The following is a 144,179-nucleotide window of genomic DNA, read 5'->3' on the forward strand; positions in this document are numbered from 1 at the left end:
AGCCCCCTGAGTTCACTGACTGTGATCATATTTAGACAAGGCCATGGTCAAAGTGGAAGTTCTCTCCTCCCTTCAGAGAAAGGTACCTCCTTCTTTGATGACCGGTTCTTTCCACTGGGATCTCACTCGCAGAGATCTTTCATTTAGGTTTTTTTTCCCCAGAATGTCTTGGCTTTCCATGCCTGAAATAGTCTCATGGGATTTTCAGCCAGATCCGCATGCCTTAAGGGCTGATTCTGAGGCCAGAGTGCTGTTAGGACATTTGCCATTCTATAGGTCTGCTGTGTTCTCACTTCCCATGTTGGATCATTCTCTCCATTTTTGATTCTATTAGCTAGTATTTGCAGACACTATTCTTGTTTATGTGATCCCTTTGGTACTTAGTCCTATCATTACAATCAATTGTGAACAGAAGTTGATCACTGGGACTAGTGAGATGGCATTAGTACATGCCACCTTGATGGGATTGAATTGGAATCCCCTGGTATGTTTCTAACTCTACCATTTGAGGTAAGTCAGCTTGAGCATGTCCCGAATTGCACATCTCTTCCCTCTCTTATTCCCACCCTTATATTTAACAGTGATCACTTTTCAGTTAAGTTTCAGCACTTAAGAAGAATTGTGTATTGATTACAGTATTCAACCAAAAGTATTAAGTAGAACAAAAAAAATACTAAGAGGGATAACATATTAAGCTGCTCATCAACAGTCAGGGTGAGGGCTGATCAAGTCACCGTTTCTCATAGTGTTCATTTCACTTTAACAGGTTTACTTTTTGGTGCTCAGTTAGTTGTCACCTATCAAGGAGAACAAGTGGTATTTGTCCCTTTGGGATTGGCTTATTTCACTCAACATAATGTTTTCCAAATTCCTAACAGGGATCACTTTTCAATTAAAATTTAAACACCTAAGAATAATCTCCAACGAAAAAAAATCAGACATATTTTGATTACAGATCTGCCTCAGGCTAAATATACTCTGCAAAGAATCACTTTTTAAAATACAAATTTCTCTGCACATCAAATTCATCATTATTAATCTATTGATTTGAATTAGATTTTTTCATTGAAATGAATGTAGAATAGATATAACACCAACTGCCTTGATTTCAGAAGACTGTAAACAAATGATCTTGAGGTGAGAAAATGGAGAAAATTTTTTTCAATTTTTTGTATGCTTCAGGAATGCATTTAAAATTAGGAACAAATGACATTTGGCCTAGTAGTTAAAATCCTAGCTAAGACACCCACATTGTATAACCAGAGTCTCAGCCTTGCTCCTAGTTCCAGGTTCTAATTAATGTAGACCCTAGGAATAATAGCACAACTAATTGGGTTCATGCTAACTACATGGAATAACTGATTGAGTTCCCAGCTCTTGTCATTGGCCCAATCCAGTCCATGCCATTATGGGCATTTGAGGGATGAACCAGCAGACAAGAGTTCTCTCTCCTTGTATCTCTACCTCTTTGATAAGTAAATATTTTTAGAAATAGGGCAAATAAACCAAATATCATTGAGAATATGTATTACATATTAAAATGTTTATATTTTATTTTATTTTTTATATTTCTGTCAAATCCTCTTTATTTATTTTCACTTTATTTGAAAGGCAGAGAGTGACACGAAGACCACTTCCATGTGCTTGTCACTCCCCAATTACTTGCATTCCTAGTGCTGGGCCACATCTCCCAAATGAGTTTCAGGGAACCAACTACCTGAGCCAGTACTTGCTACATGCCAGGTTGTGCATTAGCAGGAAGCTGGGCTGAAAGTAGAGGTACTATTTGAACCCAGAGACTCCAGCCAATATGGAATGTGAGTGTCCTAGGAGGACTTTTAGCTGCTTCAACAAAGGCCTGTGACATATACTTTCTTATGTCTAATTGGAGAAACATGTACCGTTGAGTAACAGACTGAGACATGTTTAAGGGCTGTCTTGTACAATACACACATTATAAACTAAAAATATTACTTGCCAAACTCAAGAATAATATAATAAATTTCATTGCTATCTGAACGATTTAGCTAAATATTATCAACTAAATCAAACTTCAGTGTGTAACAAAAGTGGCCAGTCCCCTCAAATATTAAAGAGATCATTTGTCTCCATGGTAACATAGACCCTAGCTGAAAGAGCTACCTATGGTTAGTATCTGTATGCATTTAGGTATGCACAAATACTGAATGAATAAATTATGATGTTTCTTTCTAAAAAGAAAAATGTGATCCTAAGAAATTTTAAGGGATGCAGACTTTCAATTCTATGAAGTCACAAGCAGAAAAAATATTTTTCTTTCCATGAACAATAGATAAGATTGAATAAGAGGACACTGATAATGCAGAGAGAACAAAAAGGAACGTCATGGACCACCCCTTGTCTCTACCAAGTGGATTTCACTTCAAATCACCTATTGAATTAAAATAAGCAAGGCAATATTGTTCTGCATGATTTCACAAATTATTTCTCTTCTTGTGATAAATGAATACCAGCTGTGAAGGATAATTTTACCCACAATTTTGATTTAAAAAAGAATATTATAATAATAAAGTCTATGGGAATAAATATAACTGAGTAATTAAAAATAATGAAAACATATTTTTTAAAATTTAATACATAGATATATCATGATAATGGAATTTTATTTAGCATGATATTATTATCTTTATTATCAATGATAGATTTTACTTTTTTTCCTGGAAAAGAAAAAACTAAAATGCACTCCTTGGAGGTTTGATAAACCAACATTTTCAGATTTTCCCCTGAAATATTCTCTTTCATTTCAGTGCTATTATTTGTGTGAGATACAAATAATTCTTTTGAAATTCTGTGATTTGATGATGTGTTATCTTCTCTTTCTGCTATTTTTCCTTGCTTACAAAATGAACAGTGCTAGGAAAATATCAATATTTGAATTAGCTTAAGGAGTTAACAAAATCTTAAATGCTGGTAACAAAATTGACAAGAGAGTGCTTGCTAGATAAGCACACTTGCTCCACAGGGCTCAGAACAAATCCTGAAGCTTGCTTTGCATATCTATTACTTTGTACATGTAGGGAATGCATGAAATCCACAGATGGGAAAAGATAGGAATCTTACTCATCCACTTACCTAAAATCATTGGTGACCACGGGATTAATATTTTCAGGCTCAACTCAAAATAACACTGAAGCAAGTATTAATAGAAAAACAAATCTTGAAAGTATAAGAAATAATATGCTACTCCTTAACTTAAAGTGGATCATCAAATTGTGCCATGTAACTGACCCAGAAATTTTTTAAGGTGATGTTGTTAAAGTATAAATATTCATGCCGAAAGAATAATTTCATCCGCTTGAATAAGCACTCTCCTATAATAGAGAAGAGATGGATTAATTTGGTTTGAACTTCCTTATATTCATTTCATTGCTAGATGGTTGTTTTAATAAATTTGCACACTTAACATACTGAGAACAATGTCTACTATGTAATAAGTTTAATAAATATACCATTGCTATTATTATTATCAAATATTTCTTTATTTAATTGAACTAAAGAGTGACAGAGAATCAGAGAGGCAGAGAGACACATACACAGAAAGAGAAACAGACAGAAAGATAGATATCTATCTACTAGTTCACTACCCCAATAGCCATTGCTGGGTCTGGATTAGGCAAGAGCCAGGAGACAGGAACTCCATCCGGGTGCCCAACATGGGTGGCAGGAAAACAAATACTTGAATCATCACTAGCTGTTTCCCTGGTGCATTAGCAGGAAGCTGGATCAGAAGCAGAGTAGCTGATACTGAACCTGGCACCCTCATATGTGATACCAGTGCCTCAAATGGTGGCTTAAATTGCTGTGCCTCAATGGCCTCCCCTATTATTGTTATTATTAGGTAACTATTTTGTCTATGTATGCAAATGAGCCATATTGCAAGGGAATTTGTAAACTGTGACATAATTATTTAGACCTATTCACTTACACATGATCACATTTTCATTTTCTTATAGTTTTCTATTTATTTTACTTATTTGAAAGTCAAAGAGAAAGAAGAGAGAGATGGACAGACAGAAAGAATGAGCTCTCCCATTCACTGGTACACTCTCTTAATGCCTGAAATAGTGAGGACTGAGTGAGGCGGAAGCTGGGAGCTGGAAACTTAATTTTGGTCTTCCAGAATGATGGAAGGGACCCAAGTACTTGAATCATAACCAGTTGCCTCCTGCAGTTCACATTAGTAGGGATCTAGAGTCAGGAGAGCAGATGGAACTGGAACTTAGGGGAGGTGGGCAACCTAGAATGGCACTTGGCAAACATCTACCCCACATTCTCTTTAAGCTTGTAATTTTTGCAAAATTAAATTTAATGCTGTTATATTTTGTCCAAATTAAAAAATTATTTGTATGACATATATATAAACATTTATATATAAGTATATGTATATTATATATATGTGTGTGTATATACCAACAGTGAATGGAAAAATAAAAAAAAAATTAAGGTTGACACATGTAGAGATAAATTCCTTGTAAGATAATCTGGAACTGAAGTTCCTGTCAACATGTACCTTGAACATTTTAATATAAAATTCTTAAAAAGTTAAGATACCATCCTATAAATGATCTAATCAAGGGCTACATTTAATTACCGTTATTTCAGGAAAGGTAATTACACAGTAGACAACATTAGCTGTTCATTAGTTGTAGCTGTTCTTGGTGATTATTTCTCCTGTAGGAAGATTCATTTTAGTGATGAGAAAAGTACTGTAAATCAACTAAATAAATACCTGCTAAATAAATACAAAGATTAGTAAGTGCAAAACTTTAGACACTCATGAAGTGTCCCATATTAATGAAATATGATACTTATAATTTAGCTGTCACTGACATAATTCTCTAAATTATTCAGATTTATAGAAGAGTGATAATGTCATTAGTACCCAATATTTTGGCAAGAACAACCAGAAGATATGTCATGAGCTAGAGAGGATCACCAATACATTAACTAGGTGGCATCATACTTTCTTGTCCATTATCAACAGAACTAATATGTTTAGGTGAATGAAGATCTTCTAAACGTTATTCTGCCTTTGGTTATCATACAACAATAAAATCATAATTGGGTTTGATATAAAGTTTGTCACTTACTCCTACAGTTAAAACAGAATATTTATATTTTCACACAACATTTTCAAATAAATGTATAAATATTTAATTGACATAATAAATATATCTGTCATTTGCAGAAATCAAGAAAACATAATTTTCAGAAGATTTTAGTTACTCTTCTATATGTATTGGCCTTTCATATACAATATATAAATGTGGATCTTTCTGTAAATATCTCTATCATTTATCTGTCTCATAAAATAAGACCCTGATAATAGTTATGGAAGAAATTAAGTGTTTTAGAAAAAATGTGTCTTTTACATAGAAAAATATATTTTTCCATATTGTTATATATTCTGTATTATAATTTTCAGAGAAAACTAATTTGGGCTTATATGCTCTTTTCCTTTCACAATATGCTTGAGCTTCTTTTCTGATTTGAAAGATACAGCAGTTTTATAATACTCTCAGGGAACTTTTTTTTTTTTAATTTTTTTGACAGGTAGAGTGGATAGTGAGAGATAGAGACAGAGAGAAAGGTCTTCCTTTTCCATTGGTTCACCCTCCAATGGCCACCGCGGCCACAGCACTGTGGCTGGCGAACTGCACTGATCCGAAGGCAGGAGCCAGGTGCTTCTCCTGGTCTCCCATGGGGTGCAGGGCCCAAGCACCTGGGCCATCCTCCACTGCACTCCCTGGCCACATCAGAGAGCTGGCCTGGAAGAGGGGCAACAGGGACAGAATCCAGCGCCCCGACCGGGACTAGAGCCCGGTGTGCCGGTGCCGCAGGCAGAGGGTTAGCCTATTGAGCTGTGGTGCCGGCCCTCTCAGGGAACTTTTACAGAATAAATGCAAGAATCTAAAGAGCAGATGAATTTTATGATTAAGTTCAAAAAGGCAACTCTAAGTATGGCTTTAGTCACTGTCACAGCTAGATATTTCTAGAATCCTGATAGTAATATTATAAATAGTTTTTCTTTTCAATTCAAGAATACTGATAAACATAAATAGAGAAGAGAAAGTGTTTTATTCAGCACGAAAATGATTTCCTTTCCTCCCTCATATTCTCTCCCTCTCCTCATCTGTCCCCCTCCCTCCTTCCTTCCCTCCCCCTTCTTCCTCCTTCCCTCCCTTCCTCTCTCTTCTTCTCTCCTCTCTCCCTCTCCTCTTTCTCTCCTATTTTCCTTCCATCCTTTCTCTCTCTCATTCTCTGCCTCTCTGTTTCCTTCCACAAAACAACCTTGTTTTGAATAAATTAAAAAAACTATTTAAAATATATAGAAAGAAATAATATTTGTAATCTAAACTCCCAAAGAAAATATAACATATTTTTTACTTTCTTAATTTTCCCCTTAAAATTGATAATTGTATAACTATATATTTTCTCAAAAGGAAAAAATAATACTCATTCGCCATAGAATGAATAACTATCACAGTGCATTTTTCAAATTGCATTTGGGTCACCGTAGTTTGGCATTGCCAGAAATATGCTTTTAATGCATTTCACACATTGTATGTCATGCAGAGGTGGTTAAGAAGACGACTTGCTGGATTCTGAAAGATAACAAGTATGGATTCCTAAGATACACCCTTTGGAGGAATTTCTTCACCTTGATGGTGATAGTAGTTGATGAGAAGCACTCTGTACAAAGATGCCAAGAATAAACAACTTAGATATATAGGAACATAGGGGATCAAAGTGTTAATATTATTACTACTAATAATGAATAGTAGTGTTAATGACAATTTAAACTGTTGCATTGCGCTATATGTGAGATATAATCCTGAACACTTTACATATTTTAATTCATATTTCTTAATTCTGTGACAGAGAATGAGATATTTAATTTTATGTGTCAACATGACTAGGCCACAATGTGCTCAGCCCCAAATAAATAAATCTTTAAAAAATTCTGGGAAAAAACACATCTTTAAATAGCATTCAATTCTCCTTTATTGCCAGGTGTATATTTTTTTTTGCATATGAGGGGCTGTGTAACTAAAGCAATTGATGTAAATACAGACAAAAATCAATGTAGTAACCAAAGTCTAAGTGAGGAATTAATTCTATTTCTTGAAATAACATGAAACAACAGCTATTTCTGTTATAATATGTTTATGCTATTTGAAGTATGGGAAACACATTGTTTACTAAGTGTGTCTAATATGAAAATAAACCTAGCCTCTAGTTTCATGAAAAAAAAATATTATTTCTGATTACGCCTGTGAGAATATTTACAGATGAGATAAGCATTTACAAATTTTTGACTGACCTAAACTTATACATATTTATGGGATGTTAAGTGATGTTTCTATACTTGGGTGCACTGCATAATACCTAGCCTGGGTAAACATGTCTCTTCAAATATTTACCATTTCTCTAAGTTAAAACCATTCAAAATCCTTTATTCTGATTTTTTAATTTAAAATAAATATACAGCACATTATTATCTATAGTCACACTACTTTTCAAGAGAACAGCAGAACTTCTCACCCTTGTCTATAACTCAGTACTCATTAATAAACCCCACACACATACACACTCAGCCTCTAGTAATCATTATTGAACTCTTCACTTCTCTAAGATCACATTTTTAGATTCCGCATGTGAATGAGATCGTGCAGCACTTTTCTTTCCATGCTTGGGTTATTTTACTTAATATTATGACATCGTTTTGTTGCAAATGAAATATTCCACACTCCTATGGCTAAATATTAATCCATTTTACATGGGTACCACATTTTTTATCACTGCTCAGTTGATGGGCACATAGGTTGTTCTAATTACTTGTCTATAGCGAATAGTGCTACAGCAAACCTGCAAGTGCAGATATGTCTTGGGCAGTGGGATTTCATTATCCTTGGATATACAGACTGTGGTGGGATTGCTGGATCACATGAAAAGGATATTTCTAGTTTTCTAAAAAATATGCAAACCGTTTTCCACAAGGGATATATTAATTTACTTTCTCACCAAAAAAGTGCAAATTTTGCCATTTCTTCCCTTCTAGCCAGCATTTGTTTCATCTTTGTGTTAATCTGACTGGAATGAGGTGATATCTTATTATGGTTTGATTTTCATTTTCCAAAGATTACTGATACTGAGTATTTTTTCATATATTTGTTGATCATTTGTATATCCTTATCTGCGAAATGTCTTTTTTATACCTACTGTTAATTTAAATTGAATTATTTTTTCCTATTGAGCTATTTGAATTTCTTGTATATTCTGGATATTAACCCTTATGACATGTATAGCCTGAAAATATTTTATCCAGTTCTGTAGATTGTCTCATCATTTTATTGATTGTTTACTTTGCTGTATGAAGTCTTTAATTTCATGAGATCCTATTTGTCTATTTTGTTTCCTGTGATTTTAAAGTCTGATCCCCCAAAATTCTTCCTCATTCCAATGTTCTGAAACATCTCTGCTTTCTTCCAATATATTCAGATCATGTATTAATCCTTTTTTAGTTCATTTTTGTACACAATGAGGTATACAAGTCTAGTTTTATTATTCTGCATTTGTGTGTCAAGTCTTACTGGTACTATTTATCAAAGATAGTCCCTTTCACAATTCATGTTCATAGAACTTTCATTAATATAGTGTTCTTTTAATCACTTTTACATTATCATATATATTAATGGTGCTGGAAATACCATATATTGATATGTAGAAAAATGTAACTAGATCCCTCCTTTCCATCGTATACAAAAGTTAAATCAAGTGTACTAAGAAATCTAAAAATTTGAAGTTATGAAAACATTAGACGGAAACAGGAAGAAATACTTTAAGACATTGGTATCAGCAACCATCTTTTTTGAAAAAAACTCCTTACAAGTACAAGCAACAAAAGCAAAACTAGAAAAATGGAATTTAAGTAAACTAAAAACTTCCTGCACAGCAGCTACTACAGCAAACAGAATGAAAATAAAACTTACAGGACTGGGAACGATATTTGTAACCTACTTACCCAATAAAGGTTTAACAGCCAGCACATATAAGGAACTCATAAAACTCAGCAACAAAAACTAAAAACTAAACAAAGGGCTGATGATCTAAACATATGTTTTGCAAAAAAAAATTCAAATAACTAATAAATAAATGACAAAAATATTTAATATTAGTTAGATAATAGATGCAAATCAAAAGCACAGTGAGGTATTTTCTCAATTATTATTATTATCAAAATATTAAAATACATGGAAAGTAACAAATACTGGCAAGGATACAGAGAATGAGAAAATCTTACACACTGATGGTGAGAATCTAAATTAGACTCACGACGGCACAAAATATGGAGATTTCTTAAAGAATCAGAAATAGAGCTGTCACATAATCCACTAATCCAACTTCTGGTCATATATCCACAATACATAAAATCATTTTATCAAGATATACCTGCACCACTATGTTTATTGCAGTGGTGTTCACAATAACTATGATATGCAATCAGCAAAGGTTTCCATCCTAAGATGGATGGAGAAATAATGGAATATTATTCAGCCATAAGCAAGAATGAAATCATGTCATTTGCAGCAAAATGAATGAAACAGGAATTCGTTGTGCTGAGTGAAATAAATCAGACACAGAAAGACAAATACAACATATTCTTCCTCTTAAGTGGTAGGTTAAAATGATCTATGTGAATATAGAATGCTAATCACTAGAAGATGAGGGTAATGGAAGATAGTCTGAGATTAGATAATAGTATCAAATGAGTGTTGTAAGATAAGTTCTGGTGTTACTCAGCATAGTGAGGTGACTGTAGTTCACAATAACTATTCTATAATTTCTGAAAAAACAATATCAGAGCTCTAAGGCTTCAATTATAAAGCAATGACAAAGACAGAGTGACACTAATTACCCTAATTTGATTTGTTCATGTATATAGGCATTGAAATGTAACATACATTCAAATATTCCTAATCAAAAAAACAATGTTTTAAAACATTAATAAATAAAAAGGCAAAAAGAACACAAAAATTAAAAGAAGATAATGTACCTCTTGCTTTGTTCCTATTGCATAGGGTTTCTTTTAGTTAGTTTTCAGTGATTCCAGATATTTTAGCAATGTTTTTTTCTATTTCTGTGAACAATATCTGGTGTGTTGATAGGGATTCTTTCAAATCTGTTAACTAGTTTGAATTCTATGGATATTTTAATAATATTGATTTTCTCAATCCACAAACTTGGGGTATATTTCCACTATGTTCTCTTCACTTCATCAATTTTATATTGCCTTTATTGTAGTGAGAAATGTTCACTCTATTCTCAACTTTTCACTCTGAAACACTGTTGTATTTTATTGAATAATACTTTGCATCTATTGATATAATCATATGGATTTATTATTCAATTTGTTAATGTGATGTATCAGATGTATTGATTTGCATATGTTGAAACATCCTTGCATACCAGAGATAAATCCCACTTGATCTGGGTGAATGATCTTTCTGACGTTTTGTTGGATTCAGTTATCTAATATGTTGTTGAGGATTTTTGCATCTATGTTCATCAGGGATATTGGTCGATAGTTCTCTTTCTCTGTTGTATCTTTTTCTGGATTTGGAATTAAAGTGATGCTGGTACCATAATAGTATTTTGGAAAATTCCTTCCCTTCCAATTGTTTTGAATAGTTTAAGTATTGGAATTAGTTCTTCTTTGACAGTTTAGTAGAATTCAGCCGTGAATCTGTCTGTTTCTGGACTTCTGTTTGTTGGGAGGATCATTATTACTAATTCAGTCTCCATCATGGTTATTGGCCTATTTAGGTTTTTCTTTGTGTTCATGACTCTATTTTGGTAGGTTGGATGCATCCAGGAATCTATCCAATTATTCCAGATTTTCCAATTGTTGGCATATAGCTGTAGTAATTTGTGATGATTCTTTATATTTCTGTAGTATCTGTTGTAAAGCATTATAATTTGGGTCTACTTTTCCCTCTCATTTTTTTTTTGTTAGTTGAGTCACTGGTGGATATCAGTTTTGCTTATCTACAAAAATAACCAACTCTTCAATTCACTAATTGACAAATGATCTACTTTTTTTTTTGGTCTCAACTTTGTTTATGTGGGGAGCAATCCGAACTAGACTAAGTTACTCGAATTAAGACTTATTCTATGCATCTGCTCTCCCACAATGTGGCGTTGGGAGAGAAGTAAACAGCTTCCGCACAGCTGCCTCCAGTTCAACTGATAGACTGTAGGACTTGCTCCTGATTGGAGGAGAGCAGCGTACTCGGCGTGTGGGCAGCCGAGTTGGGATTGGCGGAGAAGGACTATAAAGGAGGAGAGAGACGGCATGCACCAGGAACATCTATGGGGAACATCTAAGGGAACCCGTGCAGCCCCCCAGAGAGCCGGCCGGCGGTGTGCCGCTCCCCTGCGGAAGTGGGGAATGCGGCCAGGGGGAACTGCCCTTCCACGGAGGTGGAAGGGATAGTAGCCAACCCGGGAAGAACCAGCAGCAAACCCGGGGAGGGCCGAGCAGATGAAAGAACAGCGCAGGGTCCTGTGTTGCTCCTCCACGAAGAGGGGGAGCGACATAGTGGTGCCGTGACTCGGATGGGAAACCTGACTCGGATAGGAAACCTAGCTCGGATAGGAAACCTAGAACGGATAGCAAACTTAGGAGGGAAGAAACGGGAAGAACTGGGGGAATGCCGGAGAGAGAGACTAGCAAACAGCCTAGGGAAAAGCCGGACGAAAAAGGAGCCGGAAGAAGCTATTGAAAGCCTAGGCATAGACTCGGATACGGACTACGGGGGGAAGCTGGGAGAAATCTCTAAGGTCGAAAGCGAAAGTGAAAGCTAGAACAAACAGACTCGGACGTGGACTGTGGGGAGAGGCCAGGAGAAATGAGGGAGGAATATCGTTGGAGGAAAGCTTGGGGAAACATACCGGGTAGAGAAAAGTGTTAGGGAAATTGAAGCCGCGGGGGGCAGGCCAAGGCGGAAACGAAAGCCACTTTGGGGTTCCCAAGTTAGCCCGGGAATAGGGGGCGAAAAGTTGAAACTAGAAGCTGAGACGTAAGCCAGATTGGGATCCGTCTGATTAGCCCGGGGAGCAAAGGACGGGAAGCCAAATCGTGGGGCGGAGACGTACGCTGGGTTGAATTCGCCAGGCTAGCCCGGGGAACTTAGATTGAATCCTAGTGGCGGACACGTGAGCTACGCTGTGTTACTCGCGGAAGCCGCCGCGTGCAGAGAGAGCACGGGGCGTGAATAGATAGGGAACGGGGCTGGCGTAGGCCGTGGTGCAGACGCGAAGGGCGTGGAGACCGCGGAGTGCGCGAAGCCAAGCCGCGCAAAGCCGGGAAGCCGCGCAGATAAGGCGCGGGCTGAAGCGGCTCAGAGCCGGCGAGGCGCGGAGAAGCAGCCTCGGAGCCGTGAAGCTGCCGGCAGGGCGAGGCGCCGGGAAGCCGCGGGGATAAGAGAAAACAGAAGTTTAGAAATGGAATGAGAGCGGGAAGCTGCGGGGGATAAGAGAAACAGAAGTTTTAGAAGTGGAGTGAGAGAAATGGGAATGCTGGCAGACAGAAGTAAAATGGGAGAAATAGGAATGCCCGGAGATAGAGAAATAGAGGAATAGAAAGGCCTCCCTACAATACCACAATTAGAAGGCTTGGATTCGGTCTGCCCGATTAGTGAGGCGATGAGCACCTGGGCGGCTAGCCGCAGGTCACCGAAGACAGGCACGAATTAACATCAGTAAAGCTTCCCCACAATGCAACAATTAGGAGGTTTGGATTCGGTCTGCCTGATTTAAGGCGGTAAGCGCCAGCAAAGCTCGACCAGAGTATGAGCTGCAGGTCACCGAAGATAGGCACGAACCAACACTAATAAGTCTCCCCCACAATAAGGCAATGAGAAGGCTTGGATTCGGTTTGCCTGATAGAGCTTGTAAGCCCCTGCAGGCAGAGCAAAGCATGCGCTGCAGGGCACCGAGCACAGGCACGCATCAGCGCCTAGAAACCTCCTCACAACATGGCGAAGAGAGGACCCGGATTCGGTTTTCCTGATTGATAGGACTTGTAAGAGCCTGTGGCGGCTCTAGCAAGTAGAGCAGAGTGTGTGCCGTGGGACACCGAAGACAGGCGCGTATCAACGCCAAAAAATAAAAAGAAAGGGGGATCTGTGGGGAGCAATCCGAACTAGACTAAGTTACTCGAATTAAGACTTATTCTATGCATCTGCTCTCCCACAATGTGGCGTTGGGAGAGAAGTAAACAGCTTCCGCACAGCTGCCTCCAGTTCAACTGATAGACTGTAGGACTTGCTCCTGATTGGAGGAGAGCAGCGTACTCGGCGTGTGGGCAGCCGAGTTGGGATTGGCGGAGAAGGACTATAAAGGAGGAGAGAGACGGCATGCACCAGGAACATCTATGGGGAACATCTAAGGGAACCCGTGCAGCCCCCCAGAGAGCCGGCCGGCGGTGTGCCGCTCCCCTGCGGAAGTGGGGAATGCGGCCAGGGGGAACTGCCCTTCCACGGAGGTGGAAGGGATAGTAGCCAACCCGGGAAGAACCAGCAGCAAACCCGGGGAGGGCCGAGCAGATGAAAGAACAGCGCAGGGTCCTGTGTTGCTCCTCCACGAAGAGGGGGAGCGACAGTTTATTTCTTTTTGTTATTAATTCCTAGTTTCATTTTAGGAGTATTCTCTTAGATCTCTTTTTTTAAAAGATTATTTATCTGAGAGGTAGAGTTACAGAGAGAGGGAGAGACAGAGAAAAAGGTCTTCTGTCCTCTGGATCACAATCCAAATGGCTGCAACAGCCAGTGCTGAGCCAATCTGAAGCCAGGTGTGAGGCATTTCTTCTGGGTCTCAAAAGCAGGTGCAGTGGCCCAAGCACTTGGACCAAACATCTTCCACTGCTTTCTCAGGCCATAGCAGAGAGCTGGATCACAGAAAATGTAGCCAGGGCACGAACTGGCACCCATATGGAATTCTGGTGCTGCAGGCTGAGGCTTAGCTTACTATGCCACAGCGCCAGCCCCCTTTTTGGTTTAACACAAAAACATGTGTCCTATAAACAAAATAAGATCTTTTGGAAAATAACAAGTTGGGCATATGTGCAGAGAGAATTCCTACTTAGACATATCTCTGTGCTCAAGTTAAGAGGCTTATCTTCAGTTGTCATCTCGTGATCTCCAACGAACTCCAGAAGATATGATTTCCTATGTTATTCAAAGTGAGATGCCCAAGAGCAATGAATAACACAATACCCTGCTCAGAGTGGGCTAGACCCCAAGATGCACTGAGCACACTGTCTGTCCTGCTTCTTTATGAGATCTTTTATACAACATCCATGGGTGATTCCAACACTAAAACGTTGGAACGATTCCAACACTAAAAAGCCAGATCAGCAATTTGCCATCAAACTGAGGAACTTCTTGGGGAGTGCATGAAAATGTAGGTGTTTGCTCAAAGCACTGGTTTGATATTACTTGGAAACACTGAGCTCAAGTGCAGCAGTGTGACTTCTACTACAGAAGTCAGATGTGGACTCAAGAAGTCCACTACAGAACTGCATACCATGGGGGAGTGATTGCCCCCAGGGGCAGAATCTAGACAGCATCCCATGGAGTCAACCAAGCCCACTCAGATATCCACTTCACACTTCACAATTCAGCTTCAACAGTGCTGTTTCACAGTCATAAAAGAAAAGGGCTTATGACAGTCATATGAGCACTGCTACACTCAGCAGGAAACACAAACTCTCAACCCTCCAAGTTTACCTCTGAAGGAAAACTGGCATGGAAGGAAGAGTGCTGGAGCTCCACCGTGAGCCCAGGTTAATCAAAAACAAAAAACTACATCAGATATCAGATTGTTGAGTTTTTTACAACAACAACAACAAAAAAAACAGACAACAACAACAAAATAACATTCGTTTCAAGCAGGAGAGGCCCAGCTCCTAAGTTGCAGATAACAAGTTTTGTCTTCAGAATACACGGCGATTGTACACACTGGTTCATGTCACAGTCCTGGGGGAGGAAGACATCTTAGACTCCACATTATGCCTTTCTGAACAGGCTTCTGGGCCACCCTGGCAGGCAGCAGAGGACAAGAAACCAAGTAGAGATTGGAATCCTAAGACTGAGTCTCAGGTTAAAGGAAATGTATCTTTTTATTCTATACTGGAAGCATTTTAGAAAACCAGATTTTGATGGTAGCAGTGAGCAGTTGAAGGACAGCCTCACTAACCATTGCACTGGTCGTAGAAAATCTCCTCTTCTTTGGGTCCTGTTGTGCTTCTCATCTGAGAAGAAGGAGGAAGGAACATGACGTCTCTTGAAGATGTCATTTGTCAAAATTAGAGGAAGAAATATAAAATCTGTTCATTCCAGCAGCAAGAGATTCTTTCAGCCTTTAGTTCTTTATATATATATATATATATATATATATATATATATATATAAAACCAACTGTGCTCGAATGTAAAAATCATCCTTGCTGGTCGGTCAGTCAAGAGCTGACGTGAGGCCAGACCCCCAGGATTGGTGAGTGGATGTAGGAGCAGTGGAATGATAGGGCAGACAAGGTTACCAGAGCAAGAGAAAGCCCTTGATTAGGTTCTAGAAGTACAAATGGCAAATGTCCCCTCAAAACATCACAGTGAGGAATACTTTCAAATAATGGATGGACATGTGAAAATCTATAGTCAAGGAATGAATGCTCCACTAAATAAAACAAATCAAATAAAGTAAAAATGATCCTGAGTAGGAAAATAGGCAAGGGTTATAAACAATAACCAAATGAAAAGATGTTCAACTTAACTCACAGAGTTTTAAATACTCAAAAGATCATTAAACTGCAATAATACATAATCCTGAACAATTTGACCACGATTTATAACAAAGCTTGACAAAGCATTGTATTTGCAGCAAAACTCACACACTCAGGCATTACTTTATTGTATGTTTGTTTTGGTTTTTGATTTTTAAAATTTAGCGATTTTTATCTTTCTGCACCCAGCAAACGCCATTCAACATGATGTCCTCATGTGAGGAGGTAGATGTGCTTATAAGCAGTTAGGTTAAGCCCCTGTTGTAATGAGAAAAGCGGAACTCCCTTTAAGATGCTTGCTTCTGTTCAAAAGCTGCCTTTACCAAGACAAAACACAGTCTCACAGCTCTGGGTTTCTACTTGTACCATGAGAATACAAAGACTAAATTACCTATCCCATCCTTCAGATGGTTTTTGTTCTATCATGAGCAGGCTAGACAGGATTACAATTCCAGTCATCTGATGGATTTTTTCCCTGCCCTCTGATGGATTGTTAGCTGTTATTCTGCTCCCCCTGAATTCTACTTAAAAGACCCCATTTTGACAAGTCTCTCAGCTTTTCCTCTCTTGGTGCCCCCCTCCTGATGCTGTGGCAGGAGGTTTCTGTCCATTTGGAAATAATTCTTCTACATGAGACAAGAATAAAAGTCTCCTTCCTTCATTGCCATTTCCCTGTAACTCTCTGGTTCCAATAATTTTGATGAAAACTATAGACTTTCTTTCTTTTTATAGCTGTATAAAATCCTACTATATATATGTATAAATATATTCTATATATACATATTTCATATGTTTCTTGTCCATTCATCTGGTGGTACACAGCTTGCTTGATTCTATATTTTGGCTAGTATGAATAGTGCTGCTATAAACATGGTTGTCCAGATTTATTTTTGATAAAATCTGTTCATGTAATTTGGGTACATATCAAGAAGCGGGATTGGCATATGGCAAGTCTATTTCCAGCATTTTTGAGAACTCTGCATACTGTTTTCAGTTGTGGCTGCACTAATTTACATTCCTGCCAACAATGCATTAGAGTTCCCCTTTTGGAGCTGGCATTTGCTTAGTGGTTAAAGCTACCTCCTGTGGTGCTAGTATTCCCATGTGGGCTCATGTCTTATCTGCTTATCCAGTTCCCTGCTAATGGCCTGGGAACAGCAGGCACATGTATTTGGATCCCTGTCACACATGTGGGAGACCCAGATGACCATCTTGGCTCCTGGCTTCAGCCTGGCCCAGCACTGGCTGTTGCTGCCATCTGAGAAATGAACCAGCAGATAGGATATTTCTCTCTCTGTCTCTCATTCTGTCATTCTGACTTTCAAAGCAAACAAATAAATCTTTACAAAAAATTCTCCCTTTGTCTACATCCTTACCATCATTTGTTACTTTCTTTCTTTTGGTTAATAGTTATTCTTACAGGGATGAGTTGATATCACATGATTTTGATTTCTATTTCTCTGATGGCTAATGTTGAACATTTTTAAAAAAGGTATTTATTGATCATTTATATTTCTTATTTGGGGAACTTTTTATTGAGTTCTTTTGCCCATTTCTTAACTGCATCAAGTGTTTTTTGAATTAATGATATATTCTGGATATTAATGCTTTGTCAGATAAGTAGCTTGCAAACATTTTCTCCTATTCTGATGGATAGCTCTTCACTCTAGTGATTTCTTTGCTGAACAAAATCTTCTAAGTTTGATATAATGTCGTTTGTGTATTTTTGCTTTTGTTGCCTGTACTTTGGGGGTCTTATCCAAGAATTCATCATCTACATCAATATCATGAACTGTTTCCCCTAAATTTTCTTCAAGTATTTGTCTCAAGTCTTAAATTTTTTTATTTTTTTTTAACTTTTATTTAATGAATATAAATTTCCAAAACACAGCTTATGGATTACAATGGCTTCCCCCCATAACATCCCTCCCACCCGCAACCCTCCCCTTTCCCACTCCCTCTCCCCTTCCATTCACATCCAGATTCATTTTCGATTCTCTTTATATACAGAAGATCAGTTTAGCATACATTAAGTAAAGATTTCAACAGTTTGCTCCCACACAGAAACATAAAGTGAAAAATACTGTTTGAGTACTAGTTATAGCATTAAATCTCAATGTACAGCACACTAAGGACAGAGATCCTACATGAGGAGTAAGTGCACAGTGACTCCTGTTGTTGACTTAACAAATTGACACTCTTGTTTATGGCATCAGTAATCACCCTAGGCTCTTGTCATGAGCTGCCAAGGCTATGGAAGTCTTAAATTTAGGTCTTTGATCCAACTTGTGTTGATATTTATATATGCTAAGATGTAGGGATCTAATTTCACTTATATATAAATATACACACATGTGTATATATATATATATATATATATATATATACACACACACAGTTTTCCAATACCATTTGTCGAAGAGATGATCATTTCTCCAATGTGGTATGAGCATTTTGTCAAAAAAAATAGTAGACTATAATTATGCAGGTTAATTTCTTGGCTCTCTACTCTGTTCCACTGATCTCTCTGTTTTTATGTCAATACCATGTTTTATAATTCCTATAGCTATGTAGTTTGCTTTGAGACGGGAATAATGATGCCTTTAGTTTTCTTTTCTTTCTTCTTTTTTCTCCTTTAGGTTCTATTTGATTTGGATGTTTTGTGATTCTGTATGTATTTTATGATTTTTTCTAATTCTTTGCAGGATGTCACTGGTATTTTGGTGAGGATTGCATTTAATCTGTAGATTCTTTTTTAACAGTACAGACATTTTTAAATATGGATTCTTGCAATCCATGAGCAAGGAATATCCCTAATTTTTTGCTTCTTTGATGATTTCTTCCATTAGTGTTCTACAATTTTCGTTGTAGTGATGTTTCACTTCTTTGATTAAATTTATTCCTAAATATTTGATTTTTTTCCTGTGGCTACTGTGAATGGGATTTTTTTCCTTGATATCTCTTTCAGTAAGTTCATTATTGGCATGTTACAAAAGCATTGCTTTTTTGTTTTGTTTTGTTTATTGTATGTTCATATTATCACCTATACTTTATTGAATTGGTTTATCAGTTCTAGCAGTTTTTTGCTGAAGTTAGTAGGTTTTTCCATGTACAGATATCATCAGCAAGCATGGGTATTTTGGCTTCTGCTTTCCAATTTTGGTGACCTCCAATTCTTTCTCCTCCCTAGCTTCTCTCAGTATATTAAATAAGAGGTGGTGAACATCCTTGTCTTTATTCAGAGATTTTCCCTGCTCAATGTGACATTGGCTATGATTTATCTTATATAGCCTTGAAAATTTTGAGGTATGTTCTGTCTAGGCCTAATTCGAGGAGGGTTTTCTATCGTGAAGAGATGTGGAAAAAGACAAATAATTTCTCTGCATCTATCGAGGTGATCAATTGTTTTTTTTTTTTCTTCATTCTCATGGTGCAAGTTATGACATTTAATGATTTGTGAATGTTGAAATACTTTGTATGTCTGAGGTAAACCTCATTTGATTTTGGTATGTGAGTTTTCTGATGTTCTTTTTGATTTAATTTGCTAGTATTTTGCTGATAATTTTTGAATCTATGTTTATCAAGGATACACAACTGTAGTTTTCATTTTTTATCATATCTGTGACTTTGGTATCACAATGATGTTGGCCTTGTAAAAAGTTTGGCACAATTACATCCTGTTTGCTATGAGCACTGATTTGAGGACTGGATGTTACACTTCTGATCCAGCTCCCTGCTAATGAGACTGGGAAAGCATCAGATGATGGCCCAAGTGCTTAGGACTCCAGCATCACATGAGACAACTTAACCCACTGTACTACAATGGTAGCCCCAAATGTTGACTTTAATAAAGCTAATATGAATGATTATTCTAGAATTTAAGACACCAATTAAGATGCTCATGAAGACATTTTTCTCCCATTAGATCATCTTGATTCCATTCTGGCCTTTAACTCTAAATTTCAGCTTCTTGCTCATATGGTCTCTGCAGGTGATGTTTCATTTAGTAGGTTTCTGGTTTCCACAAGAGACCTGGATTGAGTTTTTGATTACTTGCTTCAGCCTGGCCCAGCTCTGACTATTGTAGGTATTCAGAAGCTCTGTCTTTCTCTGTCTCCCTGTCTAGCAGCCTCATGAATAAAATACTAGAAACAAAAATTAAAAAGCTATTATACAGCTTATTAATGCAAGACATGAATTATAAAGTAAAATAATTTTATGTAAGCTTTTTGTTTCAAGAAATAGTGATCTATGCTATTGAGTTCAGAAGAGGACTTTAAAAACTTTAGAGCTGGATTGGAAAAAGAGCAGCTGGAACATGAACCAGCACCCACATGGGATGCTGGTATCTCAGGTGGCAGTTTTACTTGCTATGCCACAACACTGGCCCCTAAATTATCATCTTAAGTAAATAACCTCTGATTCAATTATTTATCTCTTATAGTATGACAAATTTGTAAATTTGAAGAAAGGCAGAATGACAGAAATAGTGATACACACAGATAGAGGTAGACACAGAGTTTTCTTCCTTCTGCTAGTTAACTCCCAAATGGCTGCAGTAGCCAGGGCTTAGCCAGAACAAAGCAAGGAGCCATGAACTCCAACAGGGTTTTCTACATGGGTAATGGGCACTCTAGTACTTGGACCATCATCGGTTGCTTCTCAGGCCTATTAGCAGGGAGCTGATTAAGAAATGGAGTACCTGGGACTTGAATTGGCACTCTGTTTTGGGGGTTGAAGTACCAAATGACAGCTTAACTCACTGTACTATAATGCCAGACTCAGCAATTTAACTCATAATCACTTTAGATTCATAAAATTTTTCGTTACAAAAGTAATTGATTTGACCAGAGATGTTATGAGCAGAGGTAAACTTGATGGCTACAGGGAAATTTGGTGGTGTGAGTCTGAACTCGGTTCTAAGACAAGCAGGTTTGGATTCTGACAGGTAAGAGAAAAACTCGGGACTTTATGTAGGTTTATATCTACTTTACTCACAGTGGTGATGAAGATTACACAACAAAAGAACTACTAGCCAGTGATGGCAGACAGGCCACACAATGTACCAACTTTCGTATCTGTAAGGGCAGTTGGAGTCATACAGAGACATTCACATACATTTACCTGTATCCACATATCTGCATCTGCCAACAGCCTCATCTGCCTCTAGCCATACTCTCCAGTTGCTTATATGGCCAAGTCAAACTGTAGCATAACAGGGCTATGGTAGTTCTGAGCCTGCTGGTTGCCATGGCATCCATAACCACAGAGGCGCAGAGATATGGAGGATAGAGACATGGTAGCAAAAAGCATGAGGTCTTGATAAGCTGCTTTCTCATGTTTACTCAACAGCTGGAAGACAAGCTATTTTCAAGAAGTAAAATCTATGGAACATAGTTATACACAGAGATGAACTTCCAAATTTCTTTTCTAAATTACTAGATGGGTACCGGTGACAATCATGTGTTAGGAAATAATTGAAGAGATTCAGGTTGGGGGAGAAAAGTTTGAGTTTGGCCCCTATAGTGAGAAGTCCAAAAGTTGACTTGAGGGAACCAGTTCTTGTTTGGTAGAATAAAGATTGCAATCAATGCATGTTTGATTATAGAAGTGGTTCCTGGAGGGAATGAACACTTGAGTGAGCATTGTTGAGACTGTCACTGTATATTGCTATGTTAAACTCTCCTTCCTTGATCCTGGATTTTTCTTCATCTGAGGCTGTCTCCTGAGGCATCTGCTCTCCAAGCAGTGTTGCATAGTAATTTAGAGATGTGGGGAAACATGTGTCCAACCTCAAACAAAACGAACTAGGAGTCAGTTACTACATGCTACTCTCCTGTTCTTGTCGAACAGACAATTCCACAACTCCTTCTCATACAGCTCCTCCTAATATCTCAGTGAGATCAAGTACAACTGTCCATGGTGTTGCTCAACTCCATAAGCGCCTTTGTACTGACTTTCCTTTCACATTGTATTCTTTTTAGGCTTTCTCCACTGTTATCTTGGAGTTTTATTATATTTCCAAGGACTTAAATGCCAAGAGAAAGAGAGAGAGAAAGAGTGGTTTGATCCTTTTAAATTTTATAAAACATGGTATCAAGAAAGCAAGTGTCCACTCTCAAAGATCTAGTCAGTAGTATCAGGTTTCTACTTGATATCATTTTAAGGAAATTGTGTGTGATGGTACATCTTTTTAAACAAGTAACGTTGTGAAGTCAAATTAAGTTACGAAAATGAGTAGGCATGTGTGTGCATGCACAAATGGTAGTGAATGCCAGTCTTCCTAGTATCAGGAAATAAGTGTCTGTGCTTGTGTGTATGTGTCTGAGTGTGTGTTTGTCATCTTTCATAGCAATGATCCTGGATTTATTTAGCCAATTTTATAAAAAAAAAAACCACTTTGATGAGTAAAGAGATAAATATGTTGAGGGAAAGTGAGCACTCTAGTACAATAGACAAATAGCTAGACTAGTTTGCTGAACTCATTCTTGCAAGTGTTTTATACGTGTGCTCGAGAAACTGATGCTGAAGACCTCTTGCAGTCCCGTAGAACACTGATCTAATTAAAATTCCTAGTACAACCTGCTACTACTTCTTTTGTTGTTGTGCACTGTAATGTCTAGATATGACATTTAGCAAAGCTTAACAGCACTCTAAGGGAAAAACAGATATTTTCTTTGTAATTGTTTTTGTCATTTTTTCTTATTAAAATAAAGCCATAAAATTCAAGGAAGCATAGATCCTATTAACCAGCACTCTAAAAAGAGGTAAAATAACTGTTTATGTGTAAACTTTAATTCTTTTGAGTTCTTACTATTTCTAGACTTGGAAATAGGTAACAAAGATTTCTGAGTATATGTAGATAGAGTGCCAGCACTGACTATAGGAAGTTCAGGTGTTATGAACTCTATATTTATGCACAACCTCTGTTCACTTTCATTAGCCTAGAATTCTTTGTAACTCTAAGATAAGAATATAAGTTATAGTAATCCAAAATTAAATTTTGCATAGTGGAGTTCAATTGGTTTCTATTCTAAAGAGATTATGTCCCCAAATATGCATATATAAAAGAATATAAAAATTATATTTTATATCTATACACTACATAGAATAATTTGAATTTAATTTAGGCTTTATTAAACCATGGAATTTGGAGGCTCTCAAATTAGGAAGGACTCAGTAAAAAACACTTCAGATCAAACAATTCTGATTAATTGGTTACTTTACCCTATTAACCTTTAAAATGATGACTTATGTGTTTTATGTTACTTTGAAATGATACAAAACATTTTCCCATATGTTTTCAAGTGAACAGTGTGATAGGTTGGCAACTCATTAATTAATTTAGAACTTGACAGCTCCATCCATCTAATGCTTGCAATTGCTTCTGTACTAATGCAGTCCCATACATGCATTGCTTGTTAACTTTGCCTTTTCTAGATATCTTGACAGGAGGAAATTAAAAATAGAATTTTCTAAAGGTTAGTTAATTACAGATAATAAATTTTGTTATGCAAATGTGGACTACCCAAAATGATTTAATTTTCCAACAACCCATACTGAGGTGGCAGATTAAAACTAACCTTTTATTTACAGTGTTAAATTTTCAATCAAATTGAAGGTTACTCAATTACAAGGACATGTGAGTTTCCACATATATTTGATCTTTTCCAGTGGAAGGAGCTAGCTATCAAATTTTAGTTTTCTGAGATATTGCTTTAGAGCTTTGATTCAAATATAAACATGTTTTTACCTTGAATGAAATGATTCCAATACTTAAGCTGAATCTCAGGAGTAAATTTGGCACTTTGGAATTTTTTCCTAAGTCAATTACTACAAAATCAGTCTCCTTGTTATCTATAAAATATGACGCTTCATCCTAATTTTTGTCCCATTGATATGGAGTGAATAGACAGCTTGTACATACTGTGTGATTTGGAATCCTCACAGCCCTGCAATGTAATGTTATCTCTTTACCTGTCAATCAAAAAAGCCATCTTCCAAGGTGCACCTGTGTGTCATGAGGCAATGATGACCATATGAATATTAAACTCCACATGGTGGTACCATTAAATTCCCAGAGGACATCATGTGTGCTAAGATACCAACTCTATCTCATGAAAGAGACTGAGAATATGGGACCGCTCTCCTTTTGCTACTGACCTTGGGGCTACAATACAGGCTTTTTCCTCTCTCCTTCTTTGAGCAACCTTCTGGCACATTCATGATGGATATTTCTCCATGTAGGACATCCCACACTCATGATGACGATAGATTTCCTCTATCACCTTAAAGAAATACTGTTCCTATGTCTGTACATTATTTGTCTCTGCTTAACATTCTTATCTCTGTGAGGGGCAAGATCCTGAATTAAAAATTAAGGTACTCAGGCCCATATCACCAATAGTCCAGATAATAGAAAAAAACATCTGAGAGTATATATATTTGCCACTAGTCACATTTTAGTACCAATAATATTTAATGAAAATCTCTTCATTTGTTCAGCAACTAAACTAATCAAAATCTATTGTTTTTATTTTCTGCTCTCTCCCTATAAACTAAATGTCTGATACAATTGCTACCATACAGTCATTGACCAGTATGTGATTGATTGAAAAATATGAATGGGTAAATAAGAGAAGCAGCCTCTCTTTGGGATTAATACATCTCATTAGCTTGTCCTAACCTTCAGCTAACGAAATTCTTATTCTAGATCCAAGCAACATGTCTCTGTTCTGAAAATCTTTTGATCAAAACTCAGCTAACTTTTCTCTTCCTCTTATTTTTTTCACTTCTATAGAATGTACAACGTATTTCAACAAGTTCATGAACATTGGAGTGAGGAGTGAGTGTTTGACCTAGTGGCAAAGATGTTACTTGAGGTTCCTGGTTCCCATCCTGAAGGGCTTGGGTTTATGTTCCAGATCTGTTTCTGATTCCAGCTTCTTGTTAATGCAGGATATAGCTGGTAATCAAATCAAGTAGATGAGCACCTGTCCCTCACATGGGTGACCTGGATTGAGTCCCTGGATCCTGGTTTTGGTTTCGACGTGGCCTGGCCATTGTGGTCTTCTCGGAAGTATAAACAGCAGATGCAAAGTCCTTTATTCTCCCTCTTCTCCCTCTCTCTCTCTCTCGCTTATGTATGTATGTGTGTGTATGTGTGTCTGTGTGCGTGTGTTTGTGCCTCTCAAAACGCCTAAGTAATTAGATGATTTTTAAATATCCATTTAAGCTCTACCTTTTCATCTCTGTCTTCCCTAACCCTTGGCAAGCACTAATCATTTTACTCCCCCACAGTACTGGCTTTTCCAGAATGTTATTCAGTTGTAATCATAAAGAAATTAGACTTCTTAGATTTGCTTTTTTCACTAAGCAATATACATCTAAATTTCCACCATGTCTTGTCTTAAATTCAAAGCTCAGTTATTTTCAAGGCTGAATATAGCACTTTGTGAGTGTAGAATATTTTATATATCCATTCAATGTTGCTTATTTACATGTATGTCTTGATAACTAAAAGTAAAACTGAGTTTGTGTGCAAAGTTTTGTATAGATATATTTTCACTCTGGTGAGAGGAGAATAAACAAATACAACCACTTCAGGAAAGAATTTACCAGTAACTTAAAAAGTTCAATGTATGCATAGTATATAAGCCAAAAATTCTACTCATTTACACATACATGCACAATAGAGATGCATGCATATGAACGCTAAAAACATGCACTAGAATGTCCTTAGCAGCATTAATTATAAGAGTACCAATGTAGAAATAACCCACATGATAATTAAATCTTGAATGTTAATATCAGGGAATGCTAAACAGCTTATACCACCCAATACTGTAGCAACTAGCCACACATGACTACTAAATATTTGCTCTATTTGCCTATTATTTTTTCAATATCATGCTGTCTTGGTTACCATAGCTTGATACTAAATCTTTGACTCTCATAGTGTCAATTTTCCAACTTTATTCTCAGTTAATATTGTATGTGTTATCAATGACTAAGACATATAGAATCAACCCAGATGTCCATCAGCAGATGACTGGATAAAGAAAATGTAGTATATGTACACTATGAAATACTACTCAACTATAAAGAAAGAAGGAGGATGGGAGGAGGAAGATAATATCATTATGTCCTTAGACTTGTACAGCAAATTATAGGAATTAAAAATTAATTAAAATGAGAATGAAAAATTAATCAGTTTGCTATTCTAGGAATTATACCTAGTATATAAACTTGAGAATTTGTTAATCTACAAAATAGCTTGCTATGGTTTTGATTGAAATTCCATTAAATCTATATATCAAGTTACATATTAACAATATTAAATATTCCTAATCATTTCTTCATAGTGTTTTTTTTTAAATTATTTCTAACAGAGTTTTGCCATTTTCTTCGCATGAATATTTTATGCATTTTGTTAGATTTATATCTAAGCAATTTATTTTTGTATGGTGTTAGTACAGATGCTATTGCTTACTGACCACTTCAAATCTGGGCTAGTTAGAACTGATAAATGCTATAATTTAGAAAGTGCTTGGGGGCATCTCCTACTGCTTTCCCAGGTTATAGCAGAGAGCTGGATGGGAAGAAGAGCAGCCATGACATGAACCAAGCTCATATGGGATGCCAGCAATACAAGCGGAAGCTTAACTTCCAAGCTCCAGGGAGCCGGCCCTTGCCCACATCATGTTATGTCCTGCACTTAGCAACAGCATTTTGAGTGGGCCATTCCAACCAACACACTTTAGCAAGGATGTCAAACTCATCATTCCTTAGATAGGCAAGAGGTGTGTGACCTGTCACATGGCAAACAGTGATTTCCTTCTGTTATCCCATTTCCCACAAGTCTGGCCAAAGGTTTGGCCCCACAGGGGCTGTTGCATAACCATCATATTCTCTACATGGCATGTCACTATCCATATCCAGACATTTAGGCCCCAGTAGACATGCCAGCTTTCTGTGCAAAAAACAATAGGCAAAGCTCCATGAACAGTGACCAACCGAACAGCTCATAACTCACTGGCTGCTTTGTTGACTACCTGATTTCACCAAATCATTTCAGTGGAAGGCTGGAAGTCCACTGAAGTCTACTGTATGGAATGTCTTCTTCTGCTGGATCCATCTGTACACTAGGCCTCCACAGGCATTGGCATTCCTATCCTGGAACTGACTAGATACCACTTCCCTAGCACATGGGGCCTCAGGAAGCATACTGTTAGCCACATAAATCACAGGCCCCCAAATCCCTCGCAGTTCAGCCCACAAAGGGCTTGCATCTAGAACTCCTCGTTGCAGCAAATAGGCATCCCACTTTGCCAAGCTGGGCATTTGTGATGTCCCACTATACGGTTTCACTGCCCAGTCTCCTTCCCAGCCAGTAATAGGGTACACAGTATGCACAGTGGCAGGAGTCATGCCTGTTATGCTTTCAGTAGCTATCAATGCAGAGTACATTGCAGTGAGCTGTTTTTCTTTTAAGGAGACCCAAGTCTCTGCTCCGTTCTGTAACTGGGCCAAAACCCACAGGCTGTCTCAGTCCTTTATGTCATTGCCAAAGGCCCCAACCAAACTCTTCTGTATTGACATATGTGTCAAGCTTACACTGGCAAGTTGGATCAAACATACTGAGAACCCGGGCAGCTCGCACAGTCTGCTTGCTACTATGAGGCTGTTTGCTCATGCTCACTCCATTCCCACCTAACTCTTTTTTCACTAGATGGTACAAGTGCCTCAGAATTTGTGCCAAAGGGGCAATAAACACTCTCCAATATCTTAGCAATCCCACCAACTCTTGTAATTATCTCATAGTTGTGTCAGGAATCAACTTAGTCTAACCCAGACCAAATAACTTCCAAGCATTTGACAGAGATTCCAAGTCCCTGAATTTTGACAAGTTGATCGTCCAGCCACAAGACTTCAGATGGTTCAACAAAGTAGGAATAGCTGCTTCCAAATCTGAGAGTCACAAGTTAATGTCATATCATATTAATTATACATGACATAATGTGGCACAATGCCATGGCTACAAGAATGAGTGCACAAAGACAATAATTATCTTGGGTTTAGCCCCAAGAGTAGAACCCCTGCAGGGTCTTAGTCCACCCGTACGAGGATGGACTGGGCCCAAGGAAAAGTAAATGTTCCGCTCACCCGTTCCCCAGCTTCCCTTGTTCCCGGAGACAGTCAGACGCAGCGGGGACTCAAGGCAAGCAAGAACCTGTTTATTTCGCGCGTAACAAAGCATTTTAACGCACAAAACTGCAGAGTCATTTGTGCAGGGCATAAGGACCAACCAATCACTTAAAGAGTCACTTTACGGGATGATTTATATAGGACTAACCATGTGTCTATACACTTGTTACTAGTTTTGTTACCTTCTCTGATGGCCAATTAGCTTTGGTGGTAAACAACTTTGGATTCTGCCCACCTTACTTCCTCTGGGCACCATCTTTGAATTGCTTCGTGTAACTCATTTCCCCACAAACCCCATCTACCCTATATCCCATAATCAGGTGGACTCAGAAGCCTGAACTACACCGGAGGCTCAGGATTGTTTTCACCACCAGAGGACTCAATCATTACAATGGCCGGGTGGTCTCTAGCACAGGATACATAGCCCAAGCAGTGGCCAACCCTCCTTTCAGGGAGCGGATGACGCTTTCCTTTGTCTCTGTCTCTGACAGCTGTGTTCTCTTTTTTTTTTTTTTTTTAATAATTTTTTTTTGACAGGCAGAGTGGACAGTGAGAGAGAGACAGACAGAAAGGTCTTCCTTTGCTGTTGGTTGGTTCACCCTCCAATGGCCGCCGCGGCTGGTGTGCTGCAGCCGGTGCACCGCGCTGATCTGATGGCAGGAGCCAGGTGCTTCTCCTGGTCTCCCATGCGGTGCAGGGCCCAAGGACTTGGGCCATCCTCCACTGCACTCCCTGGCCACAGCAGAGAGCTGGCCTGGAAGAGGGGCAACCGGGACAGAATCCCGCGCCCTGACCGGGACTAGAACCCAGTGTGCCGGCGCCGCTAGGCGGAGGATTAGCCTACTGAGCCACGGCACCGGCTCAACAGCTGTGTTCTCTTTCTCCATCTCGTAGAGACTGTTCTCAGGCTCCAGCAGTTGCAACAACACCCTCTGCCTCAGCTGAGCTTTGCCTGGGCTTTGGATCTCGTCCCTCACAGGTCCTGGCTCACTGCCTCATAAAGAACAGAAGACCTGGGCACGCCTCACCTCAGGTGTTCTGGTTGAGCACCCTGATGCTTTTCCTAGGAGAGTTCTCATTTCTCTGCAACCCTCAGCTTTTGCCTGGGTCCATGCATGCTTTTGCCATTGCAGCCACAGTCTATTCCCCATCACGGGGAGAGAGTGTGATGCTGGCTGATGCTCACATTTTCTGTAACAGCGGGTTCCCATCTGCCACCACTGCTGCAGCCCCTGTAGCCATATCCACCCCCGAGCCCTGTGCCAGGGAGAGGCTGGCCCACAGCACCTGCATAACTGAGAGGCATCGCCCGACTGGGAAGAAAACACGCCGCAAGCCTAGGTGCTTGATCCCAGAAGTCTTTAAAGAGCCTATGCCCTGGATCCCATCACAGAGCCAGAGCCAACTGGAAAGGGCAGAGGATGGAATGTCCCTCCCTGATGCTCTCATTTGCTCTCCAGGGCCCTCTACTTACAGCCCAGGGTGGTAGGATCAGCCCCTAACAGGTGCACCAGCTTGGAGCCTCGTCCACCCCTACAAGCTGCCACCAGATTTTCTTGCAACATAGTCATTTTTACCTTTATCATGTTTTTGGCTTCTACTCCAGGTTTTAGAGTTTCTTTAGTTGTTTTTTCATTAGCGCCATCTGAGTCAAGCTCTCTCCTCATTGCTCCTACAGCTGCTTTAGCCATCACACAATTCCTTCCACCTCTTGTCCAGAAGAGCGGAGGTAGAATGCATGGGCTTGGGTTGGAGCTCCTCAGAGCTGCACTCAAAGTTGCTGCCTTTGCCCATTTTTTTCTGGGATATGCTGCAAGCCCCACTTTTTTAGATATTTGTTGGAAACAATATTATCCTCTTCTCACAATCCAGTGAGAAGTTCCCACACCAGGGCATCACTCATTGTCTGGGCATCCTTTGGATTCTCCTTTGCCTCCTCTAAGACATTGTCATGTCTCAGTCTGTGACAATTAGACATTGCTTCCTGTTCACAAGGCAGTTAGAGAGACCCACCTGCGACCCTGCTGCTATCTGGATGTCTCACTGCTTGGACATCTTTATGATTCCATGAAATGCCTTCTCCACTCTATCAGTGAATCATCTTCTCCAGCCCACTCCTGAAGTGGTTGTGGGGTTTTCCAGCCCACAAGGCCATAGCCACCAAAAAACACATACTTGTGGCTATCTGACTCTTTATTGGCTTAGAAGGAATCCTGTTCATAGCATCAAAGTGTATGCCCAGGACTTAGGGCCCAGGACAAGCAAATCCAGATTTGAACAGGTTAGAGAATAACTTGGAGCCATGGGTGGTTTTATATCTACTTTCCTCACAGTGGCAATAATCAATGCACAAGAGACAGCCACTTGCCCCTATCACTGTGGGACCACAGATGGCACCTGTATTTGTGTCCATGGTGGCTGCCAGACACACACACAGGCATCTACAGACACCCACACGTAGTCACATACACCCACACATCTATATACAGGCAACTGCAACTAGCCATGCCCCTGAGCTGCTTCTATGGGTCTACAGACAAAAGTGACCCAGAGCCAAACTGTTGCTTAACAGACTTATTGGCAGCTAGCTAAGCTGGTGGACCTGTTGGTTACCATGACACCTGTTACCATACATAGATGGAGATACGGAAGCACAGACACACAAAGGGCAAGGGCAAAAAGCATAGGAACTTGACATCTTCACTTCCCCCCAATTTCATCTCCTCAACAATGCATAATGATTCTCTGTAGAAACTCTTACAAGATTGCCCTGATTTGGTGGGAGGAATCATCTGGATCACTGTAATAGTGGGGAAGGACTCTCTGGTAAAACTGGATGCTTTTTTAATAAAGCTTTGGCAAACTTTCTCAAAACACTTTCCTAGTAAGAAGATGTTATCATTATTTGATCCTTCAGGGAGTCAACAAGCAAAATACCTTGAACATCTCAAAAAATGCTTATCATGCCCTTTGCTCTTTAGCAGTCAGCTTTTGCTCTGCTCAGACCATGTTATCCTCTTGGTAGCTAGCCGTTGTTATGACTGTACTTTTTCTTCAGGATCATATTGGAGATGCCATATTGAATCTCCTACTACAGTTCTTTGAAGAAACTATTTAGGTGTTTGAAGAAGACATTTGGTACAATGGTTACGCTGCCACTTAGGATGCCTGTGTCTCATAAAAATAACTGTCATCAAATTCCACCTCTGCTCTCCATTCAAGCTTGCTGTTAATATGTACTTGTGAGGCAGCTGGTAATCATTCAAGCAACTGGGGCCCTGTCACCCATATGCAAGATCCAGATAGTTTCTGACTTCTGGTTTCAGGCTGTCCTATTCCCCACGCTTGCTCGGTCTTTCTCTCTCTCTTTCTGTTACACATACACACACACACACACACAAATAAATCTCAGTTGTTTAAAAGTTCTTTTTTTAAAAGATTTATTTATTTATTTGAAAGTCAGAGTTACACAGAGAGAGGAGAGGCAGAGAGAGAGAGAGAGAGACAGAGACAGAGGGCTTCCATCCGATGGTTCACTCCCCAGATGGCTGCAATGGCTGGAGCTGCGCTGATCCGAAGCCGAGAGTCAGGATCTCTTCCCGGTCTCCCACGTGGGTGCAGGGGCCCAAGGACCTGGACTGTCCTCTACTGCTTTCCCAGGCCATAGCAGAGAGCTGGACAGGAAGTGGAGCAGCCGGGTCTTGAACTGACGCCCATATGGGATGTCGGCGCTTCAGGCCAGGGCGTTAACCCACTGCCCCACAGCGCCAGCCCCCTCAGTTGCTTAAAATTTCTATTCAAAGTTCTGTTCTTTATTGCAGCTGATCTCAGAGCAACAGTTCAGGTGGCTATCAAGCTGAAAGATCGCTCCACCATTTCAGTCAACTGTTGATATGCTTGTGACCTTAGCTAAGTTTCTGCTGTTTATCATTGGTCCTCTTCAGTTAGCACACAGACAAGGTTATTTGTTTCCTACAAATTGATGTGTATGCTCTGCTACTCTAGTGTTCATTTGTGAAATTATCTAGTCAACTCTTATAAATTGCTTATTGGGGGGCATTATCCACATAAAAGCTTCATAAAACATCAATTATCTTACCATTATTCTACCCAAACTTTTCTCATAAATATCTTGTTTGCTCTTGCTTCGATGTTTGCATGATTGATATTACTCTAAATGGGGCTCTAAAATTATGCTTCATCCTTGATACTGTCTCAAAACTTTTCTTGTTCAGACATAACAACATAGTATATTTTGCTGCAAAAATTTTGAAATCATGTATATTTTGCATAAAATATGTTTTCATAAAGCTTTTGAAGATTTGTCATCAAAATAATGGTGCTGTACCATCATGATGGTATGCTATTACGAAAAACAAATTTCTTGCCCTTTCTACAATATAGGGAATTTCATACAATAAGATCAAAACAAAGATGATATCAATCTATCTATCTATCTATCTATCATCTATGTATCTATCTATGTAAAATTTACTCAATGATTTTATGTAGATACAACTTAAAACAAGAGAATACTGTGGTGACAGAATTCATAATGGTGGTTATTATTTCTGAAAGGAATAATGAGAAACATTATTTAAATAAAATTTAAAATAATTTAAGAGAAGCTGGAAGACATAAAGAAAGATAAACAGAGACAGACAGAGTGACCTATCTGCCACTCATGGTCAAATGCCTGAAATGGCCAGGGCTGGGCCAGATTGAATCTGGAGCCCAGAATTCAATCTGTGTTTCCCATGTTTGTGTCAAAGATTCAATTACTTGAGCCATCATCTGCCATCTCCCAGGATGCACATTATCAAGAAGTTGGAATCAGAAGCAGGATTTGGATCCAAATCCAGGAGCTTTGATACAGACTGTGGGTGTTCAAAGTGATATCTTAACCTCCAGCACAAATTTCCAACACATGAGCAATATATTTAGTCTCTATTATCATCAATATTTTGATATGGTTGATGATGGTATGGATGTGTTTATTTTATAAATTTTCATTGATTGTTAAAATATTTGCATCCATGTATACTGCACTTTATGAAATGTTTCAAAATATTAGTGTTCATTATGAATCAATATATATAGATAGACTCCATCTTCCCCGAACACAATCTATTAAGCTCTACATGTTCTAGGACTCCAAAATAAATTCTGGGCCTAACATTTACTGACAATATTTTCCCAAGTGCTTTGCATGTTATTTACCTCTTTGTTTTTAGCATGTTATTTATTTTTAGCATAGTTATACATTACCAAAAAATTGTGAAGTAGTTGTACAAAAATTCCCCATGTACTGCACACTGTGTGCCCCTTATTATTAACATCTCATAATAGTATGAAACATTTGTCGCCTTTAAGGAACCATATTGCTTCTTCTCTTTTTCTTATTCAAGCTCTTACTAAATCTCCCATCTCTTGCAGCTTCTAGTGATCAACAGTCTCTCAAATCCTACCAGCCATCTTGCAGATAAAGCCTGAGGCTTAGGAAAATGATCTCTCTTTCTCCATGTGTCACGACTTGTTTGTGCTGGAGTCAGATCTTGGACAAAGATTTCACTCAACTCAAAAATGGGATTTTCTGCATCCTCTGACTCATCCTACTTTCCCTCCTAACACAGTTTCCTGATAGTTCTTCTTTCTCTCTGCTCCAGAAGACTCCTATTTTGAAAATGTATTGCAAAATGAAAGGTGCATTCTTTTCAATTTTCCATGTCACATTCACATTAAATGACTTGTCTCAAATTAAAAAAAAAAAAAAAAAAAGCTATACAGCATTTCCCGTGGGGTTGGTGACAGAAAGACCTTTTTTGCAGACTGTTCTGCTATGTGACATGATTTTCTTAATTTAGAAGAAAAAAAAAATCTGATGGCTCTGTGATAGGGAATTTTACATGTTCTTTGGATATGATCTTTATGGAAGCACATTTCTCTGATACATAAAACACATTTTTGTAACAGTTTCTTTCATAACATATTATTTATTTGATGCCATGCCCTCAATTTGCAGAAAAATAAGCAAGTTTCTTCAGTAGATATTTTGCTATATTTGGATGTTAGTTAGAAAGCATTATCTTGAGCTCTGATTGTATTATTGGATTTTTAAAATATCCCTAAATGCTCAACGTGGCAAAATCAGTAAAACATGTAATCTTTAAAAACCAAATAGGTTTCACATTTATTATCACTTGCACCCTTCCATCTCTAAAATTATTACATTATCTAAACTATTTTATTACTAATTTTATACTGTTTTATTGATCTTTAAAATATTGTAATTTTATTCTATATACATATATACACATCTATCTATATGCATAGAATATCATGCTGTATACAATGCGTGAGCATATTTTTTTAGGATTTATTTATTTATTTTAAAGGCAGAGTTACAGAGAGGCAGAGAGAGAAATACCTTCTATCCACTGATTCACTCCCCAACTGGCTGCAACAGCTGGAGCTGGGCCAATCTGATGCCAGGAGCCAGGAGCCTCCTCTAGGTCTCCCACACAGGTGCAGGGGCCCAAGCACTTGGGCCATCTTCTACTCTTTTCCCAGGCCATAACAGAGAGCTGGATTGGAAGAGGAGCAGCCAGGACTAGAATCGGTACCTATAGGGGATGCCTGCACTGCAGGTGGAGGATTTACCTACTTTGCCACAGCGCTAGCCCCTGATCTTATAACTATTCATTTTTTTCTAATTTAATTATCATTTTTATTCCCTAACAATATTGTCTTTTGAGTTTGTTGGAATGTACTGGAAATTAAATTATTTTGTATATCAGGTATTTCCATTTCATTGCTTTCAACCTATTAGAAGACTCATTTGATTTATCAGTTGAATAACTATTATGTATAAAAATTATTCATTGTAGACTGTGGTATGAAATTAGGTATATTGTTGAATGACATTGGATTTTAAATTTCCTTGCATCCATATTCACCTTTTTATTTGAGACAAAATTTCTCAATGTCATCTTAATACACATAAACTGGAATAAAGGAGATATTTGGTGCTGAAGCATGACTCTTGCAAACAGTGAGTGACAGCTATGTGAAAGTGAACTAATTGGTGAGAATTAAGACCCATTTACTTATAAGTAGTGCAAATTTCCAATAATTTGATTTTCAATAATCTCTAATTGCATGTAAAATTTGTAACATATTTGTGATATCATAAAAACCTATATTAATGACTAAAGTGATACCTCAAATTAATATATATATATATATAAATTATATATACTAATTTTACCATTAATTCACATGTACAACACATTAAGTACAGAGGTCCTACATGGGGAGTAGGTGCACAGTGACTCACATTGTTGTTTAACAATTGACACTCTTATTTATGACATCAGTAATCACTCAAGGCTCTTGTCATGAGCTGCCAAGGCTATGGAAGCCTCTTGAGTTCACTAAGTCCAACCTTATATAGACAAGGTCGTAGTCAAAGTGGAAGTTCTCTCCTCCCTTCAGAGAAAGGTACCTCCTTCTTTGATGGCCCGTTCTTTCTGCTGGGATCTCACTCGCAGAGATCTTTCATTTAGGTCATTTTTGCTTTTCATTTTTTAACTAAAATACATGAAGGGAACTTCTTTGTGAAAGAAAGTGTTTATTTCAGGTTATAGTTTAGAAATTACAGTTCATGACTAGGTGGCCCATAGGTCAGTGTCTGGTGAAGGCTTCTTATGGCAGATGAGTAGTCACAATAATCACATGGTATGGGGCTGGAGCCTGCAGTGTCAGCCTCCCATATGGGCACTGGTTCGAGTTCCGCCTACTCCACTTGCAATTCATCTCTCTGCTATAGCCTGGGAAAGCAGTGGAAGATGGCCCAAGTCCTTGGGCCCCTGGACCCACATAGGAGACCCTGAGGAATCTCCTGGCTCCAGGCTTCGGGTCAGCTCAGTTCTGGCCATTGTGGTCATTTGGAGAGTGATAGAGTGGATGGAAGATATCTCTCTCTCTCTCTCTCTCTCTCTGTCTCTCACTCTCTTTCTCTGGTTCTACCTTTCTCTGTAACTGTCTTTCAAATAAATAAAATAAATCTTAAAATAAAATTACATGGTAAATCAGTGACTCAAAACCTCCCACCTGCCCCACCTTTCAGATGCCATCATTTATCTGCCTTAATCCATGGATTTCATTTATTTATTTATTCTTTTCCTTTTTTAAAAAAAAAATATTTATTTATTTATTTGAAAGGCAGAGTTACAGAGAGACAGAGACAGTGTGTGTGAGAGAGAGAGGTTTTTCATCCACTGGTTCACTCCCAAAATGGCCCCAATGGCTGGAGCTGAGTTTATCCAAAGCGAGGAGCCAGAAGCTTCTTCCAGGTCTCCTATGTGGGTGCAGGGACCCAAGGACTTGGGCCATCTTCTGCTGCTTTCCTAGGCCATAGCAGAGAGCTGGATCAGAAGTGGACCAACCAGGCCTTGAACCAGCACCCATATGGGATGCTAGCACTACAGGCAGCAGCACAGGCCCTGTCCATCAACTTCAACATTCAGACATCAGAGCAAATCAGAAAGCATGATATTTGGGGAGACAAATGCTATTTAACACATGACACCTACTTTAAGTCATGTTTCTGCTCAGGGTTACACCAAGTTGACAAGTTTATCTCACTTGAAAAAAATATTTTTAAGATATATTTTATTTAAGCCGGCACCGCGGCTCACTAGGCTAATCCTCCTCCAGCAGCGCCTGCACACCTGGTTGTAGTCCCGGTTGGGGTGCCGGGGTCTGTCCTGGTTGCTCCTTTTCCAGGCCAGCTCTCTGCTGTGGCCCGGGAGTGCAGTGGAGGATGGCCCAAGTGCTTGGGCCCTGCACCCGATGGGAGACCAGGGGGAAGCACCTGGCTCCTGGTTTCAGATCTGCGCAGTGTACCAGCCAGAGGGCACTGGCCATAGCAGCCACTTGTGGGGGTGAACCAATGGAAAAAGGAAGACCTTTCTCTCTGTCTCTCTCTCTCTCACTTACTCTGCCTTTCAAAAAATAAAAAAAAAAATGATTAAAAAAAAGATATATTTTATTTAGTTGAAAGTGTTACTGAGAGAGAAGTTGAGCCAGGGAGAGACAGAGAGAATTCTTCCATCTATTGCCCACTCCTCAAATGGCCATAAGGGCCAGTGCTGGGCTGGACTGAATCCAGGAACCAGGAGCATCTTCCAGGTTTCCCAGCTGGTGCAGGGGCCCAAGGACTTGAACCATCCTCCACTGCTTTTCCCAGACCATTAGCTGGGAGCTGGATAAGAAGTGGAGCAACCTGGACTTGAACTGGGGCCCATACAGGATGCCAGTGCTTTAGGGGCAGCTTAAACTGTTACATCACAATGTCAGCCACCTGACTTGGATAATTTAACTATCAACATTGATAAAGTAATACAATGTCTTGCCTGTATTATGACATTACATTAAGCTAAATTCTTTTTGATCAATGTCAACAATTCTATTTACTCCCACAATTAACCACAATAGTTAAGTTTGGTGTGTTTCTTTGCACTGCAGTAATAAAGTAGCAGAGGCTCTGAGTTAAATCACAGAGGCTAATTCTAACTTATGGAACATGGAGAAAAGAGAGCATGAGTGAAAAGTTACAATTCTCCTTCAAAGATTAAAACACTTGGCAAAGATTAAAAAAAAAACATTAAAAATTTTTGTGAGGGTTAGAATTGTAGCACAGTGGATTAAGCTATTGTGTGCAATGCCAGCAAACCATAAGAGTACTGGTTTGAGTACTCACTGCTCCACTTCCAACCCAGATGCCTGCTAATGAGTCTGGGAAAACAGTGGAAGAAGGCACGGGTGGTTGGGCCCCGGTACCCATGTGGGGGACTCAGAGAGTGTTCCAAGCTGTTAGTTTTAGTCTCTACCATGTTGACCATTTGGGGAGTGAACCAGTATATGGAGGATCTCTCTGTCCATTTCATTCTCTCTCATTCTCTCTCTCTCTCTCTGTGTCTCTCTCCCTGTAACTCTGCCTTTCAAACAGATAAATAAATCATTTAAAAAATTCTGAATTTACCTGTCAAAAAAAAATAAAAAAAATAAAAAAAATTCTGAATTTACTACAACTTTAAAATTTAAATATTCTTGACAAACATGAAATGATTAGCTACTAGAACCAAGAGTGTTCTTGAGGGGCTGGCACTGTGGCCTAGTGGGTAAAACCACCACTTGCAGTGCTGGCATCCCATATCGGTGCTGGTTTGAGTCCCAGCTGCTCCACTTCCAATCCAGCTCTCTTCTATGGCCTGAGAAAGCAATGGCAGATGACCCAAGTCCTTGGGCCCACACTTGCCTGGGAGACCCAGAAGTTCCTGGGACCTGGCTTTGGATTGGGGCAGCTCTGGCCATTGCAGCCAGTTGGGGAGTGAACCAGCAGATGGAAAACCTCTCTCTCTGCCTCTCCTTCTCTCTCTGTGCAAGTAACTCTGACTTTCATATAAATAAATTAAATATTTTAAAAAAAGAAGTTTCCTAGAATACTCTACTAGCGCAGACTATAAGGGGAGTGGGAAGGGGTGCTTAGGGAGAGACTGAGCACCTTACTCCATAGCATGGGGTGAAAGGAAAAGTACGCTGTATAAAATATGTTTATCCTGTTAAAGATGGCATTTGTTTTAATAAATGTACAACGATGCACATAGATTTGACTGTATATAAAATTATTCCAGGGACAGAGAAAGGGAGCTCCCATCTGTTGGTTCACTCCTTCTAAGCCTGTGGTTAGTGGTAGCTGGCAGGGGCCAGAGCTAGGAGCAGAAAAGGCAAGGTGTGTCCCCCATGTGGGTGAGTGAGTGATCTACTTGTGTGAGTTATCATTTGCTGCCTCTCAGGGACTCCTTTGGCATCAAGCTAGATTAAGGAACTAGAGTTGTGATTTGAACCCAGGTCCAGTATTGTGGGAAAGAGGCATCTTAATGACTATTTTAATTGTTTACTTTCCAAACATAATATCTTAAAAGTAAATTTATATATAAACTTGTGTGTTTTCTTTCCCAGTATTTTTAGTATAATTTTTATTTATAAGCTTCAGCTTGTTTTATCAAACTATTTTATAGGTAGTAGAATACGTGAGTTTTGGAAAGATTAATACTGCAAGCCTCAATAAAGAATAATATATAGAGTTCTCTTCATGTGTCCTTAATATACACATCTATGGTTAGAAAAATGACATTGTACTTCATGCCTATAAACTGCAATATTTGAGGTTATAGCCAAGAATAAAATTTCTAAATTAACTCTCAACAGGTTTGAATTTATTTTCTATTTTCTGGAAATTATTATTTGTGGGGATTAAATGAAACAAACAATTACAATGTGCTTAGTATTACAAGACATTTAGTTATTTAAAATGTATATTCATTTAATAGGCTCTATGGTATTTACCCATGTTTAAATTTCCTAGTGCTACTTTAACAAAGGGCCACAAACTAGATGGATTCACACAGCAGAAATTTATTTTCACAGGGTTCTAGAGGCTGGAAGATCGAAACTACGGTGTCAGCAAGGCCATGCACTTTTCGAGACTCTAAGTGAAACACTCCCTTGTCTCTTCTTCGCTCCTGCTGGTGATAATCAATCCTTGGTATTCTTCGACTTGCACATGCATCACCCCAATCTCTGCCTTACTTGCCACACAGCATTCTAGCTGTGTGTGTCTCTCTTCAGAGGGCATTTCCTTCTTAAAAAACATCACTCATATAGGATTAGAGCCCACCCCAGTAACTTCATCTTAAATCAATTACATCTGCAAAGACCATTTCCAAATAAGGTGACACACATAGGAACTAGGGATTAAGACACCAAGAAATCATTTTATGGGGTCACAATTCAATCCATAATACCCTGTAAGGTGTACATTGGTTTTATCTTCATTTGACAAGAGGAGGAAATGGTACAACAAATTTATTAACAGCTTGCTCCAGGTTACATCACTAGTCAATGGAGAATAGAGATTAGAATGCTGGTAATTTGCTTTGTAAATCCATATTCTAACCACCATACAGTTTGCCTCTTATGAAATGAAATAAAATGAGTATCTCAGAATAAACTGTTTTGTGCTTAGAAAGTATTCAGCAAATGTTATTAAGTGTTCCTTTGCAATTTGTCTTAATTACTTTCTGTCCTTTGTGTTTTGAAATATGTTAAACTTTCTCACCTACTTTTTTCATGGGGTAAATATTATAAGTAGGTGCAACCTTTAATACAATTTTAACATGTATATAGTATGTACATCATTTAGCAATCATATTATTAACTGCACCATTGGTAGAATTCCATATTTTATTTATCAGCACTCATAATCTATAGCAGAGGAAGTAGAACTTGTCAATTTTATCTTGTTTATTTAACTGCTCTACTGGATTTTCAAACTTTCTTTATAATAATTCCAATTTTATGTTTATTCCCTATATTATATGTAATCAGTGCTTGACAAAAATGAGTATTCACTTCTTATTGGCTATGATGCTATATGCTTTGTTATGTCTTATATACAGATATGTATCATATAGTAACAAGAAATATTCTTAGAAAACTCAAAACTTAAAATGTGCAGGCTCAAGTGAGTATCACTAAGTATCATTGTATGGTTGTGATTTTATTATATTATTTTATTATATTATTATTTTATTATACTCACTTGTTATATTGGTATTGGTATTGGTATTGGTATTGGTATTGTTTCCTTGTATAAAAGCAAGGAGAGTAAACAATTGTATTGCAAGGAATTTGGACTTTTCAAAGAGCACCTCTACCTTTGTCTTGGCTTTAGGACGTACACCCTGAGCACCTTGGATATCAATAGTGATAGGAGTCTATCTTTATTATTCCTGGTGGGCACCTTGGGCCACATCTGATAGATTATTCTAAGGAGATAGCTTAGGATGCATCCAACCACAGTCAGTGGTCATTTGACAGCTTCAAAACATACCAGAAAGACCAAACTTGCTTAATCTATGGAAGATTTGGGTCATATGGGATCAACTGATCTGATAGACATTAACCATTTGAACTGCCAATCTGTCTTGCATACATAATGAGACCTCTGGATGCTGAAACTTGGGTGAACTTCCATGGATAACTATTCCAGGTATATTTTCATATACTGTGGTTCAGAGTTGGTAAAGTCAGGGAGCTCCCTGTTTTATATTCCTCTTACACTTTGCCTTCCACATTTCTTTTTTATTTTTGGCAGGTTCTAATTGGCATCCTCTCACATGGCTGTGAGATTTTTACATCTTTATGATTTCTGTGAGTATTTAAACTGGATTTTTTGTTTTTGAGAATGGGTTTTGTTAAATCCTGAAGTTATTGTTGGTATCATAAGTCTTTGTCATATTTGGCAGTATGTAAGACAAGGTCTTTTACCTCATAGTCTAATTTCAGGTAATGGTCCACAGAGAAAATTCAATTTTACCTGACTTTATAGCACTGTATTAAATTATTCATAGAAATTGAATAGTGGAATAAAATGAGAATTCCTAAGAAATAGAAGCTGATTCTAATATGCAAATTTTGTTAAATAGCTGCATCATATGTACCAAATGAAATGTATTTTATAATGCTGCAGGGTCTTGTTAAATAAATAGATCTGCTAAGCTAATAAAGCATTGGCACAACAAAATGATCTATTTAGAAGGTTTCTGGTGCATTTTGCTAAATTGCCTTGATAAATTTGCAATAACAGGGCTTAGAATTTTCTAAAAGTTAATGATTTGAATCATCATAAAGGACACTTAAAGTTCTTTATAAATACAGACTCTCCAAATATAACATTTTGTGGGAATGTATTTTGCTTTGAGATAAAAGTTTACCTACAGAATTTGACTATTTAAATCACATTTGAAGACTGCTAATTGGTCATTTGTATTCTATACTCAAAAACTTGCCAATTTGGATATTTGACTGCGAAATTTATTTTTCATTAAGAGGAAGTTTTGAGAGTACAGATTTTTCAACCCATGAGCTTTATTTATTTACCCAATTATAAAGAGCAAACAACATTTATTCTCTATACTTATATTATTTTTGTAAATCATGTCAATTGTGAAATAATGGATTTTTTCCAATACTTTTGAATGATTTTACCAAATGCACCATGACAGAAATACATCTTTGCACAATCTTCTTTATTTTTTTCCAAAACAACTGTGTTTTGAGATAATGATTTCTAGCAAATAGTAGCTTAATTAATTCCCTAAATATCCATGAAGCATGTACATGGATATCGACCTGTTGTTGTAGGAAAATAGTCCAGGATAATAATTAATTTCTGATAACATCCTGAACTAAGTTAAAATTGGTTATCTGTGTTACATGGTTATCATTAATCTTTAAACAAAAACACATACTGTCGTCTCATCATTTTTTAAGATACCTTCAAAGGAACAATCATATTAAGTAAGAGAAATTCTGTGGTACATATTGTTAACTCCATGGTTTGCTGACACTGGTGTATTTGCCAGATTTAGAGTGGTTTACACCAGGCTTATTTGCTTTATTTAGCAGATTTAAGCAGATTTTAATTCATAAACATTTTTGATATCTTTTTTCTCCTATAATCTTTACAAGTTTTCTTAGAAGAAACTTTTTATTGAAATGTTATCTGTGATCAAAAGTTTTTGAGTTTTAGGAATATCTGGTTACATGGGGGGAAATTTAAAAGGTATGCAATAACCCTCAATAATTATTCTCAAATGGTAATAAACAAAGACAAAAAAAGAAAACTGTAAACTAGAAGTTCAAAGAATTTACTATATGGGGCCCGGCACTGTGGTGTAGTGGGTACAGCCTGCACTTGCAATGCCAACATCCCATATGGGTGCCAGTTATAATCCCAGCTGCTCCATTTCTGATCCAGCTCTCTGCTCTGGCCTGGGAAAGCAGTAGGAAATGGCCCAAGTCCTTGGGCCCCTGTGCCCATGGTAGAGACCCGGAAGAAGCTCCTGGCTCCTGGCTTCCATCTGCGCAGCTCTGGCCATTGCGGGCAATTAGGGAGTGAACCAGCGGATGAAAGGGAAGTCCCCCATCTCTCTGCCTCTCCTTCTCTCTCTGTGTAACTCTGACTTTCAAATAAATAAATAAATTTTAAAAAAAGAGTTTACTATAAAAAATGGAAAACAAAATATCATCTATTTTTTTGTATGATAAAAAAGTGGATGAATGACTAGTCAAATGAAAACATATATTATTTTCTCTGGCCTTATAAAAATGCCTGATGCTTGGTTTCTTGTATTAGAAGCTCCACTTTAAAGAATTATAGGAGTAGCAGAACAAGGTAAATGAGAGTTTTGCTGAATTCATTGTGCTCCAGACAAATTATCAGTACCTGTTATATGTATTTGAAAGACAGAGAGACAATGAGAAAGATAGAGAAAGGGACACAGATGGATAAAGTGAGAAAAATGCTCCATCTTCTGGGTTATTCCCAAGTGTTCAAAAGAGGCAGGGCTGGGCCAGCTGCCAGGAACAAAGAACTCAATCCAAATCTCCCATGAGGATGTGAGGAACCCAAATACTTGAACCATCCACTTCTGTCTCCTGAGGTATGTAATAACAGGAAGATAGAATCAGTAGCTGAGCCAGAACTTATACCTTGGCACTCTAATATGTGATTTTGGCATTCCAAGTGGCATCTTAACCACTGAAAATTAATCAAATTTTCTATAGAATTAATGAATAACTTATTGATTAAACTGCACCAAAAAGTGTACCAAGTGGAATGATACAGAAGGGGATATATGAGCATGTGATATAAAATATATAATACAAGTTGAAGTGACCCAAGAATTGATAGTTTCGCTAAGCTGAGTTATTCCAGTCCATCCAGGCTCATTATGTATTATAATTTAGAGCAGTTATACCTGGGTGAAATAAAGCCTTAAAAATTATCTTGTGTTGCTTCTTCCACATGTTCCTTAAACCTGAATAAATACAGTATCAAACTAAGCTATCTTTCTTGAATCTGACCAGATATTTCAATTTAGGAATACTAATTCCAGTTGAATCAAATGAGTTAAGAAATTGCCAACCAAGCCGGCGTTGCCTCTCAATAGGCTCATCCTCCATCTTGCGGCCCGGTCAGGGCACCAGATTCTGTCCCGGTTGCCCCTCTTCCAGTCCAGCTCTCTGCTGTGGCCCGGAAGTGCAGTGGAGGATGGCCCAAGTGCTTGGGCCCTGCACCCGCATGGAAGACCAGGAGAAGCACCTGGCTCCTGGCTTCGGATCAGCGCGGTGCGCCGGCTGCAGCATGCTGTCCACAGTGGCCATTTGAGGGTGATCCAATGGTAACGGAAGACCTTTCTCTCTGTCTCTCTCTCACTGTCCACTCTGCCTGTCAAAAAAGAAAAAGAAAAAAAAAAGAAAAAAAAGAAATTGCTAACCAGCTCAACAGAGAAAAATTCTATATACAGGCTGACAGAAACTAAAACCAACAAAAATGCATGAGAAAAATTTGAGTTTTTACAAGACAAAGAGCAATCTCAAGACTAAGGTAGTAAGACACTGGAGTTGGATATGAGGCATTGAGCTGTGCCGCTGTTCCTTCATCTTAAAATAATTGTTGTTTTTAATTTATTTGAGACATGAGAGACTGAATTTCCATCAGCTGGTTCATTCCCCAACTATACACAGAGACCAGGGCTGGCCTGGAGCCAAAACAGGATGCCACTATTTTAATCCAGTTCTTCCACGGGAAGGGTAGGAACCCAATGCTGTGATCAATCACTGTTGTCTCCCAGTGTCTGCATTGGCAGGAAGCTAGAGTCAGGAGCTAAAGGCAAGCACTGAACTGAAGAAGGCTGCAAGGTATCCAGCACATAATAGATCTTCCCAGGCAGACGACTCAATTAAATCACAGGCCTTTGTTGGGGTTCCGCTCCCGGGCGAGGTTCCCCGGTCCCAACAGAGCAACTGAGCGGGGGGCCGGGGAAGTCGCGCGTCAGAGATTGGGAGAGCTTCTTTTATAGATTCAGGGCATGGGAGTTAAAGGTGGAGCCGGGTCTGATCCTCATTGGTTGACCTTTAGGCACCTGCAATGACTTTGACAAGGACTTTCTTCCCCGGAAGTAGGCCTCTCCATTCCCGGAAGTGTAGGCCTTCCTTCCATGCGGATAATGGAGAAACCAAGCATATTAACTACTGAGCTAAATAGGGCTTCACTGTTCTTTCTCACATACTCTTCCCTTAAACTTTAGAACAGAGAGCACTCTTCTTCGAGTTAACTGGACAAGTGCCTGTATGTATAGAGGGAATTTAGGTTCATAAAAGGACAGGATGTGACTAAGGACTGAAAACAGGACATTCAACTGATAAATTCTATATGATGTTGAGAAATCATCTTGCCTCCTAACTTAATTTATTCCCAGAGTTCATTCAGCTAAAGTATTTATCCACTATTCCCACTTCATTACATCTGGAAGGAAATTAGATTATTACTTTGACAGAGAAAATCTTCTAAACAATAATATAGACATTATACAAGCATTTGAGTGGTCAAAAGTGAATTACATTTAACTCAGATTACCATTCATTGAAGTCCATCTGTCCATGTCATTGGTTATCCAGTCAGCTCAGTCTCCATGCATGGACAGCCTGATTTTTCCAATATTTGGTCAATAATTTAAAAAGCTGAAAAAGAATTTAAAGCACACACAGATATATTTCAAAAATTGCAAAAATTCAAGATAATTCAGGAAGCAGGGAACTTCTCAAAATAATGCAAAAATCACATGGAATGTCCTCCATTAAAAAATGGAAGTTACTGCACCCATGAAAATCAAACAGCGAAATCTACAAATAATAACACACAATTATCTGACTCTAAGATGGCATATTAAGGAGCGACATGCTGTGTTGGACTAAAGATAAACAGTGAAGAGAAAAGTGTAGAAACTGCACTATCACGGGACAATTGGAGAGAACACTGCACTGGAAGTCCTGTTAGAGGAGGAGGAATGCTGTGGACCTGCATGGAGAGTTCCAATGTTCAGCAGGAGCACAGTGCAGCAGCAGCCAAAAAACAGAGCAGGTGGCGGTGTGGAAATGGAGGTGAGACTGGACTGCTGTAACCTGTGGTGATATGGCCAGAGGGAGAGCATGGCATCGGTCCGGACTGCAGCACTGAGAGTTGGAGATTGCTGGCAGTTGCCTGTGGACCAGTGGAAGTGGAGGGGGCACGTTTCTCTTGCCCCAGCTTCCTCACAACAGAGCCTACTGCCTGGCTTGGCAGGTTCTGATTTGGGTTAGGGTGGCAGCTACGGAAGATTTTGTGTGTTTGCACAGCATCTGACTGAGACTGGGTGCCTAATAGGCAATGCTGCTGGCGGTGGCAGGCAGGCAGCAACATTCTGCCAGTAGCTCTTATTTGTGTGTGTGATCCAGAGATTCTGGTGGAGGGAACAGTCCACGGTTCCCACGGACTTTGAGCTTGGCTAGGAATTGGCTGGGCAGCCACGTGTGACAGTGGGAATTCTGCAGGCTCCCACGGTCAAGATCCCTAGGGAGCTGTCTCAGGGAACATCAGCCTCTCTGTTGACTGGACAACTTGGCAAGGTGGAAAGAAAACTCTGGATCTGGCAACTGTGGGAGCCTTGTGTGATGAGACCATGGGAGCTCAGTGTTTACATGAGAAAGTGCATGGTGTACCTGGATATTAAGATCTACCATGCCTAACTTGGGTGTTACTCTGGATATTTACCCCATCCTGGAGCACTGACCAAAGCTCCCTGGCCTCACCCACCATACACCACTTGGTACTCACTGAAAGTGTAGACAGTCCACTAAGGCACAGAGGCATAGCTCAAAGATAAAAGCCATCCGAGAAATAAAACAAAAATCAACTCCACAAATGCCTAAAAACAAATGCAGAAATTCAAGAAACAAGAATAAGGAATACACCATGACTATCTCGAACAAAGAAACACAACATTTCAATGGTGAAATGCAAAGATGAAGAGATTGATGAAATGCCAGAAACAGGATTGAAAATATTACTCATAGGATATTCCAAAAGCAATCAGAAGCAAATCCATGAACTAAAGAAAACCATACATGACGTGAAAATTTTCCAATTAAATTGAGATTTTAAAGAGAAATCAAATTGAAATATTAGAAATGAAGAATACAATAGATAAAAAAGAGTAAAATAAAAAACTACTTAAAAACTGCATTGGATATATATGGGAAAATACCAAATGACACAACATACAGGTCTTAGGATTTCCTGAAGGTATGGAAAAAGAGAATGGACTAGAACTCCTATTTAATGATATAGCTACAGAAAACTTTCCAAATTTGGAGAGAGAATCCAAGTAGAGGAAGCACATAGAACTCCTAATAGACATGACCAGAATAGATCTTCACCATGACACATTGTAGTCACAATTTCCACAGTAAAGTATAAAGAAAAGATTCTAAAATGTGCATGAGAGAAACACCAGAAACTTTCAGAGGATCTCCAAATAGACTCACAGCTGAATTCTTATTAGAAACTCTATAGGCTAGAAGAGAATGGCAAGATATAGTCGAAGTTGTAGAAAAAAAAAGTCAACCCAGAATATTGTACCATGCAAAGCTCTCATTTATGAATAAAGGTGAAATAAATATTGTACATTACAAATATAAATTGAAAGAATTTGTTGCCACATGTCAACCTTACAAACAATGTGCAAAATGATGTGCTACACACAGAAACACACAAAGGTAGCCATCATTATGAAAGAATGAGAAGGTAGAAAATACCCAATAGAAGCACAAAAGAAACCCAAAGTAAATAGTAGGAATATTTCTGGAAAACTGGCAGGGCCAACTTGTTACTTACCAATAGTCACTTTGAATATAAATGGCCTCATTATCTAGTTAAAAGATACAGACTGGATGAGTGGATTGAAAAAAACACTCATCTATTTACTGCCTACAAGAAACATGCATCACCAACAAGATAACCACAGAACGAATGTGAAAGGATAGAAAGATATTCCATGCTAACAGAAACCAAAAAGAGCTAGTGTTGCCATCCTAATATCAGACAAAATAGACTTTAACATAAAACTGTTAAAAGAGGCAAAGAAGGGCACTATGTAATGATTAAGAGAACAATTCAGCAGAAAGATGTGACTATAATAGATGTATATGTACCCAATTAAAGGGTGATTGGCTACTTAAAAGACATTTTAAAAGATCTAAAGGGAGACATAGACTCCAATACAATAGTAGTGGGGTGTGGGGAAATTAGTTACATGAGGCAACTCAAAGATGGCGCTGAGAGGAAGTAAGATGGGTGAAACTCAAAGTTGTTTACCACCAAAGCTAATTGGCAATGCAACATCAGGGGAAGTGACGAAAACTGATAGCAAGTGTATAGACATATGGCTAATCCTATAGAAATCGCCCCGTAAAATGATCTTTTAAGTGATTGGTTGGTCTTTATGCCCAACCCCAATGACTCTGCAGTTTTGTGCTTTAAAAGGCTCTGTTATGTGCGAAATAAATGAGTTCTTGCTAGACTTGGCTCCCTGCTGCATCTGATTGTCTCTGGGATCAGGAGGCTGGGGAACGGGCGAGCAGTGCACTTAACTTTCCTTGGGCCCAGTCCATCCTCGTATGGGAGGACTAAGACCCTGCAGTGGGGCATTTCAGTACCCCACTTTTAGCAATGAAAAGATCAACCAGACAGAAAATCATCAAGAAAATGACAGAGTTAATCTACAATATAGAACAAGTGGATCTAATGGATATCTAAATTTTCACTCAACAGTGGCAGAATTTGTATTCTTCTCATCAGTGCATGGAACTTTCTCTAGGATAGACCACATGCTATGCCATAAAGCAAGTCTCAGTAACTTCAAAAAAATTGAAATTTTACTGTGCATCTTCTCTGACCACAGTGGCATAAAGCTGGGAAACAACAACTCAAGAATCTTTTTTTTTTAATATTATCTTTTTTTTATTTTATTTTTTTATTTTTGACAGGCAGAGTGGACAGTGAGAGAGAGAGACAGAGAGAGAAACATCTTCCTTTGCCGTTGGTTCACCCTCCAATGGCTGGCGCTGCAGCCGGCGCACCGCGCTGATCCGATGGCAGGAGCCAGGATCCAGGTGCTTTTCCTGGTCTCCCATGGGGTGCAGGGCCCAAGCACCTGGGCCATCCTCCACTGCACTCCCTGGCCATAGCAGAGAGCTGGCCTGGAAGAGGGGCAACCGGGACAGAATCCGGCGCCCCGACCGGGACTAGAACCCGGTGTGCCGGCGCCGCAAGGTGGAGGATTAGCCTATTGAGCCACTCAAGAATCTTTAGATTATATGGAAACACATGCATACTGAACAACATGTTCATGAAATAACAGTGGGTCATAGAAGAAATCAAAAGAGAAAGCAAAAAAATTCTGAAAATGAATGAAGACAGCATTACATCATAAAAAAAAAAAAAACATGTGGGGTACAACAAAAGCAGTGCTAAGAGGGAAGTTTATAGCAACTGGTGCTTACATGAAGAAATTGGAAAGGCACTAAGTAAATGAGCTAACAATGCTTCTCAAGAACCTAGAAAAGTAACAACAAACTAAGACTAAAATTAGTAGGAGTGATAAAATAATTAAAATTAGAGAATAAGAAAAATTGCTACAAAAATTATGAAAAAATCAACGAAATGGAGAGCTGTTTTTTTTTTAAAAATAAACAAAATTGATACACCACTGGCAAAATTAACTAAAAAAATAAAAGAGACAAGACCCAAATCAATAAAATCAGAGATGAAAAAGGAAATGTAACATCAGTTACCACAAAAATAAAAAGAACAATCAAGAATTATTACAAAGAGCTGTATGCTCAAAAAATTGGGAAACCTAGAGGAAATAGAGAGAGCCCTAGATCCATACAACCTACAAAATTGAGTCATGAAGAAATAGAAAACTTAAACAGACCAAGAGCCAAGAAATTGAGATGGAAGTAAGAATCTATTTCTAGCAATGAAAAGCTAAGGACCAGAAGGCTTCCTTGGTGAATGCTACCAGACATTTAAAGAAGAATTAATTCCAATTCTTTTCAAGTTATTCAAAAGAGGTCGGCGCCACGGCTCACTAGGCTAATCCTCCGCCTTGCGGCGCTGGCACTCCGGGTTCTAGTCCCAGTCGGGGAGCCGGATTCTGTCCTGGTTGCCCCTCTTCCAGGAAAGCTCTCTGATGTGGCCAGGGAGTGCAGTGGAGGATGGCCCAAGTGCTTGGGCCCTGCACCCCATGGGAGACCAGGATAAGTACCTGGCTCCTGCCATCAGATCAGCGCGGTGCGCTGGCCGTAACATGCCAGCCACGGCAGCCACTGGAGGGTGAACCAATGGCAAAAGGAAGACCTTTCTCTCTCTGTCTCTCTCTCTCACTGTCCACTCTGCCTGTTAAAAAAAAGTTATTCAAAAGAATTGAAAGGGAAGGAAACTTCCTAAACTCCTTCTATGAAGCATACATCACCTTAATCCCTAAGCCAGAAAAACATGCAACAGAGAAAGAGAACTACAGACAAATATCCTTAAAGAACATAGATGCAAAAATCCTCAACAATGTATTAGCTAATCAAATCCAACAACATATCAGAGCGATCATTCATCTGGAACAAGTGGGATTTTCTCTTGATATGCAGGGGTAAATGTTAATGATACATCACAATAACAAACTGAAGAAAAAAATGCATGGTTATCTAAATAGATGCAAAGGAACAATTTGTTAAAATACAACATCCTTTCATGATGAAAACCTTAAGAAAATTGGGTACACAAAGAACATTCCTCAACACAATTAAAGCAATTATGACAAATCCAGAGCTAGCACCCTATTGAATGGGGGAAAAGCTGGAAGAATTCCCCTAAGATCTAGGACCAGACAAGGATACCCACTCTCACCATTGCTATTTAATATAGTCTTGGAATTTTTAACCAAAGTCATTTGGCAAGAAAAAGAATTCAAATGAATACAAATTGGAAAGGAGGAAATCAAAGTATCCCTATTTGCAGATGATATAAAAATATGTATAAGGGATCAAAAAGACTCCACTGAGACTACTGGGACTCATAGAAGAGTTTGGTAAACTGACAGTATATAAAAGCAGCATTGAAAAATCAATAGTGTTTGCACACACAGACGATGCCATGGCAGAGAAAGAACATTTAAGACCAGTACCAGTCACAATAGCTCCAAAAAGAATCAAATACTTTGGAATAAATTTAACCAAGGATGGCAGAGATCTCTATAGAACACTACAGAACTCTAAGGAAAGTAATTGAAGACATTAAAAAATGGAAACATTTTCCATGTTCATGGATTAAAATAATCAGCATCATTAAAGTGTCCAAATGAACAAAAGCAGTTTACAGATGCAGTACAATCCCAATCAAAATACCAATGGCATTCTTCACAGATCTAGAAAAAATGATATTGGAATTCATATGGAAACACAGGAGATTCTGAAAAGCTAAAGCAATCTTATACAATCAATGCAAAGCTAGAGGCATCACAATAACAGATTTCAAGACATAATACTTGGCAGTTATGATCAAAATAGCCTGGTACTGGCACAAAAACGGAAGGATAGACCTATGGAAAAGAATAGAAACTCCAGAAATCAATCCATACATACACAATCAACTTATCTTAGACAATGTTGTGAAAATCAATGCCCAGACTGCAGGCAGTCTTTTTAATAAATGGTGCTGTGAAAACTAGATCTCCATGTTCAGAATTATCAGATTAGGCCCCTACTTAACACCTTGTACCTTACACAAAAATCCATTTAAAATGGATCAAAGAGATAAATCTATGACTGGATACTATCAAATCATTATATAATACTGGGGAAATTCTGCAAGACATTGGTTGGTATAAGCAAAGACTTCTTCAAAAAGACTCCAGAAGCACAGGCAATCAAAGTCAAAATTGACAAATGGGATTACATCAAGCTGAGAAGCCTCTGCACTGCAAAAGAAACACTCAGCAAAGTGAAGGGGCGACTGACAGAATGGAGAAAATACTTGCAAACTACATAACTGATAAAGGGTTAACATCCAGAATTTGTGTTGTTTGAGAGATTGAACAACAACAAAATGGACAATCAAGTTAAGAAATGGCCAAAGAACTTGAGAAGGCATTTTTCAAGACAAGAAATTCAAATGGCTCGCAGACACTTGAGAAAATGCTCCAGATCGGCAGCTATAAGGGAAATGCAAATCAAAACCACAATGAGGTTTCACTTCATTCCAGTTAGAATGGATCTCATACAGAAACCAGAAAATGAAAAATTCTGGTAAGGATATGGGGAAAAAGGTACACTGGTCCAATGTTAATGGAAATTTAAATGTTGCAGCCACTGTGGAAGACAATATGAGATACCTCAGACTTGAATACAATCCAGCCAACCCAATCCTGAGAATTTACTCAAACAAGAGAAATCAATATATGATTTATTGTTACCCCCACGTTCATTGCAGCACAATTCATAATATCTAAGATATGGAATTAATTCAGATGTTTTTCAGCTGTTGACTAGATAAACATTTATGGTATATATACACATTGGAGTACTACTCAGCTGTAAAAAGAAATGAAACCTTGTCTTTTACAGCAAGATTGTTGCAACTGGAAACCATTATACTTAGTGAAATTAGTAAGTCCTCAAAAGACAACTAAAGAGTACCTGAAATGTAATGTATTGGAGTGAAATAAACATTCTGAGAATCAATGATTGCTTATAGCCAATGTTTCTTCCTCTAGGAACAGTGTTTTGCTTTTTTTCCTTTTCTCTTCATACTCTCTGGTGAACTCTTTTACTTAGAGTAGGGTTAACTATACAATCATTAAGTATACTGAAAAGAGATCATTGTAAAAATTAAGAGTGAGAATCTGGTGAATGGGTGGGAGGGAGGGTGAGGGGGGAAGTGTCATTATGTTCCTAAATCTGTATGTTTGAAATATATGAAACTCGTACAACTGAAATAAAATTTTTTAAAAAAAAGAAAGGAAAAATAATGAACAATCAGAAATAATAATTTGTTTATAAAAAAAATGTGAGGAATAAGAATTTGGTACATATTCAAGTCTCTGTTTGGGACACCTGAATGCCATATATGAGTGCCTGATTAGAATAATGGCTCCTTTGGTTCTAATCCAGCTTCCAGCTCATGTACACTCTGGTTGATAGTTGGTAATAGCTCTAGTAGCTGGATCCTTCTAACTCATTTGTGATACCTGAATTGACTTTCTGGTTTTTGCTTGGCTCAGCTTTGATTATTGAAACATTTTTGGGAGCAAATCAGAGAATGGGATATCTCCTTTAATCTCCCTCTGCCTGTCTTTCAAGTAAAATGAAAATTAACTGTCAAGAATTTTTAAAAAAGTGCAAAATAACTTGACAAGTTTTCTGTAATCTAGCAATGGTAAGAAAAAATATATAAAATGCATTGCTAAGTATTAGAGATAATTATATTTTATGAAATAAATTTATATGCTGTAATCAGAGTTGATAGATTATTATATAATAATGTCCATTGATTTTATTTAATTCCTGGTGATAGATTAAAACTAATGTGAACTGTTTAAATACTATAAAGAAGTGAATTCTAGGGAGTCGACATTGTGACAGAGCAAGTTAACTTTCCACCCACAGTGCCAGCATCTCTTGTGGGTTCTAGTTCAAATTCTGATTGCTCTGCTTCCATTTCAGCTCCCTGCTAACGTGCCTGGGAAAATAGCAGTAGATGGCCCAAGTGCTTGGGCTTCTGCTCCCATGTAGGACACCTGAAAGAAGTTCCAGACTCCTGGCTTTAACCTAGTCAAACCCTGGCCACTGCTGCAATTTTAGGAGTGAACCATGGATGGACAACCTCACTCTGTTTCCCTATCTCTCTGTGTAACCCTGCCATTCGAATAAATAAAATATATCTTTAAAAAAACCAGAAACTTAATACCCACTGAACAACAGCTTCCTATTTTCCATCTCCTCAGTTTCCAGTAGCAACCATTTCCTTCTCTGTCTTTATTAATTTATCTATTTTACATACTTCGTGTGAGTGGAAACAAGCATTTTCCCCTACTGTTAACCCACTCATTTTACTTAACATAGTATGTTCCAGTTTATTTCATATTGCCCCATATTGCTGGATTTCCGTCCTTTCTAAAGCTGCATAGTATCCCATTGTGTGTACACACCACATTTTTTTAACCATTTGTTTGTTGATAGATATTTATGCTGTTTTCATATCTTGGCTATTATAAATGATTTACTCTTTAAACAATCAAAAAAGTTGATATGGCCTGGATCATGTATTTAATGAAAATAGAGAATAAGAAAATAATGAAGAAATAGATAAATAAAGATCTTCCATCTGCTGGTTCACTTCTCACACAGCTGTAATGGCCAGGGCTGTAACAGGCCTAAGTCAAGGAGTCAAGAACTTCTTTCAGATCTCCCACATGGTTACAGGGGTCCACACACTTGAGCCATCTTCCACTGATTTCCCAGTCACATTAGCAGGGAGTTGGATCAGAAGTGGAGCAACCAGGTCTCAAACTGGCCTCCTCTATGCATTGCATTCAACAGCTTTACCCTCTGTGCCACAATGTTGGCCCCTTTAGGAGACCTCTTGAAGACTGCTTACTTCCATGTCAAAGAGGTGTTATTTTGGGGCTACTCATTAATAGAATGGTTGAGCTGTGATTTGTCTAAGACTTTGGCATTCTGGGATAAATTGATTCAATTGAAGACACTGTCTTATCAGAAAGCTAAGGCTATATTTCACTATTATGTAATATCCTCATATGGAAAGCAAATGTGCATAATGTTAAGAGAGTTGAAAGGTCCTTTGAGAGCAGTAGAGTTATTATAACACTAAAGTCTGCCTACAAGGGCCAAGTTCAAATATTTGTCTGAAATAATACTGTTTATGCAATTCCCATTATTTTTGATAGTGTAATGTGAACATTATATGTTTTGTTTAGTAAGCAATATTTTTTGTGTGTGAAAACACATAATAGTTTTCCTCTAGATAGACTGCATTAGCGCACTTTTATTTTTTGTTGAGATCTATGGACAAATTCTATTCCTGCTTCTAGGAATAATAAAAATAAAATCTTCAATAACATATGACTGAAGCCTCAGCTGTACAAACAAGAAGAAAAAGCCTTAGAACATGTGGGTTTATTTGCATGCAGCTTAGCTTGTAATTCTTAGCAGTATATCTGATTCTATGTACTCTCTGATGGTAGTAAATTTTTTTCACACTGACAGAAAAAGTAATTGCTTTGAACATTAAAACAGGGACTGCTGAAAATATTTAACAAGGTTTCTTACCCCACTTCTGCAGTCTCTGCATTTGTTTTTACATAAATAAATGAGAAAAGACAGAAACAACCCTTGTAGTTGGAAAATGAGGTATTGGTAAGGGCAATACTGCTATTTTATATGGGAGTAATTTCCCACAGTTTTTCCCATTATCTTGCATTATGGCAATGTTTAGCTAGTTATGCGAAGAGTATATAGATCATCCTTGACTCACAATTGACTGCCATTCTGAAAGTCTGTTCTGGACTATTAAATTTGTATACAAATGCACAAAAAACAAAAATCAAACATCAAACACCAGTGATTGTAGTACTGACAACTTTCATTCTTGTCTGGTTTCCAATAACTGAATCTGTGCTTCCTTTACACCTCTGCCAGCTGCTTTCCATATGTAGCCTCAGCCAAATTTTGGTCTCTAAATAGCAGCCTGATTTGATTGAAGTAAACCTGGTGAGCCCAGAGGCCTCATTCTGAGACATACTCCTTCAGCCACCTCATCTGCATCTGGATAAACTCAGTTTCTGTTCTTTTTTAATAGGGACTCCCTCTACCCATTGTTCCTGGATAGGAGTTACATCTTACACATCAATATTCAAGTTAAATCATATCCTACAGGAAATGGTCCAAAATCATTCTTCAGTCAGAATTAGGTGTCCTTAAATTTTTTCTTACCCTCATGAACCCCCACCCTTATACTATGGAATTTGTACTCTGTTTGCTTACCTAAATACTAACCTGTGAAATATTCAAAGTAAGGACCATTTTATTCATCTTTTAAAACCACTAACTAGGAAAATATTACCACAATATAGAAACTTCAGAACAGTTGCTGAAAGAGTAAATTCATGGTTGACAAAATGCTCTGCTGATTCAGAAAAGAGATGGGAAGAGCAGAGGATGCTGGCAGAATTTGAAGTTACTCCTTAGCTTATGACCTCCAGCCATTTGGCTCCTAAACACAGGCTAGGGAAATTGATGGATGAACACCATGCTATCTTCCTTCTCCTTCAGAGCTTTTAATTTGAATTTCAAAAATTTTAGGCATTTTTGTACGTACTTTTGTTTTGTCCGAAAGTTTATCTTTGTTATCTCCATAGAGACAAGCTAATAATTCTAATTGAGATATGGTTTCAATAAACAACAGAACAAAACAAAAAATCTTGTTAATATCCATTGTGTTGACTCAAAGAATCAAAGCAAGTAGTGTCTTCTCTGATTGTATAAAGCTATTAATCTTAATGACTACAATGTTGACCTATTTACAGCTAACTAAGCTAATTGATTTATTATTTTGGAAGAAAGGTCTATCAAATTATCTATTATTTTAATTCATGAAAAAACAGGTCATCACAATAGCAAATATAACTAGGGCTTCATTTCAAATAACTAATTTTAGTGGAAATGATAAAATAGGATAAATCATAAAATTCTTATGTAAGTGGTCTTGCATTCTAACCCTAAACCAATATAGATGAAATAAATTAGGCTTTCAGAAGAAACATTTATTATTAGCTCACAAGAACAAGCCTTAGTGTGCTATTTAGGACAATGCATTAAGAGTCAATGTACCTGCTTTCTTAGACAACCTAAAACACTTCCTTGTGTCTGTGAACAGAGCAGGACCAGGAAATCTGGTCTAATCTTTCTCAGTCTCTGGAAATTGGAGGGCAATTTAATGATAAACATGAGAGAAAAATCACTATTCCATTCTTATCTAATTCAGTTTTAATATAAATGTACTGATCTGAAAGAGAAACAAAAACAGAGAGAAAGAGGGGAGAGAGAGAGAGAGAGAGATTGAGAGAGAGAGAGAGAATCTTCCATCCACTGGTTCATTCCCCAAATGCCTTCAACAATGGGGACTGTGTAGGCAGGTAGGCCTGTTGCTGCGAGATAAAAACTCAGTTCAGCTCTCCCCAGAGAGCAACATGAACCTAATTACGAGAGCCAGAGAACCAGAGTCAGAGTTCAAGATAGGTATCAAACTCAGTTACTCTGATATGGGACAGAAGCATCTTCATTAGTGTCTTAACTGCTAGGCTGACTGCCTGCCCCTATCAAGGTAATTTTTATCTATTATTGTATAATATTCCACCATTGAATAATCAAGAACAAATTTATTAAGCCCTATGATGATTAACTTTGTTTCAGTTTGGGTCATAGAGTATCCAGATACTTGTTCAAACATTATTCTGTTGTGAGGATATTTCTGAGTGAGATTAATCATTGAGTCAGTGGAATAATAAATGGGTGGGACTCACACATCACTTGAGGAAAGACTTGAGCAAAGCAAAGGGTCTGAGTGAAAAAGAATATTTCTTGAGTTATTGCCTTGAACTGGGTCATCCCCATCTTTTTCTGGCTTCAGACTTAAACTGAAACCTTAACGATTCTTGGACCTTGAAACTATTGACTTTGATACGGGGACATACCATCCATTCTCTCGGTTCATATGCTATCATACCTGGGCCAAATCTACACCATTGGATAGGAATAAATTTTGCCTATTACAAATCTTGGGCCTCCATAGCCAGTTCTTGTCCTCCATAGCCAGTTACCCAACTCTGAAATAATAAATCTATCTCTTTGCAGAATCTCACTATAGCAAATTTCTAAATAACTTCACATTGAATGACACGTTGTAGTACTGGGTTCAAGGCAAAATGACATAATGCATAACAGACCATGTATAAAAAGGAGGCAGAGCTTAGTATATCATGAGCAACAATTTCTCCTTGAGTAATTAAAAGTGCTTGAATCCGTGGTTATGAAAACATTGATTTCAGAAGTTGTGATCCAGTTATAAAATTAAAAATATCTTTCTTTCTCAAGACAACTTGACAGGTTCGTTTCATCATATGTTAGAGATGTGGCTTTAAATGTGTTTCTGTACTGTATGTTTGTGGCATTATGTTATTGTCTAGAAAGGTTTTTCTTTGACTTTCACCTTACTATTGCTATTGGATTTGATCCACTATTTTGCTTGTCATTGAACAGAAAATAGATACCATCTCCTTTATTTAAAAAAAAATGTTAGCATGAAAACTTTCTTATATCCTAATCTCCTAGCTTCCCATCTGAGACTGGGTACACTTCCTGTCCTTGACATTTTAATAGTATTATCCTGTGTGCTCATCCTTCATTTCACTTGACTATGTAGAATTGAATTATAGGCTATATATCTTCCTTCCATCATTAGATTGTATGCTCCACGTAATGTCTCCGTTACTAATCTATTCAAGTCAAACACCTAGAAAAAGACTAGATAATAATAATTGACAATAAAAATAATAAAAATTGTGAACCTGTTTATTTTTATTCCTAGAAGAGTACATCATAACTGAGAATAATTAAACATATATTTGTTCACTAGAAATGAATGTAAAGTCCCTTTGATGAGATTCTGAAAAATGTGGTATTGATTCTGGGTGAAGACAATGTTGTACACATGTTCTCTGCTGCTCTCCAAATGCTTTTCCTTCTTATAATTGTCTGTAAAACCTCTCAAATTTTTGCATAGTTCCCAAAAGCATTTAGATAGAATGAATAATGAATACTCTTTATTCTATTTTGTATAGCTCTTATTTGGTGCATAGCATGGTATAGTTTTTTTTTTTTTTTTTTGTTTTTTTTTTTTGTTTTTTTTTTTTTTTGACAGGCAGAGTTGACTGTGAGAGAGAGAGAGACAGAGAGAAAGGCGTTACTTTTCCGTTGGTTCACCCTGCAATGGCAGCTGCGGCCGGCACGCTGCAGCAGGCGCACCACGCTGATCTGAAGCCAGGAGCCAGGTGCTTCTCATGGTCTCCCATGTGGGTGCAGGGCCCAAGCACTTGGGCCATCCTCCACTGCACTCCCGGGCCACAGCAGAGAGCTGGACTGGAAGAGGAGCAACCGGGACAGAATCCGGCGCCCTGACCGGGGCTAGAACCTGGGGTGCTGGTGCTGCAGCTGGAGGATTAGCCTCTTGAGCCGCGGCGCCGGAGGGTATAGTCATTTGAGATATTGATGGTTACCTGGAGCCTGGACATGATCTATTTTTTAAATTTTATTTTTATTTCATTTTTAAAAAGATTTATTTATTTATTTGAAAGGCAGAGTTACAGAGAGGCAGAGGCAGAGAGAGAAAGACTTCCACCCACTGGTTCACTCCCCAAATGGCCACAATAGCCAGATCTAGAAGGATCCAGAGCCAAGAGCCAGGAGCTTTTTCTGGGTCTCCCATGCAGGTTCAGGGGCCCAAGGACTTGCGCCATCTTCTGCTTCTCCAGGCCATAGCAGAGAGCTGGATCAGAAGCAGAGCAGGTGAGACTCGAACCAGTTCCCCTGTGTGATGGCAGTACTGGAAGCGGTGGCTTTACCCATTATGCCACAGTGCCAGCCCCTTTTTATTTTATTTTTAAAAGATTTATTTATTTATTTGAAAGGGAGAGAGAGAGAAAGAGAGAGAGAGAGATAGGAAGGGAGGGAGGAAGGGAGGGAGGAAGGGAGGGAGAATCTCCCATCTACTGGTTCACTCCCCAAATGGCCACAACAGCAAGAGGAGCTTGGCTAAGCTGCAGCTAGGAGCCTGGATTTTCTTCTGGACCTACCACATGGGTGCAGGGGCCTTTGCACCTGGACCATCCTCTAATGCCTCCTCAGGCCACAGTAGAGCACTGGATCAGAAGAGGAGCAGCTGGGACATGAACTGGTGCCCACTTGGGACGCTGGCAACACAGGCAGAAGCCTAGCCTGCTACAGCATAACACTGGCCCCAAGACTTTATCTTATTCACAGGTTACACCTTCTGTTGAAAAAACGATGCTTGTACATGTTCAACATAATCGATAAAGCAGATCCCTTCTTGCCTTCAGATCAATAAAAAGTTATACATCTCCTTATTCTTTATGACTGGTCTGATCTTCTTTGAGAGATATCTTTTCACTCAATAACAGCCAGATTTAAGCTTCTATGTAAAAAAAAAATCCTCAATATTTTAAAATATAATTCCCCAGTCTCTGTATAATCCATTGCCTTTATCAAACTTTTTTTGGATATATTCTTTCAAATGTCTCATCTTAATACCACACTTTATATTATACAATCCCTTCCCTATATTGGTGGTTAGGAATATAAAGTTTGAATCCTTATTAAAATTGGGAAAATATGGTGTTAGGGGTGCCATTGGCCTCAATGAAGTGACTGATCTGATATATTTATTTTTCTGCCTGACCTTGGGTTTGTTCTGCCTGGCTAAGGGAATTTATGTGCTCGAAACCATAGCTCCAGCCTGTGGAAGTACATCTTTGTTCTTACTTGACAAAGAGGTCTTGTTGATGGTATCCTCTTTATCCTGACTGTAGGTCATTGAGAATCAGCCAACCTTCTTGGAAACCTCTGTGCCTTCATTTGATATTCAGTTAGATCTAGGTCAGCAGACAACCCTACAGAAATCAGAGCTCTTCTTGATGCTTATCTATCTATCTGCTTGCAACAGCTTCTATTCTGCCATTCTGTTGCGTCTCGATTATAAATTTGTCTGACAGCTTCCTTCTTTCAATTCACATGAGGCATGACTTCAGTTACTCTGGCCCTAATACCATTGACCTAAGACCCTATACACAGCTATCTAGATATTTTGGCTTCTCTCTGAGCTCAACCCCAGAGGAGTTGAGGAAATGTTTCACCTTTTTCCCATTTCTACCCTGGACATGTAATGATATTATTTAGTGTTTTAAGCTTATTTATTGATTTCAATAAACTCAATGTACCAGTAAGACTTGATTTTTAATGCTGAAATATTGCTAAAAATACAAAAGGTTTGAAACTCAAAATCTAAGAAGTAATAGTTAGACTCTTCCTCTTCTGGAGAGAAATAAAACTAAAAGCTCAATCTTGGAAATAGGACATTGAAAGATAATGCAATTAGGGAAGAAAGTGAAGGGGCACTGCATAAATTCCACTACCACTGAATGGATGAAGAATAATCGGTTCTAACGCTCAAGTCACCCCTCTCGAAAGGCTGTTGAGTCTTTTATTTATTTATTTATTTTTTTTTTTGACAGGCAGTGTGGTCTGTGAGAGAGAGAGAGAAAGGTCTTCCTTTTCCGTTGGTTCACCCTCCAACAGCTGCTGCGGCAGGCGCTCTGTGGCCAGCGCATTGCACTGATCCGAAGCCAGGAGCCAGTTGCTTCCTCCTGGTCTCCCAAGCGGGTACAGGGCCCGAGCACTTGGGCCAACCTCCACTGCACTTCCAGGCCACAGCAGAGAGCTGGACTGGAAGAGGGGCAACTGGGACAGAATCTGGTGCCCCTATCGGGACTAGAACTCGGGGTGCCAGTGCCGCAGGTGGAGGATTAGCCTAGTGACCTGCAGCCCCGGCCCATTGAGTCTTATAAACTGCAAATCCACTTTCTCTCAAGGGCTCAAGGACTTCCCCTTCCTCTAATGCATACCTCTGTTGTAGAGGTATTCCTTTAGTGTGTTGACATATTTCAATCTCATCCAATAACCTTTTGAACCATGTAGCAGGGGACTTACTTAATTCTTTTTGAATATACATAAGTTAAGAAGCACAGTCCTGACATACTGCAATAACTCACAAATGTTTTGCTACGCATATATAAATTGCAATAATTCAAGAGATTTTGTTCTTAGTTGATGAAGATAAAGGAAACTTTCCTTTTTGAAAATGTTTTGACAGTTAAAAGAACTGATGTAGTAGACGTCTAGAACCATATAATTCAAATCAAAATAATTATGTTAAATGGTAGCATTCAATGGAATCTTATTTTGGGGATATCAAGTAAGAACTAACTGTATCCATATGTATGTCTACATATGAGTATATATTAAAATATATGTCATATGTATGTATCCTCATATTCATACATATACATATATATATATGTGTGTGTGTTTCAAAAAGGTTCAAAAAGTTCATGAAGATGTAAAAGTACACATTTTATTTTGGTGCCTAATTTTTGAAATACATACATAATTTTTGTTCATAATATATACATGTTTTGTATATGAAACCACAGAGATTTATTATACAGGGTTAATACCACTAAAATAGCCACCAGTTTCTGATTAACTTTTTGAAGAGCTCTCATATATATTAGAGATCTTTTGCCCCAAATAAGCTAATATCTTAATTATGTTTGTCTAAACTTTCATTCACCTCGTGTGTGTGTGTGTGTGTGTGTGTGTGTTGGGGGAGGATTTCTTTGTTTGCCTATCAAAGAATATACAGAATTTTTTAAAAAAATAATCACTCTATCAAAGGCTATTCTGCTTGTATCTAGGCAAAATGCTTGAATATTTTCAAAACTCAACTCAAGAGACCAAGTACATTATCTCTTCCAAATCTATGTGCTTACACTGCCAATTTGAAGCTTCAGGGTAGCACTCAATTATAGCAGAAAAAAATACTTCTAAGTGATCTGAAGCCAACAAGCCACTTTAAAGTCATTTAAAGATAATTTATTGGCATCCAGTACAGGAAATGCAGCTATGTTACCAAGATTCAATTGCCCAAAACGGTGGTGATCTACATGTTGCTTAGCTCCCAACGACATATGCATACTCTTAACAACTGTGCTAAAAGAGAGTTAGAATAAATTGCATGATGAAGAAAACACAGTGTTGTGACAGGAAATTCATGGAACGATGGGTTCAGCTTTAATCTTTACACATCAGAAACATATTTTTGTGCTACATCTACTCTGTGGCATTACAAGTAGAACATGTGGTATCAAATGATTTCCTTACTCTCAAAATAGAGATATGAAAGAAAGAAGGATTCAAGCCTTGATTTTATTTCTTTCTTCCCAATGTCCTCTTCAGAGGATTAAGGAAACCAGTGTTGACACACTGAAGCAACCATGCTAGGGAAAGTGATTCCTGAGACAGTGTAACCAGAAATATATCAAACTAAGCTCCTGAGCACAGGGAAAATACTGATGATACTATATTCTGGGTTTAGAAATGTTCTTTCTGATAGATCTCATATAAAATGGAACCAGGAGCCGGCGCCGTGGCTCAATAGGCTAATCCTCCACCTTGCGGCGCCGGCAAACCGGGTTCTAGTCCCGGTTGGGGCGACGGATTCTGTCCCGGTTGCCGCTCTTCCAGGCCAGCTCTCTGCTATGGCCAGGGAGTGCAGTGGAGGATGGCCCAGGTGCTTGGGCCCTGCACCCCATGGGAGACCAGGAAAAGCACCTGGCTCCTGGCTCCTGCCAGGATCAGCGCGGTGCGCCGGCTGCAGCGGCGGCCATTGGAGGGTGAACCAGCGGCAAAGGAAGACCTTTCTCTCTCTGTCTCTCTCTCTCACTGTCCACTCTGCCTGTCAAAAAAAAAAAAAAAAAAAAAAAAAAAAAAAAAAAAAATGGAACCAGGCAGAAAAGAGAAAAACTCAGTGAAGGCTGTAATAAATGTCACATTAGAACTGTTAAATTGGCATTTTCATGAATATGCTTCTTACCTGGAAATAAAATTAAAAAGAAACAACATATATGATAGTGCTGTCTGCTACATTGTGTCTACCTATGTTGAATACACTCAGTACTTTCCTGGTAAGTGAAATGTATTTTTAAATCCTGGGCTTGGCTATTATGCTGCACAGTGAGTCTTTCAATAAAAACTGTTTTTGTTTGTTGACAACATTTTGATGACAGATTCACTGAAGTGGGAATGTCACCACAAGGAACAACTGAAGACCAGCTTCCTAACTCAGAAAAATATGAACAGTGAATACACTCTGTGTCAAGAGCTTCTAGCAAAATGTCTGATGATTCTAGTTACTACTTATAAATATTTCCAGAATTAAATTATGAACAAAATGGTGAAGGTTTAGTCAATTAAAGATTGTAATTTATCCAAAAAGATGAAAGAACAAGTTTTGTTTTGTAGAATTTATATTTCACTCATGAAGGAGGCTACTCCATGCATCTATTTTCCCAATATTGAATATATTCACTGACTTTTATGAAATATCCACTTGCAAAATCAATTTTCTTAAATCATAAACTCTGCTTGTATGTCTCAAGTTGGATAAGCAGTTAGTAACTAATCCAATGTGGCATGACCTTAATTCATAGATTAGTTTTTGTTCCCCTCAAAACCATGATAATGTATTTTAATAACTCATTTGAATATTGTAATATATATTAGAGTGATATATTGCTGTTATTATTTAGCATTAGGAAAAATGAGCTCCCTTTAACAGGCCTAATCTGTTTCTATCAAGCAGTAATGATATAATCTATCAAGCTATTATTTTATGTTTATGTGTGTTTTTATATATTTTAAAAGCAGAGAGAGGGGCTGGCTCTGTGGTGTAGTAGATTAAGCCTCCATCTATGGCCACGGCGTCACATATGGGCACTAATTTGAGTCCCAGTTGCTCTGCGTCCTGTCCAGCTCCTTGCTGATGGCCTGGGAAAGAAGCAGAAGATGGCCCAAGTACTTGGGCCCCTGTACCCTCGTGGGAGACCTGGAAGAAGCTCCTAAATCTTGGTTTCAGAATAGCCCAGCTCCAGCTATTGTGACCATTCGGGGAGTGATCCAGAGGATGGAAGACCTCTCTCTTGTCTCTCCCTCTCTCTCTGTAACTGCCTCTCAAATAAATAAATCTTACATAAAAAATATGGGGAGGGAGAAAGAGAAAGAGAGAGGGAGAGAAGGAGAAGGATAAATAGAAAGACAAAGAAAAAAGAGAAGGAGAAAACGAGAGGGAGAGACATCTTCTATCTGCTAGCTCACCTCCCAGAAGTCTGCAATAGCTGGGCCTGGGTCAGGTCATGCTAAAGCCAGGACGTCTACCATAAGGGAGGAGGGACCTAAGTACTTTGGCCATTATCCGCTGAGACGAAAGGTATGCATTAGCAGGAAGATGAATCAGTAGCAGGGCCAGGGCTTGAACTCAGGCACTCTATCATGAGATGTAAGTTTCCCAAGCAGCATCCATACTGCTGCACCGAATGCCTGTCCCGGTATCTCCATGCATATCCAGGCTGTCGGAATTCAATTAACTAAATTTAATGTCCAAACATAGAACTACTTAAACATATACGATACAATTTTTCATATTACATAATATGATCTCACTATTATTTTCCTAATTGTCAAAATAAACTGAATGTCCTAGGATATGTATTCTCAGTATATTCTAGATAGCCAACTAGATACTAATAGGATATCCTTTAGCCTGAGAATAAGAAGTTAGCCCTGTTGAATAAAAACATTGGAACTGAAAGATTTCTTATGGGACCGGCGCCGTGATTCACTTGGTTAATTCTCCGCCTGTGGTGCTGGCATCCCATATGGGTGCGGGATTCTGTCCCGGTTGCTCTTCTTCCAGTCCAGCTCTCTGCTGTGGCCCGGGAGGGCAGTGGAGAATGGCCCAAGTGTTTGGGCCCCTACACCCACATGGGAGACCAAGAAGAAGCACCTGGCTCCTGGCTTTGGATCGGCACAGCAACGGCCATGGCGGCCATTTGGGGAGTGAACCAACAGAGGGAAGACCTTTCTCTCTGTCTTCTCTCACTGTCTATAACTCTACGTGTCAAAAAAAAAAAAAAAAAAAAAAAAAAAAAAGGATTTCTTAGTGTTTGGGAACAAAGACAAATCATTTACATAGGACAACATAGTATTAAGAGTCAAGGGTTTTCTGGATTGATGGGCTAACTCTAAAGAATTATATGACAGGGGCCAGAGCTGTGGCACAGTGGGTTAAAGCCCGGGCCTGAAGCGCCAGGATCCCATATGGGCGCCGGTTCTAGTCCCGGCTGCTCCTCTTCCAACCCAGCTCTCTGCTATGGCTTGGGAAAGCAGCAAAATATGGCCCAAATCCTTAGTCCCCTGCACCCACGTGGGAGACCTGGAAGAAACACCTGGCTCTGGGCTTCGGATCAGCGCAGCTCTTGCCATTGTGGCATTTGGGGATTGAACCAATAGATGGAAGACATCAGGTTTTTGTTTCTACCTCTGTATGTAACTCTGTCTTCAAATAAATAAAATAAATATTTTAAAAAAGAGAATTATATGATATTCTCCATGTCAATTTTTAATGAAGTTCAAATATTACAAGTAGAAATTTGATGTGCAAATTGAATTAAAAATAAGACAAGAAGTCACAAGGCTTTGCTGATCATATCTTCACATGACCTGTTATCAATTCCATTTTGTGGCAATGCCCCATCCCTAAAAAGGATACATTTGAAATCATTAGAAAAACACAAAGTCAAAACTCTTTTTTTTCCAATAAGAGGTTCAAAAAGAATTAACCAAAAGATTTACTAAAATACATGCTCTAGATTCACAAAATTAAGTAAGACACTTTTTCTCATCAAAAAATTGTATTGCATAGAGAATATGTTAATCTGTTTGCAAACATTTAAAGTTATTCAAGTCCACTGCTACTTTGCTAAAATACTTAAAAGTCATTCCTGACTACTATTTTCTGAATAATTGTAAAAGTATCAATTAAAATAATGCATTTAAAATTATATTTTCTTAGGTTTCTAATCATGAAGTATTTCTACCTGTGATCTGCATAATATATTAATTATCAACCATAAAATATCATTTTATACAAAGATATTAGATAACATAGTTTCTTCTGAATAAGAAGTGCTTACAAGATAGACAAAGCTGGGGGCTGTATTGTACTGTAGCGGGTTAAGCTGACACCTGTAACACAGCATCCCTTAGGGCACTGGCGTGTGTCCCAGCTGCTCCAATTCTGATTCAATTCCCTGCCAATGGCCTGGGAAAAATAACAGGAGATGGCCCAAGTGTTTGCGCCCCTGCCTCCAATATGGGAAACAAATGAAGCTCCTGGCTCCTGGGTTCAGACTTGTACAGCACTGCCCAAATCAGCCGTCTTGGGAGTGAACCAGTGGATGGAAGATTTTCACTCTCTCTGTTTCTCCTCCTCCTCTTTCTGTAACTCTACCTTTCACATAAATAAATCATTTAAAAAAGGATACACAAAGCTAAATCTCTAACTTTAAATTCTATAAGAGAAAGCAATTTGAAATAATTAATATCCATTTTATTCTCTATGTATGATAGTGTATATAGTATCTAATATTATACAAATGCTGTAAATATGCCACATTTTCTGGCATGTTGTGCAAGAATCAAACTGTGAGCCATCTATATAGAAAGAAAGCTAAGAATGTAGCACCTCTTTTTCAAGATACCTATTCTTGCTGAGAGTTTTGGGAAATCTAAAACCTAGAGCCAAAAATCCAACCAACAGAACAACAAAAAAATTCTTTATTGGTACCTTAGGACAAGAGGTGGAAAATTAATTCGTTTTTTTAGATTTGATGCAAATGTAGTTTGCGATTAGTTGCAATGTTGAAATCCTGTGTCCTACAAAGTTTAAAACCAAATTGTGTCTCCCATACTCTCTCTGGCAACACAAAAATTGAGTAGAAGCTTTTATGGTTTGTGGCCCATTATCAAATAGTGATTTTTTTTTAATTTTAATGTTTGGTGACTATGAAACAATTTACCTTCATATTTGAGATGCTTGTATAAATATCATTCATTTTAGATTATTAAATTCACCTGTCTCTTCCTTTGTAATTTTAACTCATTCTTAAATACTTATGTTTCACTAACAACTGGCCCTGAACTACTTAACTCTGAAAATCTTATGCAAATCCCACAAAATTAATCTAACTCTAGTGCTGATAATTTTGCCTCAACAGGTTTGTTTATTTTCGCTAGTGTATAAAGATCTCCATGCTGGAATACAGAAAATTTTGACTTCAGATCGGCACCTTCCCAATAATTTCCTTGCTCTATTTTTTTTTTTAATTCATTAGTGTGTTTTTATGTCTACGCTTGTAGATATCATACTGTGTTGTGAACTCTTTTATAAATAAAAGTCCCATAACAGGAGTTGATGTCATCAAGGGTAGGGATGATGTCTTTTTATTTTATCTTCACACTTTTGGAGAAGCATAAAAGTGTCTATATACTTGTATACAATAGAAATTACATGTGGGCAAAAAAGGACGATTTCCCCGGGTGGAAGTGGCATTTCAGTTGTTCTTAAAATTTAAGTATGTGTGGAATTTGGTAGGAAAGTCAAGTGCAAAAACATTCCAGGCAGAGAAAATGGTTCAAGCCAGTGGTTCTCATAGTGTGTTCCTTGGACCCCAGTGTGGTCCATATGATTCTTTTAGGGACTTTCCAAACCAGGGATTGTTTACATAATAATGCAAAGCTGTTTTTTTGTCTTTCCACTGTGTTGATGAGTGATGTGATTATGCAAAAGCAATGTTGGGTAAATTAGCTCATGGAATAGCCAGAATGGAGAAAACATCACTGAAATATACTCCTTGTCACTCTGCACTGCTGTAAGGTTAAAACTGAAGCAAAAAGTTAGGACTTAAGAGCAATCATTATAAAAATAAATAAAAATATTATTATTAAATTTCAACAATTGAATGTATGTCTTTTTAACAATTTGTCTGACAAAATGAGAATTCAGTTTCTATAACAAGCAACATTTCCTGGTTTCTCCCCTCCCCCAGCCCAGAGAAATACATTTGAGTAGTTGTTTAAAGTGACATAGACACTATTTTCAAGAAAAACTAATCAATAAACAAACTTTCCTCTAAATAATGAACATGCATTTTTTTTCAAAAATTAAAGGCAGGAACTAAAAATGCAGATTTAAAACTTTTCAGCAGATAGATGTATTTAAAACTATAGAAGGTATTGTCACTCCAAGAGCAGAAGAAAAATATGGAAGAAAAAATATTTTGAAGAGTGAATTCTGAAGCTTTGTAACACTGAATATTTACTGCCACTTCAAAAAACCAACAGTATTTGTTGTCAATTACTCAAATAATGCTTTCAATCTAAAGTAAAATCTTGAGAAACTTGTTTTTGCTACCATGAAATTGAAAGCTTTCCAATACTTAAAGATTACTGTATAAGGTAATACTGTCATTTAAAAAATATTAAAATAAATAATGCCAGTTTTGGTAGTATTGGCATAGTTTACTGAATCAATACTTACCAAATAACTGATGGATTGTTGGACAAAATCACGCAATTCTAAAAGTTACATTCACAATGTAAGATAAATTTTCATGCAATACATAAAAGAAAATATTTCCTACTTCACATTGTAAATTGTAATTTACAGTATACTGTCAAAAAAGAATATTGACATAACCTGATTTTTTTTTATTTTTCCATTAATTCTCTGTATGATTCTTATTGTGTGCTTAGACTAACATATGTATTTTAAGAGAATCACCCTAGAAGCAGATGTTCTTATTCAACTGTCTTTTAAGCAGACCTGCAAAAGCAGAAAGTAAAAGAAAGATCACTCTTTTTTGTTGTTTTGGAACATATAGTTGTTTCCATAAATTAATGTTATGCAAAATTTTACAAGAACTACCATTATTGTGTTTAAAAGAGTAATAAAATAATTTTTGAATTTTAATTTTATATGGTTTTAGTAGACATAGTCCACATTAATAAAATTTATGGACATCTTTAATAACATTTAAGATGATGTGTAGTTTTGAGATCAAAATTATTGAGAATGATAAATAGAAACAAAGGAAGATGGAAAGTGCGGAATGCACATTAGGGCATGTCAAGAGTCTAGTTAGCTTAGCATATCCCTTGTGTGAATGGGGGATTTCAGAAAGCAAATAAAATCATACAATGAAACCCTTGACTGTAATATAAATTAAAACTTTTATCTCAAAATCAAGAGAGCGAGCGAGCAAAAGAGAGAGAAGAAGAAAGGAATGAAGGAAGGAAGGAAGGAAGGAAGGAAGGAAGGATGGAGGAATGGGGAAAGGGATATCATATTCATTAAATTTTTTCTATGACCCTTTTCAATATGTTAAAAACTAACAAAACAAAGGGATGGATGAGAAAATAAACAATTTCTGTGAAAAAACATAAATATATATTTATGTTGGTGCAAATTATTTTAAAATCCAGGCATAATTTTGTCATGTTTTTCCATGAACTTTTTTTTTTTTTAATTACTTTAGCAAAACCTTTATTTAGGCATCTGGCCTGTGAACTGCAGTTTCCATCCTGAGACTAAGCCATATGAAACCAATATAAACTCATCACTGGGGTTTGCCAAGAAAGTGCATTCTTTTTTTTTTTTTCCTCATTGATTCCTGAGGTTCTTTTTTTTTTAACTTTTATTTAATAAATATAAATTTCCAAAGTACAACTTATGGATTACAATGGCTTCCCCCCCATAACGTCCCTCCCACCCACAACCCTCCCTTTTCCCACTCCCTCTCCCCTTCCATTCACATCAAGATTCATTTTCAATTCTCTTTATATACAGAAGATCAGTTTAGGATACATTAAGTAAAGATTTCAACAGTTTGCTCCCACACAGAAACATAAAGTGAAAAATACTGTTTGAGTACTAGTTATAGCATTAAATCTCAATGTACAGCACACTATGGACAGAGATCCCACATGAGGAGTAAGTGCACAGTGACTCCTATTGTTGACTTAACAAATTGACATTCTTGTTTATGGCATCAGTAATCACCCTAGGCTCTTGTCATGAACTGCCAAGGCTATGGAAGCCCCCTGAGTTCACTGACTCTGATCATATTTAGACAAGGCCATGGTCAAAGTGGAAGTTCTCTCCTCCCTTCAGAGAAAGGTACCTCCTTCTTTGATGACCCGTTCTTTCCACTGGGATCTCACTCACAGAGATCTTGCATTTAGTTTTTTTTTTTTTTTTCCCAGAGTGTCTTGGCTTTCCATGCCTGAAATACTCTCATGGGCATTTCAACCGGATCCGCATGCCTTAAGGGCTGATTCTGAGGCCAGAGTGCTGCTAGGACATTTGCCATTCTATGGGTCTGCTGTGTATCTCACTTCCCATGTTGGATCATTCCCTCCCTTTTTGATTCTATCAGCTAGTATTTGCAGACACTATTCTTGTTTATGTGATCCCTTTGGTTCTTAGTCCTATCATTACGATCAATTGTGAACAGAAATTGATCACTGGGACTAGTGAGATAGCATTGGTACATGCCACCTCGATGGGATTGAATTCGAATCCCCTGGTATGTTTCTAACTCCACCATTTGAGGCAAGTCAGCTTTAGCATGTCCCGAATTGCACATCTCTTCCCTCTCTTATTCCCACTCTTATATTTAACAGTGATCACTTTTCAGTTAAGTTTCAGCACTTAAGAAGAATTGTGTATTGATTACAGTATTCAACCAAAAGTATTAAGTAGAACAAACAAAAAAAAAATACTAAGAGGGATAACATATTCAGCTGCTCATCAATAGTCAGCATGAGGGCTGATCAAGTCACCATGAACTTTTTGATAGTGTTTTGTATATCTAGGAATATTGACATGAAATTAACAAAATGATAAGAGAATTCATGCTTGTCATGAGAATTTTTAGTGTGGATTACAGAACAAGTTTTCCTGAGTTCCCTACTCTCATCCCAAGTTGTAATATACCCTTATAGCACATATATTCATATCCTGACAATAGTTTAATATATATGATCTTAATTCCATTAAAATATTAAAATTTAAAATAGAAAAATGAGTCTATTAAATATGTTGCAAATTTTGTTTTTTGGGTGTACAATGGCTCCAAATTTTAAAATCACGCATAATTTATTGGCTGGGAGGTGTTTCTGCTTAGCTTTCATCAAAAAATGAAATTTCTATGAGTTCATTGATATTCAAAGTGTCTTCAGTTCTCATATGCTATTCTTATTTTCCCTGAAAATATTGCGTTTAATTTTTTTATTCTTTTAATTGAAGTACAAATATTGATTCATGTTTATAAGGTAACATAATATTTCAATAGCTTCATATGTAATGCTCAAATCAGGATCAACGTATCTATTTCCTCAAGTATGTATAACTGCATCGTGGTAAAAATATCCAGAATTGCTTCATCTAGCTTTTCAAAGAAACAATAAACAGTAAATTATCATTAGTAATGGCCCTACAATGTAATAGAACACAACTTTTTTCTATTATCTAACTAAAGCTTAGTACCCTTAATAAAACTTTCCCCCAGAACACCACCCCAACACTCTGTCCAGTCAGTGGTAATTAACATTCTACTCTCAATTTCTATGATCATGTGGTAGTTTTCATTTTATGCTGGGCTTGTCTCACTTACCTTAATGATTGCCAGTTCCATCCATGCTGTTGCAAATGGAAGAACTTCATTGTTTTTACAGCTAAATAGTATTCCAATGTGCATATGCACCACATTTTCTTGATCTGTTCATCAATTAACAGACAAGTTTCCATTTCGTGGCTATTGTGAATAGTGCTACAATGAACATGGAAGTCGCAGATGTCTCTTCAACAGACTTAAGTTATTGCTATTGAATGCACACAGTCATGAAAATGCTGGATAATAAGGTAGTTCTATTCTAATTTTTGAGAAATTACCATACTCTTCTAATTTTTGAGAAGCTATCACACTCTTTTCCATACTAACTGTACTAATCTCATTCCCACCAATAGTGTGCGATGGTTCTCTTCTCCTCATCTTTGCCAACATTTGTAATCTTTTGCCTCTATGACAACAGTCAGGCTAATCTGAAGAGATAATGTCTCATTGTGGTTTTCATTCACTTTTCCCTGATGATTAATAATGAATAATTTTTCATATACCTGTTGGCTGTGTCTATGTCCTCCTTTGAAAAATGACTAGTTATATCTATTACCCATTTTTAACTTTGTTATTTTTTGTGATGTTGAGTTGTTTTACTTCCTTATATATTGTGGTTATTAAACTTTTGTCAGATTTTCTCAAATTCTGTATGCTGTCCCTTCACTTTGCTGATTAAAAATAGAGGCTCATATTTTGTTAAATTAATACATGCAAAATATCAGCTAAGTCTTGAGTTAAACTTTGAAATTAATCCCTGTAATATAACAGTTTTTTAAACATTTATTTAATGAATATAAATTTCCAAAGTACGACTTATGGATTACAATGGCTTCCCCCCATAATGTCCCTCCCACCCGCAACCCTCCCCTTTCCCACTCCCTCTCCCCTTCCATTCACATCAAGATTCATTTTCGATTATCTTAATATACAGAAAATCAGCTTAGTTTACATTAAGTAAAGATTTCAACAGTTTGCTCCCACACAGAAACATAAAGTGAAAAATGATGGATGATTTCTTAAATGATGATGAAATCAGATCAGACCTATTGTCATGTTTAATCCCAGTGAGAGTCAAGTTGGGAATTGATTTTTTTTTTTTTTTTTAAACTTTTATTTAATGCATATAAATTTCCAAAGTACGACTTATGGATTACAATGGCTTTCCCCCCATACCGTCCCTCCCACCCACAACCCTCCCCTTTCCCACTCCCTCTCCCCTTCCATTCACATCAAGATTCATTTTCGATTATCTTAATATACAGAAGATCAGCTTAGTATACATTAAGTATGGATTTCAACAGTTTGCTCCCACACAGAAACATAAAGTGAAAAATAATAGATGATTTTTTTAAATGATGATGAAATCAGAGCAGACCTATTGTCATGTTTAATCCCAGTGAGAGTCAAGTTGGGAATTGATAATTTCTTTTTTTTTTTTTTTTTTTTTTTTACAGAGGATCAGTTTAGTATGCATTAAGTAAGGATTTCAACAGTTTGCACCCCCATAGAAACACAAAGTGAAATATATTGTTTGAGTACTCGTTATAGCATTAAATCTCAATGTACAGCACATTAAGGATAGAGATCCTACATGAGGAGTAAGTGCACAGTGACTCCTGTTGTTGACTTTACCAATTGACACTCCTGTCTATGGCATCAGTAATCTCCCTATGCTCCGGTCATGAGTTTCCAAGGCTATGGAAGCCCTCTGAGTTCTCCGACTCTTATCTTGTTTAGACATGGTCATAGTCAAAGTGGAGGTTCTCTCCTCCCTTCAGAGAAAGGTACCTCCTTCTTTGATGGCCTGTTCTTTCCACTGGGATCTCACTCGCAGAGTTCTTTTGCCAGAGTGTCTTGGCTTTCCATGCCTGAAATACTCTCATGAGCTTTTCAGCCAGCTCCAAATGCCTTTAGGGCTGATTCTGAGGCCAGAGTGCTATTTAGGACATCTGCCATTCTATGAGTCTGCTGAGTATCTCACTTCCCATGTTGGATCACTCTCCCCTTTATTTACTCCATCAGTTAGCGTTAGCAGGTACTAGACATGTCTATGTGCTCCCTTTGACTCCCAGTCCCTTCACCATGACCAACTGTGAACTGAAACTGATCACCTGGAACAGTGAGATGGCATTGGTACATGCCACCTCGATGGGATTGAATTGGAATCCCCTGGTATGCTTCCAACTCCACCACTTGGGGCAAGTCAGCCTGAGCATGTCCCAAATTATACATCTCTTCCCTCTCCCATTCCCACCACCATGTTCAACAGGGATCACATTTCAGTTAATTTTCAACACTTAAGAATAACTGTGCATCAATTACAGATCTAAACCAGTCATATTAAGTAGAACATATAAAAAAAACTACTAAGAGGGATAATGTATTTAGTTGTTCATTAACAGTCAGGGCTATGCTGATCAAGCCACCATTTCCCATAGTGTCCACCTCACTCCAACAGGTTTCCCTCTTGGTGTTCAGTCAGTCGTCACCGATCAGGGAGAACATATGGTATTTGTCCCTTTGGGACTGGCTTATTTCACTCAGCATGATGTGTTCCAGATTCCTCCATTTTGTTGCAAATGACTGGATTTCGTTGTTTCTTACTGCGGTATAGTATTCTAAAGAGTACATATCCCATAATTTCTTTATCCAGTCTATCGTTGATGGGCATTTAGGTTGGTTCCAGGTCTTAGCTATTGTGAATTGAGCTGCAATAAACATTAGGGTGCAGACCTCTTTTTTGTTTGCCAATTTAAATTCCTTTGGGTAAATTCCAAGGAGTGGGATGGCTGGGTCGGACGGTAGGGTTATCTTCAGGTTTCTGAGGAATCTCCAGACTGACTTCCATAGTGGCTTGACCAGTTTGCATTCCCACCAACAGTGGGTTAGTGTCCCTTTTTCCCCACATCCTCGCCAGCATCTGTTGTTGGTAGATTTCTGCATGTGAGCCATTCTAACCGGGGTGAGGTGAAACCTCATTGTGGTTTTGATTTGCATTTCCCTGATTGCTAATGACCTTGAACATTTTTTCATGTGCCTGTTGGCCATTTGGATTTCCTCTTTTGAAAAATGTCTATTGAGGTCCTTGGCCCATCTCTTAAGTGGGTTGTTGGTTTTGTTTTTGTGGAGTTTCTTGATCTCTTTGTAGATTCTGGTTATTAACCCTTTGTCTGTTGCGTAGTTTGCAAATATTTTTTCCCATTCTGTCGGTTGTCTTTTCACTCTCCTCACTGTTTCTTTTGCAGTACAGAAACTTCTCAATTTGATGCAATCCCAATAGTTGATTTTGGCTTTGACTGCCTGTGCCTCCCGGGTCTTTTCCAGAAATTCTTTGCCTGTGCCAATATCTTGAAGGGTTTCTCCAATGTTCTCTTCCTTTTTTTTTTTTTTTAACAGAAGATCAGTTTAGTATGCATTAAGTAAAGATTTCAACAGTTTGCACCCCCATAGAAACACAAAGTGAAATATATTGTTTGAGTACTCGTTATAGCATTAAATCTCAATGTACAGCACACTAAGGACAGAGATCCTACATGAGGAGTAAGTGCACAGTGACTCCTGTTGTTGACTTTACCAATTGACACTCCTGTCTATGGCATCAGTAATCTCCCTATGCTCCAGTCATGAGTTTCCAAGGCTATGGAAGCCCTCTGAGTTCTCCGACTCTTATCTTGTTTAGACAAGGTCATAGTCAAAGTGGGGGTTCTCTCCTCCCTTCAGAGAAAGGTACCTCCTTCTTTGAAGACCTCAGAAAAATATTCTTTTTTTTTTTTTTTTTTTGACAGGCAGAGTGGACAATGAGAGAGAGAGAGACAGAGAGAAAGGTCTTCCTTTGCCGTTGGTTCACCCTCCAATGCCCGCCGCGGTCAGCGCGAGGTGGCCGGCGCACCGCGCCGATCAGATGGCAGGAGCCAGGAGCCAGGTGCTTTTCCTGGTCTCCCATGGGGTGCAGGGCCCAAGCACCTGGGCCATCCTCCACTGCACTCCCTGGCCACAGCAGAGAGCTGGCCTGGAAGAGGGGCAACCGGGACAGAATCCGGCGCCCCGACCGGGACTAGAACCCGGTGTGCCGGCGCCGCAAGGCAGAGGATTAGCCTAGTGAGCCGCAGCGCCGGCCGAAAAATATTCTTAAAGAGTGAGAATCCTAACAGTGGGAATGACTATGAAAAGTGATATTCAAATACACTAAAAGCTGCTTATTGAATGGGAAAATGATAAATATTAAAATATGGTTATATTCTTAGAATGTGCCTATGAAATACATAAAATATGCCCTCTTTATATTAATAAAAATAAAATAAATAAGTTTCACACACATGAAATTTAAATTTTTCTCATTTATGCTTTTCTTCCCACTATTCCACTTTCTTTAGCTTAATTCAATTACTTCATATCAGAAAAAAACAGATTTGGGAGAGATTTCCTCTTCTAAACAGTGATTTGAACTTTTTAAAGTCATCTCCTCAATGAGTGACTAGGGCTTAATACGATAGAAATTCTTCACTCAGTTTGGTATGATTTGGGGCTTCAAACAATTTGTCTTCCTGAATAAAAATTGATAAAGCATTTTGGTCTCATTATGAAAGCAAACAATAAGAAAATGTATGAGACACATGCTGTTCAAGACGTAATGGTAAATATTCCATGGAAGCATGATTTCACAGGACCAAGTCTCCAATGTTGATGAAAGTATATATGTGTGTATGTGTGAGAACTTGGTGGAAATCCAAAGGTTTTCTTCTGTTTTGAAATTTTTTATTTATTTACTTTTAATTTTTTTAAAGATAGAAACACAGAGTGAGAGAATCTCCCATCTGCTGTAGGAACTTAATCTTATTCTCTCATGTAAGTGTCAAAGACACAGCCCTTGGTCCACATGAGTATCAAAGAAACAGTCCTTGGTCCATCACCTGCTGCTTCCAGGTGCACATTAACTGGAACCTAGAATCTGGACTGGAATTTTAACTCAAATACTGTTTGAATTCAAAAGGTTTGTGACCCAGTCTCAAATTCTCGGTTTTTCTTTTTTTTTCTTTTTGAGAATAAATAGCTTTAATCTCTAAATATGTGTAACATTTATGAGAAAACATTGTATATAAATTAAAAAAAAAAAAACTCTTACAAATGTAGAAAGTCTATTATCCCCAATTTCCCAATGTAGGTTAGGGATAGCAGCAAAAATCATTTTATCTCAATGAAAGCTGATAATGTGTTTTATGAAATTAAAAAGTAAGGTAATTTATATTAAAGTTTTGAATGTTATAGTGTTTTTTATTTATTTTTTATTTATTCTCTATCATCTTAGAGAAATAGTACATCTATTATCATAATCAAATATCAAAGGGATAACATGTGGTGTGAATGAGGTGGTGGTGTTAATAAGAATATAATTTAATTTGTCACCTATATTAAAGGAAATTAGTAGCTTTAAAAGAAAAAATAAAACTATTTAAAATGATAATGCATTTTTGGATTTAAAAATAAATATATATATATATATATATATTCTTTTAAAGTGATTTTCTGAAAGTTTCATTCTGTGAAACACTTACTCTTTCTGTTTCTGTGCTATAAACTGACCAGAGGAACACATGGTATTGATATCCTTCATATATATTAGTCTCTGATGTCTTGTGAAGTTCATGCAATTGGCTGTTTAATCATGACTACTGGTAGTTGAGAAATGACTGGACTTTACAAATGGTAGCATTACTTTCACACATAGCACTCTTGACACATGTAAAGGTTATATAGAGAACTAAAATTTAGCCTCTACTAGGACCCAGTTCTCCTTTTAGGCCCAATGCATACCATAGAAGAAAGAAATGGATAATTCCTACTCTTCATTATTTTCCGTGTTTACTGAGCCTCTTAGGAAGTTATTATTGATACAATATTAATTATTTAAACGTGAAATGAAAGATAAAATATATAACTTTTGACATAGTTGTCAAAGAGAATAATGTACATATTCAGTCATACATTTTATACAAGAGTGCCTGTTTCTGTTGTTTTTTTTTTTTTTTTTTTTTTTTTTTATTTGACAGGTAGAGTTATAGACAGTGAGATAGAGACAGAGAGAAAGGTCTTCCTTCCATTGGTTCGCTTCCCAAATGGCCGCCATGGTCGGTGCACTGCGCCGATTTGAAGCCGGGAGCCAGGTGCCTCCTCCTGGTCTCCCAGGCGGGTGCAGGATCCAGGCACTTGGGCCATCCTCCACTGCCCTCCCGGGCCACAGCAGAGAGCTGGCCTGGAGGAGGAGTAACTGGGACTAGAACTCTGTACCCATAATGGGATGCCAGCGCCACAGGTGGAGGATTAACCAAGTGAGCCACGGCGCCGGCCTATTTCTGTTTTCTGTAACCGCTTTCTACATTGTGTACACTTATTTTATCAAAGTGACTCCAAACAGCTGTCAGAATACCTAAATTGGAAATTGATTGAAGGAATATTATTGGACAAATAAATTTTAAAAGGTAACTATATAAGAAAGACTAAAACAATTAAATATCATGTTTCTGAGAATTGTCATGTGATATGAAAAATCTTACTTCTTAAATAATCAGTACAATTAAGCAAGTGATGCACTCACAATAATAACAAAAACCAAAACTATCAGTTAACATTTATGTAGTGTTGCTTCAGTACCATTCAGTTATAAGTATCACTATACACCAATTCATATGAACATCTTAATATTATTCAGACTCACAAACCATTCAGTTAGCTTGACTATTTCACACAAATAGTGAGAGGAAGATCTTTGATTAAACGTAGGTCATTTGGCTACAGAATATGCCTTGTAAATTTGCTCCCTCTGAGCAAGATGGAAAGTCATTGGCAGGGCATGAGCAAAAGCATGAGATGAACTGGCATATTTTAGAAAGGATCATTCTAAAGAAAATCTGTTATCTGGAGTGTGGGTAGTGAAGCATGAACATAATAAAGAAGACCCGGTTTAGTGGCCCAGAAGTGAGTGATTACTGTGGCTTGGATCATGTTGTTAGCTAGCAAGGCAGCAAGAAAATCAGAATCCAGAAATGCTGTAAATGTAAAACCAACTGGATTTGATGAAGGCATAGATGGAGTGGGTGAAGGAAATTCAGGACTTGACTGTGGCTTGACATGGGCCATGGTATGATTGCCACTAAACTCAAATTGTAACTACCACATGGCAGACTAGCCTGGAAAATCAGAAGGAATGCCAGTCAAGAGGAGAGGGATCTGGAATAGATAATTGAGGAGGGAAATGATGAGTAGTATTTGAAACTTCAAGTCACATTTGGAAACAGGGAACTTACTTTGGATCACTAACTCCTCTCTTGTGAGTTTTCCTAGAAATTGTGAATAACGAAAATTCTCACAAAGTTGTCTATGTGGAAATAAACTTAGTGAAATAAGTAAGTTGAAGTTACTGAGAAAAGCAATTTGATTGGAATTTGCAAAAGGGAAAAAAAAATAGATGTTGGTGGTGCCCAGAGCAGATCACCTTACCGAGTTTATGCACACAGACTCTGGCTAATGCTAATGATTCACAGTTGGCGTCTTTTCTGTGGATTTCCCATGGCCAAGCAAGATTTGCCCCATTCGTGAGATTATAGACCTCTGCCCTTGGAAGTCATAGAGAGCCAAAAATCAATGTTGCACTAACAGAGGGTACCAAAGGCTAACTTCCTTACCAGAGGTAGGAAGAATCTGCAGTGTGATTTATACTCTGAGTTCCCCATGGGATTAGATGGAATCGAATCATTAGTTAAAATCCCTGTCCTTTCACATGTAGCAGATGGAAACTGTTGGGGACATGAGGCTGTGTTCTCTGCCCCCTCCCCCAGCCCTCACAACACTGCCAAATTCACATTCTTTAACCTGAACACCTACAGTAATGGAATTAGAAGGAAGAAATTTTGCGAGGTAATTAGGATGAGATTAGTTCATTAATGAAGAACCGACAAATGGTTTTAATATTCTTCTAAGCGTTACTGACAGATTATGCTTCCTCTCTCTACAATCTGAGACTACAGATGAAGATTACAAGAAGAAGATTCTCACTGGACACTTAAATGGATTGTTACTTCATCTTGGACTTCTCAGCATCCAGAATGATGAGAAATAAATTTCTGTTGTTTAGAAACCAATCAATTTATGACATTCTGTTACAATAGTGTAAACAGACTAAGATGTAAGTCAATGTCTATTCTGTAAGGACACATTTGCTAAACATGCAAAAATTATAAACAAAGTTCTATATGAACAAAGAAGAAAAACAGTTTGTTCTTGCCTGACAGAAGGAGAAGATAGAATTTCCATTGCACCTCAACAAATTAGAACCATTGATTGATCATGAAAGAATCACAGCGTTCCTGAGAGGAGAAATGCTGTGAATAATACTGCAAGGTCTTCAATGTCACTACAGAGATTTGGAATTATCATAAGGCAATAACAAATTTCAGAGGGTCAAACAGGAACACTATACTTGTCTACAGTGTATTTAGACCAATCTGAGCATGTTGAATAGAATACTTTATTAAAGAGTAACTGGGGCCGGCACCGCGGCTCACTAGGCTAATCCTCTGCCTTGCGGTGCCGGCACACTGGGTTCTAGTCCCTGTCGGGGCGCCGGATTCTGTCCCGGTTGCCCCTGTTCCAGGCCAGCTCTCTGCTGTGGCCAGGGAGTGCAGTGGAGGATGGCCCAAGTGCTTGGGCGCTGCACCCCATGGGAGACCAGGAGAAGCACCTGGCTCCTGGCTTCGGATCAGCGCGGTGCGCCAGCTGCGGCGGCCATTGGAGGGTGAACCAACTGCAAAGGAAGACCTTTCTCTCTGTCTCTCTCTCTCTCACTGTCCACTCTGCCTGTCAAAAAATAAAAAAAATTTTTTTTTAAAAAAAGTATAGGCAAAAAAAAAAAGAGTAACTGGAGGGGTGAGTGTTTCACACAGTGGTTAACCCACTGCTGTCCACGTTCCATATCTGAAATCCTCGGTTCAAGCCTGCGCTTAACTCTCCATTCCAGTTTCCTGCTATTGCATGCTCTGGGAGGCGGCAGAAACTGCTCAAATATTTGAGACCTTGCTCCATGTAGGAGACCATTACTGAGTCCCTGGCTCTTCTCATCAGCCTGGTGAGGTTTTGCAAGCATTTGGGGAGTGAACCAGTAGACCGGAAATCTCTGTCTGTCACTCTCTCTCTCTTTCACTACATGTGTATATATATACACATATATGTGTGTATATAAATATATATATATATATATATATCTTTCAAATGAATTTTGCTAAGGAGTGAATATAAACCAACAGATTTACTTGAAAAGTCTTGAGAAACAATGTTTTGACAATGATGATGTTAGTAGGATGGAAACAAAAGGAAAATCTTAGACAGTTGCAATCTGTCTTTTAATGTCAACTGATTGCCTAAAGAAGCAAAGGTAGAGAATCAAGGTAACTAGGGGTCTGAATCTTCATCTATAGAAGAATGATAATAAGATAGCCAGAAACAGTAGTAGTCAAGGGGAAAAATAGATTTGTTGGAATGTATTTGTGCAAAGCTTGGACACATTGATTTTAAGTTTTTGTCAGAACAAAGTTAGACAGTGAATCTGAAAAAACAGGAAATTGAAAGAACTTGAAGATATGTTTTAAGAGACAATTATTTCCATGGTTATAAAAATACTTTTATGAAGAATAAATAAATGTAAACGGAAAAGGACCATACTTAAAATTTAAAGTATTTTAAGGGAAAGTCAGAAAAAGATGCCACAAATAAGAAGATAATTTTGAGCTAAAGAAATAATTAGACATTATCAGAATATCATGCATTTCAAATTTGAAAATTTAGAATTGAAGCTCACACAGTGGCAGTGAGGCAACATGTAACACTATAGTTGCTCTTTTTTTCCCCTTAAGATTTATTTTATTTATTTGAAATGCAAAGTAGCAAAGAGAAAGAGAGAGAGAAAATGAATATTCTATGCTCCTATTCACTCCTCAAATGGCTACAACAGCTGGAACTAGGCCAGGCTGAAGCCAGGAGCTGGAACTTCATCCCGCTATGATTCCCATATGAATGCAGGGGCCCAAGCACTCAGGTCATCTTCCACTGCTTTTCCAGGCACATTAGCAGGGATCTTTATTGGAAATGGAGCAGGCAGGACTCAAATTGGTGCCCATATGGAATGCTTGCATTTCAGGTGGCAGCTTAACCCATTATGCCACAATACCAGCTCCTGTAATTGATTTTTTTTGACAGGTAAAGTTAGACAGTGAGAGAGAGAATCAGAGGCAAAGGTCTCCCTTCCGTTGGTTCACCCCCAAATGGCTGCTACAGCCAGCACACAGCGCCAATCTGAAGCCAGGAGCCAGGTGCTTCCTCCCGGTCTACCATGCGGGTGCCATGCCCTAAGCACTTGGGCCATCCTCCACTGCCTTCCCAGGCCACAGCAGAGAGCTGGACTGGAAGAGGAGTAACCGGGACAGAACCGGTGCCTCAACTGGGACTAGAACCCAGGGTGCCGGCGCCACAGGCAGAGGATTAGCTAGTGAGCCACGGCGCCATCCCCAGCTCCTGTAATTGACTTTTAAAAATTATTGATTTTTTTTTTTTTTCGTTCACTTGGTGGGGGGAGAGAGAGAGAGAGAGAAGAAGAAGAAGAAGAAGAAGAAGAAGAAGAAGAAGAAGAAGAAGAAGGAGGAGGAGGAGGAGGAGGAGGAGGAGGAGGAGAGGAAGAGAAAGGAGGAGGAGGAGGAGGAGGAAGAGAAGGAGAAGGAGAAGGAGAAGGAGGAGGAGGAGGAGGAGGAGGAGGAGGAGGAGGAGGAGAAAGAGAAAGAGAAAGAGAAAGAGAAAGAGAAAGAGAAAGAGAAAGAGAAAGAGAAAGAGAAAGAGAAAGAGAAAGAGAAAGAGAAAGAGAAAGAGAGATGATAGAGAAAATGAGTTCCTATCCTCTGGTTCCCTCCCGATGCCCACAACAACTGCATCTCTGCCTGATTGAAGACACATGCTGCAAATCTAACCCACGTCATCCATTGATTTGTCAGGTACTTAACTGCATGCGCCACTAACTGCTACCTCCTAGGAACTGGGAATGGAACCAGCTTGAGAACCCAGCCACTGTGGTGTGAGATGAGGGCATTTTTACTGGTCTTTTAACTGCTAGACCAAATATTTGCCCCTGTAGTCATCATAATATGGTAGCAGGCAAAGCATGTTTTTTTGAATTAGAACTTCTGTGCCTGTGGTATGGTGACTCTCTGGTACTAAAAATCTTTCACATTCAGCTTTCTTATCTGCAGAGCACAAATAATAATATCTAGCTAACAAATTTATTTTTGAAAACTGAATGAAATGGTGTACATATAAATCCAAGCAAAATGTCAAGCCCCTAATTGGGGCTCAATAAACATGTATTTTCCTATCATACTTGTTTCCTTTGCATTTCTGTTCTGTATTGGAACAGTTAACCCCCAACATACATTTCGTTCTTCTTTACTTTCCTTATGAAAATTTTTTTATAATTCTAAACTTCCCCCACTTATACACACAGTAGTTGTATGTATGGATGTGGGTATATGTGAGGGCCTGTGTATTGTGCAGGAGTCTTTGTATTTGCATATAATGAATGATTTTTGTAGTTCTAAATAAAAGAGATCAAAATATTTTGCTTTGCCCTAATACTATAAATAAATAATACAATCTCGAGAAAAAAAAAACCTATTGACAGGTCATTAAGATACTTATGCAAATTCTTATATATAGTTTCTTAAAGCTTTGTGTGAATGTTAAAATCCTGTCACATATTTACTTGCTTGTTTTCTTGTTTGTGACATCTGAGAACTCCCTATCCTCTTATTTTTGATTATTTTTGTCATGGATTTTAATCCCCAGGACAATTTCATTCTGAGGCAATAAAACAGAATGAAAATTGCCCATAAGTTTGAGAGATGCTTAATCACAACGGGATTAAGAGTGACAGCACAAGGAATTAACAAGTCAACGACTGCTGTTTTGAAATAAATGAAAGTGAGTAGAGAACCAAGAAGTTAGTTATTAGACTTTTGCAGGCCAAGAAGGATGAAGAAATTCCAATAGAAATTAGTACTTTTTGAAGAAATAGATAAAATGAATTTAAATTTAAAATTTTACTTCTATGTAAACTTAATAGTTGTTTTTGACATTTCTTATATTATTTCTCAGTATTTTCCTAGTGGGTATCTGATTCTATGTTCATTTTGAACACATGCAACTCATACGCAAATAGCATATGTATAATTTATACACGTTAGGCCATTCAACCTCTCCTTCTGAAGACTTACTGCACATTTATGGAAACTATGGTCAACAAATTCCTTCTAGAGATTGTACCCATCTCTTGCTAGTATGCTTCAACTTTAGCCACTGACAGGCAGAGCGGACAGTGAGAGAGTGAGACAGAGAGAAAGGTCTTCCTTTTGCCATTGGTTCACCCTCCAATGGCCGCCACGGCCGGTGCACTGCGGCTGGTACACCGCGCTGATCCGAAGGCAGGAGCCAGGTACTTCTCCTGGTCTCCCATGGGGTGCAGGGCCCAAGCACTTGGGCCATCCTCCACTGCACTCCCAGGCCATAGCAGAGAGCTGGCCTGGAAGAGGGGCAACTGGGACAGAATCCTGCGCCCCGACTGGGACTAGAACCCGCGGTTCTGGCGCCACAAGGATGAGGATTAGCCTAGTGAGCTGCAGCGCCGGCCTCAAGATCAGCATATTTTGATCACACTCTTTCTTGACAGTTTTGTTGAAGGAAATGTCCAGAGGACAAAGAGATCCTGAGCATACAACAGTAGTGGTAAAATATAAAAAAGGTAACTTTTGTCAATTTTACTGTTTTGCTTAGAGTCATGCCCTATTACGTCAGTAGCTGAACTGGAACACTTGAGACATCAATCAATGACGCATATTGATATTCAGTCCCATATTTGGAGAGCAGGAGGGAAACTCTCCTTTGCAACTCCCAAAGTATGAAATCCTTTTGTATGTGAATTTAAAAGTCTCCATTTTGGAAATTGAATGTGACTATCAGCGTGAATACATTACAGAGCAGAACCATTTTAGAAAAACAGATATAGACTGAAGTTACACAACCTGTTTTTGAGATATGCTTTTATTTGTAATAAGTTGCATGACTGGCAGCAAATAGGATCTCTAGTTTCCTGGAAGGAAAATGTTGAATTTGGGAAACTCTAGATTCCCTTACTCTATGATCCTCCATGACATAATTAGTAACTTATTCAGGATTGTACCTCTTAGATACAATCAGAATCATGATGTTAGCAGCACTGGGGATAATCTAGTTTTGCTCTTAGCAGAGGCTACCTCAGGTAAACTATATAGTACAATGTTGAAAGAATAGAACAGAATCAGGAGGCTAAACTTTCAGAATTTTGGAAAGATAAGAGATGATCATGTTGGACTTGTTGGCAGATGATGTATAGTATCAAACTGGAAACTCTCCCACTGTGAGATACCAGCCAGTAACAGAATCCAGAAGCCAAAATGGGTTAGGACAAGATTAAATGAACACAGTTGCTGGCCTATTCTTGCCAGAATGAATAACACTTGACATCAAGGTAAATCCATAACAATAAACACAAATTACTCATTTCAGGCCTTGATTAAGTCATGTAATGAAGTGAGAAACAGCTTAGGGCAGAGTGAAAGAAAGAAACAGAACAAGAGACCATGGCATAGAGTTTATGGTGATTTTACCAGTAAATTTAAAAGAATCCATCAGTGCTTTCACACAAATTTGAATTTCTTGGACAGATCAAAGGAGAAAAAAGGAAAGAAGAAAACTGTAATAAGGCACAAAAAGTTTACTAGCAGTGAATAAAGATTTACTTTAAGCTGCTTTCTTTTTAGAAGAAGTGGAATTGATACTAATTAGAGAAACACATTATCTCAAAATGTGTCACAAACTTAAAATTGAGAAATTTCAGAATTGTCACATTTCCTGAAGAGTGACTATCACATTCTATCTAAATCAGCTAGAGAAACTTAGAATGACAGTTCTTCTTAAAATGTGAGAAATTCCAGAGAAACTGAAACAGAAGGAGAGCTGGGAGGTAACTATTACCACTGCAAACAGAACTAGTAAAACCTGTCAGTTAACAAATACTTGACTGAGAACCATTCCCATGTGCTATATCCAGAATAATCACTTCTTAGAAAACATACATGGGGCATGCAAATAATCCTTACATGTGCTCAATTTATAGCAGATAAGTGGATAAAAGTTTAATCTGGAGATCAGACATGGGAACTGCAAATCCTGCAAAGCACAATCTTAGATATTTACCCTCATGATTCAGAAATCACAGGGAACAGCTTATCTCATTGAAAATGTAGACTCCAGGGTTTTTCTGAACTCCTGCCTCCAGATTTTGGTATCAACTCAGTTGGCTCTATGGTCTCCCAGGTGCTCAGATGACTACTTTGGATCAAGCTCTCCAAGCGTCAGGCTGTGCTCATGCAATTACTGGGAAGTCAGTTTCTGGCTTGAGTAACATGTAGCTCATTTCCTGTAATATCACTACTGTTTTTTTTCTTTCCCCTTTACTCTAAGGAGCCAGGAAACAACCCATCATTCTGTTCACACAATCAGGTTTAAGCATCCCCTTTACCGAAGACACATCTTAGTTTCCCCATGGTTTACATTCCAAAATAGCTATTCAGACCCTTGAATGAATCGGGGGAAAAGTAAACTCCACACTCAACCAACTCTTGTCTACAACGTAAATGAAAAAACTCACTCTCCTTCTGGAGCTTGACATTGCTTTGTTTAGTTGACATCTAAATTTTTATTACATCAAAAAAGCATAATCTCAGATATAAAATTAAAACATAAAAATAAATGAGTTGTTTACTTACATTAATTTTCTTTTTTTAATTTATTTTAAAGTCAGAGTTACGCAGAGAGAGAAAAGAAGAGGCAGAGAGAGAGATAGATAGAGAGAGGTCTTCCATCCGCTGATTCACTTCCCAGTTGGCCACAACAGTCAAAGCTGTGCTGACCTGAAGCCAGGGGCCAGGAGCTCCCTCTGGGTCTCCCACACAGGTACAGCGGCTCAAAGACCTGGGACATCTTCTACTGCTTTCCCAGGCCATAGCAGAGAGCTGTATCTGAAGTAGAGAGGCTGGGACTCGAACTGGCACCCATATGTGATGCCAGCACTGCAGGTGGTGGCTTTATCCACTAAGCCACCGTTCCGGCCCAAAATCAATTTTCCACTTCAAATTATATTAGAGTGAGCCGTGTTGAAGTTAAAAGCAACACAAAGAGAACACTAAGTTTTCAAACTCAACACTGTCTCTTACAAGCTTCCAGTGTTATTCTTCTTAGTCACATTTGGCCTTATTGATCCCTGAACAAAGATATGGCTATCAGATTTGTCTTCATTGCTTGATACAGATAACGCTTCATAAACTACCCACGGAGTTCCACAACATGAGGAACAATAACATAAAGAAAGCCCTTAAGCTCATTCATGATCTTTAACAAAACTGGCTGACAATCTATTTTCCTTTCTTTTAAAAAGTTAAATAAAGAGAATAGATTTCATGTATTTAATTGTACAAGTAGCACAGAATCTCTAAGAGAGGGAAGAGATGTGCAATTCGGGACATGCTCAAGCTGACTTGCCTCAAACGGTAGAGTTAGAAACATACCAGGGGATTCCAATTCAACCCCATCAACGGGGCATGTACCAATGCCATCTCACTAGTCCCAGTGATCAATTTCTGTTCACAACTGATCATAATGATAGGACTAAGAACCAAAGGGATCACATAAAGAAGAATAGTGTCTGCAAATACTAGCTGATAGAATCAAAAAGGGAGAGAATGATCCAACATGGGAAGTGAGATACACAGCAGACCCATAGAATGGCAGATGTCCTAAACAGCACTCTGGCCTCAGAATCAGCCCTTAAGGCATGCGGATCTGGCTGAAAAGCCCATGAGAGTATTTTAGGCATGGAAAGCCAAGACACTCTGGGGGAAAAAAAAAAAAAAAAACTAAATGAAAGATCTCCACGAGTGAGATCCCAGTGGAAAGAACGGGTCATCAAAGAAGGGGGTACCTTTCTCTGAAGGGAGGAGAGAACTTCCACTTTGACCATGGCCTTGTCTAAATATGATCAGAGTCAGTGAACTCAGGGGGCTTCCACAGCCTTGGCAGCTCATGACAAGAGCCTAGGGTGATTACTGAGTCCATAAACAAGAGTGTCAATTTGTTAAGTCAACAACAGGAGTCACTGTGCACTTACTCCTCATGTAGGATCTTTGTCCTTAGTGTGCTGTACATTGAGATGTAATGCTATAACTAGTACTCAAACAGTATCTTTCACTTTATGTTTCTGTGTGGGAGCAAACTGTTGAAATCTTTACTTAATGTATGCTAAATTGATCTTCTGTATATAAAGAGAAACAAAAATGAATCTGGATGTGAATGGAAGGGGAGAGGGAGTGGGAAAGGGGAGGGTTGCGGGTGGGAGGGACGTTATGGGGGGGAAGCCATTGTAATCCATATTCTGTACTTTGGAAATTTATATTCATTAATTAAAAGTTAAAAAAATAAAAAACCCTAGATATTGCATCATGAATTATCTAATAATGATAAAGATACAATTTTATATCCAAACTAATAATAGCGAGTAGTTGAGTGTAGTCAGTGACTGGATAAATTAGGATATGGTAAAATAAGGAAGAAACTAAAAAAAAAAAAAAAAACAAATCCTAAAAATACTCAGAAACACTTTTATTAAATTGAGAAGAAGATATTTGACATAATACTTAAAGGTGCTTCTTGGGACATCCACATCCCTTTTCTAAGTATGTGAATTGAATTATTGGGCCCACTCTGATTCCAGATTTTTACCAATGCACATCCTGGAAGGCACCAATGAATGGCCCAATTAGTTGGATCTCTGACACCTGTGTGAGAAACCTGGGTTGAACTCTTGGCCCCTAGCTTCAGCCTGATACAGTCCTGGCTTTTGCAGAAATTTGTAGTATGAATAAGTGGAAATATATTTGTCTCTCTGTCTGCCTATATATCTCTGTTCCCTTCAAGTAGAAATTAATGAATTAATTAAAGATGTTATAAGATTTTTTATACTTAAAAGTTCAATCTCTAAATAAGAAATACTCAACAGGACAATTTCATATTTTTTATGTTTTCATAAGCTGTTAGTTGAACTTTAGGAACTGCTAAAATTATTCTAAGAAAATATTTTCTTTTCAAATTTCATTTACAAAGATATATGCTAAAATATATGTGGTTTGTCTTTCATAATTACCACTTTACAAGCATATGCAAATACTGTGCATTCATTGTAGAAAATCAGCAATACTCAAAAATGTAAAGAAGGTAATTGCTACCCCACTGCAAGGCCACATTTAGACTGTCTAGCTCCAGACTTTGAATTTTTAAGAGTCACGTGAAACTTCTATGCTCTGAATGTTTGTTTCCTTCCAAAATGCATGTGTTGAAACATAAACACTAATTTGATGGTATTTGATTGGTGAGGACACAGATCAAACAGTCCTTCCACAAGCCAAAAATCTTGCATATAAATATAAAATTAGAGGGAAAGAAGAGTTCTGGAAGGGAAAACAATGAACATAGCATGGATAACTCCTCCAATGTCGCATGCTGTACCACTAGAATTATCATGTACAGCAATGCTTTGTATAGCTTTTGTCCCATCCAGGTTTATGTGAGAGTGCTCTCCTGGGGCAGAGCCCAAGGACATAAGCCAGATGGAAGGGCCACTACTCAATGAATGTCGAGGAAATTCCAGAGGAAAACCAAAGTTTTTCTAAGAGCAGGGTTATCAAGAAATTATCACTGAATTGCTTAAAATTATTTATCTGGAGTTACTTGTTTGTAACACATTATCTCCAAATAGTCCAAATGTCATGGATCTTTTTGTTTCCTTCTCTGTTTTTGATAGTTTGGTGTAGGAGTCACTCTTGCCAACACTACCCTGGCTGGGATGCATGGCTGAAACAACTGTTTTCTCAAATCCCCATCTAATGTTTGATTCACAGCCAGTATCCCTAAATTTAGATCAGAATGCTGCTTTAGAATTTGGCAAAGATGTACCTCACATTACTGACATTATCCTACAGTCTCAAATTGTTCCCCTTTATATTTTGAAGCTCTGTTAACATGCAAATGTTAGTGCTTTAGTTTTAGTTTTGAAAAAAATTTTATGTTCAGAACTTAATGAAATTGGAAAGTGTATTAAAAGTCTTGTTTAACAAATGATTAAAACTTCTTAAATAGATGACAGTAGTACTGTGATGTTGCCATATGTTTCCTAACATTTTTTCTTCACAAAAAAATCCTTTTTTCTCTCTTTTCCTCTCACAAAAATATTTGCTTTAATTTTCTCTCTTGATGGAGAGAAAAAATATAATGGCATAAGTCTAGGCTTTAAACATATTTTTGAATTCTTAAGCAATTTGTAAAGATAATTTTGATTTTTTCAAAAAAATTATTTATTGACAAGGCAGGAAAACAGACAAAAGAGAGAGGAATGGAGAGACAGATGGGGAGAAATTCAGAAAATCTCCCATTTGCTGGTTCACCACCCAAATGTCAGCTACAGCCAGGGCTGGGGAAGGCCAAAACTAGTAGCCTGGGACTACACCCAGGTCTCCCATGTGAGTGGCAGGGACTAAGTGTGTACTCATTACCTGTGACCTCCCAAGGTATGGATTAGCAGGAGCTGGAATGAGAAGCAGAGTTAAGACTTGGACTCAGGCTCTTAGTGGACTTGAACACACCAAGTGGTATCTTAACTGGAGCACCGAAGGACTGCCTCTAATTTCAAAAACAGAATTTTGTATTGAATGAGATGATTTTATATAGGAAAAGGTGATATTAAATATTTGCAGAAAATTTTTGATTTCTCTTTTAATTTCTTCTATGACCCATTGTTCATTCAGGATCATGTTGTTCAATCTCCATGTGTTTGCGTATGCTCTAGGGATTCCTGAGTTGCTAATCAATGAATTTTGCTTGAGAATATCCTGTATTTTTATCCCCTCATAAATTATCTGAAAATAGAATGATTTTAAAACTGTTATTCATTACATTGTGTTCTGTGAATCAAGAACCCAGCTATGGCTAAACTGGTGCCTTTAATTCAAGAAGTAAGGTTTTTATCAAGCAGGAAGTGGAGATACAACCTGGTGGGAGGATATGCCCCAAGGTCACCTATGTGAATGTGGCTGGCTTCAGATCTTCAGGGGTCATTGGCTCGGCTGAAGACATCAGTCCTCTGCCACTTGAGCTTCTCCATAGGACCTCTCACAACACTGCAGCTGACTTCTCCCAGAATCAGAGCTCTAAGAGAAGCAGAGAGATCAAGTAAGATCAACACCACAAGTGTCTTGTAATTTAATCTTGGAAGTTAGGACACTTCACTTTGGATGTGTTTGATTTGTTAGCTCAGAGTCACTAGGTCAAGGTCACATTCAAAGATATGGCATTGGTGAGTTGTTTCCTTTGTTTTTTATTGATTTCTTCTCATTCCCTTGTTGGTATATTGTCCACTGTCAACTTTGGGATATATAAAATATGCCTCAAAATCAAACTGAAATCCTATCCCTTCTTCAGAGAAAAGTATGCTTGTTGCAAAAGCATAATTCCTGCGTCATGACAGTGTATCCTTTTCAACGCTCTTTAGATTCGGAATCATCATTGTGCTGTCAAAACAATCACATTAATTTACTTATCATCTGTAAGTAACATTTCACACTGTCTTTACCAGGTGGAGAACATTGTTGGGATTTACATTTTTCATATCCAGAATACATGACACTATTCACACTACTTGGTGATGTCAACAGTTTTAAAGAGATTTATGTGCCTGCACTGTGGCATAGTGGGTAAAACCTCAGCCTGCATTGCCGGCATCTCATATGAATGCCAGTTTGAGTCTCGGCTGCTCCACTTCCCATTCAGCTCTCTGCTAAGGCCTGGGAAAGCAGCAGAAAATGGCCCAAGTCCTTGGGCCCCTGCACCCTGCGGGAGACCTGGAAGAAGCTCCTGGCTCCTGGCTTCCATGGAAAGGCCTAGCAACAGTCGTTGTGGCCATGTGGGGAGTGAAGCAGAGAATGGAAGATTTCATTCTCTCTCTGTCTCTGCCTCTCTGTAACTCTGCCTTTCAAATAAATAAATTAATAAAAAAAAGAAGAGTGCTATAAGCAAGGAGGTATCTGGCAAGGAGGAGCTGGGTTATCAGCAGCTCCCTGTAGCCTTTCATGTCTGTGTTGCAGTCCAGCCTGCACTACCCATAACACTCCTAACATCTGCAGGTGCACAAAACTGTGGATTCCATCACTGGCTAAAAATATTCAATTTGGCATCAGGGTATATCCCTATGATGACTTTAACTAATTATAAGGTCACTATTATGAAATAGCCATAACAGACCCTCCCACTCGCCATCAGGTATCTCCTGATGCCATGCAACTCCTGAGATTTAAATTCAAACCAAACCAAACTAAACCAAAGGGCCAAGACATGGGTGGTGCTGAAGTCCCACCCCATATTCCATGCTCTTTGAATATTCAAGGAAGCCCCTACCAGATTCCAACCCCTGTGCCTCCAGATCACATAAAGAATGACCCTGAGCTTTTTTGAGCACAGTTCTCTCTTGAACAAGAACACTTTCTCTACATTGTGTGTTTTCACTTTGCTTATAAGCAAACCTTGCTTCTCTGCTGATCTTCCCCTAAGTCTTGTCCTTTATGTTGATAAATGACTTATTCCGGGTGAGAAAACTAATGAAGCTTTTAGGCAAAGCTTACAGAGTCTTGACCTTAAGACCCAATTAGTGTTTACTTCAGCCAGTTCATAAAATAATACACTTGCTAATTTTATATTAGCCTTTCTGAGGAGGACATTGCATACAAATATTTTTAGCTCCACCATAGAAACTGAATTAAGAATGAAGTTATGTGTTAATTCACCTAATTTTCACTAATTTCTATTGCAAAGATTTTTTTTTCACTTCCTCAATCTCCAAATCAGGCTTCACAAAGATACATTGATTTTTCCTTAGCATCCTGCCCTTGGATTTCACAAAAGTTCTTCAAACAATACATTTTTACTGTATTATTCTGCTTTATACTCATTGAATTAATATCAGCATTCATCTCTTTATTCAAGACATGAAACTTAAAGTCAAACATATCCGTTGTCACTCTGTACATTTCCTCCACATTCTTTTCATCATCCAGGACTTTGGGATTTACCTTTCAATGTAGTCATCATACGTACACTTCACTCTATTTGCGTGGCCACCAACAGAGATGACATTGACAGTTTTTATTTGTTCTGTTCCAGGTTGGTCTCTTGCTGTTGGTCTCTTTTTCTCCACAAATCATTTTCTGCATGGAAGACAAAATAATAGCTTGACAATGTAAACCAAATCACGTCATCTTCCCTACTTGAAATGTCACCACGTTCTCTTGGTATTTAAAAGCTAAGTTCTTTTTTTCAAATATGTATTTATTTATTTGAAAGGCAGAGTGACAGAGAGATAGAGGGAAAGAAAGAGAAATCTTCCATCTGCTGACTCACTCCCAAATGGCTGTGATAGCTGGTGCTGGGCCAAGCAGAAGCCAAGAGTTAGGAACTACATCCACATCTCTCATATGTATGGGTGGAAGAAAACCAAGTTCTGGGGCCAAAAAATCTGCTGCATCCCAGGTGCTCTATCAAGAAGCTGGATCAAAAGCAGAAGTAGGACTTACAGCAACTTCTCATTGCACCACAATGTCCACTGTAAAAATCTAAATTCTTGACTGTATTAGTGCATGTAATTTCTTCTTATATAACAGATATATCTCAAAATTGTCATGCAGAAAACAGCAAGCACTTATGCCTTGCACTCTTAAAGTAAATAACCAATGTTTCTGATTATCGTGCAGCTCTCCAAGTGGTTTCAGAACATGGCTTTGCCGACTTCCACAAGTAACTTGTAAGGCTGCCATTACTTACATGTATTTAGTCTGTAGAAAGACCAAAGCTGATCATGCATAAGAATTTTTTGCTTGTTAGGCCTGAAATGGCAGAGATCTTCTTCCTGAACATTTTAAGCTCACCCTTACCCTCCATCTCTGTTTACCTTTGTCTTCCAATCAGTACATTGCTAGTTCTTTTCTGCAAATCATGTTATATCTCAAGAATCAACTTTGCAGAATGAACTTTTAAAAAATCCATCTAAAATAACTCCAATTCATTCCAAATCAGAGCCTTAATATACTTTATTTTCAGATCTTGTTCCATTTTGAAATTTTTATATAAATGTATTTTTTCACTCATTTGTCCTTTGTGACCTGCCTCCTCTTCATATTCTCTAGAAATGGGTACCTTGACTATCATGCTCACTGTGGTATGTTCATATTTAACAAGAGTGGCAGCTCAGGATCACATAGTTACAGATATTGTGAATGAATGCATCAGTCAATGTGGCTATGAATCTGATCATCAGTACAACTGAAATAAAATATATAATTTTTTTTTTTTTTTTTTTTTTTTTTTTTGACAGGCAGAGTGGACAGTGAGAGAGAGAGACAGAGAGAGAAAGGTCTTCCTTTGCCGTTGGTTCACCCTCCAATGGCCGCCGCTGCAGCCGGCGCACCGCGCTGATCCTGGCAGGAGCCAGGAGCCAGGTGCTTTTCCTGGTCTCCCATGGGGTGCAGGGCCCAAGCACCTGGGCCATCCTCCACTGCACTCCCTGGCCATAGCAGAGAGCTGGCCTGGAAGAGGGGCAACCGGGACAGAATCCGGCGCCCCAACCGGGACTAGAACCCGGTGTGCCGGCGCCGCAAGGTGGAGGATTAGCCTATTGAGCCACGGCGCCGGCCTGAAATAAAATATATAATTTTAGAGCAAATTCTACAATTTCCATGAAATGAGAGAATGGAGGCACAGAACAGCTTTCAGGAAAATCTCAAAATTTGAATGCTGAGGGGAGGGCACTGTGGTGCAGTGGGTAAAGCCGCCACCTGCAATGCCAGCATCTCATGTGGGTGGTAATTCGAGTCCCTACAGCTCCACTTCCATCCAGTTCTCCTCTATGGCCTGGGAAAGGAGTAGAAGATGGACCAAGTCCTTGGGCTCCTGCAACCACATAGGAGACCTGGAAGAAGCTCCTGGCTCCTGGCTTTGGATCGGCTCCAGCCATTGTGGCCATTTGGGGTGTGAACAGCAGATGTAAGACCTCTCTTTCTCTCTCTGCCTCTGCCTCTCTGTAACTAAGCCTTTCAAATAAAATAAATAAATCTTTAAAAAATTTTCTGAGTCAAATAGACTAAGGATAGAAACTAGAGTCTCAGATACTTTATCTGGACTTTATTTAATAACAGCACAGCAGTTCTATTTAGTAGTCAAGTGTTTCCATATATATATATATATATATATACTCTAATTTCTCATAGGACAAGTCTATATTGACTCTTAAAAACTTTAAATATGCTCTCTCATTGACTCCTCCAGCCTCTTTATTTTTGGTACCTGGAAATCACTAGTTTAAATGCTAGAGATACCAAAGTGTAAAATGAAAAAATAATATTTGTAAACAACCATATTTTAATAGAATTTTACATTTTATTTCTATCCTATAGGCATTGTTTTCCAGAGAAACAGAAGTAAAATATAGGTACATAATATACATAGTATATATAATTCAAATGTAATATAAATATATTTATACACACATATATATGATTTATTATAAAAATAGTTCATTTATTATAGAGGTTGGCATGTCCATGATTTTCAGGACATATCAGTAATCCAGGAATCCTGGAGAGCTGCAAGTTGAGTTATGCCCCATGTCCAAAGACCTGAAAACCAGGAGAACTGATAAAGCACTTGGAATCCCAAAATCCAAGTTCAAGACCCAGGAATAATAGACATTTCTGATTCATTTTGAAAGCAGGAAATACCTGATGTCTCAGCTCAAATCTGTCAGGTGTAAGTTCTCTCTCACTCAACATTTTGTTCTTTTCCAGCCTTCAACTGCTTATATGACAACCACCCACTTTAGAGAAGATGATTTGCTATATTCAGTTTACTTATCAAAGGCTAATCTTAGTAAAACCCCCTTCATAAACATAACCAGAATGCTTGGCCACATATCTGGCATTCCATGAACCAGTCAGGTTGATTCAAAAAATTAAGCATCTCTCAGTCTTACAAAGGCTTTCATCAGAGCACCATTGAAAAGAAGGAACGAAGGTGGTTCCTGATTTCCAATAAAGTATTAGAATTTGAGAGTTTGTTTCACAACTCCAGGAGAAACAAAACTCCTGGCCTCTGAAATCTATGACATTCTTCAATCGTCAAATATGGCAGATGGAGATAGCGTCAATGAAATGCATTCACGTTGAAAGAAAGCTCAGTTTTTTCTGGGAACTACAAACAAACGTGCTAAAACAGTGGTTTTGCATAAAGATGGTCTTGATGATACGTCTCAGAGAAATCTATGTGAAGAAGCTTTGTTAAAAATTAAAGATGTTATTGGCTTTACTTTTCAAATGGCTGTTCAAAGATCTGTGGTGCAAATCCACTCAGATTTGAAGGCAGAGACTTTGACATCAGGGATAGCATCAGCCAAGGTTATGGAAGTTCAGCAAGTTGTGAAAAGTGAAGTGGAGAACAGATGCTGGTTCCGGTCCAGGATACTCCTGTAGAAGTAGAGCAGAACACAGAGTTGCCTGATTACCTGCCCAAGGATGAGAGTGCCACCAAGGAGCAGGACACAGCAGTGTCCCGGGTTGGCTCACACCCGGAGGGTGGAGCTAGCTGGCTGAGCACAGCCACAAACTTTTTATCCAGATCATTTTACTGGTGATTTCAATTTCACTTTGGGGCTCAAGGACAGTGTGAAACAACAAGGGGCCAGTTTTCCATTGCTGTGGTAAACTGCCAAGTGGAATGTGCAATAAGTTATCATCAAAAAATATTTAGACTACAGGATTGCATATGCTGCATTTTACATTTATTGGGCATTTTACCTCGCTGGGTGATAAAAAGGACAGAGGCTACAGGTGGAATCGCTTTGTTCCTGAAGGTATTTTGGTTTTATTTTCCTTTGTTTCGTTGCCTAATTTTTTTAAAAAAAACATGGGTCCACTGTTGAAACCAAACGTTTATATACAGCTTTATATTTTATTTTACATGAAGCACATGATAGGGAAAACCCATTTTCTCTTCAAGCCTCAAGACATATCTGAAGAGAAGTTTCTCTGTAGCTCAAGTTGTACATGAATTACTGAACATTTCCTCTGCTTTTCATGAACAATACATGCTTTCATACTCTTCACTGACAATTGAAAACATATTTTGTTTATCTCCTTTTGAGCCTTTTTTATTTTGCCATCCATGTTTATAGAAAGGACATTACTAATGACATTTTGCAAATTAAAATATAATTATTTGAACACAGTAGTCCCTGAAAAAAAAAATTTTGAGAGTTTCATTCAGTTCTTGACTAAGAAAGACAATTCTAACTGCAAAGGAATGTTCTGTAGATTTGTACCTTTTCAGAGACTGTTAATCATTAAAAGAAATAAAAAATAATAGTGAAAATTAGGATTAATTAACAAATGCATTAGCTTTAATCCTAGTTGAATTTATTTATTTCTTTTTTATTTTATTTGACAAGTAGAGTTAGACAGTGAGAGACAGAGAGAAAGGTCTTCCTTCTGTTGGTTCACCCCCCAAATGCTGCCATGGCCAGCACTGTGCCGATCCGAAGCCAGGAGCCAGGTGCTTCCTCCCGGTCTCCCATGCAGGTGCAGGGGCCCAAGCACTTGGGCCATCCTCCACTGCCCTCCCGGGCTACAGCAGGGAGCTGGACTGGAAGAGAAGCACTGGGACTAGAACCTAGTGCCCATATGGGATGCTGGCGCCGCAGGTGGAGTATTAACCAAATGAGCCATGGCGCCGCCCCCTCCCCCCAGTTGAATTTATTTTATAAACTAGGTTTGTATTTGAATTTAAAGAAAAAAAAATTCTTATAACAATCATATAATTGTAAATAGCTTCAGGAAATTCTTTATAAATGAATCAAATCATGTAAGAAAAAATATTTCTAAGTGTCCTTTGAAGGTCTAGATTGTAATTCCATTATTGAATACAGTTAATTTCTGCTCTAGTAAAATAACATTAACAGTCTCAATAACTTGCCCAGACTCTTAGACCTTATATAATTGGGTTGTAAATCCTTCTAAAAAGGTTTGCCCTTTGCACGACTTGAACCAGCTTTTCCCTGATTTGTCCTCTCTTTCAATTCATATATTTTAGTAACAGGATCTAAGTAATATGGTCCCTAGAGAATGAGTTCTACAAAGAACAAATTTAACTCACTGTAATGTCTCCAAGTCTAAGCAGCATTTTATTTCTAAAATTTCCAATATCTTGGATTTGGATTATGGAAATTTGCATTAGGTAAGGAATAAAAAACATTTATGATATGGCGAGAATAACACTGTGAAAAACTAGGAAAAGTAAAACTTATGTGCCAAGAATATGCTGTAAATTTTAGCCATAAGTAGGCAGACTGAAAAATTCAGAAGCTACATTTCACTTTCAACAGAAAAATCAGATGTTGTAGAGATGAGGAATTAGAGAATTTCTCTGGAGACCACCATTGCAAGAAAAAAAAAAAAAAACTGGGCTATGTGATATATTTTAGTAGAATAATTCTCAAGGGAATGCCTAAGATAAATTATGGGATGTATGATAGTGGTTGATACAAGAACAGCAGAACAACTCAAACTGCAGAACTACTCAAAAATTGGCTCAAAATTTTCTGTGTATCTTGAAACAAGTTATTTAATCTCTCTCATTCTGTTTTTTTTTTTTTTAGTTTAAAATGGAATTCACTAAATCTAAATCTAAGAGTCATGGGTAATATTAAATGGAATATAGAAATGTATATAGTGAGTGGGGGCATAATCACTGTGATGTATTGATGCTGCTGCTGATAAGGATGTGATCCCTAGGGTACAGCTATAGGCTCCCAACTTAACTAGGCTTGTCATTTTATATATCATCCATAGTAAATTCTTAAATAGGCTTCTTCTGACATCAGGCATATTTAGAAACTACATTTTTTTATTTGGAGAGCAAAGATTGGCTTTTATACAAAGTCTATGTACAATCATATATTCTGTTCCAACATCCTATAGTAATATTTTATTGAAAATTGTTAAAACTATCTACCTTAATTTAGCTATGACAAGGTAGAATAAATATTCAATTGCAGCTAAAGAGTATTTTGTGCTCATTAGGTGACACAAAGTTTGGTCAATTTCCTCATTTACTTAAAAATCTGGTCAAAGTGAAGGATTCTATGTGGTCAATTAGTCTAGAATGACTTTTAAATGTATATTTTCTAGAAAATAACCTGATGGTAAAACATTCAGAATTTAATTTTATCCTCTGTTCAGATCATATATTCATCTGTCATATACACAACATTAATAATTGAGATTTATAGTCTTACTGTGGAAATTACATCAAACAATACGAGGATTCACTAGCTTGTTCTGATGATCATTGACACAATGGGTTATCCTTCTTCCTTAGGTAAATGTTACTAGGGCTTATGGACAAAGTCCCAATCATCTTTTGCATTTTCCTGAGATGGGGCAGGGAGAGATGTTCATAGTTCACCCATTGAGAAGGCTCACAGCTGATGTCGATAGATAAAATGTGTGGAAGGACCAAATCTTTGTAGGCCCCCATTAATGAAGAGGGCAAATACAGCATTGTGTGGGCCTGCCGAAAGGACTAGAGGGGGCAAGACAGAAAATTCAACTTCTCAGCATACTGAAGTTTTTCACCCATCGATTCTTCCATATACACCTCACTAAAATCATTGAGTGAATTTTCCCTTTTGTGAATGTTTTAGATTGTCTTTAGCAAAGAAATTCAAAGAATAACTCTGGTGTCGTTCTAGCTTTACATTAGGCACTGTTTCATTTTCATGTTGAAATCCACAATGTCAGAAAATAAAGACAGAGAAAGAGAGAGAGAGAGGAAGAAAAAGGAAGGAAGGAAGGAAGGAAGGAAGGAAGGAAGGAAGGAAGGAAGGAAAAGAAAAAAAGAAAGAGAGAAAGAAAGGAAAGAAAGAGAGAAAGAGAGAGAGAGAGGGAGGGCGGGAGGGAGGGAGGGAAAAGAGAAAGCAAGGCAGGTAAACAAGCAAGTAAGAAAGAGTGAACCAGTCTTGGTGTGAGAGATGAACCTAACTTCCTCAAGTCAAAATTAACAAATACTGATGGCTTAGTCATATTGACTACAATCCTTGTCACTTCCTATGTTAGTGGAATGGGTGGGGTAGGTTCTTTTCTTTGCACAAGAAAGAATTCGGATATGAGACAGAGAGCAGTGGTCAGCAAGGTAGCAAAGTTTAATGGGGTAGGCATCATCAGTCAGAAAGGATGAGACAGAATCTGAGAGACAGTGCCAGTCACTCAGAATGGACAATGCAACGTTATGTGGTAGAACGGAGAGAACACACCAGACAGTCCAGGAGGTAGCTCAGCAGAGAGTTGAGAGCTGAGAGTACAGTGTGCTTTCAGACTGGGTCTTATAAGAGAAAGTGTCCAATTTCTTCCAACCAACCTCCCCCTTCCCTCCTCCAGGACAAAGGCATTGCTGCCTGTGAATCAGGTGAAATTCTCCCTAAGGTTTCACTCCTCAGTGCTAGCAGACTGAGGAGCCCAACTAGCACCCAGGCACAGGAGCCTCCCCTAGGATGCCTGCCTTGGAGGAAGGATGTACAGGCTTTATTGCTCCCTGTTATCAGACCAAGTAACCCATTTGGTGCTGAAGACAGAGGATTCTCCTGGGGAGCTTTCCTTGGGGAGCAGGCTGAGACCACCTGCAAAGTTATCGGGGTATCGGCAGGACTTCGAAGTGTAGAATGCTGGACTGCTTCCAAGGTGAGCTTCTGCACATGCTTTGCTTTCCTTAGGCCCCTCTCACATACACAGGCTAATCTCTAACTTCCTACCTACCACCTCCAGTTATTTTGCCACTGGTTCACCATAGTGCTTAAAAACTCCTCGCCTTTCAATTTGTTTAATTAAAACTCTCTCATCTACATCAATAGTCCTAAATAAAATCTTCCTTCCCGGTTAAAAAGAATTGAAAAGAACTTTTCTTGTTTTAGCAATTACAGCTTTTGTCTGTAGGATGACACGCTGTAAAATCTGCAGTAATTGCTAAGTAAATAAAGTGGTTAGTAGGTGAAATATTCCTATTTTAAACTTTGATAATTACTTCCATGGGAAATGTATGACTCTTGTTATACTAGTGCCCATAAGTATTTCACTTCCTGCTAAGGTAATGAGTACTATAGAAAGGGAGTGTCTAAAATTACTATAATTTAGCTGCTTTAAAGGCAACAAATTTGGAGAACAACAAAATAAGTAGTCAGTTCTCTAAGTAGATGTGTGAGAAGGCTGTAAGAACCAATCTTTACTTGAGATTTATTGCAATTTCTTGCTAAGATCACTGCTTGTTTGGCTAGCATGAAATGACCTTCTGATATATAACACATTTATAACTATAGAAATGAACTCTGAACAATGTAGTGAGAAAGGGGGAAGAATGTCAAGAGTTTAAATTAAGAAAGAAGATTCATCTACCATCAGATTTTTAAAAGTACTGAAAATTGATTTTTTTAGGCAATTATGTCTTTTAAGTTATTATTTTTATTAGTATACATGTTTCAAGAACGCTGGGCATTGGGACCATTGATATAACAGTAGAGTAAGATGCTCCTTGTAATGCAAGCATCTCATATCAGAGTGCTGACTAGAGTCCTAACTCTTGTTTATGTTCCAGTTTCCTACTAATGTACCTGGAAAGTAGCTGAAGATGACCTCTGCCACCCACATGATAGACTAGGATGTAATTCGTGATTTCTTACTTGCATCTGAACTAGCTTAGACCATAGCAGCAATTTTGGGAATGGACCAGAGGAAGAAAGAACTCTTTCTGTCTCTTATCACTTTTTTTTTTTCTCTGCTGCTTTCACTGTAACTTCCAAATAAACAAATAAATCTTTTAAAATAAAAGATTACTGAACATTGAAACAGTCTATACTATTTTAAATAATATCATAAATAGAAAAGCTAGAAGAAAGTGTATGTAAAATGGCTTGACATGCATACATCTGTATTTATTGTTTTTTTTTTAATATGTCCTTCTTTGTCTCCACCCATAGAGCAATGGAACTTGGTTAAAAATACCACTTGATTGGGGAGGTAGGACTGCCTAAGTTGGAAACACTAGGTAGGACTTCATATCATCCATAATAAAAAAGGTTTATTAGTAAAATATCAATTATCAATTTCTACTAAAATTGAATGGATTGCAATTTCAGTACAAATTATAGTTATGTCTTTCTGTGCCTGAGTTTCTTTCCAATTTTATTTCTTTCCCTTTTCTCTCAAATTTCTAGTTCTTTATATGGGTTTCAAGCTTAGCATTTCTTTTGATACCAACAAAATAAATAAAATTTTTTAAATGTTATTTCCTTGTTTTCAAAAATTCAAATTAAGGCACCAATTTCTCTTGGGATTTGTGAATTGGTTCTTTGGAATATCCCCCTTGTGGTCTTTCCAGTATGGTCATCTATCTTCTTTCATTCTCTATTAAGTGTTTAAGGCCAGTCAGTGATCACACTTCATTCCCATGGGAAGAATGATTAATTCATAGATGGACACAGGAACAAGACAGGCTAATGATATTCATTCTGTAAACTTTCTTATTGGGAATACAGGGAGAAACTGTCTTTATTTTGGATCATTAGTTGTAAGTATATAGAATCATGGTTTCTAGAAGTTTTCTTTACTGGGTAGGGGAAAAAAGTTAATTTGCAGCAATATTGAAAAGGCCTATCTGGAAAGTTGCATTTCTCAATCCCTCTTCACAACTTCTCACTAACCAACACAGGTACTTTCTATATGTAAAGCACGTAAAGTTATACCTACTGTATAAAGTGTTAATGAACAGAATGGATGGTGAAAGTACAGATGAACAAATTCTAAGCACATGACAACCTAAGGCTTCCTGCATGTTTCACTTACATTGGATTTACTGATATCCTACAAATGTGAAACAAGTGAGATTATATAAAGAGTCAAGTCCTCATAGGAAACTGTTTCCCCACATTCAAAGGTCAGGATCCTTTCTTAACCAATTTTAGAAAATTCAATTATAAACAATAAATAAGATTTCTTTAAGAAGATGTGTATAATTAAAAAGATTAATGGAGTCTAAAATATCTAACTGACCTATCTTTCTCCTACTCATTCAGAAATTATGTCACAATTTAAAGAATATTCTGCTTTAACCAGTAATGCAAAGGTGAATATCCATTTCTTGGCATCAAAGATTGGAACATGATGAACATGATGAAAGCCAAGTAAAGAAAAGAATGGAAACTGGATGCAAAGAAGTGTCAATATAGGTTTCATTACTTTACTTTTAAAGGGAAATATTAGAGCAGGTATAATAGTCAAGGTTCCCAAAGAAATAGAACCATTATGATATACATGTATGTAGACATGAGGGATTGGTTCAGGCAATTATGGAGGCTAAGAAGCCTCATACTTTGCTATGTGGAAATAGAAGCTCAGAAAAGTTAGTTTTGAAGTTCAAGTACAAATACAAAGGCCTGGAAACCAGGGAAGCCAACGGTATACGTTACTATGTGAAACTCCAGGCCCAAGAGTCAGAAGAACTAATGTCTGAGTCCAATAGAACATGAATATCCCAAAGAGCAAATTTTCCCTTCCTTGGCTTTGCTGTTCTATTATAAACTGCAAATGATTTGATAAGGCTCTTCCATTAGTAAGGACAGATCTTTATTCATTCTGCCTGTTCCATCACTGATCTCTTCTGGAAGCACCCTCACAGACTCATCCAGAAATAATATTTTCTTAGCCATCTGGGTTCCTCTTCATCCACTTGATTTGACACATAAAGGTAAACATCATAGCAGGTTTCAAAATTGAATACAGGTTGAGGCAGAGAGGAAATACTTTTTGATATGTATTTTGATTATATGATTTTTGTCACTTAAAAATATTTGCCATATTTGCTGAATATTCCTCAGATTGCATGGCAATCCTAGATGGTTCTATTGATTGTCCCTTCTTTTATTCTTCATTTAGAGTCAGAATTGCTTTGGGTTGTGATAGTTCCCCCAACTTTCTTCTAGTCTTTCCCTATTTACTTTCACAAAGTCATTTTATCCTGTGTAAATATGCGGATGTAGAACTCATCAAGTATTTAGTTTGGGAATATTGAAGTATTTGTGTGCCGGATTTTTATTATGTGGTCACTAATATCTAATACTCTTAATAAATCTTGTTTCAGGCCTCATTTTGAAACAAAATACATTATTTTTATACTATAATACCTGAAGGTTAATTTATCTTGTTATTAATATGAATGTCAGGATACATATTTCTTTTATTAAAAACTCTATAAATGCATGTGTTTTATTTTAGAGAAATGTCAACACCTTCCATGTTGGCAAAAATTTCATCTACACCTAGTGCTAGCATTTCAGAATGTGATTTTATCATAGATATGCCAGCAATGCGATTTTACAATTTATATAAAATTTAAAAATTAAAAACCCATAGTACTTAATCATCATTTATATAAGAATATTACAGTTCACAAATAAAAAATAGGTCTTCTCCTCTTAAACTTGTAGCACATGCTATTGCTCCTTAGGCTGTAATTTTACTGTTAGAGACATATTAAAATATTAATGATAAGATTTAAAAACCAGACAAGGGCATCAAATGTTCTGATGATTTTCCTCAGATGCTGAGATGCACATTTGTTTGTTGTTGTTGTTTGGTCTTGCTCTCATGGGTTTTGGTACCAGGGAAAAATCAATTTCCTAAGCAAAAATTGTTCATAGCTTTGTTGACACACAACATGTTCACCGCAGTAGAAATAACTGAAGGTCAATCTGATGCCAAAGTTTGCCGCAAAACCTCAGTGTCCTTTGGTTGATGACATAGTGCCTGACTGAAATAAAGATGAAAGAAAAATTATTTCAATATTCGCTAGAGTCACAGACTTTCTTTATCCAACACAGCTCCATCCCATATACTGGTTTGTATTCATCTTTATCTGATTTGTTAATGTTTATATGATTTTTGTTTTTGAAAACAGAAGTTACAGTCTTTTCCTTCAATACAGTTGACAGCAAGTTAATGAGGGGTAGAGGACCATGAAATAATATATAATAGGACAAAATAACTGGTCATACTTTGTCTTTTATTTTTTCTATTCTAAATACTGCCTCAAATATAAAAACCCCTGTAGCTTTAAGTCACAGTAGCACTCCACAAGGCATCTAAGTGTATTTTTTGAGTTGACTGTACATAAATAATAGAAAATAAGTTCCTAGAATGCTAACCAATGCTATTTCTCAGTGAGTAAAAAAAAAAAAAAAACACCCCAATGGGGATTCTACAAAAGTGACCGTTCATCTTGGAAAATATTTCTCATTGGATAACAAAGCAGTTTCTCAAGAGACAGGCTGACCGCAGCCAAGTACTTTTGCGGCTCCAATAGCCCATTTTGGCTCCAACCACAATGGATGCATGAATCCTTACAGTTAATTAAGAGCTGTTTAAACGAGATCATTTTCTTCCCCAGGATTCTGGACACTTCCTTTCAGAGATACTATAAGGAGTGAATTGTCTTCTCAGGTTCCCTCGGGCCCCTTACAATGGGCAGTACAGGCCTTCCCTGATGAAGGCTCCATCCTAATAGTTCCAGGGTGGGTATCAGGGCAGTCATTATGGAGCTTCTGCTTAAGCAATAAAATTCTCCTGGCTTCTAAAGAGGCACTGTTTAATTTCAGGCTGTCCCAGTGGAAACTGAGACTTATTTCCTGCAATGTAAGAGGTTGGTAACAAATACGTTTGTGACCCACATAATCAAATCTCTCTTTGTCACTATCATCTTCTATTTGTTTATCCCAGGCTGAAGTCATCCAGGCCCATCCTGCACACTCCACCCCTCGATTCTATTAAACAAAAGACTGCAAATGGAGTTATTCATCCGTGACATAAAAATGTTGGACTGTCAAATTAAGCTTCCCTTTTCTTTAAACAGGAGAGTAACTTCCCAAGTTCCTTCTTGTTACTGTATTTAGTTTAAAATATTGCACAAAATTAACTATGACCTTTTCACAAATATAACCAAATGGACAGCTGAATCATTCATCACATTTTGCCTGTTTATGTAATTAAATTCTTAAAAGAAAAAATATGCAATATTTATTAAAGTTTTGAATACTATTATTTCTATGATCTGTATTTTTCTCACTAAAATCTGTTAATGTATTTTCATACTTATCATTTGTTTTGACCTGAAATATTCCTACTGTGCACAGCATGGGGCAAAGCTGGAAGTCTCTCATTTAAGAGTATCTAAAGGTGACTGTATTCTCCAAGGTGTTTGTGATGGTGGTTGTTTGTTTTTGTTTTTTGTTGTTTTTGGCGATCCAATTAAAACTGCTACACAGTCTGACTGTGATGAACCTTCTCATTAAGGAAGGAAAATGGTTGTGTCAATTCCTACGAAAAGTATCCGCAAGTTCTGGCAAGTTACTGTCATGGAAATGGAGAGCAGACTCTTAATTCCAACTCATCTGTTCAACTTTCTGGCACTCATATATTTATTTCCATTTCCATAGTATGTCTTTAAGCTGAATGCTTCTCCATAAAACTCAAAATAATTCGCTTGCAATTGCTTTGTCATCTATCACAGAACAAATGTCTATCCCCCTTTTCCCTCACCCTCATCGCCTATGTATTTATTTATACATTGATTTTCAATACCTGATCTTACCCAAAAAATCGAGAAGCAATATTATTTATTGTCTTTTAAAGGTTTGTTTAAATGGCAGAATTACAGAAGGAGAAGCATAGAGAGCTCTTCCTTTACTGTTTTCTTTCCAAAATGGGCAAAATGGCTGAGGCTGGGCCAGGCTAACATCCAAGAGCCACATGGTTTTACCTGCTACACCATAACATCAGACTGCATTGTCACCTGTTAAGATAGTCTCCATGAGTAAGCCTCCAGTTGGTCTACTCAGGTACTTGATGATGTGTTTTCTTTCTTTTCTTTTTAAAGACTGATTTATTTATTTGAAAGGCAGAGTTACAGAGAAGGGGAGAGGCAGAGAGAAAGAGGACATGTTTTCCATGAAGCTGTTAGGACACACATACTTGTTAAAAGTTCTTATTTTTTGTTTTGTAGTTTCAGAGAATGTTGTAAGCAATATTCTAAAATGTTTTACTTTTAGCAAAAGTACTTTGAGATTGTCATGTCTTTATTCTGTCTTCAGCTATTGACCAGTGAGTGTTGGAATTATTCCACATTCTTTCCTTAGGCATGACCTACACTTCCCTGGCCTCTTCCTCCCCCACCCCTGATCCTTCTTCTCATTTGTCCTCCTCCTATTTATCTTCTTCCTCCTTCCCTCATCCCCTTGTTTTTAACTACCTGTTCTGTTAAATCTACATGACAACAAAAAAAACTAGGCATTTTAATTCAAGATTATCTCTAATGTGTGATATTCTTATGTTATGGAAAAGAAAGAGTCTATTATTCAGCTCCTCTGTGACCAGTTGTGGGGCATGATGACAGGCAAGAAAATGTCTCATTCATAGGTGTGGTTGTAGAGTTTGAGGGAAATTATCAATGCTGTCTCAGAGCCATGGGTCATGGTGGAGGCAAATAATAACTTTTCAGGAACAAAATTTATAGAGAACTATAAGGCAGTGAGATGGGTCAATACAAATTAAATGGATGAGATTGGCAGAGTTAAGGATGATCCATTAGATGTCTACAACCCAAGTTTGCACATCCTGTTAGCTACGGGACTGTTGAATATGATGAATCTTACTCTCATGAATGATCTATTTACATTTATAATATATGGTATTTTTTTATTTGACAGGTAGATTTATAGGCAGTGAGAGAGAGAGAAAGAGAGAAAAGTCTTCCTTCCGTTGGTTCACTCCCCAAATGGCCGCCACGGCTGGCACTGCGCTGATCCGAAGCCAGGAACTAGGTGCTTCCTTCTGGTCTCCTATGTGGGTGCAGGGCCCAAGCACTTGGGCCATCCTCCACTGCCTTCCCAGGCCACAGCAGAGAGTTGGACTGGAAGAGGGGCAGCCAGGACTAGAACCTGGTGCCCGCATGGGATGCTGGCGCTGCAGGCAGAGGATTAACCAAGCGAGTCACGGTGCCGGTCCCTATATGGTATTTTTGATCAACAGATAGGAAGATTGCATAGGTGAGATTGGTTTAATCACTCAGCCCCTTTACAATATAATTTTCTCCTTCTGGTTGAAGAAATGGAGTCAAAGATTGAAGGCAAACTATTTGCTGCATGGTTGGCTTGCAGCTGGGAAAGATCACATGAGAAGAAAAAGGGGCATCCTGTAGGACCTCAGAGCCACACTCGCCCAACAGAGAGCATGAACACAAAGAGTATCACCCAGGAACTTCAAGGTACAAGACTATGAGTTTTTTTAAAGATTTGTTTAGTTAAAAGGCAGAGTTACAAAGTGTGCTGTTTTTCAGCCAGGATTGGAACCATGAGTTGAAGGAAGGGCAGGGACGACTGTCAGAGCAATAGTCAAATTTTATTAGTTTTACAAGGGTTTTTTACTTGCCCAATCACAGCATGCTTCTTCACCCTAGGGATTAGTACAAGATTAGTTTAAGGAAATACGCTTTCTATCAAAGGAGATAATATTCATGCTTTGTATAATCTGAAGGAACAATCTGTATTAAGAGGGTGGCCAACATATTTGCCTTCAAGGACAGATATAACGTGCATGAGAAAGGGGGGTTGCTGGAACAGGCCAAGGAGCATGAACATTCTCAGACTAGTACATGACCCATGGTGATTTTTGCCCCCTTCCCTGAAGTGTTCTTCAGGCTTTTTGCATACATCTCAGTTTCAACCTAACCTGCTCTGCACAACAGAAAGAGGGAGACACACACACACACACACACACACACACACGGAAAACGAGAGACAGAGAGAGAGAGAGAGAGAGAGATCTTCTATACACTGGTTCACAACTCAAATGGTTGCAATGGCCAGAACTGGGCCACGTTGAAGACAGGAGCTAAGAGTTTCATATGGGTTGCCTATGTGAGTGCAGGGCCCCAAGTACTTGGGCCAGCACCCATAGAGGATGCCAGCGTCACAGATGGCCGCTGGGAACTATATTCTAGTATCAACAGTTAGCTATGATCTTAAAAGCACAAATTATCATTGCTTATAAATGAGAATACATCCCATCTGACATTTTGATTTCAGTCGTGAGATATTCTTACCATAAAATGAAGAAAAACGGTGCTAGACTCTAACCTAAAGCTAGACACTGTTTTGTGGTGCTAAATTTGTGGTAATTTATATACAGCAGTAGAAAACTGATTTACATAGATAAGAGAGTGAAAATGGCCAACGTCCAGAGGTAAGCTTTTTTGCTATCACAGTAATGTTTGTACATGGACAGGATGAAACTATTTAAAGAGTTTGGCACAATTTCTAATACTTAGTTTATACATATTTCTTAGTATGTCCTAGAAATTTATATGCAGATATAAGACAAAATCTTAACTCATTGGGTTTAAAAGTTTATTTTGCTACCTCTTCCTGACTGTGCTATAACCTGCCCAAAGTGGGCAGAAAAATAGACTCCCAAGATGTCCATATGCTCATTCTGAGATCCTCTGAATATATTAAGTTATATGACAATAGGGGATTCAGATTCAAATGGAATTAAGGTTGCTAATCACCTTATTGTACCTGGATTATCCTGGCTAACTCAGTGTAACCACTGGGTCTTTAAATAGGGTGGTAGGGCATACAACTATCAGAACTGGAGAGATGTCATTGTGAGAAAGACTTCAACTCCCATACTGGCTTTGAAAATGTGTGTCACAGGCTAATGAACACATGTACCTACTCCAGACATTGATAAGGAAATAGCTTTTTCAGTATAGCTTCCAGGACATTGACATCTTACTTATAGACCAGTAAAACCAGTATATTGAAGATTTATAAATTTAAAATTTTAAGTTAAAAATTGTGTAAGGACACTAAGTGTGTGGTAGTTTGTTACCATGGTCATTGAACACTAATACCTGGCATTTCACTGCTGCATATGGACAAGTCAAAAGGATATTCTATCATACTACTTGGATTTCTTACTCCCATCCATGGACAATAAAATACCACTGTAAGTATTCATAATTTCTTCACTGGATTATTGCCATTATTTCAGAGCTAACTTTATCTGTCAAGCTGATTATTTGGTGAATTAGAGTAGAAACTAATCTAATTAAAGTGGCAAGGGGGTGGGTACAGTGGGAGGTCTTTAGGTGCTTAGGGGTTTGTAAATAAAGTTTGGCCTAGCCTCTCTCTGTGTTCTGGCTCATCACATGATCATTCCCCTGCACATGCTCTGGCACTGCCAATCTCTACCAGCTGTGAGAAGAATGAGGCTGCCAGTCTTGAACTGTGAACTTTCAAACTTTCATCCAAGGTAAACCTTTCTCTCCCTGTTGAGAAACCATTACATATTCTTCTATATTTCACTCTTCTTGAGATTCAAAGAAGGAGCTCTAAAAACTAGTCTCATGAACCAAAGCCTAATTTTTTTCAAAAATAGAAAAATTCTCAGTAATAAATAAGTAACCTGGTATCAAATGTTTTCTATCAAATATTTCAATTAAATTATGAACTGTAATATTTTTAAAGGCATGAGACATCTTTTCTTTATTTATTTCCAAATTTACTATTGATAGGTTATTACCAAACTATTCAATCTTGTCTTGTGAATTCTTCCCTAATACATGAGGTTATTTTTAGCAGTATATATGCATCAAGTCATCATAGGACTAAATGAACTTTGCCCCAACATTGGCTTCTGGATGTCAAATATCTGAACAGTTTGTAGAAGATGATTAGAATGTCCTCTCAGTGTTCTAGATGTATATTCCACCCTGACCTACACCAGTATCTCAATGCAGTTCAGATGTTCTTTTAAAAATGGTTACTCATGTTCCTATTAATTAGATTATGCTTTATTAATATAACTAATATCTCTGAAACCTACTAATTATACTCATCCATTCAACCGTTTTGGATGAAGACAAGAGTCATTTCTTCTTCCATTAAACTTCTTGAATCATTTGATATTATTGAGTTTGAATATTTTTGATTGCTAAAATGTCCTCTTTCATCAAATTGGATATAATACATTTAGTTTGATCTCTTGATGCATATAATGGCAGATGCCTGTTCATCAATCATATCGTCTAATCTTTTTATTCACAAAAATTTTGTACATTATTATAGAACTGAAACTTTTCACACACTTTTACTATTTGTGTACTCAATACTCCCAATCTACAAAAAGAAATCTCAAGTGATCTTCATCTTACATCAATATGAACATCAAAATGAACATCTAAAACTGAAAATATTTCTTGAATTGTTAGCAGTTACTGATGTTTCCATAGTATCTTCTCCTATAACTCTGTGCCCCTACAAGGAAATATGTATTTGCTGATCTATACCACGAACATATCAGATCATAATCCAGAATAACTATAAAAACTTATTAAATTATCCATAGAGGAGCACTGTTTAAAAACAAGATGGGTGACGTACTAACCTGGGAGATTATTGCTTCCCAGTATGCCAAATGAGATGTTCTTACTAAACATAATACAAACATTCTGAAGAATTAAATTCTGAACAGATCAATTAAAAGGGTGTTTTGTTTTCTGTTTGCTTATGTATAGTGTATATAAGTAATGAAGTATTTTGGAATGCATGGAAAGTAAAAAATATTAATTTTTTGCAGATTGGCAAAAGTCCTTGTGTTGGGGGCTGGCACTGGCGCTGTGGCACAGTGGATTAAGTCACAACCTGCAGTTGCTGGCATCCCATAGGCACCCGTTTGAGTTGTTGTAGCTCCACTTCTGATCCAGCTCCCTGATAATTTGCCTGGAAAAACAGTGAGATTTGGGCCAAGTCCTTGAGCTTCTATATCCACAAGAGTGAACTAGATGAAGCTCCTGGCTCCTGGCTTCAGGCTGGCCCAGCCCCTGCTGTGAAGACATTTGGGCATTGAACCAACAGATGGGAGATCTCTCTCTCTCTATCTCTCTCTCTCTCTCCTTTCTCTGTTTTTTTTTTTTTTAATTTTAGCTAAGTTATACATATATACATTATGTTATATATATTACATAATTATAGATTTATGAACATAGTGATACTTCCCACCCTACCCTCCCTGCTGCCCATATTCCTATGCTTTTTCTTCTGCCCTCTCCTATTCCCATTCTTAATTTTCACAAATTTTCAGTTCATTTTATATTCATAAGATTAACCCTACTCTAAATAAATAATCAACAAATAGTATGAAGAAAAAAAACATTGTTCCTCAACAGTGGAGAGGAGCAACCGGAATTAGAACCCAGCACTCATATGGGATGCCGGCGCTGCAGGTGAAGGATCAACCAAGTGAGCCACAGCACTGGCGAAAAATAACTTTTCAAGAACTTTCCTACTTGGCCAGCACCATAGCTCACTAGGCTAATCCTCCGCCTGTGGCACAGGCACTCTGGGGTTCTAGTCCCGGTTGGGGTGCTGGGTACTAGTCCCAGTTGCTCCTCTTCCAGTCTAGCTCTCTGCTGTGGCTTGGGAGGGCAGAGGAGGATGGCCCAATGGTTTGGGTTCCTGCACCCGCATGGGAGACCAGGAGGAAGCACCTGGCTCCTGGCTTCAGATTGGCGCAGCACCGGCCGTAGTAGCCATTAGGGGAGTGAAGCAACGAAAGGAAGACCTTTCTCTCTGTCTCTCTCTCAGTCTATAACTCTCTCTCTGTCTCTCTCACTGTCTAACTCTGCCTGTCCAAAAAAAAAAGAACTTTCCTACTTCTTAACTGGATTGTTTGTTTTGTTGATGTTGAGTTTCTTGAAGTCATTTAGAATTTGGATATTATTTTTTTTATCAGTTGCATAGTTTGCAAATAGTTGCATAGTTTGCAATTATTTTCTCCCATTCTGTTGGTTGCCTCTTTGCTGAGTGCTTCTATTGCAGTGCAGAAGCTTCTCAGCTTGATATAATCCTATTTGTCAATTTTGGCCTAGATTGTTTCTGTGTCTTTCTTAGGATGTCTTTACCAATGAAAATGTCTTGCAGATTTTCCCCAATGTTATTTAGCAGTTTGGTGGTATTGGATAAAGATTTAGGTCCTTGATCCATTTTGAGTGGATATTTTGTAAGGTGCAAGGTAGCGTTCTCATTTCATACTTCAGCGTGCAGAGATCCAGTTTTCCCAGCACCATGTATTGAAGAGACTGCCCTTCCTCCAGGGATTGATTTCAGCTCTTTTGTCAAAGATATGCTGGCTGCAGATGTGTGGATTGATTTCTAGAGTTTCTACACTGGTCAATTGTCTACATGTCTATATTTTTGCCAGTACCAGGATGTTTTGATTATAACCTGGCCCTATTTTCCCTAACCTGTCCCTGACAGGGCTCCAGGAGGGAATCAGAGATGGTGTAGTCTTCCAGCATCGCCTGCTGGCTGTATCCCCAGTAGTACGGGCCACTGTTGTGAGATTTCCCCTTCCTCTCCAAAGCTCGCACTTTCTGTGACTCTCAGCTGCTAGGCTCATGTCCCTGCTTGTTGCTGTGCATCTGCATCTTCTACACAGATCCACTTCGTTCCTCTTCCTTTCATGCAATCTCCACTGCATTTTTCTAACTATCCCCTGAGAATACACTTTCTCCACTTTTTTTTTTTTTTTAATTATTTTCCCCTAGCCAAGAGTAGTATGCCCTTTCTGCATTCTGTCATCTTGGTATCTTCCTCCTCTCCTTCACTCTCTGTAACTCTAACTTCCCAATAAATAAATACACCTTTAAAAAAAGTAATACTGTGATTCAGAGAGATGTATTTTGTAGAAATATAGGACAAAAATAGAAATATTAGGGAGGCCAAATAATAGCTTATTGATCAATTGGAGTTGATAGAATACAGTGGTTGCGGTCTGTGTGAGCTGGTCTTGACTCCTATGTCAGAGTCTGATATTCTGACACTGGGAAAGTGGTATTGGGTTTTATGAGAGATCAAAATGATGAACTGTTTAGAATAATTTATATGAGTTAAAAAATAAAGAATTATGCACATAGTCAAATAAAATAGAAGATGTAATTACAATCATAGGTGTTCAAATGTGCATTTAAGCACAGATACCTTTGTACATCAATTTAATTGCTTCACACATTTGCACATCATATAAACACATAATTCATAATAACGATCTGCAAGACAACATGCTGCTACTAATAAATCTGGAAACAGGAAATTAATTAATATAAAATCTTCATTTAAATAGACTAAGTAAATATGAAATTTAGGGTATTCTATGATACGTTTTATATTTTCTTTTTCTTTTCTTTTTTTTTTTTTTTTTTTGACAGGCAGAGTGGATAGTGTGAGAGAGAGACAGAGAGAAAGGTCTTCCTTTGCCGTTGGTTCACCCTCCAATGGCCACCGCGGCCAGCGCGCTGTGGCCGGTGCACTGCGCTGATCCGAAGCCAGGAGCCAGGTGCTTCTCCTGGTCTCCCATGGGGTGCAGGGCCCAAGCACTTGGGCCATCCTCCACTGCACTCCCTGGCCACAGCAGAGAGCTCTCCTGGAAGAGGGGCAACCGGGAAAGAATCCGGCACCCCGACCGGGACTAGAACCCACTGTGCCGGTGCCACAAGGCAGAGGATTAGCCTATTGAGCCACAGTGCCGGCCAAGTTTTATATTTTTCAATCAAAATCTAACACGTACATCAGCACACTTTAGGAGAATGTTGACAATTCTCACCTAGAGCACTCAGAAATGGAGGGAAGAAGAATTTTGTCTTCAAAAGTTATCACCTTTCAGACCTGGATAATCAGCATTCTTGGAATAATGATACTCAGTTGCTGTATCAGATTCATGCAACTCTAGCCTCTGCCCAGCAATGCTGATGTCAGACAAAATCAACAATTTAAATAAATTGAAATGTGTTTAAAGAATTAAGAATCCTTAGAGGAGATTCTTCACTTGAAAGGGAATTAATCCAGAAAAAGATGGGTAAAAATCTCATTTTAAATCATTAGAACAAGTCTTAAAGAACTAGAATTACAAACAAGTAAACGGTGAATAACTTAGCTAACGTGCAGGGAGTTGTTTGCATTTTGAGGCCTATGAAGATGACTGATGACAATCTCAAGCTAAATTTCACCCGCACATATTTTCCTGTTCCTGTCAGTTTGTTGTCTCTGAATATGCAAAATGATCATTAATGATGTTAACTGGAAGAATCAGAATCTGTTGGGAAAATCAAAGTTGAAGTTCATTTGGCAAGTCAAACTGAGGATTTAAACCAAGAAACAAGTGATCAGTTGCCTGAACTGACTGCTTTGCAAGCAAAATGTTGGTTAAAGGTTTTTTACTTTTCTTACACGGTGAGTAGATGCATTGAATCAGGTTGAAAACAACACACATCTATGTGTGTTATCATTCACACAGAAAATCAAAGAGCATTTAAAATTGAGCTCCCGGTAATAGCCAACCGACTTAATTATTGATTAAGGAGATACAGCACATTCCCACATTTATTCCTAAATGGGATATTATCGATGTGATATTTTTTGGTGCATCTTCGCAGCACTATTACAAGATATCTCAGATCACTTAAGCCTCTCCAGTCACCATTTATGTACTAAATGGCAAACAGCCTCACCAAAGTCAAGATTATTGAAGTAGGGAATGAAGCTAATTGATGTTTTTATTCTTGTTATCTTTTGAACTTATGGTGTTTCATCTTCGTGGATTTGCCTTTGATATGTGCTAGTTCAACAGAAGAAAACTCCTCATGTGGGTTTTTAAACATGATTTCTGTAGTGTTTTGGAAAATTCTACTAGTCATAAAATTTATATGTTGTCTAAATGCACTGAAAATGACTTTAATGTCCTCATACAGTTCTCACAAAGTATATACCACTTTTGAAAGAATTTTGTTTGCTTGATGTTTCTGATTTCTCCTTTGAGAAAGCAATAATGTATAAATTTTAGATCTGAAAAATGTAAATTTCCAAATGTTCTGATTTTTAAGAAATATATTTTCATAGCTAAATGATAAATCTAAAAAGAGTTTATATTTTTCAGCTACATTTTTGCTTTAAGTTTGAAACCTGTGAACATTTATCTACAGGTAAATAAATAAATAAATAAAACTGTGAACTATCTACAGATAAAGATATATAGTTGTGAAACTTAAACACTTACTACAATTTTTCATCCCCATCTTTTCATCCTTTCCTTCTAATATAAGTGATTGAAGAATTTCAATTATCAAGCTTGTTTTTCTTTGTAAAGTTTTAATGAATGAGAAATTAACTATTTCATTATATAAAAGAGAGAAAATTACTTATTTTTATTTCTTCAACACTGTTAACAGCAAATTGTTACAAACACTCACCACCTGTTTCTGTCACTGTCACTTGTCTCTCCCTGCTTCTTTCCTCTGCTCTTCATTGTTTGGAAATATAAAAGGTTTCAGATAATTAATCACACACAACTGTTTTAAACATGTCTTTGGCCCATGAGACCTTTCAATAATTAAGTCTTTTTGCAAATGTTAAAAGATATAACACATTATACCAAGATCGTAAAATCTCCAGATTCTTTGCATTTTGAGGATCTATGTTAACCCGATCTTTCTTTAACCCTAATTGTTGAATAAAACATAGACAGAAGATGGCACTGTTTCTTCATATATATTAAACATATAGCTCAGGTCATCTCTTAGAACAAAAAGGAAATTCTCAAAAGCTACCTGCTTAGAATATGCAGTTTTATTAGAAAATGGAGGTAAGTCTATAGGGCCTGAAACATAATTTCTTTGAACACTAGAAAAGATAATACTTTAAAATTAAACATGGAGAACTAAACAGCAAAATATACTTACATCCCACTGAAAATTGTAGGAACATATCACTGTAGGATGGCATTAAATATGAAAAAGATCACATACACATGAGATGCAAAAGGAATTGAAATGAATCGAAACACACTTTATTTTGTCTTCCATATTTATTTACACAAATAATAAAAATGTGGACAAATCACTTCTCTCTTAATCCAGATGCTATTTGAAAAATAAAGGTAATATCTATTCTGCTTGATGATTAAGTGAATGTATAGTCAATATTCAAATTACAGCTATTGTTTTATCTTATTAGAATATCAACAATGTGAAATTAAAATAATCTCTTTTATTGCTATATTATTAACACAAACCACTACGTCTAACATTTATTAAAAGCTTAAAATTGTTACTCAATGTGCTAATACCTAAAATACTTAAAAATATCACAAAAATATACAGCAAGAAAACAAAAAAAGCATTAGGCAAAGACATTTCTTCCAAAAGAAGACATACAAATGTGTGGAAGCCACATGAAGAAAAAAGTCCAACAACAGTAAATTTCTGAAAATGCAAATCAATCAGAAAATAGAAATTATCCGACAATGAAAATTAAATTATCAGAAACTAAAATTAAAACTCACTTGAATATCAACTCACATCTGTTAGAATTCCTATTATCAAAACAAAATACAGCAAGATATGAGACAAAAGTTCTGATAAGGACATGGGAAAAGGAACCCTTGTGAACTGTTAAGGGTCTAAATTAGTACAGTCTTTATGGAGAATAGTGTTCAGATTTTTTTTCAAAAAAATTTAAAACGGAGCTATTATATGGTTCAGCAATCACACTAACTCAGCATATATCCAAAGGAAATGGAATCAATATGTCAAAGAGACTTCTTTATTGTCATGTTTATTGTAGCACTATTCACTATAGCTAAATTATGAAATCCGCCTACCTTTGCATCAACACATGAATGGATAAAGAAAATGTGGTACATATATGCACACTGGAACAGTGTTCAACCTAAAGGGATAAGCAGATCCTTTCAGTTATGACAGTTTGGATAAAACTGAGACATTCTTTGTCAAATGAAATAAGCCATGCCCAGAAAGACAAACACCACAAAATGTCACATATATATAGAATCTAAAGAAGTCAAATGGTAAGAAATAGAGAGTAGCAGCCACCAGATGATAAGGTTGACAGAAAGGAAAATGTTGATCAAATGAGACAAGATTTCATCTAGGTGGGAAGAATAAATTTTGGATATTATACAACATGATGATAATATTTAATAGCAACAAATTATGTATTTGCGTGGTGCTGATATCCTAGATTTTAATGTTCTCATTCCACATTTTAAGTACGCATGTTAGAGGAAATAGATATGTTCCTTAAATTAATTTAATTATTCCATAACGCATAATGTTGTATGCCATAAGTATATATGGTATTAACTTGTCAATTACAAAATAAAATTAAAACATAAACAAATAACTTTGTACAAATTGGAATTTCCAATATTACTATAATATTTGTGAAAATAGAAACCACTTAGCCAAAAAAAATGGCTGAGTAGAAGAAATAAGAAACTTTAATGGACGTTTATTTGCTTTAAATGGTTTTCACAGAGTGACTTTATATTCAAGTTTTGAGAAGGAATGAGTAAATAAACAAATAATCTAGAAAGGTAGAAAAAAACTTTTTTTTGTTTTTTACTTACAGCTCTTAACCCTATTACATACAATTAGATTATTACATCTTAAAAATACGACAAATTAGAAAATTTGGCCCTTTGGGACTACTCAAATTTACAGGCAAGACAAGTGTCTTGATCCAGTCTAAATTGATTATATATGTACATTTTAAATCACACAGAAAAATGCTGAACTTATCCTCCATATTAGAGAATTTACCTCTAGAGCAAGTTTAAGCCTTAAAAACAAAAATTCCTTGTATATCCTAATAAAGACTATTGAATAAAAATACATTTTCATTTCTTGGGCTTATAGCTAGTCTCTAATTTCCAGTGTCCTTTTTAGTTAAGTTTGGCCATGCAACTGAATTCTAGACAATGAAATGTTAAATGAATACACTTGTAGTATTGTTATGGAAGGTTTTTAAAAAACAAGCAGAGGGGCCGGTGGGTGCCATGGCTCACTAGGTTAATCCTCCGCCTGCGGCACCAGCATCCAATATGGGCCCCGGGTTGTAGTCTCAATTGCTCCTCTTCCAGTCCAGCTCTCTGCTGTGGCCCGGCAGGAGGCTCCTGGCTCCTGGATTTGAATTGGCACAGCGCGCCAGCCATGGGGGCTATTTGGGGGGTGAACCAATGTAAGGGACACCTTTCTCTCTGCTTCTCTCTCACTGTCTATAAATCTACCTGTCAAATGATAATAAGAATAAAAAAACAGAGAAGAATATTCATCACAGATGTGTTTAGAATTGCTGTGCAAAGCATTTCTGATTCCTTTACTGTAAAGCACAGATGAGGGGGAAAAAGAGCCTTATGGGGTAGAAAACCACAAGATGAGTTATAACCTTCTTCCATACATTATGGAATTAATATACACTCAACCAGAAAAAAAGTGTCTTTCAGATATGAGATTAGGAAGTAAACTTCCATGGTCTTTGGGCATTATAAATAGTTGACTCTGTTTTGTTCTAGAAGTTCACATGATACAAATTAACAATCTAAAACAATAGTTACATTACATCAGGAGAACAAATAAGACTTTGGACTTATTTTAGCGCTCGTTGCTAGTTAATATGTTCCTGCTTTTCATTGTCTTCACTAAAGAAGGTGTTTGCTTCCTGGGAAAAAAATCTGATGTAATTATTTCCTTCCCCATCACGTTCTCAAATCTGCAATAAGGATTCTTTGCTTATTTAATCCCAAATAGTAAAATTTTTAGAAAAAGTAAAGACTAAACATTGGTTGTCCTTTTGATTAGCAATTTTATATGTCAGGCATATATTTTTTATTTGTGTTCTATTTTATTTTATTTTATTATTTACACAGTTAAGTGTTTATTATATTTTACCCTAATAGCTCTACTTTTATATTTCTGTTGAATGATTTTATCTCTTAAGCCCTTCTCACATTTCATTTTCAAACTTGACTCTAAGGAAGGAAGTAAGAGTTGGAAATGTTACTTGACATTAAATTGACAGTAAATGCTCTTATGTCTGTGTATGTGGTTGTGGTGTGTTTGTGGTTGTTGGGGAGTGGATGTAGAGGATGATATAATGGTTCTCAGTGGCAGAAAATGCTACATCACTGTCCCTTTTCACAACAGAACACAGATGTGAGAGGGAAGTGTTAGAAATTCTGAAGTCAATGTTTGTGCTAAAGAGTAGATCCTGGAATGATGGCTTATAGCAGAACCTCTTAGCTCGTCTTGGATAGTGAAGAATATGAAGAAAATGAGGAGCACACCAGGAACAGAAAAATCTAAATGTCTTACTAATAAAGTTAGTGAGAATCAGTTGGAAGAGTGGAGTGAAACATAAATGCAATTTCTAAAAGAGACACTGAAAACCATCAATAAGCTTTAATATAGCTCAAGGCATTTTGTGAGTGAGAATTTTGTTAAAAGGAAAGTTGATTATTCTACATTTGTATATACCCACACTGATCTCATTCTCTGTTTTTTGTTTGTTTTTTTTTTTTGTATTTCTTTCTTTCTTTTTTTTTTTTAACAATGTATTTGAAAGGCATACATACAGAGATAGAGAATGGGAGACAGAGGGAGAGGTCTTCCATTTGCTCAAGTTCACTCCCCAAATGGCCACAACAGCTGAGGTTGGGCCTGGTTTGGGCAAGGAGCCAGGAGTTTCTTCTGGGCCCCCAGAAGAAGGCACGTGGGTGCAGAGGTCCAAGCGCTGAGCCATCCTCTTCTGCTTTCTCAGATGCATTAGCAGGGAGCTAGATCGAGAGTGGAACAGCAAGTACTCAAACTGGAGCACATACGGCATGCTGACATCTTAGAGGCAGCTTTATGCTCTATTCCACAATGCCAGCCCCTCTCCTTTTAAATAAATTTCTGTATTCTTGACACATTCTAATGGACATATTACTTTTGAAAAATGTTTTGCTTATTCTTTTCTTTAGTTGACAGTCAGAAAGACTCAGCCAGGGGCCGGTGCTGTGGTGCACTGGATTAACGCCCTGGCCTGAGGCACAGGCATCCCATATGGGCACTGGTTCTAGTCCCCACTGCTCCTCTTCTGATCCAGCTCTCTGCTGTGGCCTGGGATAGCAATAGAAAATAGCCCGAGTCCTTGTGCCCCTGCACCTGTGTGGGAGACCTGGAAGAAACTCCTGGCTTCAGATTGGTGCAGCTCCAGCCGTTGAGGCCAATTGGGGAGTGAACCATCGGATGGAAGATCTCTCTCTCCCTCTTTCTGCTTCTCCTCTCTGTGTGTGTAATTCTGACTTTCAAATAAATAAATGAATCTTGAAAAAAAAAGAAAGATTCAGCCAGACAGAGAGCCTCCCTGTGCTTGTTCACTGCAAAAATACAAAAGCAAGGCTGGGGCCAGGATGAAGGCAGGGGCCTTGGTTCATCACTGTTGCCTCAAGAGAGAGACAGGATTCAACCTAGATGTTTCAATATGAGAAGAGAACATCCAAGGAACATCTTAACTGCTGCACTAAAAGCCCAATCCTGTTCTTAAAAAATGAAATAAATTAATATTTAATTGTCAAATAAAACATGTACATTTTCTGTTTTTAGAGTGTAATAATTTGATGCATGCATGTGAAGGTGTTTCAAAAAGTTCATAGAAAATGGAATTCAAGAGAAAGAAAGTTTTTCATTAATTTCTTCAAAGCCCAAAGTATATCTTAGTCCATTTTCCATTGGTCTAAAAGAATATCATAGACTAGGTAATTAGTGAAGAAAAATCATTTATTCAGTTCTTGAAAACTCAGGGACTACATTTAGTGGGGCAATTTTTGTTGATGGGGATTTTATAAAGTTTCTTTTTTAAGATTTATTTATTTATTATTTGGAAGGCAGAGTTACAGACAGGCAGAGACAGAGAGAGAGCAAGAGAGCGAGAGTGAGAGAGAGAATCTTCTATCAGTTTGTTCACTTCCCAAATGGCTGCAATAGCTGGAGTTGGGCCAATCCAAATCTGGGAGACAATTGTTTCTTCCAGGTATCCCACATGGGTGCAGGAGCCCAAAGACTTGGGCCACCTTCTACTGCTTTCCCAGGTCATAGCAGAGAGCTGGGTGGGAAGTGGAGTAACTGAGATTCAAACTGGCACCCATATGAGATGCTGGCACTGCAAGCAGTGGCTTTAGCTATTATTCCATGCCACTGGCCCTGCTATAGAGTTCTGAGGTAACATAGGGTTATCATGTGACAAAGAGGCTGCAGATAAGAGACAGAGCCAGGGCCAGTGCTGTGGCGTAGCTGGTAAAGCTGCTGCGTGCAGTGCCGCCATCTCATATGGGCGTCAGTTTGAGTCTTGGCTGCCCCACTTCCAATCCATCTCTCTACTATGTCCTGGGAAAGCAGTACAAGATGGCCCAAGTCCTTGGACCCCTGCACCCATATGGGACTCTCTGTGTAACTCTGACTTTCAAATAAAAATAAATCTTTCAAAAAAATAAGAACCAGAGACAAACTGGCTTTATGTAAGAGATCTACTGGTGAAACAAACTATTAGCTCATTTATTCAGGAATAATTCACTCTTGAGAGTACAGCCTACATGACTGAATTAACATCATAAGTATTTCACTTGGTCCACTGCTTAATATAGCAGATTGGGGAAGAAATTTCATATTGGGTTTTGGTGATGGCATTCAAATCATGGCAGTGCACATTGTGTAATGATTACCATAGTCAAAGTGAGCAATAACTCATCACCAATTATAGTTACTCTGTGTGTTTGTGTGGTGTAAGCACTTAAAACCAGCTCTCTTATTGGAGTAAAGTAGATAATGCAGGATTATTAAACATTCAGCGATCCTGCTGTAATCTAGATTCACAGGTCATATTCATTTTAGGTCTGAATGTCTGTACTCTTTGACAAACATCTCTCCATTTATGTCGTTCCTGGCAAATATCATTGAACTCTGCGCCTATGAGTTCACATTTCCAGATTCCAAATACACTCATATGCTAGAACATATAATAAAGTATTTTTTTTTCTCTGTGTGACTTCTTTCATTGGGATCATGTCTATCATGTACCCTGAGAGCCTTGGCCTTGCAGGCTTTTATACCAAGCTCCCCTAATCTGGTTTGTGGTTATTTCAGCCAAATGAAGATTCTTGCCAACTATCAAAGGACAGGAGGTGACAAGAAGACAGGATATTTATTCCCCTTTCTCCCTTTGCTTGGTTACAAGGCATTGACTATCATTGTTTCTTTCTATGACTACACAATCAGATAGGTTGCCTTTCTCAGCGACTTCTGCTCTCACTAGGCTCCTAGCATCAGCTCCTCCCCTCACCAGTTTAGGTCTAAGGAAGATAGGCTCTGTCAGCCTTCCTTCTTGTTTCCCTAGCTCATCTCCACATCTTTTTTAGTCACTGAATTATTTTTGCAATAAAACACTTCTGAGGAGGCTTCTTTTCCCTGCCAGGGTCATGAGTCACACACTGAGAGTCTCATGTAGTCAGGAAGGAATTCCATGCTTACTTTGCTGTTTTATTTTATTTTATTTTTTTAAATCTCTGAAAAAGAGCTTAAAGTTAAACGTCGCGTTGACTTTAAACATTGATAAGATTTTGTGTTCAGAAAACCTACGGGACCATTTGGTGTTTATACAGTGTTACTTCCATTTAGGTTAAAATACACAAACATCGTCAACATTTTCATGGAAGCAACATTTTCTCAATGGCTCCAACAACCAAAATAATTTGAAACACATATAGTAATTTTGTTTGTATCCACATGTCTCTCTAAATTGAATATTCAACATTAGGATTCTAAATTTCCCATCCCAGTGATGTATGCATGATGAGACTATATGTGGATTCTTCAACAGAGAGAGAGTTAAAAATAGCTATAAGTGGTAAAAACTAAGGTGAAATCAACCATTCATCTGAATAAAATGGAACTTTCTGGGAATTTTAATTAAGTAAAACTTAAGACACATCTCCAAATGACAGAATCATAATATAAAATCTAAATAGCACAAGTCTAGGAGAAACACAAGAAAAAATTTTCATTTTGTAAGCATGAATTTTGGTCATTCCAATCCCTGAATTCTTTTAATTCTTAAAATCTTTTATAAAATATCTATACTAATTTGCTATATTTTTGGTATAATTGTTCTGTTTCCCATTTTTTCTTAAATCTGAAACCTATTAGCCATCATTGCTACAAAGGATTGAATATTTGAAAAAAAAATTATGTTTTTTTTCAAAGATTGATTTGTTTATTTGAAAGGCAGAATTACAGAGAGAGAAAGATAGTGGCAGAGAGAGACAGGTCTTCTATCCCCTGGTTCACTTTCCAATTGGCCACAAAAGTAGGCACTGGGCCAGGCCAGACCAGGAGCCATGAGCTTCCTCCAGTTCTCCCACGTGGATGCAAGGACCCAATAACTTGAGCCATCTTCTCCTTTCTCAGGTGCATTAGCAGGGAGCTGGATCAGAAATGCAGCAGGTGTGACTCGAACTGGCACCCATATGGGATGCTGGCATCGCAATCAGTGGCTTTACCTGCTATGCCAGGGCACCACTCCAACACTACTATTTCTACATACACTATGTATAATATAGTAATATGAAATGTAGAATAACAAATAATACAACTCTCTATATAACAGAAAAATGCAGTGCCTTTTGTTTTTCCTTAAAGACTGGGAAAGCACCTTTATGACAGTTCTATCACTTGCTGAGAATCTACCTAAATCAGTTGAGTGAGATGATGGTGAAGCATATTAATGCTCTGTTTTTCTTTCTTTCTCATTTTTTTTTTGTGGTGACTCCAATGCTTAAAAATTTGTCATGGTAACCCCTTTAGACATTGCATGGTGCCTTAGGTCCTTGGTTTCCTGGAAGAAGGGTCATGTCATATATTCAGTTTTTATTAGTTGATTCCTGAAACTCCATTTACAGGCAGAGTGTCCTTTGAGACTGTGTAGGAAAGTAACAGGTAGCAGAAAGTTGGCTTTCTGTCTTCTCAAGCCATATCTTTCTTCTTTTCACTGAAGCTCTTTTTCCTATTCATATGCTTTTAGGAGTTGGTGGAGAAACACACATCTTTCTACAGTAAAAGCTTTGACCAATGAATCCTTAAAGTATTTCTTTTTTGGAGCATGTTTATTCTGTCCCAATTGGGTCAGGATATAAGGACAAGTGATATTTATATAAACTGAAAACCATGGGGCCGTCACTGTGGTATAACCAGTAAAGCTGCAGCCTGCAGTGCCGGCATCCCATATGGGTGTCAGTTCGAGTTCAGGCTGCTCCACTTCTGATCCAGCTCTCTGCTATGGCTTGAGAAAGAAGTACAAGATGGCTCAAGTCCTTAGGCCCCTGCACCTACACGGGAGACCTGGAAGAAATTCCTAGATTTTGGCTTTGGATTGGCACAGCTCTGGAGGTTCTGGCCAACTGGAGAGTGAATCAGTGGATGGAAGACCTCTCTTTCTCTCTTTGTCTCTCCTTCTCTCCCTGTGTAACTCTGACTTTCAAATAAATAAATAAATCTTTTTTTAAAATAAGAAAAGAAAATCCAGATAGATCCTTTCCTGAGAAATTTTCATGTACCATCTTCTTTACAGGAAAACCCTGGCTATAATTACATTATCCAATCAATTCACATTCACATTTTATTCCTAGATGTACATATATGTTGATATAAGTTAATTTAATATGATCCTTGATGTGATATTTTTATCCATAATCATTTTATACCATTTTTTGAAAGATCTTCTTTGTATTGTTGATAATATTCACTTGTTGAATATATTATTTTAGTTCTGGTAAGAACTGAGATGGAAGCCAATCAATACATTATATTTCAATACTCCTTGTCATGGTAAAGAATTAAACATTTATATCTCCTTTGTTACTGAAAGTTAATTTCTTGAAATGAGTCAATATTATATTGAATCAATTAATAGAAATATACTATAGATTAAAAACTAATAAATTATACATTTATTAAATATTCACCCTGCCTTGGTCACTTTATTAGAGAACAATCATCTACCAGTTGATATTCATTATAAATAGCTTAGTTATTTAATCCAATATATATTTATTAGTCTTTTTCTATTTGCTAGATAGTGTCCAGGTATTGGGGGTGAATTAATCATGTGTGGCCTCTTCATTAAGATTAGAGAGATGGGAATTCATCAACTGATTAAATAAAAATGAACTATAACAATTGCTATCATGAAGAGGGTTCTACATATGAGGCTTAAAAGAAATATGGTTGATATGTAGAAAGCTTGGAATGACTATTCACTAAGGTTTTACCTAAAGAAAGCCTAGCTGTTAACTAGAGTGTTTAGGAAAGGAAGGGGAACAGCATTTGCAAAGACCCTTCAATACTAGAGACTGAAATTTGGCCCAAAGGTTTAAATGTAGAGAACGGGAGGTAATACAATCACAGGTCAGATATTTTACAGGAATAGGGTCTTATAGGCTCTTAAAAGTAATGTGATCTTTACTATTTTAGTATAGGGATGTCATTAGAGGCTTTTAGACAAAGTGACATGTTTAGAATGGAGGTTGCTCAGCATGCACAAAGGATGCTGGTTGCTAGGAGACTGTTGCGATACTTCAAATGAGAAGTTTTGAATGGATATGGTGTTTGTGCAAGTGAAATCAAGTTAGATTTGAAAGACATTTAGGGGAATAAAATCAGCTACATGTTTTAGTTGGTAAGAGAGTTATCGAGGTAAGCGTTCATAAAGGGACACAAATACCCTTTTCTTATAATATATTCATGACTGAGCATCAGGACTGATGCATTTAAATTCAAACAAATAAACACACAAACAAAATGCCACAAGCATTTCTTTTCGAAGTGCAATGCAGACTGAAATCTCCACTACATTTAGTCACTCCATGGGAAAATGACATTAATGCAAGTACAGTGACGAGTACATAGGTGCCCTGGTCAAAACAGTGACAGAGGCACCAAACGCCTTGGATTGTGAAGAAAGGAGAGGTGACATGGAAGAAGGATTCATGCTTAAGAAAAGAAAATCAGGCACTCATTCCTGTCAAACTATTTTTTTTAACAGATAGAGTTCCTCCTCTTCATGGAGGAACGACACAGGACCCTGCGCTGTTCTTTTGTCTGCTCGGCCCTCCCCAGGTTTGCTGCTGGTTCTTCCCAGGTTGGCTGCTGATCCTTCCACCTCCGTGGAAGGGCGGCTCCCCCTGCCACTTTCCCCACTTCCACGGGGGAGTGGCACACCACCGGTCCGCTCTCTCGGGGGCTGCTCAGGTGTTCCTTCAGATAGATGTTCCCCTTAGATGTTCCTGGTGCATGTTGTCTCTCTCCTCCTTTATAGTCCTCTTCCACCAATCCCAACTCTGCTACCCACACGCTGAGTACGCTGCTCTCCTCCAATCAGGAGCAGGATCAGCTCCTGCAGGTTACTGGTCGAACTGGAGGCAGCTGTGTAAAAGTTGTTTACTCCTCTCCCAGCGCCATATTGTGGGAGAGCAGATGCATAGAATAAGTCTTAATTTCAGTAACTTAGTCTAGTCCGAGTTGCTCCCCACACTTCCTTGCGTTGGTTCACTCCCCAAATGGCCGCTATGTCCGGAGCTGTGCTGATCCGAAGCCAGGAACCAGGTGCTTGCTCCTGGTCTTCCATGCAGGTGCAGGTGCCTGAGCACTTGGGCCATCCTCCGCTGCCTCCACTGCCTTCCACAGCAGAGAGCTGGACTGGAAGAGGAGCAACCGGGACTAGAACCTGACACCCGTATGGGATGCCAGCACCATAGGCAAAGGATTAACCAAGTGAGCCACGGCGCCGACCCATCAAACTAATTTTTTTAGTGATTGTGCAGGAACTAACAATTACAAATCCCTCATAGGAAAAATCACTTGTTACATAAATATTGCTCTTCATAAATATATGCAGAGGAGGTGGTTTTGTTTGTTTACTCTTTGTTCCTAAATTGCCTTTTTGATAGCCTATATGAGATTTTTTTTCTTTATTTACTATCCTAAGCATTGCTAAAACAATATGACATTTCCCCCCTTCCTCAGAGAGACAAATTTTATCTCTTTACAAAAGCTAGTAAAGGACAACAAAGAGCTCATCAGTCCTTGCCTCTCAGGGGTGGAAAGCAAATGGGCAGTGGTATCAAGGAACTTTCTGGAGTCACGCAAATACTCTGCATCTTGTTCTGCTTGGGGGTGACTTGGTCCATTCTGCTCAAAAATCCTTAAGCTGAATACATAATATATGATTGCTTTTTATATAAAATGTTCAAGGGTTAACAAAAATAAGATTAATTTTAAAGTGGACAAAGTAATTACAGTTATTTGTGTATTTGAAGATAAGAAATTGCAAAAGATTAAACTATATGAGGGAAAAAGGGACAAAGTGGGAATTGTAGCTTTGCCTAAAGACAACTGAAAAGAAACCTGATGATCATCAGATAGTAAAATAATCACTGTGTTCTGAAAATGGATTAGGTAGTCTTTTTGAGATAGAAGAAAAACAAAAGGTAAAATTAATTAATGATGAAGTTCTTAGGAAAACCTGCAGAAAAGCTTTGTGTTTTTCACAATAGAAAGAGTGCATGAAGTAAAGTGAACAGTAGTCACGGACACTAGGCGACACTGATGCAGATAATAATATTTGGCTAGGAGGTCTCTGAGGCTGCTAGTATGTTGAAAATTTTGTACTCTAAAATTTGTATTTCAACAGATAAAAAATTATCATGATTTAATTACCCTGGCATAGCCATTCTTATATCTGAAGACTGTATTAGCACACTGTGGTTCCTCACTGTCTATTACACTTATGCCTTAGCTTTCAGCTTTAAAGTATTGTGCTTATAAATGAGTGTAAAGTGGGTAGAAGTTTTTTTATTACAATTTTATAAGATTATATTAATTTTGTTCCATGTCTTTTTATTTTTTCTAAATATTTATTTTTATTTTATTTATTTGAAAGGCAGACTTACAGAGAAAGAAAGAGAGAGAGAGAGAGAGAGAGAGAGAGAGAGAGATTTTCCATCTCTGGTTCACTCCCCAAATGGTCACAAAGGCTAGGGATAGGCCAGGCCAAAGCCAGGAGCCAGGAGCCAGGAGCTTCATCCAGATCTACAGCATGGACACAGGGGTCCAAGCACTTGGGCCATCCTCCTCTGCTTTCCCATGCACATTAGCAGGGAGCTTGATCTGAAGTAGAGCAACTAGAACTTGAACCACCGCCCATATGGGATATTGACATTGCCGGTAGCAGCTCAACCTGTTGAGTCATGACACCTGCTCCTCTATGTCTTATTTCGTAATGCAGATTCTGAGCATTCTAGACTTGACAAAGGAACTGAAATAAACATTTTTTTCTTCATTAGGGCAACAATCCATAAAACATATATTAACATTTTTTGTGTTTGGTAAAATTACCCCTTAATAAAGTTTTCAGTTCATGAAATAAAATTAACTGTTATACAAGAAATCCTCACTTTAGCTATTTGTTTAAAAATGGTCTTTCCATGAAATCTTAAAATAATTCAATAAATTTGTTGATGCATTTTTTTATTTCCCAGACTATAAAATATTAATTAAAATAACAATGCATAAAAATAAATATTTTAAAAGGAGACTGACCTAAGATTATTGGATATTTATTTCAACAAGTATGAAAATAGAGAAAACAGGGGGCCAGCAGTGGCATATTAGGTTTAGCCTCTGCCCATGACACCGGAATCACATATGGACCTTGTACACACATGGTAGACGCAGAAGCACCTGGCTCCTGGATTCAGATAGACCCAGCTTTAGCCTTTGTGGCCATTTGGGGATTGAACCAGTAGATGCAAGACCTTTCTCTCTGTCTCTCCCTCTCTCTGTTTTCTGCCTTTCAAATAAATAAAAAAAAAATTAGGGAAAACAATGACAGTCTTCAATTTACAGGATAAAAGGGACTTTTTGGATCATTCCAAACCCCAACTCAGTCAAAGTCAAGATGTTATTCACAATATTTACTGACATGGTACAACTGACCAGTCAGAACAGGTATTGGCTGATATGATTAGCAGGTCTATACCAATTAAAACTATATTTAGATGATCATAATGTAGAAATTAAAACAAAACAGTCATTGTGTATTAAATATATTTTGTTTCAAAAGCATCATTACATTGTCATTATTTCCTCATGTTGTATTGGATTATAAAAATATTGTTAAATATGTGTCAACATCCAAAGAGAAAGTTTTGGAAATGCTGACTTTTAATATCCTTCCAATAAATGAATCCATAGGGCAGACACATAAAAAGACAATAGGTGAATTGTATGTGGTATTGAACCACAGCATTGAATTCAAACATAGATGGGCTGGCATGGTGGCATAGTGGGCAAAGATGCCCCCTGCAATGCTAGCATCGTCAATGGGCCTGGGGTTCAGCCTTGGCCAGTCCTGGCTGATCCAGCCATCTGGAGCGTGAAACAATGGATAGAAGATCTCTCCCTTTCTCTTTTCCCTTCTTCCTTTCTCTGTGTACCTTTGACTTTCAAATAAACAAATAAATCTTAAAAAAAATTCTGAACATAGAAGAGGGCTCCATCACACCTAAAAGGGAAGAAGTGGTAGATTACTTAAGATTGTCTTTATGAATAGATAGAGGCTTTCCTAATTGCAAAATAAGTAGGAATTTGCATTCTTGTTTCTAGTCCTTAAAGAGTTTTCAGTCTAGCTTTAGGTACTAGTGCATGTAAAGTAGCTGAGAATCTGTGGTAAAGTGATTAATAAGCATATATGAGAAGGGCAGCACTGGGGTGCATTGGGTTATGTCTCCACCTGCAGCACTGTCATCCTATATGATCATCAGTACTAATCCTGGCTGCTCCACTTCCAATCCAGCTTCCTGTTAATGCACCTAGGAAAGCAGTCGAGAATGGTCCAAGTACTTGGACCCCTGTACCCATGTGGGAGACCCGGTTGAAGCTCCTGACTCATGGCTTCCACCTGGCCCAAAACTAGCTTTTGCAAGCATCTGGGGAATGAACCAGCAGATGGAATCAATCTCTCTCTCTCTCTCTCTCTTGCTGTTTCTCTCCTTCTCCCTCTCTCTCCCTGCAACTCTGCCTTTCAAATAAATAAATAAATGGATTTTGAAGTATATGAGAGTCATACTTTCCATAAATATATGTAAGGAGACAATTTATAAGAAAATTCTGGTCCTGTGGAAGTTAATTTAATCTGGAAATAGCTTTCAAGTGTAATAGTTTATATATAAAAATATGTAATAGATTCTGTATATAGTGAGATGTATAAGCATTTTAAGCACACCCATGACATCACCAAAAGACATATGGCTCTATATATTTAGAAATCAGGATCTTAGCTTAAAGACTGAGAATGGACTTATCTGGGTGGGAAACAGCCATATGTGCTTCTCTGCTTCTTTCTCCACTGGAAGTCTGCATATTTCTACATAGATTTAGATGGACCCTTAATTTGTCATTCTAAATATGCTCCGCACATAATCTTTTGAAGATATAGTAACTTCAAATAGCATCTTTAAGAGTTTAAATACTCTGGGTAATGAACACAAGTAATTGGAGAGCAGGTAAGTTGTGGTAGACTGCATAATGTCCTCCACAGATATCTGTTTCCCAATCCTGCACTCGTGAATGTTGTCTTCTATGGCAAAAAAGACTTGGTAGACGTGATTAAGGTGAGCATATTGGGAAAGGGAGAATATCCTGAATTATACAGGTAAATCTCATTGTTATAACAAGTACATTCACAAGAGGGAGGCAGATGAATCTGATGACAGGAGAGGAAGAAGGCAATGTGAGTAGGGCAGCAGTGATTGGGTGATGGGGCCACAAGCTAAAAATGCCAGTTGTCTTAGTCAATCTTGTATTTCAGTAACAGAATACCCAAGATTGAGTAAATTAGACTTAGCGGAAACATTTGTCACAGCTCTGGAGATTTAGCATTTCAATATCACGGGGCTGACATCCGGCACAGGCCTTCTTGTTGTGCCAAACCCTGGTAGAAACTGGAAGGACAGAAAGAAGGAGAGAGAGAGAGAGAGAGAGAGAGAGAGAGAGAGAGAGAGAGATTCCACTTTTCATAATAACTTATGAACCTATGGCCATGATAACAAATATTCCCATTATAAAGACATTAATATGTTTGTGAAGGTGGAAACTTCAGGACCTAATCACCTCATATTATTCCAATGGCAGTTTAATTTCAACATGAATTTTTGAAAGGACAAGCATAGCAACCAAAGATACTATCAGTTGCTTCTAGAATTTGACAAAAATGCGAATTGTCCCCTGGAGCATCACAGACAAATTACTTCTCCTGACATTGTGATTTCAGTTTCCTAAGTTTCATTTTGGACTTTTGATCTTCAAAGCTACAAGAGTATAAGTTTTCATTGCTTTAAGATACTAAGTATGTGACAATTTGTTATAGCCACAAAAGACTAATACATAGATATAAAAAAGTAGTTTTTGTTTTTCTTCCATTAGAAGATTTAATATTTAAATGTGATTTAATATTTAAATGCGATTTAATATTTAGTTAATCTCAGTACTTTCTAATTCAGCAGCATTTTTCCTGCTCTGCTTCTATCCACTTTGGTCTGTTATTGTATTCCTCCTCTTTACTTTAATGCTATTGTCCCCATTACCAAATTACTTATATACAGGTAAAACTGTATTTAGTAGTCCTTCTGAAACAGAATATTGCAAGTAAATTAACATAGAACTATCTTAACCCTTGTTGGAATCCACAGAGCTCGTAAAATTCCTCATAAGACAGGGCTTGTGTGAAACACATTTTTGAACATATAAATAATCCCAATAAAATATAAGTAGTAGTGCTATTTAACATTCTCTTCAAGGTATAAATGGAAAAACATAATATCTCAAATATCTATCATCTCTTTCTTTTTCTCTCTCTCTATTTACATATTTGCATAAATAGCATGTTAACTGAAATGTCTTATTGAAAATAAAATCATAAAGACATAAAATTTAACCATTTAAAAATTCCCAAGTCATTAAATTTTTTAATTTCTGTGAGTTTTAAATTGATAAAATTCACAATCTAATAATTGAGTATAAGCATATAATATAGATTCCACTATTCAGGAAAACAGAATTCTTTTTGAGGGGCTAACATTTTGCTTAATTGGGGTTCAAAATGAGTGCTCCCTGCCAAAGCAAGATGTTCATCTTTTATGAGACTGACACGCTGCCTACTGCGCTAAGGAGGCAGATCAGATGTGTATCTTTTAATACTGATCTGCAATGAGATTTTTCATATTTCATCGTTGAAAATGACTTTTCACACAGATAACTAGCCTAAGCCATTGCTTCTAAAGTAAATCTCAAATCTCCTTTTACCAGAGCACTAATGATTTTATGAGTTCTCTACCAAGAAGTAGTTATTATGGCGTAATGCAGCAACAGATAGGGGAAATTTGGAATCTCATGAAGTGGAAGGTTTGTTATGAATATATCAGCAGTTGAAAATTTTTAAGGAAAATCACACCAGAATTTTGTTGGATTCTTTTATGTGCTGAATTATATCTCCCTAAAATTCATATGATGGAGTTCTCACCCCAGTAGTCCAAAGTGTGAACATGTGTGGAGACACAGTATTTAAAGGGGCAAGTACATTAAAATTAGGTTAGTTGAGTGAGTCCTAATTCAATATGACTGTTGTACTAAGAAAATTTGGAGGCAGACATGTACAGAGGGAAACATAAGAGAAGATACTAGGGGCTGGTGCCGTGGCTCAACAGGCTAATCCTCCGCCTAGCAGCACCTGCACACCGGTTTCTAGTCCCGGTCGGGGCGCAGGATTCTGTCCCGGTTGCCCCTCTTCCAGGCCAGCTCTCTGCTGTGGCCCAGGAAGGCAGTGGAGGATGGCCCAAGTGCTTGGGCCCTGCACCCCATGGGAAACCAGGAGAAGCACCTGGCTCCTGCCTTCGGATTAGCGCAGTGCACCGGCTGCAGCATGGTGGCCATTGGAGGGTGACGACCCAATGGCAAAGGAAGACCTTTCTCTCTCTCTCTCTCACAGTCCACTCTGCCTTTCAAAAAAAAAAAAAAAGAGAGAGAGAGAGAGAGAAGATACTAGGAGTGGATAGCTCTCTTCAAACCAAAGGATGTCTTAGAAGAAAACAGCTCTACTGACAATTCAACTCAAACTTTTAGCCTAAAAAATTGTAAGAAAATATATTTAAGTTAAACCAGTACCACCCAGTTTGTAACACTTTCTCATGGCAACCTGAGTGAAGTAATACAGATGCAAACTACGCTAAGTGAATATGAGAATTGTTAAAACTCAATTTATGAGCAGGCATTTGGTGAAGTATTTAAAATGCTACTTGCAATACCCACATCTTATACCGTACTGCTTGGGTTCTACTTCCAACTATGCTTTCCATTTCAGTTAACTGCTAAAGTGCACCCTGGGAGACAGCAGGTGTAATTGGATACCTGTCACTCACAGGGATAACCTGGATTGAAAGTCTGGTTCCTGACTTTAGCAAAGCTCAGACCCAGCTTTTTGAAGGTGTTCGGGAAGTGAATCAACAGAAGGAAGATGTTTCTTTCTCTCACTATCCCAGTCTGTCTCTCTCTCTCCCCTTCACTCTCTCTCCTCTTTACATTAGTGAAAATACATATTTATATAAGTTTTAATTAGATTTAAAATAAAATTCCTTAGTTATCAGTTTAACAATCCCAATGACTTGTTTGTTAGAGCTTATGTGAATGAACAAAATATTAGAATAATAAATAAAATTTGTCAAGTTTCAGAAATAGTTATACACTTAATTCCATATATTTGTGATATGTGTTGGGACACCTATCCTAAAACTAGGATGCTTAGCTTCCATTTGGTTTACTCCAATTTTATTTCTTTTGAGTATCTGTAGTTGTACTCACATAAATTATCTCCAGAATATTTTATAATTAAAATAAAGCAATTAATGAAAATACACTTAGACTTTGCTAATGATTTTCTATTAGAAAATGCTTGTTTATTTTTAAATATTCATTTTATAAAGTGAGGAAATTTAAAAATATTATGAAAGACAAATTAAAATCTCACTGTTTAAACTATAATGATGACTATGTAAATTGAAAAGTTTTTTTTTTAAGTTCATGATACTGTATTGAAACACGCTCAGCACAAACATTTTTAGTTTACTACTAAAGTAAGAATATATTTTCACAATATTACAGGCATATGAGAAATGTAACACGTAATTCATTATTATCAATGGAGAATAAAGCAATGTAGTATACTGTTCACAATAAAACTGCTTTGTTGAGACTGGCAATGTGGCATAGCAGGTAAAGCTGTCACCTGTAGTCATCTTATTTGGGCTCCAGTTCCAAGACCCAGCTGCTCCTCTTCCAATCCAGCTCCTTGCTAATGTGCCTGGGAAATAAAGAATATATTATAAAAAACAGGTTTTATTTTAAAAATTGGTAGCCAAGAAAACTTTAACAATTAAAGATAATTCATCTATCTGGAAACTGTGTTAACTGCATATTTTCAGATAAAATGTGAAACAAGCACTGGAGAACATTGAAATTATACTCTAATTTGAAGAACAAATAATAGACTAGTATCTGCTGAATAACATTTAAATACTTTCATATTTAAATGGAAGAGAGCTGGACTGGAAGAGGAGCAATCCATACAGAATCTGGCGTCCCGACCAGGACTAGAATCGAGGGTGCCGGCGCCACAGGTGGAGGATTAGCCTAGTGAGCCGCGGCGCCAGTCTTGTGTGTATTATTAATGGTAGCCTCTACATTGTAAATCGTTCCATACTTCCTTTACATGTGAGAAGTTTTAATATTTATGAGTAAAAAGACTCATATTCTTGTTACATCTAAATAGGACTTTTTTTTTAAGTTTCCAGGAGACATTAGAGGGAAATAGACTTATTACTTATAATATTGTTGCCAATTACAATATCACTGCAGTATTTTTTCCCAGATTTTTTAGTAAATACTCTGTGTGGCAATAGTGAAACAGTATACCATGCATCTTTTAAAACATTTATTTTAAATTGAATTTTTCATTTTTCAAATATTTATAGATTTATATACATTTATAAAAAACATTGCAGATAAATTCCACCTAAACTCTACCTATTCTTCCCACATGATGGTGTATATCAAATCACCACTTGACAATGGAGCTTGTTATAGCCCATCTGTCTGATTAGCATTTCCCAAATTCATCTTTATTCAAGCATTTGTGTGTATTTAGTTCTACATAATTTTATCACATGTAGAGATTCCAGTGGCTCCCACCATATTCATGATGAGTAGCAGCCTTACTATCTCAAGGATCCTTGTGTTGTTATTTTAAAATCATACTCATGACCCTCCTACCTCCTTTTCCAGAATCCTGACAGTCATGGTCGTGTTCTCCACTTCTGTAATTTTGTCATTTCAGGAATCAATGAGATAAACACAATTATTAGAAGTCAGGGCGGCTGGTGCCGTGGCTCAACAGGCTAATCCTCCGCCTAGCAGCACCAGCACACCGGGTTCTAGTCCCAGTCGGGGCTCCGGATTCTTTCCCGGTTGCTCCTCTTTCAGTCCAGCTCTCTGCTGTGGCCCGGGAAGTCAGTGGAGGATGGCCCAAGTGCTTGGGCCCTGCACCCGCATGGAAGACCAGGAGAAGCACCTGGCTCCTGATCATTGCGTGCCGGCCGCGGCGGCCATTGGAGAGAGAACCAACGGCAAAAGGAAGACCTTTCTCTCTGTCTCTCTCTCTCCCTGTCCACTCTGCCTGTAAAAAAAAAAAAAAAAAAAAAAAAAAAAAAAAAAAAAAAAAAAAAAAAAAAAAGTCAGGGAATCTCACATTTCCTGTGCCTTAAGTAGTAGAAACCAAGAGTGTGTGGGCTGGATCAAAGGACAATCACCTAGGCCAGTACGCAGATCCTAGGGAGATTTGTATGTTGGGCATTGTCACAAAAGTCCTCTTAGTCAACAGACCATAACCCAAGAAAACCTGGAAGATACCTGTCCTTGTATATATCCCAAAGTCCTGATTACATGGACTTAAAAAGCTTTAAACTCCAAATAAAAATTGGAAAATATAAAGGTACTTTGAAGAAGGAAAATTAATATTTTAATATTCTAGGTATATTACTTACATAAAGTAAAAAGTAACATTTAATGTTTACTTTGTAAAGTAGGTATTAAAAAGACAAAAATAAGTCTGTTACCAATTCTATTTCCCGAAGTGTATCTTTTGTTTTCCAGTTTCACCATGGAACATAAGATTCATAACTGGTGTATTATTTTTCTATTCAAAAAAATTTCATTTCTCCCCACAGTCATGAACCACTTTAAAACTTATATGCAGGCAACCTGTACTAATTTAAATTTGTATAAATAATACTTAGCAGCTGAGAGTCTTGAAAAAGAGAAATTCCCTCCTTACTGCCAAACAAATTGCAAGTCTGATTTCTCTCCTCGGACATAATGGAGGGTGAGTGTTTTGAAGAGAGAAGATGAGAGCAACACTGTTCATACAGGAATAAGTCGAGAAGCAGTTCATGGGCCGGTTTTAATGAAATTTCTGAAGAACTGTACTTTTCATAGGTTCTATTGCAGGAAAAATAGCACAGTGGGATTTAATAACATCAGAGGTTAGTAATAAAGGGAACATTATGGGAAAATAAAAAAAAAATAAAATCTTCCACTCCATAAAGTGTATCCTTCCCACTGAAATTACTACAATATTATATATGAAATTGCAGTTAAGGGGGAAAAAGCACATAAAATTATGATTATTTTTTAGGCATTAAAAATGAAGAGATTGCCTTTTTCTCTTTACCTGCTAAAATCCGAGTTCAGGGATCAGTTCTCCTGCCAGCGATTGTGCCTTGTGAAATGGTTAAAGTGTTGTTTCCTCCACAAGTTTCTGGGTGTAGAGAATAAAGCTGGCAACACCAGAGCAACTAACGGGGATGGAAAGATGGAATCTTTAATTATGAATCACTGGAAATTATTGTGATATGTTGGCCATAATTCTTATATAGTGGCTTATTATAGTGGGAAGCTTTCTGGCAGCTTATCTATTTGAAGTATAATTTTTCCTATCAATAAACAAAGTAAGTAAATACAAGTGGAAAAATGAATAACCATTTGGAATAAATGCTGATGAATTAAATAAAAATTACCAGTGTGGGGCTAAAATGCTTTAAAAAACTTAGAAAATATTTTAAAGGGGCACTTATTGAAGACTTAAAAACTGAAATGGTAACAATTCAAGCAGCAAAGTAAGTACTGTCTTATTTATGAATGCATTTATGTGGGAAAAGAGATGAAAACGGCATTAGTGGCATCCAGTTGTTTGGGAAAGGGTAAACAATAATCAGCTTGCATGAGACAGTGTCTCAATGAAAAACCAGCATCATTTACAATAAAGTTATAGTGAAATATTGCTTTTAATAAAAATTCTGAGGAATTTAAGAATTTTCCAGCTAGGGTTACTAATTTATACCAAATTAGGATCATCCAAATAATATGTTGCATCATCATTTTGCTGTACGCTGAAACACGTTTGTGGATTAAGAAACACTTCAGGGAATATGGCCAGAGTCCTCAGCAACTTCCTGAATTCATGTTGAAGAAGGAATAATCTCTGTTCAGTATCTATCATCTACTTACACTCATTTTTATACCTGTATGATAAGAAGGATAATATTTAAGAAAAGGACATCAATATGAATTTGTTCTGTCATGTTAGAGAGCATCGGGATTTGATTTGATAGACTAGACAAAACTAATATTTCCAGGGAGTGGTGGCAAGAGTGTGAAACCACAAATATTGAAAGCAAAATTTAACTTTCATTTGTTTTATTAAAGCTCAGGAAGAAAGCATTTGATTTAGCAGTTAAGATCCTGGTTTAGATTCCTGCAAGTCACATCAGTTTGCCGAGATTTGATTCCTGGCTCTGGCTCCCAGTTCTAGCTTTGTTCCAATGCAGACCCAGGGAAGCAGCAGCTGATGATCTAAGTGACAGTGTACCTACCACCATGTGTAAGTCTCAAATAGAGCACCTGGGTCTGCACTTCAGCCCAGAGCCAGCATGAGCTGTTCCTGGCATTTGGGGTTGGATCAGAGCTCTCATTTTCTGTCTGGGTGTCTCTCTTTCTCTCTGAATATATACATGTACATATACATATGCTATATATGTATGTATGCATATATATATATGGTCTCAAATTTTTAAAAATGAAAATTTTAAGGAGTTATAATATATAGAGTTGCAGGCCGGCGCCGTGGCTCAGTAGGCTAATCCTCCGCCTTGCGGCGCCGGCACACTGGGTTCTAGTTCTGGTCGGGGCGCCGAATTCTGTCCCGGTTGCTCCTCTTCCAGGCCAGCTCTCTGCTGTGGCCAGGGAGTGCAGTGGAGGATGCCCCAGGCTCTTGGGCCCTGCACCTGCATGGGAGACCAGGAGAAGCACCTGGCTCCTGGCTTCGGATCAGTGCGATGCGCCGGCCGCAGCTTGCTGGCCGCGGCAGCCATTGGAGGATGAACCAATGGAAAAGGAAGACTTTTCTCTCTCTCTCTCTCTCTCACTGTCCACTCTGCCTGTCAAAAAAATAAAAATAAAAAAAATAGAGTTGCAATACCAAATTTAATTTTATTTTATGTCAGGAAATTAAAAATCTGGCCAAGGAGGAATTATATGCACACACACATAGATAGATAGATAGACAGATAGATAGATAGATAGATTAGATAGGTTAGATGATGCATAAATAGATAGATACCTGATAGAATACTTTGACAGATAAAAGGGGAAAAAAGTAAATGGGGGGGGCGGTGAGGAAGAGTGGAGGAATTGCTAATAGAGAGCAGAGTCGTGTACTCAGAAGTACACATGAAGCGATGGTAAGAAGTTAGTGTTAACAATTAAATAGAAGCATTATTCAGGTTGCAATGGTAGACATAAAGTAATTGTGATTTGCTTTGGATGGAAATGGGGCATTAGACTGTGCTCTCACACATGTGTTTATTGGCTGTGTACTTCAAGAGTGTTCACACATGCATCACAACGGCTGTTCTATTCACTGTCCCCCACGCATGGCTGTAGTTTCTTCAATATAATTTGAAATCCTTCAGTATATTCATGTACTTGCATGTAAGTGGCTTGAATGCAAATATCAATTACTTTTCTTTCTTTTAAACTTACTGGTGTGTTATGCTTAAATCTTCTAGGATTCATAGAAATATGCATTACAAACAAGCGATGCGTGTGGTACAGGCACGTGGTACAACATTTAATATGAACTTGCAAGTTTTGCATCCTATTCAGAGGCCCTGGGTTTGACTCCAGGCTATGCTTCAGACCCAGCTTCCTGCTACTGATTATCCTAGAAGACAGTAGGTGATGGTTCCAGCACGTGTATGTTTACTTCTCATGTGGGAGATCTGAAATGAGTTCCAGGCTCCTGGCTTTGGCCTAGTCAAGGCTCAGCTGCTGTGAGCATTTGTGGAATGAACAAATAGATGAAAAATTTCTTTCTGAATCTCTGCATATCAAATAAATTACTATAATTAAATCAACAAAAAATTTAGTAAAAGCTATGAATGGATTTAAAATTTTTTGCCACAAAGTAAATTTCTGTTTTATCGAACTCTATGAAGTACCTTTGTACAAAGGAATGAACTATATGATATATTTAACGGGATTATGATATATATGATATACTTAACAGAATCAAAATGAGTGAATCTGACACTTGTGTGTAAACTACTCATTTAAGTAATCTAATGATTCTAATTAAGTGTGAAGAAAACACACAATTTTCTGAAGGTGAGTTGATTTTATATCTATATGCACACATATATGATCATGAAAGTATATACATATACATATGTATTTATGATGGTGGCCCAAACACTTGGGCCATCTTCTGCTTCTTTTCTCAGTCCATTAGCAGGAAACTGACTGGATAGGAAGTGGAACAGCCAGGATATGAATCTCATATGGGAAGCCACAGTTGCAGGCTGCAGATTTATCCTCTATGGCATAGCATTGGCCCCAAAGGTATTTCAATGATGAGTGGTTATATATTCCAGAGGTTAGTTAGCATGGTGGGTATCTCATTTTGAGGTATCCATGAGAGATAAGGGGGTAGAATACATCAGGATTAGGCAGAGAAATAAAGTATAGATAGTGGAATTTAAAAATATAAGGTATAGAATATATGGGGATAATAATTGAATAAGGCTGAGGACAAAAATAACAACTTGATAAATGATAGTTACAATATGAAGAAAAGCAGAGTTGTGAATGCATTTTGAAGAGCAGGACTAGAACAAGAATGATACAGTGTAATAGACATTGAAATGAGGGGAGTTCTAAGCAGTCAAGTCTGGTCAAGAAGGAAACATGTAATATATATAATCATAGGTTATGCAAAATAAGTCATGGAATTTGTTACTGACACCATGATGTTTGACACCAGAGAGAACAGGTGCCAAAAAGCAGTTTGAAGGAATCTACCACAAGTAATTTAGGAGATATGAAAGGAAATAATGGAGAGTCCCAGTCATTGCAATGTTTACTTCCCGTTCCCTCTAACATATCCTGATAATGTAATAGTTGGAAGGTTTTGTGTTCCTCAAGAATAAAGAACTTAAGGTGGTCACCAAATATAAACTTGGAGTTTCTGGACATGGAAATGATAGAACAGTAAATCAAAGCATAATCAATACTAGCAAAATGCAAAAGAAATGTGAAAGACTGCCCTTTCTCCACTTATAATTTGATGAAATGATACTAAAATATGTAGTTCAGAGTTTTGTGATGATTAGAACATATTTACAATCTCCTTATAACTTATCTTTTTTCCTTGAAAGTTTTAACATCAATTTTTATATATATACCATGTAACTTATTCCCAACTAAGTAAAATTATTATGCTGCTTTTCATGGATAAAGGCATACAATTTTTAGCAAGCTTATTGTATATATATATTCAGATGCCCTGCTGTGCTTATTAAATATGGAAAACATATGAGTCACGAGAGAATCAATATAATTGGACAAGTTTTATGTTTTCAGACTGAATTCTTCCATTCTGTTGTCCTTATTCAAAAGAAGCAAAGGAGAGATGATACAAGATAGTTCACAAATGTGGTATTTTTAGTCTTCTAATTTTTTCAGAAGTGTTTCAATATAAAACAAATCTACCATGCAGCTAAAATCAAATTTTTGAAGGAAAATATAGGAAACAATAAACTTCAAAACAGAAATATATAGTTTCAAGTACTTTCTATTGGTATTAGCTGCAAAGCAAGAGGCTAAACCATTTCTCAAATATGCTTCCTGCTGTTATGAAAACCCGGGGTGGCTCCTCTGTACTTATGGATATCTTGTGAAATGGCTCACCATTCTTTATGTATTCTGCTTCCCAGGTTGTCTATCACATAAATCATATGGTAGCTTCCATTTTTCTTCTGTATCTGTATTGGTTTGATAAAATAAAATAGTGTATGTTCTACAATTATAGCTTACTGTGACTTGACACAATTATGTTATACTTATCTCTCGCTTGCTATGCACGATAGCTCTGTCTTGATTATAGTCTGTATTCCATGAAGACGGCTGGCTTTGATTGCACACTAGAAGTTTGCTCATTTTCAGTGTAACTGCTGGTTATCTCAATTAATGTTTTGTCTATTTTACTTGGGAAGAGAAGCCTGATGGTTCCAGGAAAGGGGAATAAAATAACAACTGATGATTCTATTATTTTCTCATCTTGATTAGAGGGAAATTGTTTAATTTGTGTGTTATTATCAATTGTTGAGAAATGAATTTGTTGTAGAACATAAATGAATAAGGAAAAGAGAACAATAAAGTAAATTTGATTTACTTTTTCTGGTATTTTTCTTTTCACTTGCAGGTTTTTTTTTTTTTTTTTTTTTTTTTTTTTTTTTTAGTTTTTTCTTAAATAAAAGTTAGTAACACAGGATAAAAATATGATTCTCCTATCTTCCGTGAAAACAAAACATGAAGAAGTGAATGCTCTCAATCTGAATTTTGAATATGAAAAATCTTTTTTTTTTTTTTTTCTTTGACAGGCAGAGTGGACAGTGAGAGAGACAGACAGAGAGAAGTTCACCCTCCAGCAGCCACTGCGGCTGGCGCACGGCGCTGATCCAAAGCCCGGAGCCAGGTGCCTCTCCTGGTCTCCCATGCTAGTGCAGGGCCCAAGGACTTAGGCCATCCTCCACTTGAGAAAAACTAGAGCTT

At 37.8% G+C, this 144,179-nt stretch overlaps 1 pseudogene; it reads left to right on the forward strand.

The window, feature by feature from the left end:
- Window positions 1-28,009: 28,009 nt before the first annotated feature.
- Window positions 28,010-97,503, forward strand: LOC100355216 (armadillo repeat-containing protein 1 pseudogene; annotated as a pseudogene).
- The last annotated feature ends 46,676 nt before the right edge of the window (window positions 97,504-144,179 follow it).

This window comes from Oryctolagus cuniculus, chromosome 4 (assembly GCF_051225735.1).
Source record: "Oryctolagus cuniculus isolate XC-2025 breed Fujian yellow rabbit chromosome 4, ASM5122573v1, whole genome shotgun sequence".
Taxonomy (NCBI): domain Eukaryota; kingdom Metazoa; phylum Chordata; class Mammalia; order Lagomorpha; family Leporidae; genus Oryctolagus; species Oryctolagus cuniculus.